We start from the raw sequence: 121,896 nt of genomic DNA, 5'->3' as shown, positions 1-121,896 counted from the left end.
AAATGAAGGGTGGGGATGGGGGACCGGGAACTTCCCATGAGGGAAGGGTCAGCCCTCCCCCGACCAAGATCCAGGTGCCAAGCTGGAGGGATGCCCCTAACCCAGACCAAGTTCTGACTGCGGAAGACGATGCGCTTGGAAGCGGAGGACAAAAGAGTGGCGAAGCGCTTGGAGTTGGAAGCGGAGGAGAGGAGAGAGGCAAAACGCTTGGAGGCGGAAATGCAGGCGAAGCGCTTGGAGGTGGAGTTAGAGATGACGCGCTTAGAGCTGGAAAAGGCTAAGCTGGGTCCACTAGGTAACTCTAACAGTCCTTCAACAGGTACCGCTCCCCATTCCAAGGTAGGCCATGATACAGAGGCCTTCTTAGAAAATTTAGAAAGGACCTGCCTTGGGTACAACACCCTTATAGACCAGTATATGGTGGAGCTGAGGTCGCAACTCAGTGGCCCCTTAGCAGGACACATGAACGTGTACGAACTTGTTAAACAAGAGGCCAGAATTAGAATGGGGCTATCGCCCGAGCATGCCCATCGGCGGTTTGGAGCCCTAAGGTGGAAACCAGACGTGGCATTTTCCCGCCACGCTGACCACATTGTAAAAATTGGGATGCCTGGATATCAGGAGCAAGCGTTAAATCTTGGGAAGATCTGTCTCTGCTAATGCAAATGGAGCAGTTCTCAGAGGGTGTCCCTGAGGAAATAGAAAGGTACATCCTAGATGGGAAGCCCAAAACTGTAATTGAGGCAGGGGAGATCGGACCCAAATGGGTGGAGGTGGCAGAGAATAAGAAAGCTAGTAGCAGTTGGAGTGGATACCAGAAGGGGCAACCTGAGACAACACCCCACCATTGGGGTCATCCCAAAGCACCACTTCGCAAGGAGGAGGCTTCCACACAGCCATGGAGACCCCAGATGCTCTCTCGTCCCACCTCCCCACTCTCCAGCCACCCACCTCGCCACAGTCAGCTGGGCGATGCTTTAAATGTAATGAGCTGGGGCATGTGAAGGCCAACTGCCCCAAGAGCGCTAGCTGACTACAGCTCATTGCCTCGGAGTCCCACCAAGAGCCTTCAGGCCCAGATGTCTCGCAAATACCCCAGAGTGAAGGGAAACTGTGAATGTCGGTAGGAGGAAGATTACTGCTTGGAGAGACATTGGGCACAGGTGTCAGCTATCCACCAATCCCTGGTGGACCCCAAATTCATTGATCCAGAGGCCCAAGTGATGGTGCAACCCTTTAAGTCCAACTCTTTTAATGTGCCTACAGCCAAGTTGCCTGTCCAGTACAGGGGCTGGTCAGGGATATGGACTTTTGCAGTCTATAACGATTCCCATTCCCATGCTGCTGGGAGAAGACTTAGCCAACCATGTGAGGCTAACAAAAAGGGTGGGGTTGGTCACCTGCAGCCAGGCTAAACAGGCCTCCACACCGAACTCCATTCCTGAGCCTCCTACAGAAACCCAGCCAGAGGTGGTGGAATGAGACTCCACACCAGAGTCTATGGCAGCAGTTGTAGATCCAGTTCCTAGAACCCAGCCAGAACCAGCCCAAGGATCAGAACTGGTGGAGCAGTCAGCACCAGAGCCCATGCTTGCAACTCCACCAGAGTCAAGGGAGCCAGCACCAAAGGGCGCCACAGAGCCTGCACCTGCAGCAGCAGCTAGACTGGTGCAAAAGGCTTAGCTGGAGCCTGAAATACCACCTAGTGTACCAGCAGAGAGTGGTTCACAGTCAACAGAAACAACCCCATCACCTGCATCACTTCCAGTGGGACCAAGCCCAAGTCCACAATCCAGCGAGGAACTAATGTCCCCAGCATCGAGGGAGAAGTTCCAGGCAGAGCAGGAAGTGGATGAGAGACTCAAGGGAGCTTGGACGGCAGCACAGAAGGACCCACCACCTCTCAGGTCTTCTAACAGGTCCAGTTTTGTTATAGAAGGAGGACTCTTATACAAGGAGACTCTTTCTGGTGGGCACAAGGAGGACTGGCATCCTCAGAGACACTTGGTAGTTCCAACTAAGTATAGGGAAAAGCTCTTGAGCTTAGCCCACGATCGCCCTAGTGGCCATGCTGGGGTGAACAGGACGAAGGACCGTTTGGGGAAGTCATTCCACTGGGAGGGGATGGGCAAGGACATTTCTACCTATGTCCAGTCTATCATTTTTGTCAGGGTAGGTTGGCCCTCCAACATCCTTACAGATTTGGGAACTAAATGCCTGGCAGGGACCATTAAAAGTCTTTGGGAAGCTCATGGGGTGAACCATTTGATTGCCACCCCTTACCACCATCAAACAAATGGTCTAGTGGAAAAGTTTATTGGGACTTTGAGGGCCATGATATGCAAATTTGTGAATGAGCACTCCAGTGATTGGGACCTAGTGTTGCAGCAGTTGCTCTTTGCCTATGGGGCTGTACCACGTCCCAGTTTGGGATTTTCACCCTTTGAACTCATTTATGGCCACGAAGTTAAGGGGCCATTACAGTTGGTGAAGCAGCAATGGGAGGGGGTTACATCTTCTCCAGGAACTAACATTTTGGACTTTGTAACCAACCTGCAAAAAACTCTCTAGCCCTTGCTCGAGAAAACCTACAGGATGCTCAACAAGAGCAAAAGGCCTAGTATGATAAACATGCTAGAGAGCATTCCTTCAGAGTAGGTGACCAAGTCATGGTCCTGAAAGCACTCCAGGCGAATAAGATGGAAGCATTGTGGGAGGGGCCATTTACGGTCCAAGAGCTCCTGGGAGCTGTTAATTACCTCATAGTGTTCCCAGACCCTACTCTCAAATCAAAAGCATACCCTGTTAATTCTCTAAAGCAGTGTTTCCCAAACTTGAGACGCCACTTGTTCAAGGAAAGCCCCTGGCAGGTCAGGCCGGTTTGTTTACCTGTCGCATCCGCAGGTTCAGCCGATTGCGGCTCCCACTGGCCGCTCCTGGTCAATGGGGGCTGTGAAAAGGGGCGGCTGGTACGTCCATCAGCCCGCACCACTTCCCTCAGCCCCCATTGACCTGCAGCGGCGAACTGCGGCCAGTGGGAGCCATGATCGGCCGAACCTGCAGATGCAGCAGGTAAACAAACCGGCCTGGCCCGCCAGGGGCTTTCCCTGAACAAGTGGCATCCCAAGTTTGGGAAACACTGCTCTAAAGCCCTTTTATTCCTGAGAAATCACAGTTCTCCAGTTTACAGCCCAGGAGAGAGACGACGCTGAGTGGCCTGAAGGGGTCTACTATGATGGGAAAAAGCAATGGTGGCTTGGAAGAGGTGAGCTTTTCCGTGACTCTTGGGTGTAAGCACTGACAGCAAATTCAGGAGCTGTGCACCAGCTTTGCACCAATGTTTCCAGCCACCTCAGGATGGACAGAACAGGCATACCACTCCATTGACACAGGTGATGCTCGCCCAATTAGAGCCCAACCCTACCGGATGGCTCCTCAAGTATGGCAACACCCATTTGTTTTATGTTCTGTTTGTGTGTGTATATATCTATATCTATCTATCTTCCTCCTGTATTTTCCACTGCATGCATCCGATGAAGTGGGTTTTAGCCCACAAAAGCTTATGCCCAAATAAATTTGTTTGTCTCTAAGGTGCCACAAGTACTCCTTGTTCTTTTTGCTGATACAGACTAACTGGGCTACCACTCTGAAAAGGGAAGGTAGAACTTTTTAAAACTGGGAAAAAAACTTTCCTTTTGTCTGTTGCTCTCCTGGCTGAAGAGATGGGGCAGCAGGAATACTGTGTAAAGTTTGAACCAGATATGAATATCATCAGATCATATCTAGAACTACTTTTAACAACCCAAAGGTGTAAGTAGATCAGAATGTTTAGCTAGACGCAGTCAGGTTTATTTCTGTGTATTTTTTTAAGGCTTGTGGATCTCCTCTGTGCTAACCCCAGATGCTTTTGTTTGCTTGCAACCTTTAAGCTGATACCCAAGAAAGCTATTTTGGATGCTTGCTTTTTGGAATTGCTCTTTTAAAATCTAGGAAAAGCCTAAGTTCCAGATGTATTTTCTTTGTTTTTAAAAAAATTTACTTTTTTTTTTAAGAACAGGATTGGATTTTTGGTGTCCTAAGAGGTTTGTGCATATGTTTGATTAGCTGGTAGCCACAGCTAATTTCCTTTGTTTCTTTCTCAGCTCTTCCCCAGAGGGCGGTTGCAAGGGCTTGAGGGTACCCCACAGGGAGGAATTCCCAAATGCTTTTTCCTGGGTTCAAAGGGGTTTTTTTGCCTTTGGGTGGTGGCAGCATTTACCACGCCAAGGTCAGAAAGAAGCTGTAACCTTGGGAGTTTAATACAAGCCTGGAGTGGTAAGTATTAATTTTTAAAATCCTTGTGGGTCACTACTTCCTGAACTCGGAGTGACAGAGTGGGGATTCAGCCTCGAGGGGGAGGAATATAGAGGGGGAAAGTAGAGGCCTGGGGAGGCATGGAGGAGGGAAGTAGAGGCCTTGGGTGGGAGGGATATAGAGGGGGGAAGTAGAGACTGTGGTTTGGGTGGGGATATAGAAGGGGGACATAGAGGACTGGGGAGGTATGGAGAGGGGGAAGTAGAGCTAGAGGGGGGATGTAGAGGCCTGGGGAGGTCTGGATGGGGGGAAGTAGAGCCTGTGGGGGGGAGGGGGGATATGGAAGGGGAAAGTAGAACCTGTGTTTGGGGGGGATATAGAAGGGGGACGTAGAGGTCTGGGGAAGTAGAGCCTGTGAGGGGGAGGGGGAATATGGAAGGGGGGAAGTAGAACCTGTGTTCTGGGGGGGTGACGGGGATGTAGAGGCCTGGGGGGGGGATATGGAGGGGGGGACATGGAAGGGGGAAAGCAGAGCCTGTGTTCTGGGGGGGTGACGGGGATGTAGAGGCCTGGGGGGGGGGGATATGGAGGGGGGAAAGTAGAGCCGGGGGGGGGGGGGATATGGAGGGGGAAGTAGAGCCTGTGGTCCAGCAGGGGGAAGCCTTGAGGGGGGAGTAAGGGCCAGGGCTACAGCGGAGGAGGCGAGGGGAAGTGAATAGTGGCCGGTGGCCCAGGTCGAGGGAGGCCCTGGAGAGGACGAGGGGCCTCTGGGCCAGGAGGGAGGCGCGAGTCGAGGGCCTGTGGCCTTGCAGCGGGAGCGGGAGCAGGGGCCTGGCGGAGACAAGGAGGGGGCGTAGGGGATGAGGAGGGGCGGGGTCACTGCAGGCGAAGGGTGTCGGCCAAACGCGCTTGGCGCCTCCCCTTTAAGGGCCGGCGGTGACGTCACCGCCGCGGGCTCGGGGCGGGCAGTTGCTCCCGGAGCCCGGGTGCCGGACGGCGGCTGAGGTGCTGAACGGGCGGCCCGGGCACCTGCACCAGGAGCCTCCCCCCCCCTTCTCCGCGCGCCCCGCTGCCCCTCGCGCTGCGCCCGGGGCTGTCGGGCTCCCGCCCCGAGCGGATCTCGCTGCAGCGCTGCGCGGAGCCCGGCCGGCCGCGATGCCGTCGGACCGGCCCTTCAAGCAGCGGCGGAGCTTCGGTGAGTGCGGCGGGGGGCGCGGCCGCGGGGGGGGACCGAGCCCCGGGGCCCCTCGGTCCGAGCCCCGCCCGGCTGCCCGCGCCGCGCCCCGGCCCGCCGGTGGGAGCAGGGGGTGGATGAGGGGGCTCAGCCGCCGCTCGCCCGGGGAGCGACCCGCGCCAGGGGCGCTGGAACAGTTTGTGGGAGGGGCTGAGAGCCACTGACCCAAACTGTATCCCCGGGATAGGCTGGAAACCGCTTCAGCCCCCCAGTCCCAGCACCTGTGCCCCGCGCCGCCCCCCCCGCCCCTGCTGGTCTGGCCTGGGGCAAGATCCGCCCCCCCGGCCATGGGGCCATCCGTGGGACCCAGAGCAGGGGCCCGAGAGCCAGCCAGCCAAGCTCCTGGGGTGCCCTGCCAGTGCGCGGGGGTGCGGGCGAGACCCTGCGCTGATCTGCCTCTACGGTGCAGGCCTGGTGTCGCTGAGTTTTCCACTTCGAAACCCGTGCAGAGCCGGTGCTCCATGGGCAGCCTGTCACCTGTCCTAAGGGACCACCCTGTTCTCTCCCCCGCATCCCAGGCAGCTCCTCTCCACCTTTATTGTTATTAGAAGGCCACCTCCGATGAGCAGCCATTTATTTATAATTTTTTCTGGGCTGGTTCCTGCAGTGGTGGCTTAAGACAGGTTTTATTGTCTGTTTATCCTTTAAGAGCGCTGTGCGTTCAGGGGTTCAGCTCTTGGGGGGGGCTAGGAGCTTGGCTGCGGCGTGGCTGTAGCAAGGTGGTGTGCCTCTTTGTTTTGTTTTCAAATTGAAGTTCAGTTGTGCAGAGAAGGGGATGAGAAGGGAGGAAGGAAGCCAGAGGTAATTAGCAGCTGCAGCCGTGCCCTAGTGGTGATGTAATCCCTGCAACAACAACAAAAAAAATGTTGATTTGCTCAAGTCACTGCAATGGTGGGGCATGGAGTGCCGGCTCCGAGTGCCAAGTTCATGAGGCAAGGAACCTAGAAGGAGCCAATATTTAATGGGTGGTCTCCAGCACATTTTTTCAGGGGAGGTAGTAATGACGCTATAAGCGGTTTGCTTTTCCTTCAGTGATAATCTTCCTGTTCCTGTTGGATCAGGGGGAGCAAACGTGGTTCCTTTTACTGTTTGTCATTTTTAAAGACTCTATGCTTTCCTTGATGTGCACTTAGAAATCTGTTTGCAGTGTAGTGAGTAATGTTTTTTTTTAAATCCATTGTATTGTGTAGCTATTCCAGTTGTTGCCTCTTTTTAGAGGCTCACAAAAATACCCACAAATCTGCAGCAGTTATCTCTCTTAACAGTCGCTCTTGATGGATAATACTGTTCCTACGTCCTTAATACAGCACACGAGTATTGCTACATATCCAGTAACTTGTTGTTTTTTTTTCTCTGCCACCTCCTTTCAGAAAGAGAGGTTTTCTTAAGCAAAGATGATGTCAAGACCCCAGCCCATCTATTTATGATGTATTCCGAAAGCTTCCTTTCTAATCCCAGAAGGCAATCAGTTAAGGTCTAAAACAAGATTTCCAAATCATGGAGTCTGTCCTATTCAAAAAAGAAGGGGATTGCTGCCTTGCGGTCTGTTGTGTCACTGATGTGGTTGGCAAAATGCGTGAGAAGCAGTAATACGTTCTTATGTTCCCTTGTGCACCATGTAATAAGTATAGGAAACAAATCTGTGATGTAAATGAGTATGCTGTAAATATATTGACAGTAATGGAAGGCATGCTTGGTTTTACATTTGAGTTAAATTTAACTTCATGTAACTTAGTGTCGTATTGTTAGAAATAAGTGATAGTCCTGATCTTATATTTCCATTCTTTTGAGGAAAATACTGTTAAGGCGGGCTTACATTTCATCCTGTTCTCTCTGCTAGGGGATAAAGAATTGCTGATGTCAGATCAGTAATTTTTCTTTTACCTTAAATGTTCTGCTTCAGGGAGGAGAGAGTTAATAATTGCTGTACGTAGAGTTTTCGTAAACCTCCATTTATGACCTTGTATTTCCCAATTCTGACAGATAAATGGAACCCAGGAATTTTGATGATGGGCACTTTAAAATGCAAATGAGAGTATATGAAATGTAGGCCATGGTGAATGTACCAGGCCCCAACTGGCATAGTGAACGAGGCTTGAGAACACACTGGCCTGGAAAAATTTAGTTTTAAGATGGGCCTTAGTTGTAATTTTCAGCTCCAGCTCTTACTTAGCTCATGGGAGTTGTTCTGGCTTGGGGCCCATCGCTAATATATAAACAAGCCTTGGAGAACCAGACTTACAAAAATGTTGTGCAGAAATGCATTTTTGTACAATTATGACAGTTACGTGTGCAGAACAGGTATCTGCAAAAACAGATGACAACTGTGTGTTTGAAATTACACACACGCACCTACCTTATGTGTGAATATGGTAGGGGTAATTGCATGTGCAAATTAATCACACCCACATTCTTGTATACATGTTTTAAATGTGTGCCACTATTTTTAAATATCTGTTCCAAAAGGGTAAAGGTGGTTCTCTCTTTATGCAATATCTACGTATATATTTTATTTGAACTTAGCTCTTTGTCCTTTTGAAAAACTTTACCATGCAAGTCCCAAATCGGGGGCTTGGGCGTGGTTTACCATGAGCAAAAGAGTCCTGTCTTGAAGTGTGTTCTAGTGGATAAGGCATCGGATTGGGACCTGAGACTTGCATTCTGTATTCAGCTGTACCACCAACTTGCTGCATGACTTTTTCTTCAGTGCCTCAGTTTCCCAGTTGGCAAAATAGGACTAATGCTGCTTACTCCTCTTTATAAGGTTTTTTGAAATTTTTCCATCACTTTTCATCAATACACTTAGCCTTTATGACCTGGGTGCCTTTTCCAACCTTTCAACCCTAGTGAGATGAACAGAGCCTTCCCTTTACTTTTAGAGATCCTGTTGGTACTGTTCTTCCTGAAAATATTTTTGAAGTTCAGAATGTATATTGCTCAAACCATACAGCTGTTTTTTGTAACAATGCACAGAAGGCGCTGTGATGATGCAGATATTTAATAATAATAAGAAAATTAAAATAAAGCGATAGGCAGACTGAAGGAAGGCAGAAAGCAAGAGAACAGTAAAACTGCTATAAACGTGTAGTGTTTGACCAGAATGTTATTTATGGGTATCAGTGGAAGCTGTTGAAACTGTCTGAAACGTCTTTTTCTTCAGCCTTTTTCCATAGGCAGTAATTTGTCATGCTGTAGGTTCACGGAAGTTTTCCATGCCGGCGTGCAATATCGACTGTTTGTTTTTATATTTTTATTATGATAATAGAGGCCTCCGTCAGGAGTCTTGTGCTAGGCACTGCAGAAACATGCATGAGGAGACAGCCCCACCTCATAGTTTACACAATAAACTCCCCCCCGCCCCCAGTCAAAATGCTGATCTGACTCTCAAATCACCAGACTCTTGGGAACTATAATTTTTTAAAAATAGCTTGTTATCACAAAACCTTATGTTCTTGGACACATGCCTGCTCTTTGTATAATGCAGCTAATCAAAGGTGACTCTAAACAAACAAGAATAGCATACATGATATGTGCTTGGTTGGGCTGTTGCTGTATTTTATACTCTTTCTTTAATTGCATATCAAAAGCTGATAAAGTCCTTCAGAAAAACATGTTGATTCCTTTAGCAAATGCCTGCTTGTAATGTGTTGGGGGCAGCTGCTTATGCTTCAGAAACCATGGACAGACCTGCTAACTATAGTTTGCTCAGCCTTAATGAAGGCCCCCCCAAAAAGGCTCCTTGTGTTTGAAAGAAAACAGGATTAAAATAGCCGGGTAGGGGTGGGGTAGGGAGGTTGGATCAGGCAGCTGCAAGTGCTGCTTGTTTCTGTGTACTTTCCATTTGCCCTTTTGCTCCCTCAGCTGACTGGCTGGCTGAGCACTTTGGGAGAGGAGGATCGGGTGGCCCATGCATCTGCATTGGTTCAGGGCTGGAAGTGTCTGTTGGAGAAAGTAAATACAGCATGTTTTCTTCTTGGAATCCTTGCACAACTGGAGCAGGAAGCGATTGTTTACAGTGTGGGGGGGGAGGATGCTATGGAAAACATCTCCACCCAAGCTATGTTCCCAGCATGTCTCTCTTCAGAAGACTCAAAGTTACAGAAGTCTACCAGTCTCAAAAAGTGAGGAGCAAAGTTATGAAAATAACTGATTACTAAACACACACACACTGTCCTTCTAATCTAGTGCTTTGCATGTGATTTGCTTTTTGTGACATATCGCCCTTGCTTGTTGACATTGGTTGTATGATTCCTGGATGCGATCTTGTGGAGTATTCCACCGCCCCTTGGGTCATATACCGCTTTTCCTATAATTTATTTCCCCCCTTTTTAGTGTTCTTAAGATTAAGGTTTAATTTTTCCACAAATTTCCTCTTGTTCCTAACAGCTTGCCAGACTGTTTTCAACTATAACCCTGGGAGTGATTCTGCATTTCTGGACTGATGGATTATGATGGGGAATCTTGAGTGACTGGACAGAGGTCCCCAAAGCCATTTTGGGGTAACCCTGAGAGACTTTTGGAAACTAACAGACGTTACATCTCTGCTATCAACTGGACTTACAAAGGCTGACTCACCTGTTATATACTTTACCTTCTCATATTTTTCTTAGCTAATAAATCTTTAGTTTAGTTTACTAGAGAAATTGGCTGTCAGCATTGTCTTTGGTGTGTGTGATCTGGAGCATCTGTTGATCTGGGGTGAGTGACTGAACCTTTGGGGTTGGAAGAACCTGAGGTGAGGTGATTTTTAGTTTTAGTAACCTTTTATAAAGAAGTCCAGTTTGTCTGAATGGCAAGATGTGCTGGAACGCCAAAGAGGACCCTCTGTGGTAAGGCTAATGTAGTAATCCAGGAGTGCATACTTTTTACTGGTTTGATAAAATCTAATTATCGAATATACCACCAGTGTGGCTGTCTGCCGTTTTCTGCCAGCCTGACCTGAGTCTGGCATCTCAGTTCTGAGTCACATATCTGACTGCATGACAGAGGTAATGGACTAACTTCTCTTGGTGAGAGAGACAAGCTTTCAAGTTTACACAGAACTCTTCTTCAGGTCTGGAAAATGTACTCAGAGTGTCACAGCTAAATATAAGGTAGAACAGATTGTTTAGCGTAAGTAGTTAAAACGTAAAAAGTGAAGTGGCTGGTTAACACCGTTCTAGTCATAGTAGGAGTGGCAGTTCATGGTAGATCAGGTCTTTCCTTTAGACTTACTTTTCTTTCCAGCTAGCAAATTCTTTAAGATATACACTCAGCTATTTTAATAAAATAAATTTAGTATTTTCTTTTCTTTCTGCCATTCTGCCTCCCTGCTATTCCTGCCTTCCTCCTGGAAGCTTGAAAACATCACTTTTTCTTATTTAGTTCATCAGTTTCCCTTTGGATGGCTGTGTCTTGAACAGAATGGCTCCCACTTACAAAAGTGTTGAACTTGTCCCTGTATGCAGGCCTGGTCCTGCATGCCCTTTCACAGACTCCAGCAGGGTGTCTGCAGGTACAGGACTTGCAGAGCCAGGCCCTGAGAATTGTTTGCTTTGCTGGTGAAAGGTATTGGCGTCTGAAGGCCTGCAAGCCAAGGTACAGCAGCTGTGCAAGCTTCTCCCACTCCCACTGGCAGGGCAACCTCAATCCTGGTCTGGAGGGACTATCCTTCGAATACTTTTGTCATTAATCTCCTTAGCCCATTGACTCCTTGGTACATCTGCTGAAGCAGCCAATGTAGGTGCCCTACAGGACCAGCTCTAGGCACTAGCAAAGCAAGCATGTGCTTGGGGTGGCACGATTCCAGGGGCGGCGTTCTGGCCATCCTTTTTTTTTTTTGCTTGGGCAGTTGTGCTCTTGGAGCGGCAAATTTTTTGCTTGGGGTGGCAAAAAACCTAGAGGTGGCCCTGGTGCCATACGTAGGTGAGGTGGACACTTGGAAGAAGGACCTGAAACTAGTCCGCCAAATTCAGTGTAGTAGTTTGGCCCAAACTTTGGTTACTTTTATTAGTTGTGTGGTTCTCTTATGTATGTAGCGTAGTTGTAGCCGTGTTGGTCCCAGGATATTAGCGACAAGGTGGGTGAAGTAATAGATCTTTTATTGGACCAACTTTCAAGCATTCCAGCCGCACAGAGCTCTTCTTCAGGTCTGGAAAAGGTACTTCCAGTATCACCGCAAAATGCAAGGTGGGACAGATTGTTTATCACAAGTAGTTAGCACATATTGTAAGGGACCATTCAAGGTAGAGTGGCTCGTTAACGTCTCTGCCTAGGGCCCTATCAAATTCACGGACACAAAAAACGCATCACAGATAGTGAAATATGATCCCTCTCCCTCCCACCCCCGTAAAATCTACTCTTCTGTGTGTTTTTACCCTATACTGTACAAATTTCATGGGGGAGACCAGGGTTTGTCAAATTGGGGGTCCTGACCCAAAGGGGAGTTGCAAGGGGGGGGTCGCAAATTTATTTTAGGGGGGTTGTGGTATTGCAACCCTTACTTCTGTGCTACCTTCAGTCCTGGGCAACTGGAGAGTGGCAGCTGTTGGCTGGGTGCCCAGCTCTGAAGGCAGCGCCCTGCCAGCAGCAGAGCAGAAGTAAGGGTGGCATTGCCATATGATGCCATCCTTACTGCCGCACTGTTACCTTCAGAGCTGGGTAGCTGGAGAGTGTCGGCTGCTGACTGGGCCCAGCTCTGCAGGCAGCAGCACAGAAGTAAAGGTGGCAATACCATACCATGCCATCCATACTTCTGCGCTGCTGGTGGTGGAAGCTCTGCCTTCAGAGCTGGGCTCCTGGCCAGCAGTCGCTGCTCTCCAGTTGCCCAGCTCTGAAGGCAGCGCCGCCGCCAGCAGCAGCCCAGAAGTAAGGGTAGCAGTACCACAAAACTCTCCTACAACAACCTTGCAACGCCCCCCCTGTCCCCCCCACACCTCTTTTTTGGGTCAGGACCCCTACAATTACAACACTGAAATTTCAGATTTAAATACCTATGACCGTGAAATTGACCAAAAAGGACTGTGAATTTGGTAGGCCCCTAGTCATAGGACAAAAAGGGGGTGTTTGGATGACAGATTGTTGAAATGGATTTATGGTTTATTACATCACATCCATTATTGCAACGATCTGTTGGTCTAATAAAAGATATTACCTCACCCACATCCTGCAGGGGGCAACCAGAGCAAGGTGATAGCCACATCAGCAAATCACATCAGACTACCTTAGCCATATTCCAGGCTGTGGGTCACATGTTCCCATCCCAGATCCATTTCTCTGGCTGATCATCAGCCTTTAGCACTGGGAATCCAAACCCTTCTTTTATTTTTGTTTGGTGAAAAGGTAGTTGTTGATACAGAAAACATGTAGGGTCAAATTCTGCCCTGTGTGGAGTGGTAAGGATCCTGCTAACTGGGACAGGTTTTCCCATGGTGAGGTTGAAGGAGGTGGCTGGGAGGAATGGTGAGAACTAAATGTAGCTCCCTGTCTTTGAATTAGCTTTCCCTTGCTTTATATGTTGCACATGCACACACACTGAAAACTCTGCTATAGAGAAATAGCTTGATTAGTTGGAGCAAGGCTCACTGTTATTTTCAGTTTAGGCAGGACTTTAGTTGAGTGCAGAATTTTAAAGCCACGCTTGTTTATATAGATCTGTTAATAGCAATGACGATAGAGGTTATCTCCACCACAGTTTTATGTTGTATGATGCAAGGTTGATGATTAATGATGCTAACAAAATACTGAGTACAAGAAAAACTAAACACATCTCTCTCATTCCAGTTAAATCAATATCCATGTTCCAGAAGTCTGTCTGATAACAAGAGCACAGGACACAAACTACAAACTTGACTGCAAGGAAAAATAAGGCTTGAATGTCTGTCATTTGTTCTTTGGAGGCGTATGTTGTGGTCAGACAGATCTATTGCTCCAGTGACTCAGCAACAGGAAAAGGGTGATCCAATGAATGGGGCTTCAGGCTAGGAGGCAGGAGACTTGGGAGCTGTTCCTGCCTCTGCTACTGGCTTTGTGTGCCATAGGGGAAGTGGCATCACTTCCTGTCTGTTTCTCCATCTTGGAGACACATGTCCACCTCTGAAAAGCATGGTCCGTGGATGAATGGTGCTGTATAAGGGTACTGATGATCATCAGTTGTGCAGAAATTATTTGATGCCTTTTGTGCTCAGTTAGATGGCTTGGAGATATGTTGGCAAAGGCAAAAAAGAAGAGTAAACTTGAGACTTTAAAGGCTGGATTTTTCAGTAGGTTTACCCAGAATAGGCCCTGAAAATGTGTGCATGCAGTCTGGCATGTTTGTGTGCAAAGCAAATAGTTCAGATCCTCTCTAGTAATTACTAAATGTGAGTTTTTGCACATATGGATTTGAGCTGGTCTGTGCTTAAAATATTGCCCTAGAAATGAAACAGTTTCTTTGTCTATTGGGTTAGAAGCTGTCCTGGGCACTGGGCCTCTGTGCTACTGTTTGTTTTGCTCTTGATATTGGTAAGTTTTAAAGCTGTCTGTTTGGAAGTGGTTTTCTGCTTTGAAGAAGTAACCTTTAAGTTTATAAATATCTTGAAAATAAAGAGACAGAGGAGCAGTCCAGCAAAAGCTACAGAGAGGCACTTGCAGATGACAACCTTTTGTCTGTTTTTCAGGGAGGGAACTTGCTCTTCCCCTGTCTTTGAAATAGGAACAATGATATTGACTGAGTTAAAGCCCAGCTAATCTGTATCCAGAGCACTTTTGTAAATTATCCAAACCCAGTTCAAACACTGCAGAGACCATTAGCTCTTGCCATCCCTGCTTAGCAAGATGGGCTGGAGATAGTGCGTTCCAACTTTGGTTTTCCACACGTTTGTCGTCTTGTTCCACAGCCCATCCATGTCTTAAACTTTCTTTGCTCCCCACTTTTCATGGGAAAAGTCTGTGTTTGCCACGCAGATTAGTTCCATGCTGTCTCTTGTGCTGAGGCATGTGGGGATTTGGTGAGAGGAATGAACATATATATTAGGAAAAATCATTTCTGGTTGAGAATCTAGTGGTTTTTTAACGTATCTGAGCACCACACACCCATCCTTTTCCTAGCATGAGCCTAGATGCTGCCAGCTCCACTTACCTAGAGTGGCTCCAGGGTGGCAGCGGTATGCACCGAGGCCAGGGCAGACTCCCTGCCTGCTCTGGCCGTGCTCCGCTCCAGGAAGCAGCTGGAACCAGATCCCAGGGGGAGGGGACAGAGGGCTCCATGTTGCTCTCACTTCCAGGTACCTCCCCCGAAGCTCCCATTGGCCAAGGTTAACCGTTCCTGGCCAATGGGAGCTGCAGTTGGCGGTGCCTGAAGCAAGAGCAATGCATGGAGTCCTCTGCACACCCCCCCCCACCCCCACCCCCGGTTGCAGGGACATGATTCCACACGGGGGTGATCCCATGGCTGGACTCGGCCCGTGGGCTGTAGTTTGCCCACCCCTGGCCTGGAGGTAGGCAGAGGAGCACTGGGAGGGGTGGGGAGCAGAGGGAGCTTGGCGGGCCGCACGAAAGAACCCTTTGGGCCGCATGTTTGAGACCCCTGATTTATTTCATTGCTGAGAATCAGGACTCGTGATGCTCCCACTACAACCACATGCCCTCCTGTTGTCTTCTGCTCTTTTACTCTTTCCTCTCCCTTCTACTTGCAGTCTAATCACTTTCCACTGAGAAAGGTAATAGCTACAAGACGATGGTGGATTCAGTTCCAGTCTGTATCTGCTTCCCTTCATTCATCCCTCCTGATTTCAGGCTGCCTGACTCATGTGGCAGCATTTTGTAAATTGCCTTCTGCAAAGAGGCAGGTGAGCGTTTTCCTCTGCTCTCCAGTAACTTATGTAGGTTAAGCTTTTATATGGTCGTGTGAGAGAAATGGAGCAGTAAAGCTTCAACTACATTGAGCAGATGTCACTTAACCACAACTTGGTGCAGAACCCCCGAGGGATAGATTAAGAATCCTTTTCAGAGGTATATGAATAATGACTGATGTTTCTGTAATTCCTCACATTTAAATGGATCCAGAAGTGCTTTTCAGAATGTACTGTCTCGGTTCATATTTTAAAATGCCTACTGGAACATACAATATTTATGTGGCTATAAATTAGTTATAGGGGTTCTGCGACACGCATACAGTAGTGTGTACAGCAACTATGTGAATTGTGTTGGTGTAAAAACACATACATGTATAGTGCCTGTGTGTATTCTCTATATAATGTTAGGGAGAATACGTGATGGAATGGTGTGGTACAATGGTTACAGTGACATGAGTTTGGGTTGCACGACTTATTTGTGAACTGGCTCATTATTTATGAGCAAAGCCACCAACGTAGGTTTGCCAATTCTAAACATTCAAAAATCATGTCTGGCCCCCAAAATAACAAGATTGGCTTAAAGTCCATGAGACTGTAAGACAGGGGTAGGCAACCTATGGCACACGTGCCAAAGGCAGCACGTGAGGTGATTTTCAGTGGCACTCACGCTGCCCGGGTCCTGGCCACCAGTCCAGGGGCTCTGCATTTTAATTGAGTTTTAAATGAAGCTTTTTAAACATTTTAAAAAACCTTATTTACTTTACATACAACAATAGTTTAGTTATATATTAAAGTCTTATAGAAAGAGACCTTCTAAAAACATTGAAATGTATTACTGGCATGCGAAACCTTAAATTAGAGTGAATAAATGAAGACTCGGCACACCACTTGTGAAAGGTTGCTGACCCCTGCTCTAAGAAAATAATAAATTGGGGGTTCTTTATTTACATTCTGGTTTTTGAGCTCTTGGGGCGCACACAAGTCATCTTTTTTTCCTCAGGCTTTTCTCCACAGCCTTGAGGGCTAGAAAGTTACGTATGTGTAAAAATGAAATTGCATGAGAATCTCAGTTCGCTTGACTCCAGGAGCTGATTTGACCAGTAACATGACACCCACTCTCTAAGTGCTTTTGCATTGATTGCGGGTGACAGAGACAGTCTGTGCATCCCATTGTAGCAATAGCTTTAAAATACTCACAGCTTAAAAATATCTGACCTCTTCCCAGTGTTTCTGACAGCCGTCAGCAAATTAAAATGGAAAGAAATTAAACAACCAGATTTGATGCTCCCTATTTCTGGATGGAGTGTTTACTTTTTTATTTTATACCTCAGTCAGTTTAGACAATGGAAGTACAGGTCACTTTAAACATTTGTTTTAGAATCAGTCTCCCCTTCCCTTCCGTTAGCACAACGCAGCTGCTTTGGGATTCTCTGCAGAGGGAGCAACCTGCACTTTTTTCATTGAAATACAATCATTCCTTGAAAACTAACACTTTTGTACTACCCCTGCATTCCAGCCCTGCCCTAAGTTGTCATTGTCCCCTTGCTTGTTCTCTGAATTACTTCATTTTGTGCACTCTGTAAATGCTGCTGTAGTGGCTGTAAACGCCCTAGTAGCTGAAGTGGCAGTTGGAAGAGAAATAAGCCGTTTTCCTTGTTTATGTAATGTTACAAGAATATTCCTGGCTTCCAAAGGGGTTTAGCAATAAAGTCTCACCTGGCAGAACCAATCAGAAGCTTATGTGTTCTTCTTGTTGCCATGTTGAACTCTTACACCATGAGAGCTATCCGAAGGTCTAATCTCCTAATTATTAATGTATGTGTGAGCAAGGAAACAGGCTGCTTTCACTCAGCCTGTGTGCTCAGGATCTTAATGTTTCACTCAGGAGTCTCAGTGACATCTGAGTTTGGTGCTCCTCTTGTTGGTCCCAGGAGCATTCCTGAGCTGCTGACATGCCCCTTCAGTGAGCAGGCCTCGGGAAGTGTGTGTAGCTGCAGAACTGATAAAGGTTTCTGGTTTTGTGACATGTAGGTCAAGGATAAATTGTCTGGGATCCTTGCATTAATTAACTGCAATTAACAAACACTGCCACCTGTCTACAGAGGTCTGATGGCACTTGCTGCTTTTGCCCGGTAGCTGCTGTCCTTAGCATGCAGATCTTTCCACTCTGCCATGTGAAAACTCATCCAAACGCCTGTTAAACAGACGTGTTTTATACTGTGCCCTGAAGCCGAGTGAATTTTCAGAAGAAAGGGTGCTGCACTGCACAAACCCTGAATCGATCGGTCCCAGGAACTGACAGCAGTCAAGACGTGATGGGACATAAAGATAGAGGTGACTTCTTAACTAATCTGCAGCTAGACCTTGCAGACTCTGACCACCAGCCCTTGGAATTTCACCCCAAGGTGAAGGGACATCCAGAAAAGCCCAGCATGAGCGCAACGCAGAAGTCTGCTTGCTTAGTTGGAATGGGCAGCAGCTCCCAGTGCTAGCTGAAGCCTCTGTGTGGTGCCTGCTGGGTAGCCCTTGGTATAGTGTATTATAGAGTGACAAAGACAGGGCTGTGACAGATCTGGATTGGAGAGGAAAGGCTGCAGCCTCTTAGCCAGCTCTGTAATGTAGGTACTTACATGGTCCCCATCACCACAGTAGCTGAGCTTCTCATGGTCTTCGATGTTCTTATCCTCACAATACCCCTGGGAGGGAGGGCAGAGCTGTTGTTCCAATTCTGCAGATAGGATACTAAGGCAAAGAAAGACCCAGTGCCTTGGCCAAGGTGCCATGCACAGTCTGTTGCGGAGTGGAGAATTGAACTTGGGTCTCCGATGGCCCAGGTTAGCACCCTAACCACTAGGCTATCCTTCTCTCTGGGCCACATGCAGAGAGAGCACCACTGTGGCATGCTGTTGCTACCTGATAAGAGCAGCAGCTGAGACACATCTTGGCAAAGGAAGGGCACTGCCCCCCTTCCCCGCTGCCAGGTAGAAAGGGCAGCCATAACGCCTGCCTGCTTCTAGGGATAGGGTTCTCTGCCAATTAGCATTGCTTCAGGATTGAGTTGAAAGAGACTTTATTGTCTCCAGCCAATAAAGAGGGGGTCTGAAGTGCTCAGAAGACATGGTGTATGTGCTGAAGTTTCTGATGGACTTGGCGGTGGGAGCACCTATGTGCACTAGTCTGACACCATAATGAAATTATTTACATTGCTAGTCCTAAGGAATAATAAAATGCCGGTGTTCAGAATCTGCCGTAACAGAATGTTTCTCCTTCTGACTCTCTGATGATCTCTTAGCAACTGATTTCAAAGGGGGACTTAAGTCTTGCTAAATCGGCATATGCAGCTGCCTGGGGTTGTATGTAATTATCTGAATCTCACATTGAAATAGTGGCGGCTGTGGCACAAATACACTTCGGACTTGATCCTGTATGTTGACTTAGAGTGCGGCCAACAACTCTTGCTGGTGGCTGCTCTGAGAATTTTTCCTAAAATACTTCAGGAAAAACAAACAAATATGCACATATATATACCTGTCCATATCATTTAAATTTATTTAGGTAGGTTTTTTTGCAGACTCAATAATAAAAATAATGTACAGTTTCTCTATTCTTTACTGGACCTAACCAGAATAGAAACAAAAATACAGTGCTTGCATGTTTTGATTTTTTTTTTTTTAGATTGCTAGTTAGTAAGTTTGCTACTTGTTTAGTATCACTTTTCACAGCAGGTTTACTCGGCCCTGGCATGCTGGGGGACAAATTAAGCCCTGGATGAGAGGGAGGGAGGGGGGACCAGGGGCAATGGGGGTCTGGAGGAGGCAGCAGGGGTCAAGGTGATGGCTCCCAAAACCCTGCGGCTGGGGGACAGAGCCCTCTGCCACATGGCTAGAGTCTGCTGCCCACCACCCCAGGGCAGAAGCCTGAGCCACGCCACCCCTGGGAAGGTGGGGAACTCTCACTGGCTTCCTGCTCCTTTGTGTGTGTTTGTGGCTTTGGAAGGGAGCAGGGACCAACCCCTGAAGGCAGCCCCAGGGGAGGAGCTGCGGCTTTGCCAACACCGCCCCCCCCACCCCAGCTCAGGCGGCTGTGGCTGCAAGAAAAGCCCCTGGTGGCCGCATTTGAGAAACACTGCTCTAGGGTCTATGGAATGGGTGTGTTGCTAGGGTTGTGTCTTAGTGTTTGGATAAACGTGAATAAACCCAAATATCTTGGTATTAACATTTGGTTTTTATGGATATAAAAGGGCTATTTTCCCCAAGGGGAGGCACTTTTGGGGTGAAATATCATGAGATCTGGTTGTCTTGTGATATTTTCACCATCCAGGAACTGGAATACCACCCTGTTTTATTTGGCCCCATAGATGGCTCTCAGAAGCATTAATAAAAGCTCCAAAAGATGAAAAACATAAAACAAACATTAGAAACATAACTGCTTTATCTTGTGCATACCTGCTGATTGGTATAGGATGGGCTGTTTAGCCTTTCCTAAGAATGGAGCAGGTGGTCACTCTGTTTTCTAAACTGATCGAGAGTCTGTGTTCTCCATTGATCGCTCCCCGCATTGCCCAGCAATGTGTTTAGTGGCTATGTCTGGGGCATCCATTTTGGTAGTCCCATTGTTTCTAAAGGTACTGAAGGAATGGGGAACGTCCTGAGCCAAAGGCGGCTCTGAAATTCTCAAATATGGAAAATCTGAATTTTTGCATGTTGCTTTCACTGGAATAAGAGCCACGCCTTGTGGGAAATCAGATTTTGAAGAGCACAGAACTGAAATGGAGAAGATGTTTGTGCAAAAATTTCCTCTCCTTCACCTCTTTCTCTCTCTGTTTTGTCCTGCTTCAGTGGTAAGATTGGGAGTGAATTCTCTCATGGCCAACAGAAGGTGCTCGTAGCTGTAAATTGGTGATGGTGAGCCAAGTGGTTCTTGCCAAGAAGCATCATTTAGGATGCCAGATTGGGCTGTAAGTAGGCTGTGGCATCTAAAACCCTGCTAGCGGGTATCAAAGTTGAGGCCAGTTCTTCATTTGGGGAAGCAACATGGGTGTGTAGATGGAATGTGGGCCTGGGAGCCAGGAAGTTGAGGGTTGAAACCTTCATAAATTGGGACCCAGAAGTTTGGGCTGTTGCCTGACTCGGAAAAGGACTCGGTGTTGGGTTCTCAGCACTCTTGGAAATCAGAGTGGTTGCTAGGTCTGGATTTAGGAGACTGACTTTATATTCCTGCTCCTGAAAATCCAGGTGCCCTGTGGAATATTTTAAATCACTTCACCTAGCTGTCTCTCCCCATTTTATGCAATGGGATAATGCGTCCCCATCTCTCAGAGGTGTTCAGTATTGTAGAAAGTTTTGGAGCTACGAAGGGCTGTGGAAGTGCTAAGTGGTCTTCTGTACATTTGGAGCTTGTCTGTCTGCCTGTCTTATGGTTCCGCTTGTTTGATCCCAGTATTAATAAATATTGCTTCCATTTCTGCTTCTGTCTGCAACACGTCCCTCTCTTTCGAGTTCAGCTCTTATGGATATTGTTTTGTTTTGGTCTGAAACACCCATCTGCTGTTTCAAACTCCCTTCTCAAAGCTTTGTTCTCTTTCCTTCCCAGCGGATCGTTCGAAAGAGGTGCAGCAGATCCGAGAGCAACATCCAAGCAAAATCCCGGTAAGTGCCAGACCTCCTCTTGTGTTTCTTGTTCAATTATTTTGACTGGGTATCTGAGCAGAGCTGTCTCTTAGACAGTGCTGGGTAGGGCACAGCCCTTGCAGCCAGTAGCTAAGGTTATAATGATTTGGCCCCCAAAGCCAACGCTAAACTGTTTAAATGACTTTTCTCTGGTCTTTTTTGTGTACATGAGCTGCTCAGTGCTAGAGAACCTCATTGTGAACAGAACAAACCAATGGCCATTACTGTTTCTGCTTCCTGCACCAGCCTTACTAAGGGATCTGATCTACAAACTATCTGAGAACAAGACTTTAAAATGCCCTGCTTGATTATTGCAGTAACTGACCCTTTAACCTGTCCTGGGTAATTTGGCCCCTCCTTTCAGCCTGATCAACTGAGGACAGGGGGAGGGTATCTTCTATTTAAAAGAGTTTTGTCTGGATAATTCTTTGCATCCTCTGCCCCCCATCAATTGCATAATTGGACATAACATGGCCTAATAGAACATACAGATGACACCCAGGATTGAATGGCATCGAAGCGAAGTGCTGGCCAAAAGCCTTGCTATTGACACACCAGAAGGTGTTCAAGAGCCTCCGTTGCTTTTTGACTGTCTAGACTTGTCCCTGTTAGATTATGTCCTGGCTTCCCGCACGTTTCTTAGGATATTGTCAGCAATTGAAGGATTCATGTGCACTCTCACTCCCTCACTTCCTTTTCTCTCTGGCCTGTCTGAACTTGTTCTAGCCCCTCAGTGGGGAGGAATAGTCTCTGCTCAGGAGCTGCTTGCTTTTCAAACTCCACTAAAACAGGCCCAGGACTGGCTTGAATTGGCATGCGTGATGCTGGGGCACATGCCACATGAAAGTATAGGGTCTGCTTCTTGTCTGGTTGGCATCTGTCTTTGGACGGCCTCAGACTTGTGGTTCCATCTCATCTGGGTTCAGTTCCCAGCTCAGACTCTTTATGTGACCTTAGGCAAAGTCACTGAATCGCTGTCTCGGTTGGGGATACTACTGCTTCCCTCCTCCCACACATTGTCTGTCTTGTCTACTTGCATGGTAAGCTCTTTTAAGGCAGGAACTGCTTCTTGTTCTGTGTGTCCCATGCCTCCTGCCATGGGCAATTTCACCCCATTATTAATACAGGGATGGTACTTAGCTCATAGGCATAGCACCTTACGCTCAAGGATCTCCAAGTCAAAGCACTTCACAAATGCTAATTTGTCCATCCTGCAAATAGCTAACTATCCGTTTTAAGTGTAGTGAGACTGATGTATAGGGAGGTTATGTGACTTGCCCAATGCCACAAAGTGGCAGAGCCAGGAATAGAGTCTGGGAAACCTTAATTGCCAATCTTGTGCTCTTGCCCTGAGTGAAAAAATCCATCTCTACAGTTAGAGTGCTTTGGGAGCCATGTTATTGTAATTTGTATTACACTATCAACTGAAATCTTCAGCTGAAATGAGGGTCTCAGTTTCAAGTGGACAGGAGTTACTTGACACGGCAGGAAATCGAAGTACGTTTGCCTCAGCAAAACTTTTTGCTAATGGAAAGAATTAACAATATGATCCTCTATGAAGAGGAGAGTTAGGTTTGTATTAGCGTTGCTCCTGAAGGTCTAACCAAAACTAAAGGTAGGTAACACATCATGCAGATGGTTCCGATTTACCCTATCTAATGAAGTGCTTGTAGGTTACTGTGTGTTGTGTTTAGCCCTTGTAGAAGAAACCTTGGCATAGTGAGTGAACAGGCAGGGTGCTATGGTCCCCCCCATCCACATTCAGTCCAAGATCTGGCTAAGACCCTTGTCACAAGTGGAGAGCACTATTTACTGAATGGTCTGCTTCCCCAGAAAAGCATTTGAGATGAGCAAGGAGGATCAAATCCACTACCCTGGGAAATTTTCCTACCTCTTCCCGTGACTGCTTTGAACGACATCCCTCTTGCTGGAGTAGTTAAGATGATGTGATTTTCACTATCTGATAGTTGCTATCCTTCTCTAATTCCCAGTCTGAGATCTCTCTGGTGAAGTCGCCTTGGTATTTCCTTTTGCTTTTTAACAGCACCTGAAGGAGATGATGGAGCGTGTTTGATTTGTGGTTATACTCCTGGGACGATTCTGCACCAAAAAATTAAAAACTGCAAATTTTATTCGTCAAAATAGTGCAATATAATCACACCAGTTTTAATTGTTTTGGTAAGTTATTTAAACTACAATACAGAAAAAAGTCACAATAACTGTTCAGCATTTCCTAAACATATGGAAGTTTAGTTACAAACATTTGGTAACTAATACCCTGCATTCCGGTTATAATCCTGGATTTTCATTTAAATTACATTACAGAACAGTGCCAAAAAAAAAAGAAAAAGTAGAATGTCATTTTAAATTGCTCAGACTTTCAAACATAAGTCATACAGTTTTGCTAATCATTGTCCTGGACCTGGCTGGGTACTTTGGGAAGTGCTTGGTCCTGATTGTCCTGACATTTTATTGACTGCTTGGTAAATGTTTTATTTGCCTTCAGTCTTTTTTTTAAATGGGTTAGTAAAACAAATCCTGAGCTTAATCTAACCCATTGTGCCACTTTGGCACAGAAAAAAAGTGAGAAAGCACATAAATCTTCCTAGTTGATTCCCTTACTGTCATTTTTAAGGCTTTACATCATTCTGGCAATGTAGGGGCCTTAAAACTTTTACAGGTTTTATGCTCCTGGGGGAATAGACTGAGAATGGGAACAGTTAACTAACAATAGAAACGTTAACAATGTTACTGTGCAGGCAGACTGCTACATTTCGGCCTCTGGAATGAGATCAATTAACCATTGACAGCAACGTTAACAAAATGTGGGGGTTATTTTACGAAAGCAATTTTTCTTTAATTTAAAAACAATTTTCAGTAACATGATACTAATATTTAATTAAGTGTGTTTTTGATTCTCAAGAAGTAACAGACGTTACTAGGCAAGCAGGCTGCTATATTTCTGCCTCAGAGAATGATCAATTAGCTAGTAGGCAGGCTGCTACATTTCTGCCTCAGGGACAGAGCATTTCTTGTGCATAATAAATAGACCTCCCACCCTCCATGCCTGGCGAGCTGCAGTAGCAAGCCAGAGTCCCGAGCTGCAGTAGCAAGCAAGAGTCCCCCTCGCTTGTTGGCCAGCCCAACCCCCTGACAGTGATCAATGTCTCCCCCACAGGCACGCACGCCCAGCCCCTTTCCCCCACAGTGATTTGCCTGTCTTAGGCTGCTCCAGGCACTCTGGAACAGACGCGCTGACTGGGCTGCCAGGGAAGAGGCATGTATCCCCCGGCAGCTTTATTTTGCATTTTTCTGTGTCCCCCCGCAGAAAATATGTAGTACATATGAATTCTGTCAGGAGTAGTGGTTTCAGGAAAGGTATTTCTCTCCTCCACACAGAGACTTCCCTGTGAGATGGAGGATTTTAGGTGTGTATTTCACTTGCTCTGCATTGTCTGATTGACGCTACTTCCTAGTTTGCAGGTCTGAGTTTCAAAGAATGCATTTTAATCACGCAGTTAAGGGCAATGACATTCTAAAATGTAGCTCTGCACAGATACTGAAGATCCCTTGGCACTTCTGATAAAAAGAGGCTTGAGCCAGGGTCTTTAGGCAATATTTTTCTTTCCCCTCCCTCTTAATGTGTGTGCCGGTTGGCTGTCTTGCTCCTCCCCAGAGGACTCTTCAGGTCCGCGACGAAAGTTCCATCTGACTATGTGAATGTAAAGGATATATGAATAAAGCAATAGAATTATTCTCAGAAATGCAGTTGGCATACTTAGTAAACTGAAAATAAATCCTAAATTGGCAATCCCAGTTAACTGTCTGATCACTGCTTATCAGATCTGCATGGAAAATGCAGAGTACAAAAGCATTTTGCATCCTTCGAACCTGGGAATCTCTTATCTAGCTCCTGAAGTATATCCTCCTTCAGTATGGAATACAATGACCTTTAAACAGTGTGCACCAGTGCTACACAACTGTTCCTAAAAGGGCAATTAACCCCTGGAACAGGGCTGTGGTGGATTCTCTGGCAATTTTAAAATCAGATTGGATCTTTTGCTATAAGACCTTGCTCTAGTGAGACTGGAATCAATTCAGGGAGGCCTATGATATACAGCAGTTCAAATGCAACCATCCATTCTGGCTTTATAATCTGTGGATGAAGTGTCCTATCGAAATTGCTGGCTGGAATTTAATTCCCTAAACAAAACTTGGCGGGACACTGAGGTTAGCAGTTAAGGTGCTAGGGGATCTTTCTGGGCAATAAGTTGTCAGCATGTCAACTTTTCTCATCCAGGAGCTGGTACCAGCCGCAAAGGCTCTCTCAACAGACCTGCGGAGAAGAGTGCCCGCCCCGAGTCACCAAACCCATTTCTTGCGGCTGCTTTTCTTTGGGCTCCCATCCAAATTCCGATAAGAAAACTCTACAGCCGTGCATCTCTTCATGGCTGAGCCCCAGTTCCATCTCTGACTGTGCTTCCAGGCTGCTTATCTGTCCAAACTCTACTGCCAACCCAAAGCATACTTCAGCACTTCTACTGATTGGGTAGAATCTTCTTCCTCTAGTCTACTCCAATACTTTCCACATCAGGCTGCTCACTTACCCTGTCTTTCCTTTCCTTCTGGTTTTCCATACCCCCAGCGCCATCGCTCCTTGCTGAACTGGCCCATGGTTGCCAGCTTCCAAATATATAACCACGTGGAATTCTCTTGTGTAAATTCCCTGCAGTCTCATGGAGTCATGGCATGAAGGTAATCAGTGGCGGTTGACTTGAGTCCATCTCCCCTCCCTCCAGCTCCCCTGTGCACAGCTGGGTTCTAGTAGCTGATTTATGGCATAGTGTGGGGTGCTAATGGGATAGGATATCTTTCCTGCCGTTCCCAGAGAAACGTGAGCTGGTCACATGCTGCTTTCTCAGAAACAGCACAGAGAGCCCTTGTGGCTAGTGAACTCCAAAGACGCGTTAATGCGTTTTAACAAAGTACTGCCCGTTCACCGTTCAACTTTATCTGCGTGGCTCTTAGTGCAGTATGCAGGGAAATGACTAGCAAAGCTGAAAGTTGCTCTTGTTGTTTTTGAGGGGTGCTTAACATCAATTGTTCCAGTTTTTTTTAATGCCTGTAGACACATCGCTCTGGGCTGTGATCTTGTCACATCTCAAAAGCAAAGCATACTAAGGTCATTGTTTAGATGGGAAACCCAAGGAAATCCCTGATTTCTAAGCGGCTACCATCCTACTGGGCTCCTGCCCCAGTTTGGTATTAGGCAGTGCTTTTGTTGGGAAGTGCCAGTTCAGATGTAAGACAGAGCTCCTGTTCACACTGAGCCTGATTTTTAACTAGGCCTCAGCCCTTCTGCTATTGCACATGCTTTTTTTGTGCTTGCAAGTAGATTCAGGTGCGGTTATGTCATCCGGTTTCTAAATGGGAGTGATCGTGGGCCCAGTTGATTCCAGTTTTTCACCTGCATTTAATTGTGGATACAAAATTGCTCCAGTAATGTTGGGGGGGGGGGGGGGGTCTCTGAAAATTTAGGCATGTATCGATAATACTGCATCAACGCTATTGTAAGGTAGTGTTTGGGACCATTTAACTGATGATTCCTTTTGCACTGCAGTGAACCTGGTACTTGAGCTTTGTGAGGTTTTGACTTCCTTGGGGGAGTACAAGAGGCTTGTTTTCTGTCCAGCCTGAGCAGTAGATGGCTTCTAAGGAGTTGGCCAAGCTACTCTCCCTCTGCTCCAATTCATTGTTTTTCTCCATAGGCTCTTCCCTTGGGTCTGAGTCCATGCTCTTTAGGCAGCCACTCCAGATTCCAAGCCTGTTCATGGGAGGCTTGTGCGGCTTAAAATATCTTCTGAGCGAGCTGCTGTATTCCGCTCAGCATGCAAGTCTGTGGCTACAGTAGGAAACCTGCCTCCCAAAGGAATGTGATGTATATGCCCTGCATAATACACTGTCTTCATACAATGTATTTATGTGCTTCTGAGGGGTGCTCAGAGACTTGGGGGAAAAGGGCAATATCTGAACTGGAGTAGAGTGAAATAGGATGTTTACCCCTCTTCAGTACAGAGTGGGCTGGGACAAACCACCGTTAGAACAGAGAGGCCAAGGATTGGATGGGCCATGAAAATATTGGGTTTGTTTAGTCTGGAAAAGAAAAGGCTGAAAGGGGACATAAGTTTTCAAGTTTGTTACAAGGAGGAGGGAGAAAAATCGTTGTTCTTAACCTCTGAAGATAGGACAAGAAGCAATAGGCTTAAATTGCAGCCAGGGAGGTTTAGATTGGACATTAGGAAAAACTTCCTAATTGTTGGGGGGGTTAAGCACTGGAATAAATTGCCTAGCGTGGTTGTGGAATCTCTTTCATTGGAGATTTTTAAGAGCAGGTTAGACAAACATCTGTCATGGATGGTCCTGCCATGAGTGCAATGGACTGGACTAGATGACCTCTCGAGGTCCCTTCCAGTCCTATGATTCTATGAAGATGGCAATATCCCCTCTTGCCCCCAAAACCAGGGCGAGGAGGTGTGAGGCTGCACCTGTTATTTGTAGTGTTGGCTCAGGGCTCTGCCCTTCAGGGGCTCTGTTCAGGGCCTTTCACCTGCACTTCATTCCCATTATTTCTAAGGTAACACCCCGATGCCTTGATCAGGATCTGGGCTGCTTTGTGCTAAGCACTATACAGAGTAGACACTGAGAAACGTGAAATCTAAGATGATGAGCAATGTGCAAAAGGAGGAAGGAGGCACTTTTATATGCTTCTTTTGTGGTCCTTTTAGGGTGTAAACTTTGGTTTTATAATTCCATCCGTAGCTGGTAAGGCATGTTCCAGTCGCCTCCCTTGAAACAAAATCCCTAGAAGTTGTTGCTTGTCATGTAAAACGACAGACCATAAGCTGGAGGCACTAACCAGCTGCTGCCCCAGCAGCCAGACATCTTTCTCAGGCTGGTGTCATTGTAATCGAGATGCCAGTCTGTATCGGATGCAGTGGCTGATAATTAGAGATGTCTGACTCCATTCCTGTTCGACATGATTGAGAACCAAGCCACAGCCAGATGAATGGACCATGTCCATAAAGAAAAGTAATGCAGGCACTAGAGAGTGCAGAGTTGTGCTATTGTTCTCTGGTCTGTAGTCCTAGCATATGAATTACCTATGCCTGCAGGATCTGCTGCTGTTTGCATCTATTTGAATCCCAGAGCTGTAGCTCACGAAAGCTCATGCTCAAATAAATTGGTTAGTCTCTAAGGTGTCACAAGTCCTCCTTTTCTTTTTGCGAATACAGACTAACACGGCTGTTACTCTGAAACCAGACAATAACTAGAGCAGCATCCATACATGCAGATCCTCTTATTTTGGCTGCCACTTTCTAATAGCTTCTTCCCTACAGCCAAAGAACTTGGCTGTCAAAGTGAAGTGCAGATGGAAAGGGAGGGAGGGAGGGAGCAGCCATAAAAAAGGGACCATTCTTTAGAGCCCACCCCCCTTTGCAATTCCAAGATTCTCCCTAAATTCTCTATTGGTTTGTCACAGAAAATCAGCCCATCAGAAAATCTTGTAACCTCAAGGGGACCCCAGGCCTGTCTTATGTAAGGGTCAGTGCTGTCATCAGACCTTGTAATAGAGCAGTCCTCTGCTAGATTCAGCATTCTGTTCAGCAACATAGTTCTGCCCCTCTATCCGTCATGGAGAGGCTCTGTGACGAGGGTGGAAATGGATTGACTGGTCTCAGGGCCCATGTGGGAGGTTAGAGCCTGTGACATGCCTGGTGAATAGTCAGTGATTGTCTCATGACCTGTAACTTCACTCCCTTGGACACACTGATCTATGTTTTCAAAGGTACAGAGGGCAGTCGGGCATGCAACTTCCTCTGGAAGCCTCTGAAAATCATCTCTGTTATTCAGATGCAAGCTCAGTCCACCCAGTGTGTGTCTGAGTGGAAGGTGGTGATGAAGTTCCAGTTGACCTGCTGGAGGGTTGGAGGAGGCCTGGCAGGCCAAGATGCTAGGTAGAAGTTACCAGCATGTTTGTAGTATTATAGTTTCATAATGAATTTGAGATGAGCCAGTTTTAGTGAGAACGGGGAGCAGTGCACCCAGTGGGACCCGAATGCATCCCACGATCATGCTTGTGTCCTGTTCAGCTGAGTGTTGGTGGAGCAGGGGCTCTCAACCTTTTTCATATTGGGATCTGCCTAGCACCCTCCTCCCACTCCAGACTACATCTATCTGGGGTCTGGCCAAGACCACCTCATCCTTTAGCAACCTCAGATGGGCAGGGTGGTTCTGACACCTGTCTGCACCTGCAGGTTCAGGACCCCAATCTAGAGTAACAGCAGGGTACGTGACGAACAGGCACAGGGTGAGAGAATGCCTTGATCTGGAGGCTGTGCTGTCCTCTTGCCCAGGTATGGTACAGCTGGAAAAGTCCAGCCAGGATCTAAAGGCTCAGACAAGTCCAGAGGTGTAGAGAGTTCCAGACTCTACTGCCAACCGTGTCTTCCATAGAGATGAGCTTGCGTGGGCTGTGCTGTGTGGGGGATTGGAGCCAGGATTGTCTTTTTGTTCTGTGTTTGTACGGTGCCTAACACACTGATCCTGATTCAGATCAGCACTCTTGCATGCTACAATAATGCAGATAACTAATAATCCTCCCACAGGCAGATAAGAACGGACGGACAGCCATACTGGATCAGACCAATGGTCCATCTAGCCCAGTATCCTGTCTCTGGCAGTGACTGGTGATGGATGATTCAGAGGGAATGAACAGATCAAGGCAATTTACTGAGTGATCTATCCCGTCGTCCAGTCCCAGTTTCTGGCAATCAGAGGCTTAGGGACACCCAGAGCATGGGGTTGCGTTGTTAAGTGAGGTGAACAGGAGCATTCCTGTGCACAGCGGTGTTGGGAAAGTTGCAATAAAGCTGTGGATTAAGCTAAAAAGAGGGAAGCTTCAATCCCAGCTGAATGACTTCTCGGCCCTTGCTGAGGAGAAGTGAGTCGGACTCCGCTCTAGATTATCCAAAGTCCATCCTCTCCCTCTCGACCAGCCATTCTGACTGACTGGTTTCGAGACTGTAATGCCCTGCAGCCTCGTAGGACACTACAGCTGGCTGTCAGTAGGCATTATCTGAAAGATGCACACTGCTCTTTGTAACCTTTCCTCACAAAGCCCCTTAGCTGTTGCTACTGTCTGAATCCCTTCAAACTAAGGGACACCCCTGAGCTGGGGTGAGTAGTCCTAGCTCCACTGACTTACACAGAGCTGTGACAATCTAGAACATAGTGAATTCCCTGGAGACTTGTCTTGCATGTCATGATCAGGAAGTCCTAGAATCCCACCAGTCAGGGATGGGAAAGACCCCGTTCGCTTCTCATGTCTCTCACTCCAGGCCCGGATTTATTCCCTGGTGCAATGACTTGAGTGACAGGGATTCCTTCCATGATGGCCTTTGGGGGATTATTCCCCAGTTGAGTAAATCTCTTTCATGGCAAGTGTTCCCTGCTAGTCTGCTTTTTGCTCCATTTTCATCCCCTCTTGCTCCTAATTACATTTGAACTCCCCCAGGTTTTTGTACCATACGTGTTGCTAGGGGGGTGTCTGAGTGCCTTTCTCTCCTGTATCAGCAAGGACAGCACGGGAAGCATGTCAGCGAGGCCCAGCCGGTGGGAGGGGGGGAGCAGAGACCATTTCTCAGCTTGCTGGATCTTGATCAGAGGTTCCAGGGAGTTTGTCTGCTTCCCTCTTCACCACATGTTAAGCTCAGCCAAAACCACCCTTCTGAACAAACCGGGAACAGTCACTTCTGCTGCACTAGTGTGTCTCTGTCCCTGTGCAGCTGTTATCTGCCTGTTTCCCTATACTGCTGACCCAATGACAAGAATGATGAAAGAGGGACCAGACCCTTGTGCTCCCCAAACATGGAGTGAGAGCTGATCCCCTTCATGAGCTAAAGGAACAAATGACGAGGGGGTCAAACAGTCTTATCTAAGATGAAACAAGTTAGTGTCTTTTGTTAGTCTTTCTGGATTGATGTTCATATTGAGCTAGTGCCATGCTGTCCTTGCATATTGCAGGATTACACAGATCGTGCAACAAGGGGTAATAACTGTCAAAGTTTTATTTCAGATTATTATAATGGGTGGCTTTACAAAAGCAGAATATAGTGTATGAATTAAAGTGCCTGTATCCTGGAGGGTGGGGGCAGAATTAAGGTGGTTGAAATTCTAAGGTGAATGTTAACGTATCAGTATTGTTAACTGAACGTCTGGAGCCGTAGTGGTAATGGAATATTTATTTAAGTTACCTTGACTGGCTACAGCCATACTTCTTAAGGCCTAGGGTATTTGAATTATAAAGTTCTTGTTATGTGTGTTGTACAAGGGTCATATGTAGCATAGCAATCTCCGTTCTCAGCTAACCTGTATAATAATTAAAACCCCTTTGTTAAACATTTGACTGTAACTTGCAGTAAGTTTTAAAAAATAAACAATAAAATTAAAGGGACAAGATAGGTGAGGTAATATCTTTTATTGGAACAACTTCTGTTGATGAGAGACAAGCTTTCGAGCTACACAGAGCTCTTCAGGTCTGGGAAATGTACTCAGTGTTGCAGCTAAATACAAACTGGAACACATAGTTTAGAATAAGCAGTTAACACATTTCAAGGGATCACTCAAAGGTAAGTGGCCAGTTAACATCCCTCTGGGTGTGTGTGGGGGGGGGAAGGGGAGGGAGATGTCAGTGTTATAGATGGTTGTAATAAGCCATAAATCCAGTGTCTCTATTCAGTCCATGAGTTTTAGCGTCTAGCAAAATTAAACTTTCGAGCCTGGGAGCTTAAATTCATTTCTTTCACCAACAGAAGTTGGTCCAATAAGATACTGCCTCCCCCACCTTGTGTGTCTAATATCCTGGGACCAACACTGCATGTAATAAAATTAATGGCGATCAAACCAAACAAGTTTGGGCTAGATGAGAACTTTTCCAAAATCGGGGTCTGTTGCATCCTGAGGGCTCGATAGGTTTGGACTCCTGTCTCAGTCATGCTATTATGAAGTAATTTCCTATCATGCAAAGAGAGTGGTTACTGAATGAACAAGCACTCTGCAAAACTGTCGTTGGGTTTTTGTGGAGGAATCTCTGCTAGGCAGCATGTTCTGTTTGTTGCATTTGTAATTAGCCAGAGGAATCTACCCCTAAACATTCATGACAACTTTTGTGGAGAACAAGAGTCTTCAGTTAAATTCAAAACTAATTTTTACTGCACAGACTATAAACATCTCATAAGAGATTTATAGCAGTAAGTAAAAACCGTGCTGTGGACACAACCCTAAGTAAGTTCTCCTGCACCTTCTAAATCTAGCCTTTCCCCCTGTGGCATGCCCCAGGAGCTTCAGAAGTGTCTCTTCAGAGCCCTCCTTGACACTATTTTGTGTGGCCCCAGTGGCCTAATGGATAAAGCATTGGCCTCCTAAGCCAGAGATTGTTGGTTTAAGTCCCATGTGGGGTGAACAGCTACTTTCTTTCTCTTTATTGCCACTCATCTTCCCTTTCATTTTTCTCTCTTCCTCAGAAGTGGGGATAAAGACCTATCCAGCCACACATTCATTTCCCCTTTGGATTAGGGATGAATGGGAGGAGGGAATGACCAGCTCCTATCTGCCCAGGGGACTTAAGGAAGAATCTCCAGCTTCATTTTTGCTTTCATTTGAGATACTGTGATGTGATTTTATTTTGAAATGCATGCAAAAAATTACTACTACAAAACAGCCTCTTACCACCAGCACCCTCCCCTTGCTTGCATCCTGTATCTGATCCCAGTTTTCCTCATCGTTTCTCTTTCTACAGTATTCATTTTCTTCCATGGTTTTATTTTTAAAGACATTTTGAAGTTGCTATTCTTGTGGATTTTTAAGTACTTTTTTTTTTTTTTCTGGTGTGTTTCTGGCTACCTCATTTTAATTTGTTATTTTTTCCTCAAAAGTCCTGGAATTCTTACAAGAGAGAGATTTTGAGACTAAAACATTTTTGTGCCTAGATGGAAGGATGCCCATTGGTTTGTAATTTTGTTGTTTTGTTTTGTTTTCCCTAATGTGCCCCACCTTCACATTCTCACTGTGCCTCTCCATTGGGGCTTGAGGATCCAACTGTGATTCTGCAATTTTATTCCTCTAGCACAAACGTATAACATGTGAGAATCCATACTGAGGATTGAGGTATTGAAATGCATGTTCAGTTTCATATAATATATGTAATCTAATATGCAAATATTCCCCTCTCCTTCCCAAATCACCTTTATGCATCCGATGAAGTGAACTGTAGCTCACGAAAGCTTATGCTCAAATAAATTGGTTAGTCTCTAAGGTGCCACAAGTACTCTTTTTTTTCTTTTTGCGGATACAGACTAACACGGCTGCTACTCTGAAACCTACAATAAAAGGTTACTGTGTGAGGCTTCCTGTTTGTAAGTGGGGAGAGGAGCAGAGGCCTGAGGCTGCAATGTGCAGGGGAGGAGACTGAAATTCTTCTCTTACCTCTGTTCTGTCAGTAAAATGGAGTTGGTTCTTTAGATTTCTTTAATTATTTTAAAGAGGAAGAATAAGTGATGAAGTTTTAAAGAAACAAATCTTGGCCTTTTTTCTTTACTGTTTTTTTTTTGTTTGTTTATTTCAAAAATCTCTGTCTATAGTCTGTGATGCTTTAGAGGAAGCAGCTTTCGTATAACTCTCTAAACTGAAATTAAGGTTTGTAGCATGACAGGGTGGAGGGAAATCGATGGATACTAACAGGGAAATACCCTGACGCTAGTTGCTGGCAGCTGGGAAGAGGATCCATGAAAATATCAGCATGAACTTCCAAATACTTTCCTTCTTTTTAATAAACACCCTGCATGGTCCTAGCACTGAAAGGTGGGAGGAGACCTCAAGAAGGCAGCCAGTGCAGCCTCCTGTGCTGAAGCAGGATTTGGGAATTGCTGCAACATCAACAGGTATCAAAGACTCTTGGTGGCCTCTGCATCTTCTGGCCTTGGGAGATGGTGCTAGGCTGGGGCAGTAGAAGGGAAGGGTCACTTATATACACAGTCTACTCTCAGACCACTGGGAAAAATTCCTGCTTCTCCTGGCTGCCTAAGCTACTTCCGGCTTTCCGTCCTGGCCTTCTCCACCTCAGACGCTCTCCTCTGTGCTGCCATTTGCTGACTAGTTGGAATCCAGTGGCCCACTTCCAGTTTGCGGATGGAAATACTGAAACCAGGCCAGAAGGGAAAGAGTCCAGATGGCTGTACAAGGAGTGAGGAGACTATTGCAGAGATTTTGTGCCTGGAACGCTATTGTATTGTGCCCTTGCAGGGTCAGAAACTGTGACTCGCCCTTCAGGGTTTCAGCAGCATGGGCCCTGGTCCTAAATGCAGTGCTGGACAGAGCAACTCCCCACTGCCCATTTCTTAGTGCTCTCTGAACATCGGTGATCACTTGCATCTCAAACCACTCTTCTTCTGTGCACTGCATCCCTACTCTGTTCTCTTTCCATTGCCTGGCAGTTGTGGCTGGTGTCATCTGAAAGCGGGCAGGCACCCTACAGGTGGCTAGTCCTAGATCCTATTGTCTGCCTTGATAGCGGGTAAGCTAAAATCCCCACTCTGGCCCGGGGAGGCGTTTCTAGTGGGATATTTAATGCAGAGTTTGGTTGCTCCACGCCCGTTTGCTTGTTTTGCCCCATTGGGATGTGGGAACTGCCCTGTTCAGTAGGGAGTGAGGCTCCAAGGGAAGCGATACAGGTTGGGGCCTTCAGTCAGTTTTCCGTCTGCTCCAAGCCCCTTCCAGCTGCGTGCTGTAATATCTTACCTGTGCTCTTCCTGCCTGCTGACTGCAGGCTGCTGAACTCCGGTGCTCACCATGGCTCTGCCAGGTGTGATGCTTGCTCTGCTCCCATGGAAGGGCCAAGAATGCCCCTCTGGGATGTGCAAAACAAAGTAACCTCATCAGAGAGTCAGGAAACTGATAGCAGGGATCAGACGAGAAAATAACGGGGTAGTACTTGATCTCTTCCTAAATTCCAGGCCCTGCCCTCAGGCCCAGAGTAGCTGGGTATTCTGCTAAAACAGTCAGTGAAATGGTTGTGTGGTGACATATAGTCATTAGTAGCTTTCAGTATCAACCACACCCCATTTGTATAACTAGGGTAGCCAATGTCTGGTGTGCAGCTGTTTTTCCAGGCTATTTGCAGAGTCAGGAAAACAGCACTGCATTGCTTCACATTAGGGAGGGTTCCTTCACAGCCCTGTGAGCTAAAATCTTGCCTAACAGAAGCTCAGATTCTTCAGAAACTCTGGATCCTCCTTGAGCCGAGTGCTGGTTGCCCTAGAGCCAGTCCAGTCCAGCCCAGCCTGGGCTGCAGTGTGCTCTTTAGGGGGGAGATTTTTGTCTGAGCGTGATGGTAGACGGTCATCAGTCCATTGCAGGGTTTGTATGCAGTGGGAAGGGCATGCCACAGATTCCCTGTAACTGGATTGTGTGATAAGAGACTAATAAGTCTCTAAACTGGGGGGCGTGTCCAGCTCTGTGCCTGGTGTGCCTTTTCTGCATATCTTTGATTTCTAAGCTCTCTTCCATCTGCAGAACAGACAGCTGGTTGTGTTCATTCCAGTGCACACTCAACTGGGAGCCCCACCACATGCTCTCAGAGCAAATGTAAAGTTGCCACTTCTTGGGATTGATCTAAAATAAGTCATTCAGTGGAGGGGCGCTGTGGGGAGATTCTCAGGACCGTGGGGCTCAGGGATAAAACGTTCAGGAGGGAAACTTGCTGAAAAACTTTGTTGCTGGAGGAGCTGCTGCTCTTCTCCGGCTTTCAGAGGGTTAATGCAGGCACTTACCTTCATGGAGATGATGGCACCCGTTATAGTGGCCTTTTGGCAGCTGCAGGTTGGGCCTGACTCTGCCCTTTTCTCTCACCAGGTCATCATTGAAAGATACAAGGGGGAAAAGCAGCTGCCTGTGCTGGATAAGACCAAATTTCTAGTCCCTGACCACGTCAATATGAGTGAATTGGTAAAAATTATCCGGTAAGTGAAACAGCCCAAAGTGAACGTGCCATGAACCCTCCTGTCCCGCCTTGGCAGTGTGACCTGCGCAGGATGGGGCGGCTGTGCTGGGTGGGGAAAACAGGTACTGGCCAGTGATGTTGGGGAAGGGAGCAATGGACAAGCTGGCTGGCTGTCACTAAGTGGTGGATGGATTCTAGGGCCTGGGAGGGGTTCAGAACCGAGGCCCTGCAGCCATCTCCTTACAAAAGGAAGCAATGTGTCTGCTGCCTGGTGTGATGGGCTTGGGCTATACTAAAGCACCAGCATCCTCCTCCCTCCATCCCCATCCTCCTGCTATGGGTGCCTGTGCTGAGCTTCCAATAGCTGAGCTAGGAGCAAAGCCACTTCCTCCTCTCCAATTCCTTGCCCTTTGCCGTGCACTGGGAGGCCAGAGTGTGATAGTCATCATTCTTCTGGCTGGCAAGAGAGGGGTTCTTGGGAGGGCAGCATGGGGGTGGGAGAGCCTTATTCTGCAGCATGCCCTGCATTGATGGCACATGAGTTGGCTCCCTGGTAACGGAGGTGGGAGCAGAAAGGGAGGGCTGTGCCCCAGGCCACAGGGCGGGTTGATTTCCAAGCCAGGATTGGAGCTCGGGAGTTGCCGACTCCCCTTCCAGCGCTCAGATCCCTTGATGCTGCCTTGCTTGGAAAGCCCGTTCAGTGAGCGTAGCTCTGAGGCCATAAGCATTGTGTGAGGATGCTGCTAGTCTCGTGGAGCTGCCCAGGGGAAGGGGTACAATGGGAGAGGGTGCAGCAGGCTGGGATGGAGAGTCTTTCAGGAGGCAGTAAGGGCTGGCACCACAAAAGGACTTAGGCACCTAAGTTCCACTTTAGTGGGCAGGGAGTGCTCTGACCACGAGCTCAGCGTTGCTCTCTCTGGCCCAGGAATTGTATCCGCAGTGGAACAGCTTCAACACGGGGCCACAGAGAGAGTGAGCAGGAGAGTGACTGAATAGTCTGGTGGTTAGAGCCCTCACCTGGGAAGTGGGAGATCCCAGATCCACTTCCCCTGCTCCAGTAATTCTTTTCATGATCCACCATGGAGCGATTGAGGGAGTCCACATCACAATAGCCCAGGTGGCAGATCCCGCTTCAAATCTTTCCTGCCATCCGGTGGAGGGGAGACTTGAACCAGACCTCTCCCACGGGCCAGGTCTGTGCCTGAACCACTGGGCTGAAAGGAAAGCTGCCCTTTCAGAGCAGGGCGGGACACCCCCTTGATTTGGCATCTCCCATTGGCTAGCTGAGGTGAGGCACCCTGTTGCTCCCCGTTAGTTGTACTGGGAGGCCGGGCACCCGGCTCAGGCTTCGGGGATCCTTTGTGAATGCTGCCCTAAATACTGCATTACCAGAAGCCCTGGGAACGCGAGGGGGCTGAGCGTGATGGCTCAAACCTGGAGAGAGCTCGGCCTGAGAGGGCAGCTGGTACCTTCCTGCCTCATGCCCTGCAAGAAGCTGTGGTGCTTGGGGGACCATGGCAGAAGGGGTCCCGAGTCCCTCGGTTGCACCAGCACCAGAGCAGCTCAGCCCTTCCCCCCAGAAGCACGGGGAGCGCCACGTATCTGAGCAAGAGCCTTGGTAGAAGGTGGCCCTGGCTGGGCAAGCTGGAATAGGCCTAGCTTAGTGGGAAAAGGTTCCCTTCCCACAAGGGCAGTTCTGGGTCACACCAGGGAGGCTGAGTGCCCGGGCCTGGCCTTGTTGAACAGATGGGGGCCTCCAGCCCGCCAGCTCCCCTGGGAGGTCACTGCTCCGTTGCTTTCCCTGCCATTCCTCGTTTGGTCTAACCACCCCTCCCTTGTCTGTCGCCCTCAGGCGCCGCCTGCAGCTGAACCCTACCCAGGCCTTCTTCCTGCTGGTGAACCAGCACAGCATGGTGAGTGTCTCCACCCCCATCTCGGAGATCTACGAGCAGGAGAAGGACGAGGACGGTTTCCTCTACATGGTCTATGCCTCGCAGGAGACCTTCGGCTACTGAGACAGATGCACAGCACGCGGGGACAAACTGAAACTGTTGCACACGGCCCCCACCCCCTCACCCTGGGAAGATGACGTGGCCAGAGGCTCACGGCGCAGGAGCTGTGCAGACACCCCTCTCCCCGCCCCCATCAACTTCACCCCTGTAGAGGCACAGACAAAGCTAGTGCGGTGTGTTTGACTCATGCCTCCCCTCCCTTTGTGTAGTTTGGCCCTATCCCCCTGCCCCATGTACAGCACTAATCCCTCACCTCCCCATCCCACCTCCTCCTCAGCAGGAACTTCAGCTGCTCTCACTGTGCTGTGTGTGTGTAATTGTTCTTAGTCTAATGCCAAATCAGCTGGGGCTGGTGATGGGGAGTCGAAGGAGGGGGCCCATCTCCTTGACCTGTAGTGCGGGGAGGGGCTTGTCCTCTGAAAATCTAATAAAGGACAGGAAGTCTGCAAAAAAAAACAAGCCAACAAACAAACAAAATCATTGCTCTTGAGTTTTGATTGATTTTAATTACACGCATATCAAATTCTTGGTGCTACCGAGTAGGTGTAGGCGTCTGTAGGACTGTGGATAATGTATATCTGTTAGATTTATTTTATTATTGTTTTTTATTTTTTAACCAGGGGGTGGGAGGGAATAATTTGCCTGTATTCTGTAGATAAATAAACTGAGCTTCTTTGCACTTTAAAATGTAGCAGAGTGGAGTTAGCCTAATTTATACAGCTCTGACACATACAGCACTGCTTCTCTGGCAACTTTTGGACCTTGATTTCCTTTGTTCTTCTTCGAATTGTTCAAAAAAAAAAAAAAAAACAAACCCTCCCCTTCCCCTTCTCTCCATTGCATGGGGTGTTTTGGTCCCGTTGTGGCAGAGACCCTTTACTTGAGGAATGTACTGATTTACATTTTTTCCTTTTTTCATGTATTCTACCAAAAGAAATGTATATGAAAAAACCCCACCCAGTTAAAGCGATACAAAAGTCTATATACATATACATACAAATAAATATGAATTCAAGTTGTGTCTTGCAGGAATGTTCTTTTCCCGTCTCATTCATTTTCACTGTGAGCATCCCCCAGCAGTTGGGGAGGGGGAGATCCAAAGCCCATGGTGATAGCTGAGCCATGCCAGCTGCACCTGGGTTTAAACAAGGCCTGTGTGGCCAAGGGCGGCAGTGTTGCCTAGGGGACAGAACACAGTGCTGGCACGCAGGAGTCCTGGATTCTATTCCTGACTCTGCCACTGCCATGCTGGATGACCTTGGACCAGACACTTCACCGGCTTGTGCCTCTGTTTCCCCATATGTAAAATGGGATAATAATCCTGCCCTACTTTGTAAAGCGCCGACATCTATTGCTGAAAAGTGCTCTGTAAACACTAAGGATTACATATTTCTCCTGTGCTCAGTTCTAGGGAGTCCACTTCTGAACCAAGCCATTAAGCGGCATTGGCATCTGCAGACCAGAGAAGGCCTATGTGCAGTGGGGGAGGGAAATGAGGCTGCTCGCTTGCTAACTCATACCTTGTTTAAACCTGCTGGCAGATTCATGTAGGATCCCTGCTAATGGCCTGACTTCCTCTACAACAAAGGGGCCTGATTCTTCTCTCCCACTGGTCTCAGGCAGAAGTAACCCCCCTGAATTCACTGGAGTTACCCTAGTGCCAGAGGAAGATTGGGCCTAGGGGAGGAAGCCATTAGAATCCCCCACTTTTCTCCCAGGCAGGATTGGTCCTTATTCATATTCTTATGCTCAATCACATGCTAGTTTTAGATGGGTCCCCCAAGCCAAGGGGTTTGCTTCCCTTGGCCAGCAGTTTCAGGTCGTGCTGCAGCTCACTGCTCAGAAGCCTCGCTTAATGCTGAGCCTAACTTATCCCCCTTTTTAAAAAATCTTCATCCCACCCCTGCTACTCTTCCCACTCCAAAGTCTGTGCTTGGAAAAGTTACCAGGTGTCTCCTCACTCCAAGCCAATAGGGAAGCTAAGGGCCAGGGAGAAGCTGGGGTAAGAATCTCCCATCCCCGGGGGGCTGAAATTCCTCTGAAGATGCTTCCCCTTGGTGCCATTCAATCGCTTTGATGTAAGCTGCTGGCTAGTGGGTGTCTGGTACGTTTGAAGCCTTACTCAGTCCTGGCTTCTGGAACAGAGAAGGCACTTTATTCACGGCTCTTCCTTCAGAGCAGCTGTAAGGAGGAACGGGGGTGGAGGGGATCACACTGCTTTACTGGAGCTGTTCCCCCAACCTTTAATTTCTGGTCCCCTTTCCCTGTGACTAACGCCTGCCTTCCGTTGCTGCTCTTACCTTCCATTGCAATGTCAGAGTAAAACCAACCCACATCTTGTTCCTTTCACTGCTGGCTACAGCATTGCCTCAGTGCACTAAGTGGTGTTTTGTCCCAAAGCTCCAGGAGTCATATGATTATGTGAGAATCTCAATGGAAAATCAAAGTGTGTTTCTAGCCCTTGGGGCAGTGGAGAAAAACTTGGGGGGGGAGTTAGGCCCAAAGCAGAAGGCCAAGAACAGATGTGAGGTTCTGTCTGGTTTAGAAATCATGAGATTTTAAAGAACAATCTCATGCTCGTTCAGTGCTCAGGCCTGGCAACGTTCACCTGGGGTCCTGCATGGTGGCACAGAGTGGCTGGGTGAGGGGGTGACTCTTACAATTGCACTGTGCTGTTAAGGGAAGCCCTGAGCAGGAGCAGCTGCCTTGTATCGGGGTTGTAGTTTGGAAAGTTTCCTCACAACCACGTGGGCTAGCCACTTAAAACTGGAAGCTTAAATGCTGCCTACGCCACCGCTCTGGGCATGATTTCTCACCTGTTTGACCCCTCTCCTCCAGTGTTTTTCGAGCCCTGGCTTATATCAACCTAAATAATTCCTCTCCTGCCATCCTACTGTTAATATATTTGTAGAGACTGTCCTCACTGTCACTGCTTCACCCTGCTATACAGTCTTTTAAAAGGCACAGCCAGGCCCACGGCCACTTGAAAATACTGCAGCCGCACTGACCTTTTCACCGAGCCCTCAGCCCGCCCGCCCACCCACTCTGCGTCTTGCTGAGAACCAGCAGCTCGTGATGGAGCACAGCATTGCAGCATAGGCCACGCTGCCTGTGCAACCCCAAACTGTACTGGCCTCTTGCCACCATCTTGCATTACGGTGTCACGTAGGAGTTACCAGCAGACCCCCCCATGGGCTAGGTCTTACAACGCTGGTTATTCTTCCCCTCACATGTGGACCTGCAGCTTCCCAAACCAAATCATAGTTGTCTCTTGCTCCCTTGTGTTCTGTCTCTCCTCACGGGCACGTTGAGCCCTCTGCAGTCCATGTTGGCTTGGTGGTTCATTACCTTGCTGCTTATGCTCGCTGCCACATCTTTAATGATGACGTTAAAAAATCCTGGTCCTAACACCAATCCCTGCCATTCATATACGCACCTACTTTCCCCTCCCGCTCGCTCCCAGCCCCTGGGCCAATAGATCCACTGGCTTGCTTGTGCCCTGCTGTTTAGTGGCCTTCAGCCTCTTTTCAATTTATACCGGACTATGAGCCATACCAAACCCATCTGAACTGGCGTAAGGTTGCAATCTGGTGTAGCGTATGACTGCTCTACTGAGTTTAGAGTGTTGTCGTAGCCATGGCCCCAGGGTATGAGGGACTGTTTATTGCACCAGCTGCTGTTGGTGCCAGGTCCAAGTGTTCAAACTCACAATGATGGGCAGCAGAGCGCTGTGTAAGCTTGAAAGTTGGGCCAATAACAATTATTACCTCACCCAGCTGCTCTCTGCTCCAGCAGGGGCATTTACAGGCGACCCATCACCAGGCTCAGGCCGCGGTAGACCCGGCCGGTCCATTATCGCTGACCCTTTCATGGCCCTCGTCTTAATCAGTTCATGCACCAACCCCTAAAAGCAGCTTATTTGTTGGGCAAGCTGGTTACCCACCATCATGCACAGTTCAAGCTGCCATGCACGAGTAAATCGCGCTGGGTGAAAAATTTGTGTAGGGCCTTGTACATTTGCCTCCCTTGCCCCCTGCAAAAAAAAGGTGGTGGTGGGGGGGGGGGGGGCGTGTGGGCGTGCACAACTATTTGCATGATTGGGTCAAATTTGGTGACAAAGTTTGAAACAAAAAGTTCAGAAGTGGCAAAAAAACCGGTTGCGTGACTGTTACTTTGCTGGTGTAGCAGTCGCACAAAAAATTGTTGGCTCATAGTCACGCAGCTCAATTGTCACACTTGCTCTCTCACAGACACCCCACCCTGCCATTTGTTACCAAAGGGGTCGGCCTTGCCAGGCGCATGTTGTGTGCCACTTTGACACAGCCCTACCCATTTGCTGGCCTCTTTTCCTGTGCGTGTCTGTCATTCTTCATGCCTTTGAGCTCATTCTGGTAGCCCTCAAGGGTGCGCCGGGGATGCCCTGCTTGCTTCAGTCCCACTCCCATATGCTGTGTATGCTGGACATAGCAGGCGGGTGAGCCCTTGGAGCATGGCTCCTGCTGGATAAGGGCTGCGCTCACGTTTTGTGGGAGGCGGGGGACGGGTGCAGGTGCACTTTGTGGCAGGTGCATGAGGCGAGTGCGGGCCCCAGAATTGGAAACCTGCTTGTGCCCATTGTGCTAAGCCATTGGGTCACACAGTACAGCCTGATCTGCAAGTTCAGCTCTGGCAGCCACCAGCCACAAAGCCCCGCCCGACCCCCCCGTCCCAACTCGCCATCTGAGGGCACTGGGGGTGCAGCTCCGTGCACCACAGCCAGGGAACTGGCCAGCCAGGTGTGGTAGGGCGCTGCCCTTGTCCTGACACAGCCCCATCCACGACTCCCTGGCATAGTACAATCGCCCTTGCCTTGCTCTCCCCCGCCTGGCCAAGGAGCCTCCTGAGGGATTTTCCCACACTCTTACTTTTTGTTGTGTAGATTATTTTTAGTGGTTTACTGTGACATTTAGTATTTTCTGCCCAGTTGGCACCATTGAGTAAAATGGCTGGCCAGGGCCTCACCCTGCCTCATGCTTGGGCATCCGTCTTGGTGCTCTGCATCATGCCTGGCATGTGTGAAGGCCTGAGTGGCCCCTGCTAGCAGCCACCTCTGCCCCCAGGCCTGCCCCTTGAGTTGCCAGCACTTCTCCCATCCGACTCCCTGTGCCAGGGCAGTTGCTTCACACTTTTTTTTTTTTTTTTGGCGCGGGGGGGGGGCAAGTTCCAGTAAAGCTCTATATTGTGAAAGCATCCAAAGGGCCCAGTCAGAGCCCTCCCCCAAGAGTGTCAGGTGTTGTATAAATACAGCACGGAACACAATCCCTGCTGTGACGGGCTCCACAGTCTAAAGAAGGGGTCGGCAACCTTTGAGAAGTGGCGTGCCAAGTCTTCATTTATTTACTGTAATTTAAGGTTTCACGTGCCTGTAATACAGTTTACATTTACAGCAGCTGGCGGACGGAACCCCAGCCTGGCTGCTTTTATGAAGGGCGTTTGTCACTTTAGACCAGGGGTCAGCAACCTGTGGCACACGTGTGGCCCTCTGCCGGTCTCGGGTTCCATGTGCCGGCCCCTGCCAGCCGGGGTCCCGGCCGCCGGCCCCGCTCAGCCCGCTGCCAGGCTGGGGTTCTGTCCACTGGCCCCTGCCAGCCGGGGTCCCGGCCGCCGGCCCCGCTCAGCCCGCTGCCAGGCTGGGGTTCTGTCCACTGGCCCCTGCCAGCCGGGGTCCCGCCCGCCGGCCCCGCTCAGCCCGCTGCCAGGCTGGGGTTCTGTCCACTGGCCCCTGCCAGCCGGGGTCCCGCCCGCCGGCCCCGCTCAGCCTGCTGCCAGGCTGGGGTTCTGTCCACTGGCCCCTGCCAGCCGGGGTCCCGGCCACCGGCCCCGCTCAGCCCGCTGCCAGGCTGGGGTTCTGTCCACTGGCCCCTGCCAGCCGGGGTCCCGGCCGCCGGCCCCGCTCAGCCTGCTGCCAGCCTGGGGTTCCATTCATCGCAGTGGGCTGAGCGGGGCCGGCGGCCGGGACCCCAGCTGGCAGCAGAGAGCCACTAAAAATCAGCTCACGTGCTGCCTTTCGCATGTGTGCCGTAGGTTGCCGACCCCTGGTCTAAAGTGACAAACTCCCTTCATGGGAGCAGCCGATGGAGGCACCCTTCACCCAGGCCTGCGCCTCACTGAGCCTAAATGAGCTGCCAGGCAGCCCACATGGGGCATGCTTCTGGCCCCGCTAGGTTTCAGTGGAGGAAGAGCTCCTAGTGGGCGAGTAAAAGTCCCTGCCCCGAGCGGCCTGGGAAGCTGTGCAGGGAAATAAGCTTTAAGAACAGCAAGCCCCACGCGGCCCTAGGGGCATTTAGACCACCCCCCGATAATGCACCTCTTTATTCCCAGCTGCCTAATGCTGCCCAGCTGACCTTTTCGCAGGGCCTAGTCCCCCTATGAGCTGTTTCGATGTGCCCCCCCTTGCTGTCTCCTCATTAAAACAACACAGTCCCACTAGTTAAGGGGTGCTGGGGGGAGAGGCAGAGAGTTTTACAGCAGTTTTTACAAAGGAGCATGTGTAGACCCTAAATGCGGGGGATTTACAGACTCTAATAGGAATAATGCTTTCATGCATTATTCCTATTAGAAACATACAGGTGTCAGCTAGGCAATCGCCTTCTGTTCAGACTCTCCCAGAAGAGCTGGAAACCTGAACATAAGAACAGCCATGCTGGGTCAGACCAAAGGTCCATTTAGCCCAGCGTCCTGTCTTCCGCCAGTGACCAATGTTAGGTGCTTCAGAAGAAACGAACAGAACAGGTAATCACTCAGTGTCCCATCCTGTGGGCCATGCCCTGCTTCTGGCAATCAGAGGCTAGAGACACTGGGGTTGCATCCCTGACCATCTTGGCAACAGCCAGTCATGGACCCATCATCCGTTAACTGACCTAGTTCTTTTTTTAACCCAGTTATAGGTTTGGCCTTTACAGCATGCCCTGGCAACAAGTTCCACAGGTTGACTGCATTGTGTGAAGAAATACTTCTCTTTGTGTGTTTTAAATCTGCTGTCTATGAATTTTATCAGATGACCCATGGCTCTTGTATTATGTGAACGAATAAACACCACTTCCCTAGTCACTTTTTTGTCACCATTCACGATTTTATAGCTCTCTATCATACACCCCCTTAATTGTCTCTTTTCCAAGCTGAAAAGTCCCCATCTTTTTAATCTCTCTTCCGACAGAAGCTGGTCCACACTCTTAATAATTTTTGTTGCCCTTCTATGATGCATGGCTAGAAAGGGTTAAACACCCTGAAAAATAAAGAACCTTCAAAAGACATGGGGGAAGATGATGTTTGTGGTTTTGTGTATTTACATATGTATGAGTAGGGTCACAGTGTAATTAACAGTTCCTGCCTATGCTGCATTCTGATCATTCAGAGATCAAAAGAACATTCTAGCATTTAAATGAATTGTAAACACGGGATATCTCTGTGTTCATCTCTCTTTGAGATGTTTAGCAAATAATCTGTGAATGGTGGAGGAACAAGCAAATTGCCTTATGTTAATTCTATAGCTAAGTACTGGTGATGGACCTCCTTCAAAGTCATCCTAATTACCTTTTGTTCCAAATGGAACTCCCAACTTGTCAAAGAGGACATGAAATTGTATAAAAGATCCTGGGGCCCTGATTCTGTCATCTCAAATCTGCTTAAGCTTCATCAGGGGAAGTCTGAGTGGCAAGGCTGAGGTCCCAGTTATGCTGTTACACCCTTGTCATAAATATAAAGGGAAGGGTAAACACCTTTAAAATCTCTCCTGGCCAGAGGAAAAACCCTTTCACTTGTAAAGGGTTAAGAAGCTAGGATAACCTCTCTGGCACCTGACCAAAATGACCAATGAGGAGACAAGATATTTTAAAAGCTGGAGGGGGGAGAAAAGAAGGCTCTCTCTGTCTGTGTGATGCTTTTTGAGGATGATACTAAACTGGGAGGAGTGGTAGATACGCTGGAGGGCAGGGAAAGGATACAGAGGGACCTAGACAAATTGGAGGATTGGGCCAAAAGAAATCTGATGAGGTTCAATAAGGATAAGTGCAGGGTCCTGCACTTAGGACGGAAGAACCCAATGCACAGCTACAGACTAGGGACCGAATGGCTAGGCAGCAGTTCTGTGGAAAAGGACCTAGGGGTGACAGTGGATGAGAGGCTGGATATGAGTGAGCAGTGTGCCCTTGTTGCCAAGAAGGCCAACGGCATTTTGGGATGTATAAGTAGGGGCATAGTGAGCAGATCGAGGGACGTGATCGTCCCCCTCTATTCGACATTGGTGAGGCCTCATCTGGAGTACTGTGTCCAGTTTTGGGCCCCACACTACAAGAAGGATGTGGATAAATTGGAAAGAGTCCAGTGAAGGGCAACAAAAATGATTAGGGGTCTGGAACACATGACTTATGAGGAGAGGCTGAGGGAACTGGGATTGTTTAGTCTGCAGAAGAGAAGAATGAGGGGGGATTTGATAGCTGCTTTCAACTACCTGAAAGGGAGTTCCAAAGAAGATGGCTCTAGACTATTCTCAGTGGTAGAAGAGGACAGGACAAGGAGTAATGGTCTCAAGTTGCAGTGGGGGAGGTTTAGGTTGGATATTAGGAAAAACTTTTTCACTAGAAGGGTGGTGAAACACTGGAATGCGTTGCCTAGGGAGGTGGTGGAATCTCCTTCCTTAGAAGTTTTTAAGGTCAGGCTTGACAAAGCCTTGGCTGGGATGATTTAATTGGGGATTGGTCCTGCTTTTGAGCAGGGGGTTGGACTAGATGACCTCCTGAGGTCCCTTCCAACCTTGATATTCTATGATTTTGCTGGGAACAGAAAAGGAATGGAGTCTTAGAACTTAGTAAGTAATCTAGCTAGATATGCGTTAGATTCTGTTTTGTTTAAATGGCTGATAAAATAGCTGTGCTGAATGGAATGGATATTCCTGTTTTTGTGTCTTTTTGTAACTTAAGGTTTTGCCTAGAGGGATTCTCTATGTTTTGAATCCGATTACCCTGTAAGATATTTACCATCCTGCTTTTACAGAGGTGATTCTTTTACTTTTTCTTCTATTAAAATTCTTCTTTTAAGAACCTGATTGCTTTTTCATTGTTCTTAAGATCCAAGGGTTTGGGTCTGTGTTCATCTATGCAAATTGGTGAGGATTTTTATCAAGCCTTCCCCAGGAAAGGGGGTGTAGGGTTTGGGGAGGATTTTTCGGGGGAAGGACGTTTCCAAGTGGGCTCTCTCCCTGTTATATATTTGTTGGAATTTATTGTTGCCACCACCAAGTGTCTAAGGGGAAAAGGTAAAATAGTTTGTACCTTGGGGAAGTTTTAACCTAAGCTGGTAAAAATAAGCTTAGGGGGTTTTCATGCAGATCCCCCCCCCCACATCTGTACCCTAGAGTTCAGAGAGGGGAAGGAACCTTGACAGCCGTGAATATGATATTTGGACATTGGACTATTACCTATGAACTGAATTCTAAAGGCACTCTTTGCAACTACAAAGCTCACCATCTCTATGAATCTAAACCTCAATTAAGTGAACTCATGTCTGTATGTATATTGATCTTTTAACCATTCTCTCTCTCTTTTGTTGTTTAATAAATTTTAGTTTAGTTAATAAGAATTGGCTGCAGTGTGGTATTTTGGGTAAGATCCAAACCTATACTGATCTGGTGATGTGGCTGACCCTTTGGGGTCAGAAGAACATTTTGTAGATGTGAGCAGAGTTTAAAATAACTTCTCAGTGTACTGGACCTAGGTGCTGATTGGGAGCCAGAGACTGGAAGGCAATAAAGGGGACTAGGTGGTTTTTTTGTTTTTTTTTTTGCTTTTGGATAACCAGTGTGGGGGATCAGAAGCAGTTTGTGACTGATTGGGAGGTTTAACTTCAGTGTTACCCACCAGCCTTGGGAGTATCTGCTCCCCCTTTTGCAGCCTGCCCTGACCTTGACATTACCAGTAAGGGCTGCCCAGAGCACCCCCAGTCACATTGGCATAGTCAGCAGGATCCACAAAACCAGATCACTTGGGTTTTGGATCAGAACCCCAAGTTACTCCAAATTTTAAATTTAAAACAGAGAGGGTTAAAGGTTAAAGTTAGTCACAATGAGTGATCCACAATCATATGAAGCTATGAATACAAAAGACCTTAAAACAACTGCAAGCCTCGGAAGATTTGTGCTCACAGAAGGCTTATCCTTTAAGAAGAAAGCCACTGATCAAGAACTGAAAAATCTGCTAATGGACCTTGACCAGAAAGAGGGTAACCAAATATACCCCAACACTGCCACCTTTTATGTAAATGCTGTTACTGTGAGCTCAGGAGGAAGTAATCCCATAAATGGTGCCAATCCTATGTATGGGGGCGGTAATAGGAAATTCCTAAAGAGTGTAAAAATCAATGGTAAAAGCTTCTAACATCACTCTAGTTAAAGCAGATTTTGTCAGAGAGGACGATTATTTACCAGATAAGAGTGTGAATATTGTAATCCTCTATGAGTTTACTGCGAGTGTGCCTTTAGCCGATATCCACATTGAATGGAATGGTATTAGTTATAGTTGGTGTAAGGAAGCTATTGCCTACAGATCTTTTTATTGGGAATGACATTAAAGCGATGTTTAATCAGAGTAAGGTCATAACCGAGTCCCAGAAAAAGTATAAATGTGAATCCTCTGTATTGTCTGTAACAGACAGGGAAACTTGTGAAAGGGGCGGGGGGAGGGGAGGGTTTGACTCTAAGAAGTTGCATGTGTTTAACCAGCTATGCTATAACTAGGAAGAGTTTCTCTAGCCTTGGGATTGTGGAAAATAGCTGTTTGTCCAGTCAGAAAAGCAGTTTATATGGTGAAGAAATTTCTGAATGTCTGTCTAGTGTCTCAGAAGTGAGTCTAGGACTAGATGATGCGCAGAAAGAATCTCCGGGAAACACTTCTTTGGAGCACATTAATGTTGATGGTCAGTTTGAAGCCCTAACTGAGGAAGGTAAGGGTAGATTTCTGGCGGGTGATGGATTGCTGGCAAGTGAAGTTTGTAAAAGTGAGCCTGAACCAGGTAAAAGTGATGTACTTAAAGTAGCTCTGTCTGATGAGCCACTGTTTGTGGAAAGCAAGAATTTATTTGTTGAAGGAAAAACTGTTTCCAATTGTGTGCCTAATGAAGGAGAATGTACCTCCAGCCCTTTGTCTGTGGAGCAGACAGAAGGTGCCTCAGCCTATGAAGGCTGAGGATATTTCAGTTGTCCCAGAGGTGGTTCTGGACTTAACTGATACTGAGGAAGAAAGCGTTCCTAAGCTTGTATGTGGTAACCTGGTAATATTGCCAGTGAGGAAAGATTGGGTTACTGTTTTTTCAGAGCAGAACAGCCTTATAACTGAACCCACAAGGATGCAGGGGAGAGCAGGCAAACTCTCAGCTCTAGCTACTTTGGATATGACTTGTAGTCTCCTAGTGGACTTGACATCTGATCGCGGCTCCCACTGACCGCGGTTCGCCGCTCCAGGCCAATGGGGGCTGCGGGAAGGGCGGCCAGCATAATTCCTCAGCCCATGCTGCTTCCCACAGCCCCCCTTGGCCTGGAACGGAGAACTGCGGCCAGTGGGAGCCGCGATCAGCCGAACGTGCAGACACGGCAGGTAAACAAACCGTCTGGCCCGCCAGGGGGCTTACCCCAGCAGGCCGCGTACCAAAGGTTGCCGATCCCTGGTTTAATAGGTTATTGATTTAACATAGAAGATGCCCAGAGATTATAGTGATGGGCATCAGTATAAAGCTCCAAGCTAGAAGGCAAATAGTGCCATGCCCCAAGCCAGCTCTCTGCAGGCCACTGGTGATCCCTAGAGCAGTTTGGGACCCTCAAGCACCAATGTTAAATCACTCACTTTCTGAAATTACACAAGATGTAGATGTGAGGACCAGATTGTAAGTGAGATTCAAAATCCACCCTCCAATGCTGGAAGCTAATGTAGCTGCCCAGAATAAGACCTGCTAGTATAAGGCCATGGAGCTGAAAGCAGCAAAAATGTCATTGCAAGAGAAAATCCATTACACGTTCCATGATGGGGGAGTCCCAGCCAGAGGGCAGTTTGTGCCCCACACATTGGAGCTGCCACTCAAACATTCAGCTGGCCAGCTCCAGCATCCGACAGGCTGCATAGAGCCTTTTCTGCAACATGGTGGGGGTTTAAAGCAATCAAGCCAAGGCTGCGAAAACGTGACCCCAGCTGCAGGCCTGGAGCGATCTCAGTTAAGATTTCAGCCATTCTGAGGGGAAAAAGGTGGGTGTTTCTGATTTTGACCCCAATAGACACACATGTAAGCTCTGTTTCATACCCACGACTCACCCCTCCCTCCAGCCCAGATGGGGCCCAGTTCTTGGAGGAAACATGCCCATTCTGGGTAATCCGACAGAAAGAGATCGAGGCTGCTGGGCTTCCCTGTGTGTCTAATTCTGCAAACCTCAAGGATGTCCAAGATGGGCAGAAATGTTTTCTAAAAAAGCATCAGCAAAGGGTCAGCCAATTACCCTAGGTTTTATATAATCCGCCAGAGTAGCTGGGTCTGAACTCAGGATCCTGCCTTCCACAGGTCAGGGGGAGGTGCCTCATGAGAAGAAGCCCGTGCCAGGCAATCCGCTTTGGAACAAAACAAACCTCCTTTATCCCACACTGAGACCCTGTAACACATGGGAGAGAAAGTGGCTGCTGCCATGACAACTGCCCATGGCAGGACACTGCAGCTCCAGGGCTCCCGTGTGCCAGCCGAGATTAGGATTAAGAGGATGAAAGGGGGAAGGGGGGGAAGAGGGAGACCCATGGTAAAACTGGGACACATTTCAACTAGGCAGGGAAGCCAGACTGTCAGTTACATTAACGAATGGCTTTAGCAGAGCTCTGTGTGGCTTGAAAGCTTGTCTCCCCCTCCCCAGCAGAACTTGCTCCAATAAAGGCTATCCCCTCACTCAACTTGTCATTCTAATAGTGCCCAAGTCTCACCCCCAAAGAGCACTCAGACACCTGTTGCCACGGCAGTATCTCCTGCCGTCACTTGCTCTGACTTGGCCTTTGGAGGCTGCCATTTGGGCAGGACTAACCAGCTCCCCCTCGCAGAGCAGGAAAAGCTGATGACTTGGAAGGCCGAGTTTCAGACAACTTTCAAGGGTGCAAATTCAGTCGGACTAAGCACCTGTGCTGGGACCATACCGGCCGGGAATCTAGCCCAAAGCCACCTGCTTGCCCCACTCCTGGAAGTTGGTCCTGCTCCCTTCCTGCCAGATAGAGCAGCCTCTGGGCTCCTTACCTAGAATTACATTAAGCACAATTTAAGGCAATTCAGACCTTGGAACAAGAAGAGTCCTGGATTTATTTAAACCGTGGGACACTGAGGTTTCCTCCAAGCACAAGCCCAAAACAATGGCCTGGGGCAGAGGGTAAGGAGCCCCTCGTCCCCGCAGCATCACTGCTGCACAGAGCACTCGGGAAGCATTTGAAACTTGCATGATTTATTATCCACTTTGTGATGTGTCCCAAACACCTGAGAGCCGAGGGGAGAGCTGGTTCTGAGCGCCCTTCTGCAGCTGGGGCCAGGAGCCGGTCTCTTCCGGGGGAATTCCCACGCAGGAGCGGCTGGGTGTTGTGTACAGCAGGTTGGACTCGGCCCAAAACTGCCTGCCCAAGTGCCAACAGTAGTGCAGTAAGGCAAGAGTTTGTAGTTTTCTTACAAAAAGCCATTTGAACACCGGCCTGACGAGACAGCAAATGTAGGAGAAAGGGCACCACGGCCAGCGGAGTGACTCTGCAAAAGGGGCCTGGGCAGGGCTGTGCATGACCATGTCTCAATCGTTCTCTGCTTAACGTGCTCGGTGTAAAACCAAAACGATGAAAGGGGGTTTCGAATGAGCAGCCCTTCGCGCCCCCTTGTGCTCTGAGAGGTGAGCTGGGTTCTCTCTGGCTTGTGTTGCCGGCACCAGTGCCAAGGAGCCTGGCTCGGATCCTGCTTGGTTTCTTGGAGCTGTGTCAGGTCTGAAGAGTTAAGAGCAGCAGCAAAACTTATCTTGGTCCCTAAAGCGGGTGGCTCTGGCACACAGGGACCAGCGCTGGGGAGTGAGATGCCGTTTTTGCATAGTCACTTTTCTGAGAGTAGCCCCATTTTAATGCTGCTCTAGGTGCGAGGGAATAACACTTTGGGTAAATGTCTCTCCTTGCTAAGTGGCTGCAGCCCATTTGGAGCCCAGGCACCCCAAAGTACTAAGAGGCGCCTTCCGGTTTGGATTTGTATTTCTAGAGAGAGGAATTCTCCCTCCTGGCCTCTCTCCCAAAATCCCAGAGCGGGGCAGCTCAAGGATCTAAACACAAGCCCCAAATAATAAAAGAGGGGGTGGGGTGACACTCTGTATTCCACATGCAGCCACGCTCTGCATGGATTCAATAAGTGATGTTATTTCTATTATTTTGTCCGTTCCCCTGAAACCTCCCAGTGCTGCTGTCCAGCTTCCAAAGGGATGGTCTCTCTTTTCCCTTAAAGGGAAACCCCCAGACTATCCCCAACCCTCCCTCTCCCTGCATTCACTTCCCTTCCCCCTCTTCCTGGTGGTTTGTGTTTCAGTTTGGTGATTTTACTGTACATCCCTCCCAGACGGTTCATGCTATCACTTTCTCTCTGCTATGGAAAGCCAATAGGTTGTCCCCTGGATCCTCTATTCACTGCAGGAGCTGTCCACTGTTTAAGAGACACTCTGATTTCCAGATGCAACGACAGAATGAAGAAACAAGTGTCTAAGTCAGTCAAAGCCAAGTCCCCAGAGCTTGCTGCATGCCAAGCAGGAGCATTACTGAGGAAAGCAATGAAGAAGGAGGAACAAAAGCAGTCTATGAAGAGATTTCCAGTGGCATTCAGTTCCAGAAAGAGAAACATACATCTCCAGTGGTTTTCCCCACAAGTGATGATAATAAATTAAAGGGTTTATGGCCTTAACCCTCTGGGCCTGAGATGCAGCCCTGGGACTGCCCAGGACTGATGGTTGGTGTTGTAGCAGAAAGCACAGCTGAAGGAGGAAGGGAGGTGCTTCAACAGAGGCCACGTGGCCCTAGCAGCAGCAGGTTTTGGCCAGTTCTTATGGTCTTGGCTCTGAACTCAACGTCACTGCCAAAGAGGGTAATCCCATCCAAACCTCAGCCCTTTCTTCCTCCGCAGTAGGTAACATCCCACCAGTCAGACCACTCTCAGGGAACCCTCCCCACCCACCCCAAGCTTTGCGTGTTTTGTATAGAGGTCCATCCCCCCAAGTCATGCAGGGCAGGGTGATTATTTCAGAACCAGCATGGCCTCCGTCCCGTCTTTCCTTGTCAAGTACAGGCCGTGAGTGAGGTAGTACTCTCGCCGGAGGAAGGCGTAGAAATAATCAGAGATGAGCAGGATCTGCAGAAGTGAAACGTACAGGGTGTAAGTGACACTTCATACCAAAGACTAGCTAGTTTTACAGACCACTGATACAAAGCTCTCTTTCCCATATCATTCCCAACCTCGTCTCTCATTCAGGAGAGCAGTGACGACCCAATCTGACCTCTCCCAACTCAGAACCCCAACCTGATTACTTCTAATGGTCTTTAGTTTAAGGTCTGATCACTTCTGAGTTACTGTTTTATTCAGAGAGGACAAGAGCCTAGGAAGGACTAGAAGAAAAGCCACAAATGCTCAGGGTCTAATACAAAATGAAACGAGATAGAGGCTTTTGGAACTTCAATGTTTCCAATACACATTGTACTGACGGGTAAATTACAGGAAGACTAAGGCCCAGCTTTTTAAAGGTATTTAGGTGTTGCATACTGAGCAAAGCAATGCCTATACACCTTTCAAAATTTGGGCCTAAGTGACTTGCCCAGGTTAGTATAGCAAGTCAGTGGCAGAGTGGGAAAGAGACCACAGGAGTCCCAGCCACTAACAACTACCCTCCCTCCCCAATGAATCTATATTTTGCAGTGAGGCCCCATTGTGCTGGGTCCTGTACAAGTGTACTGTACAAGGCACCATTGTTTGTGAAAACTCAAGAGCTGACTCAATGAACAGTTCCATGGGGAAGGCCTGAACTCCAGCATTTAGGGAGGGCTTGTTTTCTGTAACTGCCAACCCAGGCAGCTCCCACAACAGGGACTGGCTTTCGGTGAGTGCCAAAGTTTGGTCATTCTTAAAACACTATTTATTATTTACCCACTTGCCATTCATCCACTGATACCATTGTCCCCATATCTGCCCATCAGCGCTTGGATGCAGTCTGCCCGGGAACAAAGCAGTCACATTCACCAGTGACCCTGACCCATTCTGGAGCTGGAGGCCTTTATAGCACTGTACAGGGGTAGCAATCACTATAACAACCGAACAACAGCGTGTCACAGCTGCAAAGCACTTCCTGAGCATTCATTATGCTACTCAGTGAATTCATTCAAGAGGGAATTTCACCTGACAGCCCTTCTGGGTGCTGACTGGATCAAGGGAATGGGGTGATGGGCTGGGTGTGAGAGGTATGAAGGGAGCTGCACTGTCAGCAGGCGGCAGCTTGGTGGTGGGGCAGATCATGTGGCTGCAGATGGGCGGGCTGGGGCGGGTCTGATGGAGTGGGAAGTGCAGGGGATTGCGGAAGTTTGGGTGGTCAGTGGGGCTGGCGGAGATGGAAAGGGAAAGCACAAGGCAGCAGAGAGCTGGGGCAAGGCTGGGAGAGAAGGAGCTGGGAGGCAGTGCCTGAAGTGGGGTGTGGAAGAAGGCTGGAGAAGACTGGCTGTGCCCAAGGAGAAGAGAAAGCAGCAGCCAGGTGCAGCTGCCGTCAGGCTGCAGTGCCAACAGGAGCACAGCTACCCTTTGATCCGAGGCCCTCAGCAGCACCTCGCTGCAACGACATGTTGCAATCATGGACTTAACATTCCCCACACACCTATGGGAGGTGCATACTTTACACACGGCTGTATTTGAGGCACAGATGGCTTGTGTGTCTTGCCTATAGCCATAGACAGAAGCTGTGTCAAAGCTGCGTTCAGGAGTCTGTCAACAGCATACACCCATTGCCATGGTATTTGAGCACAAGTTCCTGGCTTCCGGTCACAGGCTCAGATCTCCCGCTCTCTCCCGCAGTGCTCACTTCACAAAGATGAGTCAACACTTCCCCGGAAGGCTGTAAAAGCCTTTTGATCTGAAAAAACAATTCGGCTTCCAGCTCCTACATCTTCTGCATCCCCTTCCCCACCCTGACTCTTTATCCCTGAAGAGATCTGCAGCTTAAGGAGCTCATCTCTAACACCCTGAGACAACACAGCGGCTTGCTGAAAAGGATGACGCTGCTCCCAGCCAAGGCCGATTCCTTCAAGCAGGGGCTAGGGCACAGCTTGTTGGACAGGCCGCTCTCACTAGTGAACAGCCACACAGGAGGTGTCAACAGCCTCAAGCAAAAAAGGTTCTAAGTCCCATGCGCGGCAGTGGCAAAGACACCCGTAGTTAATGTTATCTGCTTCCAGGGGAAATCAGTGTTCCCTTGCATGAAGGATGCTGACAACAGGTGATCCCCCAGGGCTGCAACACCTTCCAGGAAGGTAATCTACTCATTAGCTGCACCAGCACAAAGCTTCCATTAATCTTCCCTTCGACTGGCAGCCTTGCTTATGCATGGACATGCCAAGACACAAGCCTGGACCTTATGTGTAGTAAATACACACCCTCTTTCCAGGGGGTTTCTTCCTGGAATATTTATTTTCTCTAGCACAGATGGGGAAATAATTCCCATCCATTGTCACCACAAACATCTCCAGCTGTATGGAACTTTTAGGAGCCCCAAGTAGCTAACTAATTAAGTAATGAGTAATTAACTCCTGGAAGGAGGACTCATTTCTTGGAGGACAGAATTAAGGAGGTAAACAGATCATTAGGTTGAAACACACACTATGTCTGAGCCAGCGAAGATAAGAGGGAGAACACCCAGGGAACCATTTACTAACAATGGACAAGATTAGTTATGGATGTAAAGATGAGGTAAGGAGTAGGTCGAATGTGGACATGCATGGACAGACCATGCTGCACAGGGACTGGTTCCTGCAAAGTAAACACGCCAGTCCAAAAATGTATGATGTAATATATAGTAAATGCAATGAGATGTGTAAATGTATATGAAGGGAAAGGATTTCTGTGTAACTTTGGGTGTGTGGTACACCCTATACCCATTGATGGATACGTCCATCAATGGCTATTAGCCAGGATGGGCAGGGATGGTGTCCCTAGCCCCTGTTGCCAGAAGCTGGGAACGGGCGACTGGGGATGGATTGCTTGATGATTACCTGTTCTGTTCATTCCCTCTGAAGCACCTGGCATTGGCCACTGTCAGAAGACAGGATACTGGGCTAGATGGACAATTGATCTGACGCAGCATGGCCGTTCTTATGTACTCATTATGCTTGAGTCTGATCATCTCAGAGAAGTTTTGCTGTATGCCAAATAAAGACACCTGAGTGATGAAATCTGGAGTCAAACTGAGTTTTTTTGGATCCCAGAGAACTGGATGAAGTTTTCTCCCGGTACTGGACAAGGTGTCTGAATAAGCTGAAAAAGATCTCGGAGGGAATCCCAACACCCCAGACTCACTGCACTGGAAGAAGCTAATGCTCCGTCTCATGTGGCATCCCATCTCTAATAATGGGCAAAGCTGGATGCTTCAGAAGAAAGTGTAAAACCCAAAATACCACCCTTCGCTCTGCAACGTCTTGGGGGTGGGAGGGGTGGGGGGAGTTTCTGTCAAACTCCACTTGTTTAAGCCTTGAGAGCTGGCGATTTTCAATTGGTTAAAGTCCTGAGCAGGGAAGCTACACGTGTTTAATTTAGGCCATTTCCCTCTCCTAGCATCTTGCTAAGAAATACCTGGGCAGAGGAAGGAAGAAAAGTGACTCAGGAAGGGTTTGCAGTCGTACTGGCCACAAGGGTGACCTGTCAGACACTGCAATATTCTAGTAAAAGAGAGATGCACACGACAACTGGTCCCACTCTCTCCAGAGCTGCCAGTAACAGCCACCTCACGTTTTCCCCACAGGGTAATTTCAGTGATGACAGGAATGCCTAGCACTTACATGATACTCTTCTTTTGCAGGGTGCTGTACAGACATTAATGAAGCCTCAGAACAGTCCCATTTCACAGTTGGGGAAACAGAAGTTAAGTGGCTTTCTCCAGACCCCACACCAAGCCATGGCAGTGCCAGGACTAGAACTCAGAACCTAGGCAAGTCACAGCCCCTGCGTTCCCCAGATTCTCCATATGAGGTTAAATCACCTCAGCCATGAGATTGTGAGGCTCAACTCATTAACATCTGGAAAACGCTTCAACAGCCTCATACAGAAGCACCACAGAAATGTATAATATTGTCTATAAATCTGCCTTGTCCTGAACTACCAGGTTAGTCCACAAATCACTCACAATCACTCATTTGCTGCAAGACTTGTTTTGGCCCGTGACTGAAATATTCACATCTTCCAACTGTTAAAAGCACGAGCGCTCCTGTGAACACACAGCTCTGCTGCAGCCAAACAACTCTGAGAGCGGCATCATATGTGCAATGAGAAAACATCTCCGTGCTAGAGAGCTGAGAGTCCCTGGATGGCATTTCTACCTCTCAGCTATCCTTGGAAGTGTAACATGGGGCAATACACCTCTCTGCCTGCAGCATCCTCTTGCTATTAATGACAGGGCAGACCGACTGTAAGGGCCAGTCTACACTGCGAAACAGAATGGGGACAACTGTGTTATAACTGGTTTCCATCACAGGTTGTATGCGTAATTTTGCTGGCGCCCTAAGGAGTCCCAGAGGTGTGGCAGAATTGTTGGTGAGGGAGGCAGTGTTGCCTAGTGGCCAGAACTCTGGACTGGGACTCAGGAGGCCTAGGATCTATTCCTGCCTCTGCCAAAGGGCAGTTGGGGGACCTCGGGCAAGTCATTTCACTGCTCTGTGCCTCAGTTTCCCCATCTGTAAAACAGGGATAAGGAAACTGACCTCATTTGTAAAATGCTTTGCGATCTACTAACAAAAAGCGATACATCAGAGCTAGGTACTATTACTAGTGACAGTGCATTTTAATGTGCACCAACCAGGCTGTCTGCTGAAATAAATATACAAGTGAGTGGGTGCTCTGATGAGCACACATTAAGTTCAAGGTCAGATTGTTCTGGGGCTGAATCTCCCATGTGTGACAGCACAGCGAATAGGCTGCCAGCCCCAAGGAGGGACTGGCACTGCAAAGCTCAGATGGGAGGGTGGGGGGGCACATGGCCACAGGGTGGGTAATCTTTCACTCCAATAGCACAGTCCCCTATCACACAGGCACTTCTCACCTGTCTCCCTTCAGATTTCACCCCCTCATGGAGCATGCAGGGATACTTCCCACAGGAACAGCACAGCTATATTAAAAGCCCTAGAGTCACCACTACCTAGAATACAAATTTTATACAGTGGCCATCTTAGAAAGTCGATAATCAGTTACCACACAGCAGTATACTTAGAACAGGAGGTAAGCGGGGTATCTTAGACACCATGGTATGGTATCTCTTGGGAAGTGCTGATTTTAATGGAACCTTTTTAATGCACAGAAGGGGTCTGAGTTATGACTGCTGCAGGGAACATAACTTTGATTTCTTGATTTCTGTGCCTTTATAATCTAAGACACAGTGTTATATTAATACAGCTTTTAGCATGCAACAATAGCGCTAATCTGGCATTGATTAGCATGTGAGTAACGGTTAAAACAATACTGCTGCCCTGACAGAAGGACAGAACAGGTAGAGTCCCAGGGTGGGCCAACTCCCTGCAATCCTCAACCCCAAGTAGAGGGGAGAGCTTCTCCCTGGAAAAGGCAGGCCCAAGCGGGGACTGAAGCTCACAAAATAATGGTAAAAGTAATCCAAGACCATGGCCAAGGCGCTGTCGGAATATCAGCCCTCACCATTCTCCAGTGAGTGATGTTATCCATCGGTCTACAGATGAAGACTCTAAGGCACAAAGAGATGAAGCGATTTGGCTACAGTAACTCCTCAGTACACCGTGACTATACAATGCCCTGACTGGGGCTGTTACATGTTGCTCTCACATAAATTCTTAAAAACGCCCATGACAGAGCCAAGGCTAGATCTCAGGGCTTCCTGAATCCCAACCTTTTGCTACTTTGCCATTCCTCACAGCCCTTCGCCTTTCTGAGAAGAGAGGCCAGTCACTTCAGATAACCAGCTCTGGCCAAGTCAAGCTGCAGATGCCCTGGCTTCCCTGCCAGTGTGAATGAAGACATCACAAATGCCAAAAACAAAGGCACAAGAAACAACCCTTTGGGAATCCCTATTTTCATTCCTTCCCTTTATGGACCTCGGTGACATGTCGCTCTCACGGACAGTAACCAAAGCGCTAGTCACAGCTCCTTTTTGGGAAGGCTCCCAAAGAAGTCCGCCTGTGACATTACAGCGACATGTTAGCTCTTGTTAAAACAGCCAAGAGTTATGGGATCTTACAAAGAGGTGGTTTATTTCCCATACCCTTTAAACTTTGTGCTGATACGCTGCAGCTTGTGAAAAACTGCTGCACGCACCTTACACTAAAAGCCCACGGGTTAAAAGAGGACAGCACCCCGGGGAACAGATGTGATGTGAACGTGGGTAACAGGCAACTTCTAATGTATCTTGAGCAGGACAGCAAAAGCTTTAAACTGCTTCCTGTGTTTTGTCTGAATTTAGCCTTAGGGTTTTTGCTTAGAGATTGCTCTTGTTCTTCCTTTAGAAAATGAATACAATCCAGTAGAGGTTTAGGAGCCCGTATGATTCTGAGACACACAGCAACCAACCATCGCTCCTTCAACTAGACAGAGCGTGAGAGGCTGCTACTTGTGGGGAAGGTTCCAATCTCCCCCCCATCCCAACTTTAGCCTAAAACTTGCTCCGGATATAAATAAATAATAATTAAAAAATCCGCCATCTTTTCTGGCTTCTCCTCAAAACTGAAATCTCCAAGCAATATGCGGAGTTTGGATTAAAGTGGTCTAAGCCCTACTGTATTTCACTTTAAGGCATAAAATGCATTCAGCTGATTGAAGAACCGTTAAAGAAATACAAACATAACTAAAGGAAAGTTGTGCAAATCTTGTCTTTACACAATCTTGCCACTGTTGACACAAGAGCCTTCTCCTGTGCAGCCCTTGGAGTCCTGTACCTGAACGTCTCATCCACTTATACTCTAACATAACTCCTCCACTTTCATAACCTACCTGAAAATGGATCTTTTCTCCTTGTTTAATATATCTGATTTCTCTCTGTCTTCACTTGTTATTTACACTCTGAAAAGCATTTTAAGACACAAATGAAAGAATTTTCACAAAACAAAGGTTAACTTTGTATTCTATTTTGTGTTAAAATGCATTTGATCAATGGATTTAATGCAATATAAACTGAAGATCCTCCTTTGTTAAGGAAATAACTTTGTGAGATAGATGATTCTCATATGACAAACACATACTTCCTGGGTGATGAGATGACTAAGGAAACATTTTCAAAAGCGCCCAAGTCCTGTTGATCTTCTCTGAGACTCTGGCTCTTAAGTAACTTAGGTGCTTTTGAAATTGTACTTAAGTCTCATAAGGCCTGTACAAAAGTCTCATAATGGCCCTTTTGCCATTGACCTCAATGGATGCAGATATGTAGTATTTATAGCTTTATGACCACCCTAGGTATTATTTTTTATGTAACTGTTGTTATTCTTGGTAATGCATCTTGCTGAGGAGGGGGAAGTTTCCAAACTGGCCAGCTGCATTTGTAAGTCTACATGAAAACAACTCAAGATAACTGTTAAATGACAGAAAACCACTGCTCTCCCCAGACCACATCAGTGGGCAAATAATTAGTTGCCTTCAACTCAAGCTTTGCTGGCTTGCTGTATCACTGGCTAGGAAATCTGTGCACAAGGATCTCAAGAAAGGTTTACACAGCAACACTCTGGAGGGGTAAAAGGGTTTTTGGCAGTTCAGCAAACAAAGGTCGCACACAGACAATTCATGCTCTTGCATTACTATCACGTTATTTTTCACCCTGTTGACTCCCCAGGCATGCTGCAAACTGAAATGGAGATGGAGGCTATATACAAGGGAGAACTCCATCCACTAGTGAAGTGATGATAAGATGCAGGGTGAAACAAGGAAGCTGTTTAACAACATGCAGCAAAGCTATACAACCGGTTAGCAAGTGAAGAAGAATTCTTTGTCTTGCTGAAACTGCAAGGGAATTAAAGAGAGCAGAACATAATTACCCATGCTGGAATGTGGCCAAGTCACTTTTACAACCGTTCCCTCTCCAAAGATTTCCATGCAAACTTTAATGATCACAAGTGGCCAGGACCTCAACAGCACCTGCAACAGCCTAGTACCATGCCGATGTATTGGTTCTGCACTCACTCAGAAAGAAGCAGTGTCACCATGGCCCACATCTCTAGCATCACTACCTGCAGCACCTAGGCATCCCTTGGAGGTCTCCTATTCAAGCACTGACCTGGCCTGACCTTCTAACAACATCACAGCACAAAGTGATATTGTCTGCTGCATGACCCTACACAGTCACTTAATCAAACTGAAGGTGCCAGGCAGAAAAACGGATTCCAATTTGTTTTCTTGAATGTAACAGCAAAATAATTCTAGATACCTTGCAGACACAGCACCCTCCCAAAAATAAATAAAAGGATAGATGTCCAAGGAACTGCTCATTTCAGGACAGCAATTATTTCTGTTTAAAGCTTTAATGGGTATTGTGTGTTTGTGTTTTGGAACTTTAAGATGATGGCTGGCCAGAATGCAGCTTGGTCAGTCATTAACAGCCCTCTGATGACTGCAACATACTATCTGCAGGACAGCACTGAAGGCCAGAATTATTAAAGCCCAGGGATGCTCCAGTTTTGAGAACCTGAAAGTCAAGACAGGAAGGGAGTCCTTGCAAAGCCAACAGGAATGCTGAGGTCACAGACAAGACTGCTTTGGTGCTACCCTTCCTGCCTTTTAAAGCAGACCTGACAAGAAAAGCTGAGAGAGTAACTAATTTTTCAATTCGCTGTCAATTCCAGGAATAGGGTTGAACTCAAAACAAACTTTTTTAGAATTTTCAGTGAATTGAAAAAGTCAGAAAAATTCCATTTTGGATCAGACAAAAACGTTTTGGGTATTTTAAACTTTGTTTTTATAAAGGGAAAGGAAATGAAGGCCTAGATGGTGGTGACATCCCTTATGCCCAATAGCCCAGTAGGATTGGCACTCACTTGGGATGGGAGAGGGGTCTCCCCCTAGGGGAGTACCCTAGCCACCAGGATATGGAGTCACTCTCTCCCCCTGTCTGGCACATTAGCCATTCAAGAATTTTATACAAAGTGGAACAGCTTCAACAGGACAGCCAGAGAGAACCCCACCCCAGGATACCCTATAGTCTAGGGGTTAGGGCACTAACCTGGGGGAAGCCTGGGTTCAAGTCCCTACAACTCCAGAGCAGGTTTCAAACGTGGGTCTCCCACATCCCCAGTGAGAGCCCTAACTACAGGGCTAGTGGTAGGGGGGGAAGTGATGGCAGCTCCTCCCCTCCTCCATTTTGTGAATAGCACCTTATTCCTCTTGTGAATCTAGCCCCACAAAATGAAATGTTTTGTTTTGATACAATTTGTTCTGACATTTCTGGAATTTTTCTTTTTTTAATTTCAGCTGAAACGAGCTGCCAATCTGACCTGAAACTGCATTCTTTGGGGAAAAAACAAGTTTTGTCTGAAGCATTTCACTCAGCTCTACTGAAAAGCGACAAGACTGAGGATGAGCACTGCAGAGGGTCTTCTGTTGACTGAGTCTCCCACCAGACTCTGCCAACAGGGAAAGAATCACAGAAAGGGGTGATGGTCATGCGAAGGGATACAACATTCAGGGATCTATGTGGGAGAAGGACTATGTGCTAATATGTGGCATGTGACACTGGGCAGTTCTCGCTAACAGCGGGGAAGCTGGTCTCTGTAGCTCTTATGCTATCTGCAACAGAAAATCCCCGCTCATGATGTCAAGTCATAAAAGCAGCCAAGACTGTGGATGCCTCTCTAACAAGTTAGGGATGCTACACATCACATCACATTCTGCTGAACAGAATGCCAAGTGAAGATTCAAGGTACCCGACTGGTGAATGTTGTTGACTTGTAGGCAAGGCTCTCCCAGAGGCTTTATAGCATGTTTGTAAGCAAGAGTCTTATGATGCTTTGTAGTAACGTTAAGAGTGGAAAAGTACTGGCTTATGACAACCTTTGTCATATTTCCTAAGACTAATATGTATTTTTAAACATACTAACCACAACAACAGAGGTATGAGTTAGCCAAATGTGAAGGACAAATCACAGATGTTCAGTCATGTAGTTAGATGTTTATAAATGTAATGAGTTAGGAATATACTAAAATAAAATATTTGCAGGCTGGGGGAAAAAAACCTACAGTAATGAAACTTAAACAAGTTGGGTATAATAGACAAAACCAAGACAGTATTTAAAAAAAACTGTCATCAGGTTGCAAGGCATGGTTCTACAAACTTGGTAATATATACTTCTCTTTTGTGTTAACCATCGCTTAATAAATCAAATCAAGCTAAGTTACTTAAGGTCCCCTTACTTAATTATATTCAAACCTGTAATACTTAATTAAATTGATTAACAATGTATAGGGCATTTATTATCTAGTAATACTCTATACATTCCAACTGAACCAACGTCATCAGTAAAGAGATCCCTGCTTTCAGCTTGCAATACTCATGCTATTGCATGGCAATTCCTGGAGATTAATGATCTGAGGGGAGCAGTTCACGTGACTATTAACCCCAGAAAAACCCTGAAGTTACTGCCAAGTCAGCATATTCCTGTCCCAAAAAGGGAGACATTGCAGCATTTCTTAAAGATTTCTAGGATGAACGGTTCACACTGGCAGAAAGCTCAGCAAGCCCCACTGTGGGTACCTTCCAGCTGCATGAGTAATACAGTGTAAAGAACCCAACGTTTAGAACCAAGAATAAAAATGGAAAAGTTACCGAGAGAATGAGAGTGAACTGAAAAGGGAAGCGAGCGTGCCTTTGCCATTATAAATAAGGCGACAGAGACAGGAAGGTACAACTCTCACTGGGGCAACTCCTACCCTATCATAAGTGCTTAGGGCTTGGGTGCAATGGAACTGATGTGGCTCCATCTGCATGGAGGATCAGGGAGTTCACATACAGGGTTCCACACATTCTACCTTCCACTAAGCACAGTAGCACAGAGGGTCCCTGCATCCCAGCGCATGGGAGATTGCGGGGTAAGGTAGGTCAAGTCAGATGGGGAGACTACAGGGATCCACTAGACATAAACATGTGTGGGAGGGGAAAAAAGGGAGGCACGCAGTAGGAGTGCCTACAGAACTCCGTCTGCAGCTCTGAGGGCTTAGTGACAGCTAGAGAACCACTCTATCATCTGTTTGTGACCTGAAGGGCAAAGGAAACATCTTGCTTTTAGAAAAGGAGTACTTGTGGCACCTTAGAGACTAACAAATTTATCTGAGCATGCTTGGGGGTCGCAAAGTTATGCGACCCCCGAGCATGCTCAAATAAATTTATTAGTCTCTAAGGTGCCACAAGTACTCCTTTTCTTTTTGTGAATACAGACTAACACAGCTGCTACTCTGAAATCTTGCTTTTAGTGAGTCATCAGTTTTAATAATGCGCTAACTTGCTATGTCAGGTATTGGGAACATTGTTGAGGCAATCCAACTCCCTGACTCCAGCAGAGATATGGGTCTTTCCACAAACTAAACCTATCCCTTCCAGCAATAGGGACAATTTCCCTCATGGTGCTGTGTTACAAACAAGCAGAATCTCACTGGATGTGAGAAGATTGCTGCCTACCATTGTTTCATTGGAGGTCCCACTGGACCCGTAGGCTACACTTCAGCAGCAGGAATGGTGGGCATGTTAACGTGCGCAGCTGGAGTCTGCCACTCAGCAGACAAATGTGCTTCCTACAGTGATCATCAGTCAACTGTTAATTTTCAGTCCCAGCTGGGACCGTTAAGACATCAGCACGATTAAATCACCATCCTTAGCATCACTAAGTGCTATCCACGTCTAACAGCAGTAAGTGGACACTGATGCTGACTCAAGCCCAAACACAGGTGTGTGGTCTGTTTTTGGACAGAAGCACTAGTGGGAGCATAAGAAGGAGGCCTGCCAACCCTTCTGTTGTGTCTCCCCAGCCCACCAGAAAGAAAGATACATTAGTCAATGTGGGCCACTGATTCCTGTCTTAAACCTGATGATCCTTCCAGCTAGCAGGCAAATACTCCTGCTCTGTATGTCCACATCAACTTTCATCCAGGATCACAAAGTGCTTTCCAACTGTTAATTTAAGTCAGTCCCCGCAACACCCCTGTGAAACAGGTAAGTATTATTCCCATTTTACAGAGGGAGAAACGGAGGCAGAAAGAATGGAAATGACTTGCCTAAAGTTACAGACAGAGGAAGAATTGGGAACAAAATTCAGGACTTTCAACCTTGTGGCCCTCTCTCCAGACCAATCATCTCTGCTGATTTGGACAGCCTTTCCTTGCACACCTACTCCTCTGCACAAGAGGTGAAACTGCTTACTGCACTAGGGATTGGTTGTTTCTGACAGGTGTTCAGAAAAGTGTTTGGGAGAACAGACAGCCAAAACTTCTGAGCATAGAAATTGCACAAGAAACTATGGAAGTCTGAAGTGATCCAGTAAGACTGAGAACACAACCCTCTATGCATTTTCTTTCCATTTACAAAGCTACATGAAATTGCAATTTTACTGCTCCCCTCATACATTAGCAACGTGCATATTTAGAGGGCTAAAGAACCACCACCTGCCCCTGATTTCTCCTATGACCCACTGATTATGCTATTTTGATCAGTATCTTTATAGCCATTACCCCCACTCTTACCACTGTTTGCTTTCACGTTTCAGAACTTTCACCCTTTATAAATCTACTGTGTTTCAACTGCACAAAAGGCTCATTTCTGGCCTCTCAGTAAGCTTGCCTGTCTAGTACAAGGTGACGCACACACACCCAGAGTGCCAAAATGTTAGAGGTGGTCTAATTTTTAACATGAAAAGAACATTCAGTTTCTTCAAAGGGCGAACAAAGTCTAATTGTTCTGCATGTGAAATTGACGCAAGGCTCGGTGAAGATCAGCAATATGAAATGGCTTAGTTACTCCTTTAAGTTTTCTGCACACAAGCTGTAAATGGGAGAAGTGTGGATGAAGTTTGGGGGATCTGTCTATTGCCGGCAAATACTAGTTTACAAAGAGGAAAAAGAAATTAGCAGGTTGCCGAAATTGTGGACAAGGGTCTCAATCCCATGAGGTGCTGAGCATGTTCAATCTCAGTGAAGTCAATGGAACTGGGGATGACCAGCACCTTGCAGAACTTGAGCTCAAGAGGAGGAAAGAAGATTATCTGGGTGCTTTTGGGTATTAACTTTCCTTTTTAGGACGTTAACTTAAATAGAAGCTTTTACTGCTGTTTTACAAATCTGCCAGCTTCCAAACCAGGCACCTGGGATCCTTCCTCTGTTTCCAAGCTACAGGCTGTATATTTTGCAGCATAAACTGCACAGAACATTAAGATATGGTTCAAGTAATCAGACAGAACAGTTCTGCTTCTTCTTAATGTGTTAGAGCCTCGTGACTAAGCTCTTGGCAGTGACGATCTCAGCTTGACAAGAGAGCCAGGGTGCTTGCTACAATCAGTGCAGGATGCACAAAATGGACCATATTCTGTAACAAAGGAGTTCTCAACCTTTTTCTTTCTGAGGCCCGCCCGCCCGCCCCCCCCAGCACGTGATAAAAGCCTCCATGGCCCACCTCTACCACAACAGTTTTTATGCATACACAGTAGATTAAAAGCCAGGGCTGGCACTAGAGGGTATCAAGCAGAGCAATTACCTGTGGCCCTGCACCACAGGACGCCCTGCAAAGCGGAGTTGCTCGGGCTTTGGCTTCAGCCCCCCACAGCTTGGGCTTCGGCTTTCTGCCCCGAGCCCCAGTTAGTCTAATGCTGGCCCTGTTTCTGGTTTATTTTGGAGGATCCCTTGAAACCTGCTCATGGCCCCCCAGGGGGCCCCGGACCCCTAGTTGAGAGCCAGATATCGCTTATTTGACAGCCACGTAACCAGGCACCCAGCTGTGCTGCACAAGTGTTGCCAATTGCCTCATTTTACTAACCTGCCCTACATTGAACGTCAACGTGATGGCATAATAAAAATTGGAATTGGCGCTTCCTGCGTAAATCCAGAGATGCCAGAGCACTGGGAACAGCAGGGAGCAGACAATGAGCACGCAGGAGAGGATAAAGATGTTCCGAAGGACTGTAAGAAAAAACAAGGATATTATAACAGTGTAGTTGAGATACTAACAAGCAGCTGACCTCATGTCATCTGAGGATGGTGCTTAGTATGTCTACAGCACCACCCAGCAACTTGGAGGCACTAATTAGAGGGTGTTTCTCTCCACCAGCACAACCTTTCGTAATGATAAATATTTGCTATAATAATCCCGCTATTGCGGATAATAAAACAACTGGGATTTTTCTTTAAAAGAAAATAATTTTGCCTGTTTAATTTTAGATTGAATCCCCCCTTTTGCGGCTCTTGCTTCTACTTCCTGGTTTCCAGCAAGTGCTGCTCTGATGACAGCAAAAGCGAGAGACCCCTCAACAGCAGCAGGGGCAGTGTGTCTGGGTTATTCAAGAGCCATTAAAGCTCATTCTCTGAGAGGGATATTGCACCTCACCCCAGCATCCAATCAGGTTACTGTGCTTGTCTACAGGAGAGCCGAAGTGATCAATTATTGAAGGTATCCAAATCACTTTGGATTAGCCTGGAACCCAGGGGAGCTTTCCAACTGGCTGCCAATGTTGTCATAAAGGATGCAGACCATTCTCCCCTTAATATATTAATTCCCTTTTCATAACTATAATAGGACATTGCAGGATAATAGAATCATAGAAGTGTAGGACTGGAAAAGACTTCAACAGGCCATGTAATCCACCCTTCTGCACTTAAGGCAGGACTACATAATAACTAGACCATTCCTGACCAGTGTTTGTCTAACCTGTTCTTAAAAGCCTCCAGTGAGGTACTGAACCATGATTGTCCTTCTCGGGTAGCCATGGTCCCTTGGCTGTATGTGTCTGGAGCTCCCAGCTCACCCACACTGAACCAAGATGTTTTGGAAACGTGCTGCCTTGGTCTATCAGGCCTGGCTGCCTAAGGGATCAAGTCTAACTGATGGAGTTACTGGGCTATATTATCAAGGCTGTTTTATCCTCTGCTATAGTAATTCCAAGACTGGAGGAGCAGCTGTCCTCAAAGGAGGTAAAAAGCCCCACCTACTAGTAGCTAGTGCTGCTACAGAGAACCAGCCATGGGTCACTATAATGAAGCCCTGACTACATAACCTTTCAATCCTCTTCATTCTTCTTCTTGTTCCTTTTTGAGGTTTTAGGATTAGCTTGGATTTTCAAACAACATAACTTGTAATGATTTCAAAAGCTTCATAGAAATAACCGGAGCGGAGAGGTGAGGGTGTGAGTCTTGTGAACCAAACCCCCCAGTTTTGGATTACAAAAGCCAAAGGGAAACAAAGATGGGAGGTTTCACATTTCCAGGCCTAACTAGGCCCCTTTGTCTTAAGGCTGAAATTGCTTATTAAGGAAATTGAGGTCATGTTTGGGTTAGCAATGGATTGACACAATCCAAAGAACAGCCAGGCAGGGTTGGCTGGTACTGACTGCCGTAGCCACCCCAAACCAGTCACTCCAGGAAGCAACACAAATTTTCCTGGAATGTTACACTGCCAGGCTCATTAGCTGCTGAAACATTATCTCAGCAGACATTGAAAGTCATCCTGAGATGGTACGTCATGGAATAGAAGCCTGTGAAAATGAGCTGTAAGCTACCTGACAGTTATACCAAGTCCAATGCTCAGGGGCTAGAAATGGTCTTTGTGGTCTAAGAGAGGCTAAGCAATGGCTTGGCTAAATGGGGTGATCCAGTCAGCACACATTTTGAGTGTGATATCTCTCACACAACAAACTGACAACTGTGAATTATCATTTGTATTACTGTAGCACCTAGGAGCCCTCATCCTGGACCAGGACACCAATGTTCCAGGCACTGTACAAAACACAGAACTAAGTGTTAGAATGGAGAGTTTAGTGACTGGATTAACTGTGGGACTGGTGCTCAGATTACCAGAGCCAGAAACTGAGATTAGAGACACTCCCAACCCAATTCAAAGGGTGCCTGTACTTTATATCAATGATATGATGATAAATACTTTGCACTCATGAAGCATCCTTCATGCAAGGATCTCAAAGAACTTTACAGACAAGCAATTAATCCTCAGAACAACCTGGACAAGGAAGGAGGGAAAGTCGCTCACAGAAGTCAGAAACTCTCCCCACAAAGTTCATGGTTTGTATTGATCAGACTTGTTTCCTTCCAAGCAATGAACAGTCCAAGAGGGACAGTGCCCCCTGTGGCATGCAGTTGTATTGCATAGCCCCAGGCCTCTTCTGGTTTTCCTATCTTCATCCTGCAATGAAGAGTTTTGGGGCAGGTCTACTCTTAAAACACTTCACTGGCGCAGTTGCACTGCTGTAGCGCTTAAGTGAAGATGCTTCTACTCTGATGGGAGAGCTTCTCCCGTCGGCGTAGTTAACTCACCTCTGTGAGAGCAGTAGTTATGTCAATGGGAGAAGCTCTCCTGCCGACATAGCACTCTCAACCCTAACCCTGGTTAGGTTGGTATAACTACATTGCTCAGGAGTGTGGATTTTGCATACTCCTGAGCGATGCTGTTATACCGATGTAAGTCTGGAGTGTAGAGCTGACCTAAGCCCCTCACCTCAGCCATGTCAACAAACCAAGGTTTGGATTGAGAGTGCCGCAGGGATTGTGGAAGAATGGAGGGAGGGAAGAATCAAACACAAAGAACTTACATCTGTAAAGGTGGCTCCAGAGCGGAAGGAAGGCCATGTACAGCGCTACGTCTCCCACGGTTGGGTAGGACTTGAAGATAGAAATGATGGCAAGCTGAACAAACAAGAAGAAGATGGGGTGCTCCCTAGAGAAAGGAAAAAGGCAGTGACTGGACATAACAGGTACTGGAGGAGCAGCAGCATTTGTCTCTGAAAGCTGGTGCCCAGGATTGGCAGGACACATGAACATACACACTCTTGATCTGTTTCCCCAGCAAATCTCCCAGTGCGCTGGGATGCAAGCATTGAGTCAACTTGCAGAGGAGTATTCCAAGGGCATTTGTGTACCTACACATGGATACTTTGGGCACATACACATTGCACACATTTATACAATCATCCTGTTGTGTCCAGGCCTTTCAAGTGCTGCCTTCTGTTGTGGTAGGAAGAGCAACCAATGCTACTTCACTCGAAGATGCTTTTGCGCCACAAGGACTGTTTTGAGAAGCTCACTGCCTGACAGATTCACCCTATGGCATATGAGAACAGCAGCTGAATACATTCCAAGTCATCATATAACAGTCCCATCTGAAATCCAGACAGTTACTGGGCTGCTCTCAAACAGAATGGCACAGTTCTTATCACAACCCTTTAGTAACTTTCCCAAACCTTTTACTTTACTTTTGCAATGAAGGACTTTACAGAACTGGCTTTGAGTGTCCTGCTGTCCAATCCACAGCATGATCCATCTTAACTGCCAGCTGTGATCAAGCATCCCCTCCAGCTGCCCCCCCCCCCAAGTCCATGTTTTTGACTACTGTATGACATAACCCTACCTATGGGTCAATATGTATTAGGGTAAGAATTTCCTCAATCAGAAATATTCAGCCAGCTTCCTGCATAACTACTCCAACACAAGCATATGCATGGGTATTTTACAATTCACATTCCACAAATAGACCTCTTCCTCCAGGAATGAAAGTATGTGTCACAGTCAAAGGCTGTAGGCGAAAATAATGACCTATATATTGAATTTATGACAGTGCAAGCATTTGGTACATGTGTAAGAGACATATTTACAAGGATCTCCACAGTGCAGCTTTCTGCCTGTTTTACAAGCATAAGTAGCTGTAGCCGTGTCGGACCTGAAGAAGAGCATTGCGTGGTTCAAAAGCTTTTCTCTCTCATCAACAGAGCTTGTTCCAATAAGAGATATTACCTCACTCACCTGGTCTCCCTTACAAGCATGAGACAGAGGGCTAGAGTATGTAGAAAGCATCAGGCTCTAAAGCACAGTTTGTTTTTAATTAGGGCTGTTGATTAACTGCAGTTAACTCACATGATTAAAAATTAATCACGATTAATCGCTGTTTTAATCACACTGTTAAAACAATAGAATACCAATTGAAATTATTTAAATATTTTGCATATTATTCTACATACTTCATATATATTCTATTCTGTGTTGTAATTGAAATTAGTGTATATTATTTTTGAATACAAATATTTGCACTGTAAAAATGATAAACAAAAGAAACAGTATTTTTCAATTCACCTCATACAGGTTCTGTAGTGCAATCTCTTTGTCGTGAAAGTGGAACTTAAAAATGCAGATTTTTTTGTTGTTACATAACTGCACTCAAAAACAAAACAATGTAAAACTTCAGAGCCTACAAGTCCACTCAGTCCTACTTCTTGTTCATCCAATCGCTCAGACAAAAGTTTGTTTACATTTACAGGTGATAATGTTGCCCTCGTCTTATTTACAATGTCACCACAAAGCGAGAACAGACATTTGGCATGGCACGTTTGTAGCCAGCATTCCAAGGTATTTATGTGCCAGATATGCTAAACATTCATATGCTCCTTCATGCTTCGGCCACCATTCCAGAGGACATGCTTCCATGCTGATGATGCTCATTAAAAAAAAATAGCGTTAATGAAATTTATGACTGAGCTCCTTGAGGGAGAATTGTACATCCCCTGTTCTGTTTTACCGGCATTTTGCCATACAGTTCATGTAACAGCAGTCTCAGATGATGACCCAGCACATGTTCGTTTTAAGAACACGTTCACAGCACATTTGACAAAACGCAAAGAAGGTACCAATGTGGGATTTCTAAGGATAGACACAGCACTTGACACAAGGTTTAAGAATCTGAAGTGCCTTTCAAAATCTGAGAGGGACAAGGTGTGGAGCATGCTTTCAGAAGTCTTAAAAGAGCAACACTTCGATGTGGAAACTACAGAACCCGAACCACCAAAAAAGAAAATCAACCTTCTACTGGTGGCATCTGACTCAGATAATGAAAATGAACATGCGTTGGTCCACACTGCTTTGGACTGTTATCCAGCAAAACCCATCACCAGCATGGATACATGTCCCCTGGAATGGTTGTTGAAGCAGGAAGGGATATGAATATTTAGTGCATCTGGCAAGTAAATATCTTACAATGCTGGCTACAACAGTGCCATGAGAATGCCTGTTCTCACTTTCAGGTGACACTGTAAACAAGACGCGGGCAGCATTATCTCCTGCAAATGTAAACAATCTTGTTTGTCTGAGCAATTGGCTGAACAAGAAATAGGACTGAGTGGGCTTGCAGGCTCTAAAATTTTACATCGTTTTATTTTTGAATGCAGTTTTTTTTTTGGACACAATTCTACATTTGTAAGTTCAACTTTCATGATAAAGAGATTGCACTACAGTACTTGTATTAGGTGAATTGAAAAAATACTATTTCTTTTGTTTTTTTACAGTGCAAATACTTGTAATAAAAAAATAAATATAAAGTGAGCACCGTACACTTTGTATTCCATGTTGTAATTGAAATCAATATATTTGAAAATGTACAAAACATCCAAAAATATTTAAATAAATGGTATTCTATTATTGTTTAACAGTGCGATTAATTGCACGATTAATTTTTAATTGTGCGGTTAATCACAATTATATTTTTAATCTCATGACAGCCCTATTTTTAATTCAAACGAACTGGCTTTGCAGTACTGAAAAAAAATTAAAATAAAGGAGAGAGACACTGAATGTTCCAGAATGACTTTCATATTTGACTTTCAGACTATGGCACTGGAACCTCGCATGCTTTAGGCACAATGAGAGCTTTTTTCTTTTTTTGGTCTTTAGAGCTGTTTATACAACATTCAAAAAGCAAGGCTGAAACTGGACTGACATGTTCTTAAAAAGAGAGGACTCCTAAAGCACAGACAGCAGCCAGTTCCCAGACAGCGGTAAGAACGGGCCCAGCACAGCTATTCTTGGTACTGGTGAAGAAGGGGAGAGGATGCTGTGAAATATCCTGGAGAAGTGGTTCACCGCAGCAGCCTCTTGGGCAGGGGCGGGCAAACTTTTTGGCCTGAGGGCCACATCAGGAAATTGTATGGAGGGCTGGTTAGGGGAGGCTGTGTCTTTCCAAACAGCCAGGCATGACCTGGCCCCTGCCCCATCCAACCCCCCTGTTCCCCGATGGGCCCCCCGGGACTCCTGCCCCATCCAACCCCCCTGTTCCCCGATGGCCCCCCCCCGACCCCTGCCCTATCCACACCCCCCAGCTCCCTGTCCCCTGACTGCCCCCAGAACCCCTGCCCCTGACTGCTCCCTGCTGCCCCATCCTCTCCTCCTCTCATTCCTGACTGCCCCCCTGGGACCCCTGCCCCATCCAACCACCCCTTCTCCCTGTCCCCTGACTGTTCCTGGAACCCCTGCCCCTGACTGCCCCCATTCAACCTCCCTGTTCCCCGCCCTCTGACCGCCCCGACCCCATCCACACCCCACGCCCCCTGACCACACACCCCCACTCCCTGCTCCTTACAGCGCTGCCTGGAGCACCGGTGGCTGGTGGTGCAGCTGCACCAGGACAGGCAGCCACGCTGCCCGGAGCCAGCCACGCACTGCGCAGCACAGAGCACCGGCTCAGGCCACGGCTCTGCAGCTGCGCTGCCCCAGGAGCTCACAGCCCCACCGCCCAGAGCATCGCGCCGGCGGCGCAGTGAGCTGAGGCTGCGGGGGGGACAGCAGGGGAGGGGCCGGGGGCTAGCCTCCCGGACCAGGAGCTCAGGGGGCCGGGCAGGAGGGTCCCACTGGCCAGATGTGGCCCGTGGGCCATAGTTTGCCCACCTCTGGTCTTGGGAAACGCTGGTCCTGGGAAGCCCTGCATAGGGATGCTGGAAAGACTGCAAAAGTGGGGGGGAACAACTGGAGTTGTGACTCTTATGCGCCAGGTCACAACGCCACTCACTCTAATTTGGCCCAGCTGCCCTCTGTCATGCCAGCAGGGAAGGGACTTTGACATTACGCCACCCAGCTCTGATCCAGGGCCAAGTGGGGGGCCTGGACCCTCAGGGTCCCCACTCGTGCCCCTGCCAAGCTTAAGTTCTCAAAAGTGGAGGGGCACCGGCACTCCCCACTCCTCCCCCCGGCTCCAGCACCTATGGCCCCACAGTGATGCTAATGCCTTACAGCCAAGAGATACGGAGATGTTTCCTCACCCTGAATTCGCAGGGCAGGGTTGTGTTTGCCTGTCACCACCCATGATCACACACTATTCTTAGCCTTCCAGACTGGCAGACAGGGAGGGAATGGCATGGCTCCAACGGAGGCAGGAAACGCACATCAGCTATTACCTCAGAAAACTGCCTGCACTTCTAGGGCAATCTGCAATGAAACAATCTTCATAGCTCCATAGCAGAAGAGGACAGTGCATGCTAGGAGGGGAGAAGTGTGGGAGCTTCCACGATTCCCCATACAGGAGCAGCAACAGTCTCAAGCCTTGACACAGGCAACGAGGGCAGCACCTTCTTCAGAAAACTAGGTATTAAGACGATCTTGTCCTTGCACAGAGCATTTCATGAAAGCACTTTACAAACATTAATGGACTGAGCCGCACACAGCTTCTGCCTTGAAGGTGGTATATTATTATCCCCATTTTATCAGTGGGGAAACTAAGGCACGGGACGAGGTAGCAAAATTGTTCCAGGCCACAGAGCTGATTCAGAGCCAGGAACAGAATCCATGAAGTCCTGGCAACCAGTCCCTTGCTCTAACCATTCTGCAGTATTACCTCCCTGGAATGTTTGAGTATCTTGTACATCCCAGTGTTACATGAAGCAATGTGCTTCTCTACAGAAAAGGCTGCATCCCACTATTCTAGGGAACAAGTAAAAAGGTTCTTAAAGGATATGCAGGGTTCTTAAAGGATATGAGGTACATTTTCAGTACACCAAAGACTTAACACCCTTCCCTCTTTGAGAGAAGAGCACCATCACTTTAGGAAGTGAGAAGGAAAGAGCTGATATAAAACCTAATTCTGCTCTTTTTCATTTCACAGCTCCAGATGTCCGACACTGACCTACACGGGTCTTTACTGGACAGTAACATAACAGCGGGCTTTGTGGGCCGAAATCATTTTTGGTGTAGGAAGTATATCAAGAAGAGAAAGCCTCTATCATTCCCACTCCTGCCAACAGAGACAGAATAGTAGCGACTCCTTAGGTTGGCAGATCACAGAGACAAAAGGGATAGCAAATAAATACACTTACTTTAGCTTTACTGCTAAAGGAATGGTGTAGAAGAAGACATTGATCTGAAATACACACACGAAGAACAGACTGAAGTGTTCAAACATCTCTGCAAAGAAGTACCAGAAGAGGCCAATGTTGGGAGTCAGATCTGGAACGGAAAGGCTGAAATTTAAAGAGAAAAATCAAGGTAACATTTTAAAACAGTTGGTATTACTTGCTTCTATGAAATTACTGAATCATTGTGTGCCACTGGAAGGAGACGTGGTGGTGGGGTGCTATGTCTAACAACGCATTGTGAGGAAACCAAAGGGGAGAAAACTCAGGGAGGGAAATCACCCTCCATAATTGGCGTCAGTCCTTCTAACTGTCAGCACTAGTTGCATCTTTAACTAGTCGGAGAAAGTTCATCGCAGCAGTACAAAACTCTCATGCTCAAATAAATTGGTTAGTCTCTAAGGTGCCACAAGGACTCCTTTTCTTTTTGCGAATACAGACTAACACGGCTGTTACTCTGAAACATGAAATTGAGGCAGAGTGTACAAGAAAAAGGCTGTATCCACTTATTGAACATCTATGATCCCCAAGATATTTAAACGTCATCATCTAACTTTTTCCTTAATGTCTCTTTAAGGCCATTTTATACAGTTAAACACACTTACAGCTTTACTCCTGTGGAGTCCACCAACAGTGACACCTACTGGTCAATTTGGCTAATCCAAAGCACATGCCAAGAAACTTCTAGTTAATTAAAGGGAGACTGAAGAAACTCAGTACCTTCTCTCCACCTAGTTAGTCTTCTCTAGTTCAGTGGCTCTCAACCTTTCCAGACGACTGTACCCCTTGCAGGAGTCTGATTTGTCTTGTGTACCCCAAGTTTCACCTCACTTAAAAACTACTTGCTTACAAAAATCAGACAACAAAATACAAAAGTGTCACAGCACACGGTTACTGAAAAATTGTTTACTCTCATTTTTACCATATAATGATAAAATAAATCAACTGGAATATAAATATTGTACTTATATTTCAGTGTATAGTACATAGAGCAGTATAAACAAGTCACTGTCTGTATGAAATTTTAGTTTGAACTGACTTTGCTAGGGCTTTTTATGTAGCCTGTTGTAAAATTAGGCAAATATCTAGATGAGATGACGTCCCCTTTGAAGACCGCTGTACACTCAGGGGTACACGTACCCCTAGTTAAGTGCCACTGCTTTAGTTCTTGCTGTGATGGTTTAATGGAACTTGGGTTATATATTTTTGTTCTTAGTGTGTGTGTTTGTTTCCCCTGCATTGCTGGTACATTTTTCCTGAGACTGAAAGCTCTTTGGGACAGGGAATGGGTCTCTGGTATGCATGAATAATGCCTATCATAATATGGGCATTCCCAGAAAACAAATTACAACTACTTACATGAAACCATACACAGATGGGATAAAGTCCCAGGAGTTGAGGAGGAAGAACGAAAGGCAGACAATCACCACCAAGCTACAGAGATACAGCGCTGCATATTGCGTGGTGTACAACCAGAAGCCTTTGCTTTTCAGTTTCACTGGTATGAACTGACTCTGGAAACAAAACACAAACAAGGAAAATAAGAGGACATCCTGTGGCTTTCTATTAACAAGACCTGCCCTGCTGACAGAAAGCAGCAAATACTGGCCCTGCTACAATGGGAGTAGCAGCATTCAGCACACTCTGCTCCAGTGTGCTCTGCCTTGGCCAATCAAATCACACACTCTGCCTAGTACTTTCAGAACTGTGCCTGAAAAGTCAGGTAATTTCGCATTCAAGTAACCATAAGGGACCATGTGGTGTGTGTGATTCCCTGATGTATGTGCAGAATTTTGGTAACTGCAGCCAAGCAGGCACACCAGGTTTGGAAATCTGGGTCACCTCTGACAGAAGCTCTACCAGAATTCAGCAGCTCTAAATCAGTGAAGCTGCTTTGCCATTTGGCACCCACATTTGTACTGTACATGCCTTGCCAGGGTCCTGAGAGGCTATTCTGACTCATGGCTGTAAAGGGCTCTGATGGAAGGGTGCTCTGTTCCTCTGAACCATGGCAGATTTAACATCAGAAAACTTTCCGGAACATCTCAAGCCAATTTACACAGACTTCTTGGCAGGATAGACAGAAAGTGCAGGAGAGCACCCATTTAATTCTGCACTGCCTCCCTTGTGAGGTTTGTAAAGTTCAACAAGAAATCCTGATAAACAGAACATCCTTTGGCAGCTCTGAATGCTTTTGAAAGTCCCCTTATAAACCCAAAGTCATTAGATGTTCGCGTATCATCCCAGGTAACCATCTCTGGAAACACTACGCTTATGCTCTGCCACTGCCATGCAGATGTTTTGCTTAAAATAAAGAGAAGTGCATAACTGGGACCATATGCAGGGAACTCACTGCTCCCCAAAGAACAGCAGGGTCTCTTTTCAGATTTAACAAATAGTTTTGACTTTGTAGATGCTCCATTACAGCAAAGATTTAAAACAACAATGAAATTTTCTGGATGTTTTGGAGAAAAATGAAAGACATTTACACGGGGGAAGGAGGAAGAGTCTGTAAGTGACTCTTCTCCATTTTCTTTCAGAGTTAAAGAAATTGAAAATGGGCTTCAGGGAAATCTGTAATGAACATCCACTGTAAAATCACAGAGGGAGTCATGTCAGTAGAAAAGTATGACGGACAGTCATCTGGGACCTGGCAAGATTTTTTCAGACACTACTGATAAATCTCTGTACAGATGCTGGGTAAGAGTCCTTTCACTAGCATCCGAAGTCTTTCCTTGGAGCATCCCCTTGCTTTCCCAGCTAGATGAAATGAGCAACTGATCAGTTTCCATATGGCCCTTTATGATTTAGGCTCTTGGTCAAGTCACGTCTCACAACATCAGCAGAAGACTTAAGACAGGTATAAAGCCACCTGAAACCCCAGACAAAGGGAAAGGAAAGGGAGATACTGAATACCATGGTGATGGGTACGGTAGGAGCACCTAGAGCAGAGGTGGGCAAACTGTGGCCTGCAGGACCCTCCTGCCCGGCCCGGGAGACTAGCCCCGCCCCACCCCGCGCAGCCTCAGCTCACTGCGCTGCCGGCGCAATGCTCTGGGCGGCGGGGCTGTGAGCTCCTGGGACAGTGCAGCTGCAGAGCCGTGGCCTGAGCCGGTGCTCTGTGCTGCGCAGTTCGTGGCTGGCTGCTGCCTGTCCTGGTGCAGCTGCGTCACCAGCCACCGGTGCTCCAGGCAGCACGGTAAGGGGGCAGGGGGGGTTGAATAGAGGGCAGGGGAGTTCAGGGGGGTGGTCAGGGGGCATGGGTGTGGATGGGGTTGGGGCGGTCAGGGAACAGGGGGGTTGAATGGGGGTAGTCAGGAATGAGAGGAAGGGTTGGATGGGGCAGTGGGGGCAGTCAGGGGACAGGGAGCGGGTGGGGTGTGTGTGTGTGGATGGGTCAGGGGTTCCGGGGGGGGGGGTGGCAGTCAGGAATGAGAGGAGGGGTTGGATGGGGAGGCATGGGGCAGTCAAGGGTGGGGGCAGTCAGGGGACAGGGAGCGGGTGGGGTGTGTGTGTGTGGATGGGGCAGGAGTCTCGGGAGGGGGAGGGGGGGCCAGGCCACGCCTGGCTGTTTGCGGACCAGCCCTCCATACAATTTCCAAAACCTGATGCGGCCGTAAGGCCAAAAAGTTTGCCTGCCCCTGACCTAGAGAAACAGATTAGATTAGTAGGGAGACACCCATTTCCAGTGAATTATCATTTCTTCCAGTGAACATGAATAGTCTCTTTACATCATCCTCTCTATTCCACAGCTTTGTGCTCTCTGCAATAGCTATCAGCATGCATTTTCTTTTACATCATTACCAAAGAGTTGCCTTCGCTTTAATACCCCTTTCCAGGCTTGGGAAGGTGGCTCTTGGCCTATTGATGAATTAATCTGCTTTGCGGCTCAGTGTTCATCTTGCAGTACTTTGGGCATCCATGAATAATTAAGGATACCATCTTCTTCAGAATCCCTGGTGCAATCTGATCAACATTCTGTTAATGGAGGAGGAATGAGGCTGGGGAAAGCAGATGTTTGCAAGTACCGCAAGTGTATGCCTGGCACTGTGGGGCACGTTAGACATTATCACTGCCTTTTGCAGTGCATTGTTGGGCCTGGATAATTCAGGCAAAAGGACTGTCACTATACCTCATGGCACTGAGGCAGAGTCACTATAGAAGAAACTTTGCTGCTCCAAAATTCTCTTTGGTGGTCACGTAACACCAAACACAGCTTTGTGTTTCAGTACGGAGAACTGCCTGCAAATTTGCAGGCAGGGAGTAAATGAGTTTCTGCTTTCCTCCTCCTATCCATGTGACTCCTGCAAGATGTTAAATCTCCACTGGCCTGGGGAAGGATGAGATTTTTTTTTTCCTTCCAGATTTTGAGAACTGGCCATTGAATCTCACAGCAACCATCTCCTCCCTCCACCTAGACACAGGACCACCATTGCTGGCTGATAGGAATTGGCCCTGCATAGGATGTCAGAGGTTACAGCCAATACAGTTACTCTTAAGAGACTATTTACCTGTAGAAGATACAGCAATGCTGGTGCAAACAAGGTGAGAGGATACAATGACTGATATGTTGCTAAAGCCAGGAATATAGCACTGAGGAGGTTACTACCTGCAGGGAACAAACAAACCTCAGTTAACAAACCATGATCCTAAAGAGGGTCATATTCAAAGAGTCCTTTAAATATCGAGTCACTGCTCAAATTGGAGGAAGTACTACACAGTACCAGCTGTGATCATCGGAACATCACAACCAATTAGAAGGGGTAAAAATAACTATTTCAGCATGTTCTGGAGCTTGTCCCTCTCTGTATTTCAGGGACATTGAGACAAGAAGAATGGCTCTGACAAACAGCCAATAGCACGAAACAATAATTGATGCAAGTGGTTTATATCCCTATAATCTACCTAGAGAGATTCATATAACCCAAGTCTCATACATAGAGGTCAGTCACTATTTATGTGGGAGAATGTGTAGTCTGGAGTCATTTCTGCATGAAGCAGCTGTTTTACTAACACTGTGCACTTGAGAGCCCGTTTTCACTGGAATGTCTCAGAATGCTCTGCAAACATTACTTGAGCCTCACAAGTCAGGGTAGGGAAGTAGCATTAGCCCTATTTTACAGATGTGGAAATTTAGGCACAGAGCTGAATTAAAAATGTTAAAAGTGACCTCTAATTTTGAATGCCTACATTTTTGGTTGCCCAATTTCAGACACCTTTGGGCTGAGCTAACTGCTGAGTACCTGCACTGCTCATCAACTTCAACTGAAATTGTGGGTGCTCAGATCAGGCCCAAGGCATCTCCAGTTGGACACCAATAAAAGAAAGCACCCCTGACCAGGAGCTACTTCTGAACATTTTGGCCTAATTAATTTGTTCAAAGATAGTGGCAAAGAAAGGACTGGAAAGCAGGAGTCGTGGCTCAGTCCAAAGGGCTAACCAGTCTATCACACTAGTTCACTCCGCATCACAAACAGAAATAAGCTTCTCTCCTTCACTTCCATCCTCTTTAAGAGAATGAGCAGCACAGACCCTTCACTCGGATTTCTAAAATGAAGAATCCTCTCCCTTTCACAACTACATTCTCCTAGACAGAAACCTACATGTCCTCTGCTTCAGCGAGTATTAGATTAGAGATATCTATGTGCAAAGGCTTGCTATGCAGAAATCTATTGTTATATCAAAAACTTCCAAGAAAATCTTTTACCCATAATCTGGGTCTCCCCCTGAACACACTTTCAACACTAGAGGTTGCCACATACTGATTCAGGAAACAAGCACATGGGACAATTACTACAGAGCAGTGTTTCTTAACCTTTTGATACTGGGGACTGGCTTGTTGTCTTTCTAAAATATGTCAGGGAGCTCTGAAGGACTGGCGTCAGTCCATGGACCAGTCGTTGGGAAACACTGCTATAGAGCAGCTCACTGGGAATTATTCGACTTTGTGTATCACTAAGTAGGTGAACAATTATAGAGCAATACACCAAAGTGGATCTTGTTCACTTATTTTTGCAAATGTAGTTTCAAATATAAACGCTCCTGCTTCAATGGCATAGTCCAACCACTAACCAAATAGGGGTGTAGGAAGAACCCTCCCTTACAGGTATATTAGCTTGTAATTGTTTATTCTGAAGTTTGTCCCTTCTTCCTCTGAGGCATCCACTATTGGACACAAGATAACAGAATAGACTGACCATTGGTCTGGGCCACTAGAAAAATCCCTATCTTCTGATGCGAATATTACAGAGCCGCCCAGATGCTCTGCTGATGCTGACTTAGACTAGAAAGAGAAATTTAGCTTTAACTATGAGATTAAAGGAACATTATGCCAGTGTCCCTAATTTTTTTAAATAGTAGAAGATATAGAATAGATTACACTAGGCTGGCAGCTACCTTAGAGTTCATTTGCTCCTGCTGCTTCTCTCTCCTCTGAAGCTACAGATGTCTGTAACACCACAATTTGCCGATATCAAACAAGGTTATGATTGCAGGTGAGAGTTAAACAATAGAAACAGGTGAACTCTCATGCAAATATCCTTAAGAAGAAGAAGAAGAAAAAAAAAGGGAAGTAACAGTGCCCCACCTCCTCCCCAAAATATAAAAGACAGAGGCAGACTGGTTTCTAAATAGAAAAATAATCAAAGTTGTCCAAGAGAGGGCACCAGCCATAAGAATCAATCAATATTTAGGGAACGTCTTCACTGCATTGTGAACTTGTGTCACTGAGATCCAGGCTTGTGGACTCATTTCCCAGGCTGCGCTCGAGCGGCCACACTGATTGTAAATAACTGCAATTGCTGGACTTGAATCTAATAGCTGTTCCAATGGGTCCACAGTGCACCATGCAGACCTTTTGACTGGGGACTGTGGCTTGAGCTGTGTCCACACTGCAAAATGACAGGGGTTGGACTCGAGTCACTGCAGGACTCGGGCTCTGACCCTCCCACACCTACCAGGGTGTTAGGACCCAGGGTCCCAAGTCCTTGCTGACCCGATTCAGACTGTGTGCGTCTGTGTGGATGGAAGGATGGCTTCAGCTCAAACGTGAGTCCGAGCCTGAGCTGAGCGTGTAGTGTAGACACACCTCACAAGACCAGAGACTTTTACACATATTGGGATGACAGACCTTGTACTTAACTATGCATTTGCCTTTTGCTTCAGTGATTCAAAGCAGACCTTTGACATTGCCTTGACCCAGTCTGTGATGTGTCTAGTATTAACTGCATTTCCAATAGCTCACAGTTCGAATATTTATAGAAAGATGTGAGCCGGGGCAAGATTGTCCCAGTGCATTACCTTTTATTGTAGCCAAAATGAAGAATGCAATGACAGTATTGTTGATGGCACAGGTGGACTTTGCAACACAAGACATCACTGTGTACGGATTTAAGAGATAACTGAAAAAGAATAAAAACTCAATTACACTCATGCCGTTAAACAAAAAAGAAAAAAAAAAAGAAAAATACCAAAGCAAAGGGAGAAATATCAAAGGAAAATGGAAACGATGTGTTGTTTCTTTTTGATTATTTAAAACGTTTACATTGTATGGTTTCCTCTCAACCTCAAAGGGATGCAGCTGAACTGATGCCTTTCAAATGGTGCAAAATCAGATGCTGCACTTGTATGTAAACAGGACTTCATGTCATGGCGAAGGATGGGGTGATTGTGGGAGAGTAGAGTGGGAAGTAGGAGATGGCAGAAGGAAAAGAGCTCATTTAAAATGCAATTCTGTTCTGAAACGTGATCAAATAAAAATGGCCCTCGTTACTCAGCTGGTCTGCTCCCCCTTTGTATTCGAAGTCACATATGCTGACTTTAGTGACTGAAATAAGTTCCTGCTGCATTTTTTACTCCTGTCAGCCCTAAGGAGCCAACACGGCTAAACAGACAGCAAGATGGATTCTATTCCTTCTTGTGCATAAACAGAACTGTTTCCTATGTCCAAGTCCGTTACACCTGTGCAACCCCACTGAAGGCAATGTGACTGCATAGGTGCCCAGCAGGGCCTAATTTGATCTGACAAACCTTTATTGCAGGTGGGATGTGCAAGAAGCAGAGAACCCAGGCTGATGCTCAGATCCCAGGGTAACTCTGCAGGGCCAGCAGTTTAAAATTTTTACTTGTAAACTGAGCACATCTGAGCTGTAATCACTGAGAGATAGCAAACACAGAACCCCACAATGCTCTTTGAGAGTCACTCTTCAGAATGTAACCATATTTTAAAGATACCAGCTCCTCTCTGAAAATTTGAAATGAATGATGCAGCGGTCTAATTTATCTGGGCTCCAAGGAGCAAAGAAACGCTCTGATAGTTTATTGATTCAATAAACAAGACAGCAGATCAACCAACCTCCATTGTAACAAGTCAGTCCTTGGAGACAGGAGAGGGGATTATGATTTGCCAGCTGTTCTCTCCTATGAATATTTATCATACTACTGGGTTCTCACAGTACAAGGTTGGCCTTTTCATAGGCCTGAAGTTAATGGCTACTTCAAATACCAGAGAGATATTACATGCAGCAGGTGATGCTAAGATGCAGTTCCAGTATTCCTTTGTGATATTGTGCACCAAGTGTAATAAAAAGGAGAAATAGTCTACCTTGTTAAGAAAAAAAAGAGGAAAGTTTCAGCTTTCTCACCCTGGGGGAGTTGGTGGTTTACTGACCTATACAATTCATATCAGGACAGGAAAGAATCATTAATGTTTCTTTTATGAAAAACCTTCTTCTGATCAAAGGACATCAATGGTAAGGGAAAGCCAAGAGGCAGATCCCTTTTGATTAATTCCAGACTCCAGGTTTATCTGATTTATTCAGATCAAGAAAGATAGATTTGTTTCTTTTCATTTTAAGTACCTGCCTCCTATACTGTGTTTTAGTTAGAGCTTTACTTACTCCAAAAACTTAGAGCATGTGGTCTGAATAATGGGGTTTTTTATAATGTCTCAGAGGAATGTTATTAAAAATGACTAGGTGAAAACCGAGTACCCCAGACCCTTAAAAATAATTTCTGGGTTTTCAAAACAGTCATGTCCTGGGAATACCTTGCCCAATTACCCCTAAACTTTCACAAAAAAAAAAAAAAAAGCTCTCTTCTGGAAGGGGAACACAACAGACATTTTGGATGCACTGGTTTAGTTTTGAAGAAGTTAGAAGATGGGAAAAATTGGGCTTTTAACAGAAACCTAAACAGAGACACTACAATCTCTCCATATTAGAGACTGTACATTGTCAACCCCAATAGAAAGGGGTTGAAAAAATTTATTTTACTATGTGAAACAAATTTGGAGAAGCATTAGCGGTCTGTTGCTCGACTATGGAGATACAGTGCTTGGCACATTTTTTCTGTGTACCTAGAAAGAGAAAGCAACTAAAGAGAATACTTAACTAAAATGCTGAAACCCCTACATAGAAAAATTAAAACATGGGATGATTTGGAATCTAAGTTTCTTGCATCTGCTTACAAGAAGCAATACTTACAACAGTGCTACCTTGAGGGGGATGTAGTGCATTTCCATCGGGGTCCGGATGAGTTCAGCCACATCTGATGCATACCGATCCAGTTCTATTAGAAGTTTCTGTTTTTTAAACTGAACAAGAGAGAATGACCGAAAGCTGTCAGACATGGAAATACACTGTATCTATCTAGAGTCTTCAACCATGTCCATCACCATGATGTCTATGTAGAGATGCTAGTCACCTGATACTTAGGACAAAGGTATGCTTAACAAGCCCAATTTTGACTCCCCTCCCTACTGACTTTGCCTGACCCAAACCATTCTGCTTGAAATTGCAGAGACATGATTGAATGCCAGACTTGGATTTTTCTGTCAAGTCAGGGAAATCAGAAGAGGCACTGGGGAGATATAGGAGCTCAAATAAAAACAAAGTGTTCGCACTTCCTGGACAATTTCCTAATGCTTTTTCAGCTCATAGTTCCAAAATAGCTTCCAGTTTAGTTTATTTTGTTGCCCTAAGTAACAATAATAGTGATATTTGCTCGATTTGCGTGTGCAATGAGGGAGTTATTGAATCAGTTATTAAGAGTCATTTCGATGTACATTTTGAATGCCCAGTGTGTTTTCAAATGCAACATGGCAGCTTTCGTGCACTCTCTAAAGCCTGCATTGTCACCAAAGAATGGTGAACTTTACAAAACCCCCAATGTAACATCTAAGTTCTACACAAACAAAGCCATTCACTATGCTATACTCAGGATTGTGCATCTTTGTGTATGCCCGTTGCTTCAGAGCATCTGTCAGAGATCTCCTCTGGGCACCCAAAATATATTTCATATCTCCCCCACTAAAAATATATGTTCTCCAGAGAAGTGAAGAAGGTGATCTGTAAATCTACTGAAACTTCCTACAGAGAGTCTGAAGAACTGCTGTACTGGTGAGGATTTTTAGACACCAGGAACCATATCACCTTGTGCTATTATTTCTTCAGCTCTCCCAAGCTAAGCAAGGTTAGGCCAGGTCCCTGCTTAGATGAGAGACCTCCAATGAACACATAGGTGCTGCAGAAAATGGTAGTACCCTTCCTTTAAATTGGTAATGAATCAATGTCCCAGCATGATACTAGGGAACACTGTGCTGCCGTTACAGACACAGAGTCTCCTATTTGCAAAGATTGCCTCAATTAAGTTATTTATGAAAGAAAACACACCTTCCTCAGGGAGAGCCACTAGCTTCAAATTCCATATATTAATATTCTGAGGGGAATGATAGGGATTAAATCACTCTGGTGTCAGATTTCTTGCCCAGTGCAGCAGAATTATCGGTCCTCCACCATTCTGGATTATGTGAACTCAAACTACAACCTTCTTTACAGCTGATAAACCTTATAGTTACTGTTAGGTACTTTTTGGTCTGTAAATTAACCATGCTGCGTGTGGAGACAAAGCCAACCATGTGAGTAACTGGTTAAAAGCTGTAGTGGGAACAGGCCTAAGACTGAGAGCTCCACTGTCCTGCCAAATCCCTACAGCAGTAATTAGTTTTGCACACCTAAAATTCTCACTACAACTGAAAAGGAGTCCTCAATTCCTGTCTTAAACTGTTGTATCCCATCACTGTGTATGGTCATCCAGCTGCCATGTTTCACCCCAGAAGAGGCTGCATTTCACTTATGGTTGACCTGATCCCAAGGTATACTTTCAATATCAGTTTCTCAAATGCTTGAAGATCCTTTCAGATGAAAGGAGGTATGCATGTGAGAGAAAATCATTAAAACTATGAGTGCACAGCCATTACGTTAACTTGAGTAACACCACAATACCTACATCATGCTTAGAAGCCACCCTCATGAAACACATGTAACAGCAGAAGTTAACAGGGTCCATGGAGACTCATCCACATTCTGCATCCATGTTTGCTGACCTTTTTGCGGATTTCGTAGCTATTACTAAACAGCAGATATTGATAAGCGCATTGTCTGAGTAGACCTGGACTTGCTTCACATTTTCATTTAATGAAATACACTTGCACTGGTCGAGAGAACAAAGATCGGCAGATTCTGCAAGTCTGCTTACCACAACTTTGTTGAAGTCCTGGACGGCCAAGTAGAGGGCAACAGCAGTTAGCACATCAGTTATCTAAAGAAAGGAAAGCAAGCAAAGACTGACTGGTCACTCAAACAAGGAAAACAGTAGCAAATGCAACCACCACATGCCATATTGCACCAATACTCTGAATTGAACATTCACCATAGTTACTATTGGTAATAGTTCAGGGTGTGAGATGGAAACATCTCTGCAGATTCTAGCCCTGCGGGTCTTAAGCTATGGCCAATGAAGTAGTAGTGTTTCTTTAAGCCCTTCCTGGTGGGTACAGAGAAGTGAATATTTTGAGAAGCAAGAAGTGGGGGACTGGAAGAGGAGAAATTGTTCACAAAATAGGAGGTCTCTCATCAAGTGGCCCAAAAGATAAGAGAGTTACAGAACCGCTGATCTAGCCACAGCAGAGACAGCATGTTAGACACTGCACATATGGCTAAGAACACGTTCACCAATGAACCAGAAGAGCAGCCTCCTGAATTGACCCACTGCTCACCAGATAACAGTATCAATTGTCTAGGGCTCATAGCAAATAATTTGAAATGGTTGCCATACTTGTGTTAAAATCAATTTTTAGCCCTTGTGAGAGGTGCTAGATTGCCTTTGTCACCAGAGCTGCAGAGAACAGATGCAATCAGCTGGGTGATTTTTGTTTATTTGTATTATGGAATAGACAAAATAATTTACCGTTACACATGAGTGTTTTTAACTCTAATGTGCTCAGACAGAACCTGCTCCTACTCCCACTAAACTCCCCAGAGCATTGCCATTGATTTCTATAAGAAGCCCACAATTTGAAAGTATAATCTCTACATACTTCACTAAAAGTCACTTGCAGTGGAAAACCAGAGTTTGTACCCTATTTATTTAGGACAGTGGTTTTCAACCTGGGAGTCTGCAGACCATATCTAAAATTTCCAAAGGGATCCAAACCTCCATTTGAAATTTTTTAGGGATCTGCAAATGAAAAAATGTTGAAAACCACTGCTATAGGGCACAAAACTCTCCCTCCCCTACCTTTTCAGGTTAGCGTTAGGGGGTTTGTGTCAAGTCCCTGTTTTTCCCCTTGATATTTATCCAGGCAGGAAGTTCTAATTAAGATTAGTATTTGGAGGGAGAGGGAGGTGCAAACTGAGCATGCTTATGTATAGACATGTCTTTCTTTCTAAATAGCTCTTGGGCTCATTAGGGGCCTAATCCACAAAGCTGCTGATTGCCCTTAATTCTCACTGACGTGAATGGAAGCTGTGGGAACTGCGCACTCTCAACACTTCACTGATCTCAATGATCCCTCAACTGGGCTTAGGATTTGGTGGATAAAAATCAATAATTTAAAAAAATTAAATATATTTTTGCTTTTAAAAAGAAGGGCATTCCTGGAACAGGTTATTTTGTTTTTTAAAATAAGATTGAAGCAACACTTACCATGAACACCAATTCAGAATATTCAATCAGGAAATGAAACAAGTATATTATTAACGGGGTCTAAGAGAGAGTGAAAGAGAAAGACACAGTCAAATTTTATCAATCCCCTACAAACTCAGGCCCCAAGCCTGCAAACTCTTAGTACCATGAGAAGTACGAATTACTTCACTGAGACTATTCACAACATTAAGAGCTATACTCAGTAGCATTCACAAAATCAGGCCATTGAAAAGGAAAGAAAATGTTTGCCCCAAGAAGGCAATGAATTAATCAGTTTATAGGGTGTCACTACACTGATGCTGGCACCACAGGTTTATTTCTGAACCCTTCTCCTCCAGCTGACCATAGCCTTGATCTTGCAAGCATTTACACTTTTATGCATATGAGCTTTGCTGATGTATATACACTGCAGCTGGGATGTGTGATTCCCAGCATGGGTAGACAGACTTGCGCTAGCTCACCCTGAGCTAGCATGCTAAAAATAGCAGCGTGGATGTTGTTGCGTAGGTGGCAGCTCAGACTAGCTGCCCGCATCCAAGCCCACCCAATCCACTGGTCCAAGTTCAAGCAGCTAGCTCAAGCTGCTGCCCATGCCACAACATCTACAATGCTATGTTTAGCATGTTAGCTCGAGCTGAGCTAGCGTGAGTCTGTCTGCCCATGCTAGGAATCATACCTCCCAGCTGCAATGTCCACATACAACTACCCATGTGAACAAATTTTCTCATAGAATCATAGAATATCAGGGTTGGAAGGGACCCCTGAAGGTCATCTAGTCCAACCCCCTGCTCGAAGCAGGACCAATTCCCAGTTAAATCATCCCAGCCAGGGCTTTGTCAAGCCTGACCTTAAAAACTTCCAAGGAAGGAGATTCCACCACCTCCCTAGGCAACGCATTCCAGTGTTTCACCACCCTCTTAGTGAAAAAGTTTTTCCTAATATCCAATCTAAACCTCCCCCACTGCAACTTGAAGCCATTACTCCTCGTTCTGTCATCTGCTACCATTGAGAACAGTCTAGAGCCATCCTCTTTGGAACCCCCTTTCAGGTAGTTGAAAGCAGCTATCAAATCCCCCCTCATTCTTCTCTTCTGCAGGCTAAACAATCCCAGCTCCCTCAGCCTCTCCTCATAAGTCATGTGTTCTAGACCCCTAATCATTTTTGTTGCCCTTCGCTGGACTCTCTCCAATTTATCCACATCCTTCTTGTAGTGTGGGGCCCAAAACTGAACACAGTACTCCAGATGAGGCCTCACCAATGTCGAATAGAGGGGGACGATCACGTCCCTCGATCTGCTCGCTATGCCCCTACGTATACATCCCAAAATGCCATTGGCCTTCTTGGCAACAAGGGCACACTGCTGACTCATATCCAGCTTCTCGTCCACTGTCACCCCTAGGTCCTTTTCCGCAGAACTGCTGCCTAGCCATTCGGTCCCTAGTCTGTAGCGGTGCATTGGATTCTTCCGTCCTAAGTGCAGGACCCTGCACTTATCCTTATTGAACCTCATCAGATTTCTTTTGGCCCAATCCTCCAATTTGTCTAGGTCCTTCTGTATCCTATCCCTCCCCTCCAGCGTATCTACCACTCCTCCCAGTTTAGTATCGTCCGCAAATTTGCTGAGAGTGCAATCCACACCATCCTCCAGATCATTTATGAAGATATTGAACAAAACCGGCCCCAGGACCGACCCCTGGGGCACTCCACTTGACACCGGCTGCCAACTAGACATGGAGCCATTGATCACTACCCGTTGAGCCCGACAATCTAGCCAGCTTTCTACCCACCCTATAGTGCATTCATCCAGCCCATACTTCCTTAACTTGCTGACAAGAATACTGTGGGAGACCGTGTCAAAAGCTTTGCTAAAGTCAAGAAACAATACATCCACTGCTTTCCCTTCATCCACAGAACCAGTAATCTCATGATAAAAGGCGATTAGATTAGTCAGGCATGACCTTCCCTTGGTGAATCCATGCTGGCTGTTCCTGATCACTTTCCTTTCATGCATAAGTGCTTGAAGGATAAAGGCCCTCACATGGAGGAGCAGGAAGAGCACCAGGATGTCAAAGGTGGCATTGATATTACTGCAAAATATAGGAGGGACATGCAGGAGCACACCACCCAATAACCGTACCAGTGTTACTAGTGCTAGCCTGGATGACACACAGCACATGCATGATCACGGATAACCCAACACCGATATGTTGATGACGCCTGTGAATTGAGTCATAACCTGATGTTTGTTTCTTATCTTGATACACTAGTGCATTATGTTTAGAAAATGAAAATAATTCTGTCCAGAACAATTCTGTTCAGACTGCCAATAACACCGATATCTGCATTTCTATGATCTCTTTTCTACTAGGAAAATTTGCATGTGAACAGAATATTTGCAGCTAATGAAGTCCCCTGGTCTTAATTTTGCATATGCAGTAATAATCACCAGTTACAATGTCAATCAATTTTGCAGCAGCCAGCTGTGCTGTCATGAACGGTACTTTGTAGCAGGGCTACTCAATGCATATATTTGTTACACAGACAACTACATGATTCTGAAGTTTATAAATCAAGTTATTTATTTTTTGAAATTCACACAGTAGTACACACACACATAGCTGGACATTTAAAGGCACTGTGCACGTATATAAGATAAAATAATATGAATTATTATCCTAGAAAAATGAAACACGTTCACTTACTTCATGGAAGACATCTCCAGAATAGGGTGAGACACCCAAATCCAGCAAAGCTAGCCCTTCAACAACTGAAACACACAAGATATCCACGTTAGGATTCTGTGGACTGGAGATATAGCAAATCTCACAAATGGCAGAATTATAGCTTTTAAAATATCTGTGATCATAAGAATTTCAAAATGAATCTCTGTCTGAACAGATCACACAAAATCATACAAAACTGACAGAGCAACTAGAATTAGGTGTTTTCTGGTTTATTTCTACCATGCAAATTTGTCAAAACTGACACCACCTGCTATGATGTAATGATTTGTTTCAGGCAGTGAAAAATATTACAGTTGGAATGTTTTTCAATTAACTGTACACAGAATTCTCATGTGTCTGATTGATAAGGCATGCTACTGTCTCTGATTTTCTCACATTACATTTCTTCTGAAATAACAGCCACACCCACAAAACTAATACCTAGTCCATGCTGATAAAAGCTTCCATTCCCTAAGCAGGCATCAAGCCATTAGTAAGTTGCACATCTTGAAGGGAAACTACATTTTGAATGGAACTACTGTGTTTGGCTAGAGAGACATGGGACAGCCTTGAAAGTCACTTTTACAGTCCTGAACCAGATGCACACAATACAAAAAAATTATATTAATAATTATTATAGGTGGGGCTGGTAGCACTGCCTATTTTTAAGGCTGCCCACCACTTCCAATTATAAGACCCTGTTTCCAGTTGCTTACAATTCAGACAAACTTCAAGCATTCAGGCTGAAATTTTCCTTAATAGGTGCATACCTCAGGCTGAATGTTTTAAGGAAATTTCAGCTAAAATGGTTCAGCTGTTTCCAAGAATGGGGCTTCTGAAAAAAATATGTAGTTTTGCCCACATTAAAAAATTCTGGCGACCTTTTCTTTGAGAAACTCTGTGTTCTTATCAATGGCTATTAGCAAAGATAATCAAGGATGAAATCCCATTTTCCGGGTGTCCCTACACCTCCAACTTGCAGAAGCTGGGACTGGATGAGAGGGGACGGAATCACTCAAAATGGCCCTATTCTGTTCATTCTCTCTAAAGCGTCTGGCACTGGCCACTTTTAGAAGACAGGATACTGGGCTAGATGGATCACTGGACTGACTCAGTGTGGCTGTTCTTATCCCCATGCTTTAGTGCACGGTCTTGAAATTTGGCAGCAGAGCTTTAGTGTCAGGGATGTGTCTTTTGTTGAACCAGTGAAAGTTTGGCCAAGTTATAAGCCTTTGAAAGATCATAGATCACACATGTTCAGTAAGGACTTGCTAGAGCTTCACAGTTAAATTTCTCAAAGACTCCATCTGCACTGAGCATGCTCCAGCATGGAGCTGAGTACAACCTTCCTTATAATTGCAGCTCAGGGATGCTGCAACATGGGCACTGGAATTGAGACGGTCTCTCCTGTGCTCTCAATGACCTCCATACTGGGCTCAGGACATGGTGGATGAAAAAAAAAAATTAGTAATTAAAAAACTGACTTTTTTATAGAAAAGTAAATATATTTTTGCTTTGAAAAATAAAGCAATTTAAAATTAAATATGAAGTTAAGACAACTTGTTAAGGCCTAAACTTACTGTACTCTTAAAATTAAAGAAAAATAATGTTAAGATGTACATGATTGCTGCTGATGCTTTAAAGAAAGTCAAACCACTGAACTGGTGGAAGTCACTGGCCAAGCACCTGGAACCAGTTTGGTGAAGTGCTAAACCAGCTTTGGATAGCATTGGTCTCTTCCACAGGTACAGAGACTATTTTCTTCATTTCAGATCATTCAACTCGTTTAGTTCAAAGGTTATTTCATTCAATGTTAAAAAGCCAGCTAGGAAAGCTTGTTTTACTCTTCCAATATATGAATAAAAAATAGGCGTGAGGATGAAATCTACTAGTTGTAAAATCTTGAAGAATATGGGCTCAGATCCACAAAGGGACTTAAGTGTTGCAATGCTGAGAGTTGTGCGCCTAACTTTCAGGCACCTAGAAAACCACTGGAACAACAGTGGGATCCACAAAGCCCGAGTTAGGCACCTAGGCTCCGAATGGGAAGAGACAGGCACCTATAGAATGCAATCCATAAAAGCCAGCAAGCTTTGTGGCTTCCCACCTTGGCTAGCCAATGGAAGAGGACAAGAAGAGGGGCATATACTAAAACTCTCCTCTCTCAGCCAGAGTTAGCTACCTCTTTCTGCTAGTGATCCACAACTAGGAACCTCTCTCCTGGAGTCAGGCGGCTTAGGTGTCTAAGCCGTTTCTTCCGAGAACAAGCCGTGGCCGACACTGTAGAGTTAGGTCAACAACTCTGTAAGCGTCTATGCTACAACGTTGCTCCCACTGATGTGGGTCACCCACTACACCAACCTAATAACTCCACCTCCGCAAGAGGCATAGTGCTTAGGTCAACGTAGTGAGGTCGATGCAGCATCAGCGTAGACACTGTGTTGTTTACATCACCCCAGGCTCCGGCTGTCAGCCCAGGGTGACCATATGTCAATGTAACTTAAATCAACTTAATTTTGTAATATAGGCTTTCCCTGAGTTAGGCACCTATCATGCACCACACAAAATAGCAGGAGGTGGTGGTGCTGCCCACCTTATCACTTTAAGCCTAGTGGGATGTGGGAGACCCAGGTTCAATTTGCCTCCCCTCCCTGTAGCCAAAGAGAGAGAAAAGACTTGAACAGGGTCTCCCACCTCCAGGAGAACTCTCTAAACACAGGCCTATTCTGGGGTGGGGCTCACAAGCTGTTCCAGACCAGAAAAGAAGAGATGGCATCAAGCCTCTTTTGGCCACTGAATCGGGTTTTATAAGAAGAACCAGAAACAGTGAAATTACTCTGAGATTTCTTGTCTCCCCCCACCCCCGCGACTGCCAGCTCCAGTCCAAGGGCTTCTGCAAAGAGCCTCGGCCTCCTGCCTACAGGGGGTACTTTGATCCCGTCTCTACTCTCACGCCCAGGGTTTGCACCCAGCGACAAACACACGCGCCGGTTTCCAGCTCGAGAGAGCCGCATCTTGCAGGGCTCTAGCCCCTCGCAGCTTAGCCCCAAAGCCCCCGGCCCAGGAAGTCCTGCTGGCAGGGACCTGTCACGCTGCTTGTCTGCAAAGCGCTGCACGCTCGGGACCGAGTGTTAACCGACACTCCTGTCAGCGAGGCTCTCGGCCCTGCAGGGCTCGCCTCCGGCCGGGGCAGCCTCTCGCAGCCCATTCATCCAGCCCGGGGCGGTGCCGGGTGCTGGGGGGCTGCTCCCCCGGGGCCGGGGGGGAGGAGAGGGTCCGGGGCGGTGCTCCCCTGGGGCCGGGGGAAGGAGGGGTGCGGGGGGGGGCGCGGGGCGGTGCTCCCCCGGGGCCGGGGGAAGGAGGGGTGCGGGGGGGGGGCGCGGGGCGGTGCTCCCCCGGGGCCGGGGGAAGGAGGGGTGCGGGGGGGGGCGCGGGGCGGTGCTCCCCCGGGGCCGGGGGGGAGGAGAGGGTCCGGGGCGGTACTCCCCCGGGGCCGGGGGAAGGAGGGGTGCGGGGGGGGGGGCGCGGGGCGGTGCTCCCCCGGGGCCGGGGGGGAGGTGGGGGTCCGGGGCGGTGCTCCCCCGGGGCCGGGGGAAGGAGGGGGCGGGGGGGGCCGGGGCGGTGCTCCCCCGGGGCCGGGGGAAGGAGGGGGGCGGGGGGGGCCGGGGCGGTGCTCCCCCGGGGCCGGGGGAAGGAGGGGGGCGGGGGGGGCCGGGGCGGTGCTCCCCCGGGGCCGGGGGTGAGGGGGGGCGGTGCTCCGCCGGAGGGAGGAGGGGGGCTGCTACCCCGCAGGTCTCACCTCGCTTCCAGGCGTTTAAAGGGGACGCCACCTCGACCCGCTCGGAGATGAACCCGGCCAGGCTGGAGCGATACAGCACGGCACGGAGCGTGACGGCCACCACAATCCCCAGCACCAAGGGAGCTGCCATCTTAGCGGGGGAACAACGACCTCGGCGCGGGTTGTAGTTCCCAGCTTGGGCTAAGGAGCGGGGCGCCTATGGATCAGTCTCGTACAAAAGACTACAACTCCCAAGATCCTCTGCTACTCAGTCGCCTTCCGCTTCCCGAGACATCGCTCAAGCTACGGGCAGTGCAATGGGACAAGCCTAGGAGGGATGCGAATTAGTGGGTGGGTCCCCAGACCAGCTGCTTCCAATCCCTGCTGAGTGCGGTTGCAACACTTAGGGCAGAGAGGAGCCCTTCAGCCTCAAGGGGCTTCCAGGGAGAGTGCCCCTGGTTAGAGCCCTGCAACTCTATCTGTGGACTGTGCTTGCAGATCGGATGTAGATACACATTTCGTATCCATGGAGGGGTCTACCCATGGTTCTGCTCTCTTCTAGCCCTCTTCCTGGCTTCTCATTGCAGCAGCCTGGTGGGTGGCTCTCCCCTCTGCCATGGCCACAACCACTGCTCCCCCTCTCTGGATGAAGCACTCTCAGTAGGGTTGCCAACTTTCTGTTTGCAGAAAACCAAACACCATTGCCCCAACCCCTGCCCTGAGCCCCCGTCCCGTCTCCAAGGTCCCTCCCCCTGCTCGCCCTATCCCTCTGTCGCTCACTTTCCCCTACCTTCACTCACTTGCTCATTTTCACGGGGCTGGGGCAGAGGAACGGGAGGAGACGAGGGCTCCGGCTGGGGATGCAGGCTCTGGGGTAGGACCAGAAATAAGAGGATCAGGGTATAGGAGGGGGCTCTGGGCTGGAGCAGGAGATTGGGATGGGGGGGGGGGGGGTGAGGGCTCTGGCTGGGGGTGCAGGCTCTGCGGTGGGGAGGGGGATGAGACATTTAGGGCAAAGGAGGGGGCTCAGGGCTGGGGCAGGGGTGCTGGCTCTGGTGTGGGGCCAGAGATGAGGGGTTCAAAGTGCAGGAGGGGGTTCTAGGCTGGGGCAGGTGGTTGGGGTGCATGAGGGGTTGCAGGAGGGGGTGTGGGCTCTGGGAGGGAGTTTGGGTGTGGGAGGGGTCTCAGGTAGGCAGTTGGGGTGCAGGCTCCAGGAGGGAGTTGGAGTGCGAGCGGGGGTTTGTGGTGCGGGGCGGGCTCCAGGTGGCACTTACCTGAGGTGGCTCCTGGAAGTGGCGACGTCCTCTGGCTCCTAGGCCCAGGGGCTGTCAGGGAGGCTCTGCGCCCTGCCCTTGGCCCGCAGGCGGCGCCCCCGCAGCTCCCATTGGCTGTGGTTCCTGATCAATGGGAGCTGGCAAGCTGTGGAGCTGGCTCTTAGGGCGGGGGCAGCACCAGGAACCCCCTGACCGCTCCTACACCTAGGGACATGTCGCCGCTTCTGGGTACTGCGCGGATCCAAAGAGCCTGCCTTAGCCCCTCTGTGCCTCTGACCAGACTTTGAATGTGCCAGTTAGCGGCCACCAGGGTCCCTTTTCGACCAGGTGTTCTGGTCAAAAACCGGACACCTGGCAACCCTAAGGCCTGGTCTACACTATGAATCTAGGTCAAATTTAGCAGCGTTACCTCAATTTAACACTGCACCTGTCCACATGACGAAGCCCTTTTTTTCGGACTTAAAAGGCTCTTACAATCGATTTCTTTACTCCACGCCAACGAGGGGATTAGCGCTGAAATCGGCCTTGCTGGGTCGAATTTGGGGTACTCTGGATGCAATTCGACGGTATTGGCCTCCGGGAGCTATCCCAGAGAGCTCAGTTGTGACCGCTCTGGACAGCACTCTCAACTCAGATGCACTGGCCAGGTAGACAGGAAAAGGCCCGCGAACTTTTGAATCTCATTTCCTGTTTGGCCAGAGTGCCGAGCTCACCTGCACAGGTGACCATGCAGTCCCAGAATCGCTGAAGAGCTCCAGCATGGTCCGACCGGGAGGTCCGGGATCTGATCACTGTATGGGGAGACGAATCTGTGCTGGCAGAATGCCGTTTGAAAAGACGAAATGCCAAAATATTTGAAAAAATCTCCAGTGGCATGAAGGACAGAGGCTATAACAGGGACCCCCAGCAGTGCTGCGTGAAAATTAAGGAACTCAGGCAAGCCTACCAAAAAACCAGAGAGGCAAACGGCCACTCCGATTCAGAGCCCCAGACATGCCGCTTCTATGATGAGCTGCATGCCATTCTAGGGGGTGCAGCTACCACTACCCCAACCCTGTGCTTTGACTCTGTCCAAGGCAACACGGAAGCGGGTTTTGAGGGTGAGGAAAATGATAGCTCACAGCAAGGAAGCGGAGAAACCGGTTTCCCCAACAGCCAGGATCTGTTTGTCACCCTGACCTGGAGCCTGTACCCCCCAAACCCACCCAAGGCGGGCACCCGGACCCTGAAGGCGGAGAAGGGACCTCTGGTGAGTGTACCTTTGTAAATATTATACATGGTTTAAAAGCAAGCGTGTTTAATGATTAATTTGCCCTGGCATTCGTGGCCAGTAAAGCTACTGGAAAAGTCTGCTAACGTGTCTGGGGATGAAGCGGAAATCCTCCAGGGTCATCTCCATAAAGCTCTCCTGGATGTACTCCCAAAGCCTTTGCAAAAGGTTTCTGGGGAGGGCAGTCTTATTCCATCCTCCTCGGTAGGACACTTTACCACACCAGGCCAGTAGCACGTAGTCGGGAATAATTGCAGAACAAAGCATTGCAGCGTATGGTCCCGGTGTTTGCTGGCATTCAAAAAACATCCATTCTTTATCTCTCTGTGTTACCCTCAGAAGAGTGATATCATTCATGGTCACCTGGTTGAAATAGGGTGGTTTTAGTAAGCAGACATTCAGAGGTGCCCTTCCTGCTGGGCTGTTTGCCTGTGGCTGAACAGAAATCTTCCCCGCTGTTAGCCACATGGTGGGGGGAGGGGTGAAGCCATCATCCCAGAGAATTGGGTGTGGGGAAGGGGGTTAGTTGGGTTTCTGCTGCACGTTAACCCGGAAACTGCAGCCCCTCCTTTTAAAATGCCAACCCATTTTAAATGGCCAACCCAACGGCTACTTCGTATGGGAAATGAGGGTGCTGCTGTTTGAAACCATTTCCACATGTTATGAAAGTTAAAGAAGCCAAAAGACTGTGGCTTACCATGGCTGCCTGCAAGCCGAATTTTGTTGCCCGGCCCTGCGGGAGTGATCTCTCACACCAAACCGGCATACCCTCAATAAGAGGCAAAATGCAACCTTGTAATGAAAGCACATGTGCTATGTAATGTTAACAGCAAGGTTTACCATGAAAGAGTGTACCCATTGTTCTGTAAAATGTGTCTTTTTAACTACCACTCTCCCTTTTTTTCCCTCCACCAGCTGCATTTGTTTCTCCTTCCCAGAGGCTAGCGAAGATTAGAAGGCAAAAAAAACGCACTCATGATGAAATATTCTCTGACCTCATGCTGTCCTCCCACACTGACAGAGCACAGCAAATTATGTGGAGGCAGACAATCTCAGAGTGCAGGAAAACACAATATGACTGCGAGGAGAGGTGGCGGGCTGAAGATGGTAGGTGGCGTCAGCTTGCTGAAAGAAGGCAGAAGTCAATGCTCAGGCTTCTGGAGGATCAAACTCATATACTCCAGCATATCGTTGAGCTGCAGGAAGGGCAGCAGGACCACAGACCGCCACTACAGCCCCTGTGTATCCAACCGCCCTCCTCCCCAAGTTCCATAGCCTCCTCACCCAGATGCCCAAGAATGCAGTGGGGGGGCCCCCCTCTGGCCACCCAGCCACTCCACCCCAGAGGATTGCCCAAGCAACAGAAGGCTGGCATTCAATAAGTTTTAAAGTGCTGTGTGGCCTTGTCCTTCCCTCCTCCACCACCCCTCCCAAGCTACCTTGGCAGTTATCCTCCTATTTGTGTGATGAATAAATAAAGAATGCATGAATGTGAAGCAACAATGACTTTATTGCCTCTGCAAGCGGTGATTGAAGCGGGGAGGGGAGGGCGCTTAGCTTACAGGAAAGTAGAGTGAACCTGGGAGTGGGGGGGGGGGGTTTCCGTCAAGGAGAAACAAACAGAACTTTCACACCATAGCCTGGCCATTCCTGAAACTGGTTCTCAGAGCTTCTCTGATGTGCATCGCACCCTCCTGTACTCTTCTAACCGCCCCGTGTAAGGCTGCGCATAATTAGCAGCCAGGCGATTTGCCTCAACCTCCCACCCGCCATAAACGTTTCCCCCTTACTGTCACAGATATTGTGGAGCGCACAGCAAGCAGTAATAACAATGGGAATATTGGTTTCGCTGAGGTCTAAACGACTCAGTAAACTGCTCCAGCGCACTTTTAAACGCCCAAATGCACATTCTACCACCATTCTGCACTTGCTCAGCCTATAGTTGAACAGCTCCTGACTACTGTCCAGGCTGCTTGTGTATGGCTTTATGAGCCATGGCATTAAGGGGTAGGCTGGGTCCCCAAGGATAACTATAGGCATTTCAACATCCCCAATGGTTATTTTCTGGTCTGGAAAGTAAGTCCTTTGCTGCAGCTGTTGAAACAGACCAGAGTTCCTGAAGATGTGAGCATCCTGTACCTTTCCTGGCCATCCCACATTGATGTTGGTGAAATGTCCCTTGTGATCCACCAGTGCTTGCAGCACCATTGAAAAGTACCCCTTTCGGTTTATGAACTTGCTGCCTTGGTGCTCCGGTGCCAAGATAGGGATATGGGTTCCATCTATTGCCCCACCACAGTTAGGGAATCCCATTGCAGCAAAGCCATCCACTATGACCTGCACATTTCCCAGGGTCACTACCCTTGATATCAGCAGATCTTTGATTGCGTGGGCTACTTGCATCACAGCATCCCCCACAGTAGATTTGCCCACTCCAAATTGATTCCCGACTGACTGGTAGCTGTCTGGCATTGCAAGCTTCCACAGGGCTATCGCCACTCGCTTCTCAACTGTGAGGGCTGCTCTCATCTTGGTATTCTTGCGTTTCAGGGCAGGAGAAAGCAAGTCACAAAGTTCCATGAAAGTGCCCTTATGCATGCGAAAGTTTTGCAGCCACTGGGAATCGTCCCAGACCTGTAACACTATGCGGTCCCACCAGTCTGTGCTTGTTTCCTGGGCCCAGAATCGGTGTTCCAGGCCATGAACCTGCTGAACTGACAACATGATGGGCACATTGCAGGGGCCCGTACTTTGTGAGAAGTCTATGTCCATGTCCTCATCACTCTCGTCACCGCACTGCAGTTGCCTCCTCCTCTCCTGGTTTTCCTTTTCTTGCAGGTTATGGTTCTGCATATCCTTCTGAATAATGCGTACGGTGTTTGCAGTGCTCATAATTGCCGCGGTGATCTGACCGGCTTCCATATTCCCAGTGCTACGGCATCTGCGCTGAAAAAAGGCGCAAAACGATTGTCTGCCGTTGCTCTGATCAAGGGAGGGGCGACTGACAACATGGCTTACAGGGTTGGCTTACAGGGAATTAAAATCAACAAAGGGAGTGGCTTTGCATCAAGGAGAAACAGAATGCCCCCCCCCCCAAGGATAGAACTCAAAACCCTGGGTTTAGCAGGCCGTTGATTTCACAGAGGGAGGAGAAAATGAATACAAATGAATAAAAAACAAATCTGGTCTATTTCTTGTTTTGATCCACTTCATCTATCTTTATACATCTTGCTGGCAGCAGACGGTGCAGTACAACTGCTAGCCATCATCATCTCCTGGGTGCTTGGCAGAAGACAGTGCAGTATGACTGCCAGCAGGACTGAATCTCCATGAGACGAAACTTAAAAGGGAAATGACCTGGCTGAGTCACTCCCATGTCTGCCCAGGCGCCCCTGACCGACTTCACCGAGATCGGCTAAAAGAGCACCGTGGAGTACAGCGGCGATGGCTACCAGTCATACTGCACTGTCTGCTGCCAAAAGGCAATGAGCTGCTGCTGTGTAGCAATGCAGTACCGCGTCTGCCAGCACCCAGGAGACATACGGTGACAGTGAGCTGAGCGGGCTCCATGCTTGCCGTGGTATGGCGTCTGCAGGGGTAACCCAGGAAAAAAGGCGCGAAACGATTGTCTGCCATTGCTTTCACGGAGGGAGGGAGGGAGGGAGGGAAGGGAGAGCCTGATGATATGTACCCAGACCCACCCACGACAATGTTTTTGCCCCATCAGGCATGGGGATTTCTACCCAGAATTCAAATGAGCGGCAGAGACTGCGGGAATTGTGGGATAGCTACCCACAGTGCAATGCTCTGGAAGTCGACGATTGCCTCAGTACTGTGGACGCACTCCGCCGACTAAATGCACTTAGAGCATTTGTGTGGGGACACACAGAATTGACTTTATAAAAACGCTTTCTACAAAACCGACTTCTATAAATTCGACCTAATTTCGTAGTGTAGACATACCCTCCCTATTCTTAATGTTCAACAAGATTCTCAGAGGAATCAACTTCCAGTTGCCATCTGTCTACCTCCTGGCCCCATTGCACCCAACAAGACTCTGGGGCATATACCTCAGGTGGGATAAGAGCACTGAACTGCTCTCTGCACAGGTTGAGAGACCATTGCAGACTAGGTGCCCTTCAGAGGTCCCAGAAAGGAGGAAAAGTATTGAGGTCAACAAGAGATGAGTGGCTGGTCACACAGACAAACAAAACCTGTTTGGCTGAGTTTCCCTTTTCACCCTGGGCATGAAAGCTCATTCCAGTAAGGACATAGCTTCCCTCAGCTCAGGACAAGGCCATCTCAGGGTTCAGCTCTGCCAGGCAGCAACCGTGGATCTCCATCCAGCCCTTCATTCACCAGTATGTGAGTGCCTCTGGAACTGTGGGCTTTGGGCTTAGAGTCTTGGGAACCATTGTCCAAGAGGTTCCATGGTCTGCTGTCCAGGTGCTGGTATGGGTACTGCTAGGCATAGCCCATTGTGTTTCTCTCTCACACATCCAGAAACATTTTGGTCTTACTTGTAAATACAGTTTCTGAGTGGGATACCCCCCCACCCCAGTCTGTAAACCCATCTGAGTCTCTGTCCATGTAGTGTTGGGTTAGATTGGTAAAAGCAGTGCAAATTCTTTCCAGGGGCACCAAAATCTCAACAAGGAAGTGGGGGAAAAAAACAGTTCATTCCAAAATTGGTGGAGGGGCCTCACGCAGAAAATGAATCTACAAGGGTAAAAACCCAAATCCCACCTTTTCTAGTTTATCCTTCAGATGCTGATAAACAACCTGCCTGTAGGATAAACCTGGGCTGGAAGAGCTCTGTGTATGGCTGCTGCTTTGACGACAGGTGGCATCGTGTCCTTATTCTGCAGACCTTCCATAGAGGAGATCTCTAAGCCACAGCCAGCCAGCCAGCCAGCCACTGTAATCCATTTAATTCCTGTCATCTCTAGGTTGCAGAGACAGTATGGGGTTTGGAAATTATGTCCTTTATTTCTTTGCTGAATCAAGGTACTCAAGCCCTTTCATGTTTGAAGGAAATGATTCTAAAGAGCACAATTTTTATTCAGATCTCCTCAAAACCCAAGCACTGTTATATCCTTCCACAGACAACTGGTGATTTAGGATTGGATCTCAATGTTTTGTGAAGTGATGTATAAAGGTGGGTAGTTTGCCCTTTATTAATAAGTAAGATATATTTTCTTAATTTAGAGGCTTATAACTAGCAAATGGAAAACTCTGATGTTAGATATTCCTGGATATTTGTTAAGAAAGCTCTTTGGATTACATTTTCTGGTACTTTTGCCAAAACTAGGAGACCAATCATTTAGTCCGGAAACAAGAAGAAGAAGGGACTTAAGTAATCTGTTAAAAAAACATAAAAGACAGGGTAAAAACCTCAGCCCCTCTGTTCTACTCAGATGTTAGAAAACAGAGACATACTTCACATGATGGTAAATACTAAATCAGCCAAAGAAAATACTTATTTTCATAGCATCCAGTCGTCCTGTGGAATTCTCGGTCAAATAATGTGGCCACATTTATAAATCCTGACCACAATATTCGTACTGTAGTTATACAATCTTAGATCTAGATTGTAGAACTGTGGCCACTTGTGGGGATGGAGAGGGAGAAATGCACCATTTCTGCGCCTCTGCAGTTGCTGAGAAAGGCAGAATGCTTCTGGGACAAAGTCAGCACAGGTAAGAGCCTTTTAAAGGGTGCTGCATGCTTTCTCCCCACCACCAGCTGACAAGGGTTAATGGGTGTAGAAAGTAGATTGTTAGCCCTTTGGGGCAGGGGCCATCTCTTTGTTCTGTGTTTGTACAGCGCCTAGAACAGAGAGGCCCTCATTCATGATCAGAGCCCCTAGATGCTACCACAATACAAACAGTAATAATAATATGGTAGGCAGGGACCTGCAAACCTCCAGCCACTCCCCATTTGGGGCATGGAGCACTTCTAACGGAGCTCACCCATCTGCCCCATGGTCCGTCTGCTTCCCACATGGGTGTACAAAGAGCAGATGGCTCCCTGCATCCTGGTTACATTCCCCCTTTTGTGCCTGTACAATGGCAGATACAATCTGGCCAGAAAATAATAAGGATTATCCATTGTCATGCTTCAGGGGAACACAGTTCACTCAGTCAAGCAGGAAACGTTCCTCCCAAGGACCAGAGATGGCTTGGTGCATCATGATGGCGGTGGAAGCAATTTGTAGAGTTTGCCTCCTATTAGCATTGGGTATTGCATGGGCACTGCTGGAAGCAGCATACTGGACTAAATGGCCCCAAGGATGGATCAGGGCTGACAAATCCTAGGAGTCAGATTTGATTTATTCTGTAAAGAGCGAGTAGAAAATGCTGACTGTTTTGTTTGCAGCACAGCACCTTGCTCACATTTGTGAACCATGTTCCCCTGAGATTTCTGATCAGACTCACATTTGTCCTTTCTAGAACTGGTCGCTAACTGAATAACACAATTCTGAACCAGCTTCCTGGATAGCAATCCCCAAAGAACCCTACTTTGCTGGATAGCCAGAATACAGCGTCATGATTAAACCCACCACATTGATGTTGATTTTGACAGCCTCAGATATACCATGTGCACTGCGCAGAAGCACGGACTGACTCGCCCCTGAGAGATGGGGGGGAATAGAAATAACCCAGAGACGAGCCCTTGAGTCAGATGGAAAATCATGCCCCTAGCAGTTTTTCCTTAATTGGAGCAGAAAAGCCAACTATAGATAAAGGTCAAAATAGTAATTCATGACAAATGCAGCCATTATTTCTGGAGCATAGGTTTGCTCAGATATTCCTCCAGTAGGAGATCCCAGGGCTAATCAACACCTTGGTCCCTTGCAGTTATTAAAGACCCATGGTTCTTTTCACAAGACTTTGGGAATTGCCCCAGTTTCCTGCCACAGGTGTGCAGGAAAGATCAATTTCTTCCTCCTTAAAACTCCCTCATTTGGAGACGTTATTTTGTGCTTCATCTCCTGAAGAACCTGTTGTGTACCTTGCTGATGCACCTTGCTGATGCAGAAAGTTTGCTACCTATGAATGTTACAGTATTATTAAAAATGGACATTAAAATGGCACCTTTCATCCCAAGGTCCCAAAGCATTTGAGGAGTTTCACAGATTGGCTAGGTATGTACTGAGCTTTTTGTTAAAATCATTTTACTACTATCAGTGGCTGGAATGCTGGAAGTGCTTGCAGGCCCAGACAAAATGCCAGTGGCTGGTCTACATTTGGGCTCCCCCTAACTCTACCACCAATGGAAGATCTCAGTTTAAAGCTCCTGTAGGCAAGGCTATTCACTATAGCCTCGTTAGGAATTAGTTAGTTAATCCAATAGCCTTGTGTAAACGAGAGTACTCTGGTATTGCCAGCAGTGGTGAACACTGCCGAGCATGCCTGTAACGCACCACACAACCACACATAAAAGTGCCCGCAGTGGTGCACAGGGCTTCACATCACCATTGTGAATACAGTTGGGCTGTGTTTACGTTGAACTTTTTAGCATAGGTGCCAACTCTGTGGGTGCTCCGGGGCTGGAGCAACCACAGGGAAAAAATGGTGGGTGCTGAGAACCCATTGGCAGCCCCCCATCAGCTCCCTCCCACCCCCCTCAGCGCTTCATGCCTGCTGGGGGGCCCTGCAGATCAGCACCTCCCCATCCCAGCCTGTACCTCCCACTCTCCGCGATCAGTTGTTTTGCTGCGTGCAGGAGGTTGGGAGGGAGGGGGAGAAGTGAGGACCCGTTGCGCTCCGGGGAAGGGGGTGGAGCAGGGGTGAGAAGAGGCGGGGTGGCAGCAGGGCCTGGAGCAGAGCCGGAAGGTCGAGCACCCCCCGACACATTGGAAAGTCGGTGGCGTGTACTTTTTAGCTTTGTCCTTGTAGGTTGTAACCTGCCATCTGCCTTGGGTAGTCCCTCCATTGTTTGTAGCTGTCTCATCTTCATAAAGGGGCTTGATTGCTCCTTCTGTGTGGTATGTGAACACTTTGGGCTGGAGGTGTGATTTCCAGCTAAAGGAGACATACTGGCTGTGACCCTGAGGGCACCCTAATGCCAGAAGGCAAGGAGTTCCCTGGTATGTAGCAGCGAGTCTCAGCTGGTCTGACCATCTCAGTGCACCTCACACACTGTGGTCATGATATTTATCCGAAACGGGACGTGTAATATAGCATTGGAAAACCAGTAACTCACTGATCATTCATATTCTTGCATGGTGTGTGTACAGTTAACCTACAAAGAATGATACAGATGTGCTGGAAATATGTGACTAAAATGTGTTTAAACTAAGCAAAGGAAAAGGGCTGACACCCCAAGTGAGATGTGGCCAAGAACAGTGGGCTATTCATTTGTATTGGAGATTGGAGGAAGGTCATCTGCATTGGTGACCAATCTCCCCAATCACCAGTGGAGGAGAAGCCAGCATGGTGTCTACACCCAGCAGAGGAAAGGAACCTTCTTCTGAAGTGTATCCCAGATAACACATTTCTAAGGTTTACTGGACTATACAGAGATGGGGAGAGAACCTCAAAGTTATCCATCGCCTAAGGAGACAAAAAAACCCAAGAACTGTGAACTCTACCTTTGGATCCTGGCTAAGGACTACCCAGCCATGCTGGAAGATTGACTATGGTGAGGAAACGTCTGAACAAAAGACACTAATTCTTTTGGTTGAGTTTCAGCCTTAGTAGCATATTTTCACTTTTGTTTGTTTGTAACCATCTCTATCCTTATTCCTTCTACTCGGTACCAGTTAAATCTATGCCCTTTTGTTAACAAACATCTTTGACTTTTACGGTAAGCCAGCTCAGTGCTATGATTGAAGGGGCGGGTGTTTTAACTCCCAGTTAAGCTAAAAGGCTGCTGCGTACCGTCTTTTTAAAGGAGCCGTGAACTGGATAAGGTTTTGGGAGCTCTACAGTGAGAGAGGATGTGCACCGCAGAAGGACATGTTGTGGGAACAACTCGGGGATGGAAGGGTTGTTGAGGTCCCCCCGCAAAGAGCAACTGGGCAGTGGAAGCCTTGCTGAGAGCTCCATGCATGTCAGATAGCAATAGGTGTCAGGGCGGTGAGCCACAGCAGTGTAGCACTCTAGGCACCCAGAGTTACAAGGCCACTGTTGATTGAACCCCTTAATGGCCCAGGTGAATCTCAAATGTCACACCAGGGTTAGCTCTAATGCACTAAAAATAGAGCACAGCATGGGCGGTGGTGGCTGCCCAGAGTACATCCCCATCTGAGACACCAGGCAAGCGTTTGGGACCCACTGCTTTTCGACGCTTACAGTGCACTGTTTTTAGCACGCGAGCTCCATCAGAGCTAGCGCAGGCCTGTCTCCTCGAGCTGGAAATTACACCCCCCATCTCAAAGTGTGGATGTACCCTTAGGATTTGTCAGAGCCTGGGGCACATTCACTGAGTAAGTCTGTGAGTGTCTCTGAATCAAAGACTCACCTGAGGACAGCCATTGGCACCTTTCCATGTAACGAAGTCACACACACACACGCGCATGCCAGTTGAGGCAGTAATACTGTACTGACCCTACCAGTTCCACAAGTGAAGGGTAAACGAGAGCAAGAGCTGTAAGGCACGTGTCCGAGGTAGACGCAATCAGCTCAGGGTAAGGCTGCAAGTTACAGCACACACTCATGTTCCGGAATCCCACTGGTAATCAGATTGGAACAGGATGAGTTTTCATTTCTATTACATTCTTGCTCCAGGGTTTTCGAAAAAACATTTTGCAAGATGGTCATGGTGTTGTGATCCCAGGGCACGACTCAGTGTTTGAATCTGAATCTTTCCGAAAAGTTACGTTTCGTTACTCTTCTGTTCCAAATGAAAATACACTGTTACTGTGCAGTCCTTGTATGCAGTATGGGCAGTTATAGTGTTCTGCTATCAAAGTTGTGCATTCCCTGCATTGTGCGTGTGTGCAGTGTGGCAGAGCTCCGACCTTGTCCCCGTGGGTCCTGCGCTTCCAGGCAATTTATGCTAGCCTCAGAGGCTCACTGTGACCCTCCACGTAGCCCTTCTCTCTCTAGGGCCAGGGTACAGTCTACTGAGCCCTTTTCATCATAAGCCGGTAAGAAGGTTGGTGAGAGAACTCCCACAGTCTCTGTTGTCCCTACAAGCTATATTCAAGAACAGTTTAGCTTCCTGTCCCGACAGGGGCCTGTCTTCCCCTCCCAGATGGTGTTTCTGTAGTGGCAGGTTGGGGGGAACCTGGGCCCACCCTCTACTCCGGGTTCCGGCCCAGGGACTCTACTGGTAGCAGCTGTTGGCAGCCGACCTTTCACTGCCAGAGTTGTTACATTTCCCCGGGCCACTTCCCCACAGCTCCCCCACTTCTCTCTCTTAACACCTTCTTCACCCTTACCTTAGGGCTCCCTTTCCAGTGCTTTGAGGGTGTCTTCATTACCCAGCCCTTCAGCTGCACTTCCTCTCTTCTGGTTCCCTGGCTCTCTTCGGCCTGACTGGAGTGAGCCCTTTTATTGTATCAGAGGGGCCTTAATTAGAGTCAGTTGTTCACATTAGCCTAACTGCTTCAACTGACTCTTTGCAGGCTAATTGGAGTCATGTGTCAACCATAGCCTGAAGCAGCCCCTGCTCTGGTCAGTCAGGGAACAGAAAACTGCTTATCCAATGTCCAGTATATCTGCCTTCGAATACTCTGCTGTACCCAACTGGCCTGAGTCTATCACAGCAGGGGTTATATTATTCTGCTATGAAGGACTAATTAATCAGCCCATTATTTAGGTCCTGATCTTACACCATTAAAGTCAATGAACAGAGCATCAAGATATTCTTCAACGATTAGCAAAATGTAATTAGTTTTTCAGGCATTACGTGAGTGGAAGGGATGGATGGAAAAAGAAAGGTATTGAACAGAGTACTGAAGTATGAGTAATCCAGATAGCCTGCAAACACAAATACACCTTTTCAATATGCTATTCATCTCTCTCTCGCTTCTTAACCACACTACCCAGTGCATGAATAATTCTCTTTCAGGTCAGTATTGTGCAATCCATTTACATAATAGGCAGTTTATTCAGAGTGTAACTTTTTTTTTTTAACAAAAGCATAAAAAACTGGGTTAGTGCTTTTGTTGTGTGGTGTGTAGTTGCTGGTGAGTATTTGCTTCAGGTTGGGGGGCTGCCTGTAAGCGAGGACTGGCCTTTCTCCCACAGTCTGTGAGAGTAAGGGATCGTCCTTCAGGATAGGTTGTAGATCCTTGATGATGCGCTGGAGAGGTTTTAGTTGGGGGCTGAAGGTGATGGCTAGTGGCTTTCTGTTACTTTCTTTGTTGGACCTCTCCTGTAGTAGGCGACTTCTGGGTACCCTTCTGGGGTACCTCACCAGCAACTACACACCACACAACAAAAACACTAACCCAGGAACCAATCCCTGCAACAAACCCTGTGGCCAACTCTGTCCACATATCTATTCAGGGGACACCATCATAGTACCTAACCACATCAGCCACACTATCAGGGGCTCATTCACCTGCACATCTACCAATGTGATATATGCCATCATGTGCCAGCAATGCCCCTCTGCCATGGACGTTGGCCAAACTGGACAGTCTCTATGCAGAAGAATAAATGGACACAAATCAGACATCAAGAATTGTAACATTCAAAAACCAGTAGGAGAGCACTTCAATCTCCCTGGACATTCAATAACAGACTTAAACATGGCAATTCTTCAACAACAAAACATCAAAAACAGACTTCAACGAGAAATTGCAGAGCTGGAATTAATTTGCAAACTGGACACCATCAAATTAGGCCTGAATAAAGACGGAGTGGATGGGTCACTACAAAAAGTAATTTTCCCTCTGCTGATACTCACACCTTCTTGTCAACTGTTGGAAATGAACGATGTTCACCTTGATTGCATTGGCCTCGTTAGCACTATAAAAGTAATTTTCCCTCTCTTGATATTCACCCCTTCTTGCCAACTGTTGAGAATAGGCTACTTTCACCTTAATTGAATTGGCCTGGTTAGCACTGACCCCCCCCCCGCCCACTTGGTAAGGCAACTTCCATCTTTTCGTGTGCTGTATATGTATACTGATTACTGTATTTTTCACTCCATGCATCTGATGAAGTGGGTTTTAGCCCACAAAAGCTTATGCCCAAATAAATTTGCTAGTCTCTAAGGTGCCACAAGGACTCCTTGTTATTTATAGGACTGTCATCCCAGTGTTGTAACAATACTTTATCTTCCCATAGCATCTTTCATCCAGAAGTTTCCCAGAACTGTTTGTCTGTCTGTCTATTTGATCTCCCAGCAGCACGGTACCTGAGTGCAGATTACCATGCATGACAACTACTATGCTCACCACTGATATACAGCCCCCGGGTTGTAGAAACCTTTATTCAGGTGGAGGGTCATCCACTGCACGGCACTGGATGTAGGGAGCAGAAACGGAAGGGAAGGTTAAGATGTATGTCTGGGATGTGTGTGCCATTCCACCATAAATGAAGGTTTTAAGCTACATAGGATCTTTTTCTTCTACAGAAGGAATTCAGCGTTGGCCACAGTGGGGCTCTTATTTGATGCCAAGGGAAGTTGACTGATGGAAGAGAAGCAGGCACTGCATCTGTTAAAACTGAAAGTTCCTTTTCCTTAGTGTTCACAAGCCAGGATGGGAACACGTGGCTGAGACAGACAGAGCTGTATCTCCCATGGGAAGGAAAAGAAATGCGGAGGGAAATCAGAACGCCTCTGGAACCATATACCCAGTTGAAGGCTAACAAAACTTCAAGCTGCCTCAATGCCACACAGGCTCATCCTCAGCCCACCCACACATCTTGAATGTGTTCTCGGTGTTCTGCTCTGACAAGCGCTCACATCACAATACCAGCCTCTCTGCCATCTTTCAAATTCTCACCTAGTCACTTAATTAGCACCCTGCTACTTCTCCAGCTGCAGTGCATCCTCAGTGCTCCCACAACGGCACCGTGGTGTTTAATGAACCCTTGGTTGCGGTAAATTCTTATTCATAGCCTAGTGGTCAGTATGCCTGAGCCCTGCCTGTTCTACAGTTTCCCCTACTGCTCCCACAGGGTGGGCTGCAATGCTGAATTTTGGGTCCAGTGTTCATCAGCATAGACAAGGCATCCACCTGTTGAAAGCAGCAACTTGGTCCCTCATGCAGCGTGCTTGAGCGTTATTGTGATCTTCAGCCAGCCTCCGTACAGCCTGCTCCTCATCCAGCCTGGAGGAAGCTGTTACCTGCTATGAAAGGGAATCAGATTTTTGAAAATTGGCTGGTTGCCACTGGGGAAAAAAGGCTTCCTGGCAGCAGTAATAGCCAAGGACAGCCCCTTTGAATGTCCTGCTATGGCTTTGGAGTGCTGCCTTCCCATCACAAGGGGCTTTTATCTCATCTGGACCTTTCAATGATGACCCACCACCTCGGTGGGACCACAGCACTGATGAATGCTTCAAGCCCTGCTGAGTTGGAGTGGACAAAACAGCTCCTCGGAAAAACGTTAGAGCTAGTGGTACATCTTCTCTTTGTGTAGAGCCATATCAAGTCCCTGATCAATAAGCCTAATTGACTGGCCCAGGTCTCTCTCTAGATACCAGACATCTTTGCCATTGAGAGCACTGTGGAGGCCATGTGGACCCCAGGTGGATGCACAATTGGCAATTACATTAATACAGAGAGAAACTCCGGGAGCCAACGATTTTCTTTGAAATGATGCAGTACAATAGGTCTTCAGGGCCGAGCCTGCAAGCCGTACGTGTGTTGCTTTTAGCCCCAAGCTGAGCAATGGCTGCTTGCTTTGCAGGATCTGGCCCTTATTTTGCATAGTGTCTAAACTATAGCCCAAAATTGAAGAGGTGCAGGGGGAGAGGAGAGAGAGACCAGGGCTATGAGCATGGGGAGGAGGTCCAAAAACAGCAAGGGAAATTTTGAATGGAGCCATATCTCCTGCCACGGAGAAAAGGCAGAAACAGTAGCTGATCCTTTTTAGTGGGCCCAGATGTGGCCTCCAAGCTTTCATGCTGTCCTGGCTGGAAGACGGATGCATGGCAGTGAAAACCCCTTTGTCAGAAACGCAATTCCTTCCAGTCCCCCTAAGGGAATGGGCTGATGCAGAGAGCACGCTAAGAGACTTCTACAACAAAAAGACTCAGTCCGAGCTCCGCTGAGCTGTGCGCCCCTCCTCACCTCACCTCAGCAACCGGAGAAAGCGCAGCTCTTCTTCTTACCGGCCGCCGGACCAGAACCACGGTGCCACCTTGAGAGAGAAATCTTCCTCTAATTGTCCCGCCTCAAAGAATACAATGCAGAGAGATGCCAAATCCCACAGGTCTTAGTCTCATCTTAAAACCACCAGAGTGCAGCCCAAAGCATAGCCAAGCTTAAGCCAAGAGATCCAATTCTGACAGAACTGGAGGACAGACAATATAGGACACTTCCAGCTATCGTCATTGGGGATAGCAGCCCCCTGGTCCAAGCCAGAGCGGATATAGAATGGTTGAAGTAGCAGCCATCCATGGATGCGGCTGATCAAAGTGATCAGTAGAGCAGGAGTAGGAAGCTCCTTCAGCTGGTTCCAAACCCAGCTGCCATGAGCTTTCACTAGCAATGGTACTCACCCCACAGCCATAGCGAGGGGACCCTTCCAAACTGAACTAAACCTACAGAATGGGAGGCTACACCTTTGAGAGCCGAGACCAACCCTTCTGAAGGTCACAAAATGCCCAGAAATAGAGGAGCGAGGAAGCTGGTGATTTGTCTGGATCTATCATTTGGTGTTAAGTATGCATTCATCTTTTAAAAGGAAAATAAGTGGAGGGCATAAGATGGGAGGATGTGTGGGCTGTTTATTTAATACTCCAGCAGGAAACTTCCAGGCATGAGGAAGAGGGGGAGCTCTACAGCAAAGCAAAGAGAGACAGGGGGCTTGTCTACATGGCAAGTTGCTGCGCTGCGAGCCAGGGTGTGAATCTACTGTGGGCCAGCTTCCTGCCCAGTGACGTCCTGCGTAGACCCTGCTCCAGCACAGTGAAAGTCCCGGAGAGCAGCTCAGCTGTAGCAGGCATGTTGGTGTGTTGTGGAGTCACACCCTGGCTCGCAGAACAGTAACTGAGAGTTTGCCAGGAAGGTGGGGTGGGAGGGGTTAATCCACATCTTGTCCAAATTAATACACTTTGAAAATATTTGCGTTCACATGACCCAATTCATTGCAGTGCACTGACCCCACATTTATCGCAAGCTCTAGAGGCCTCTTTCAAAGTGAACTAACTTGGCTGTGAAGTGAGTTAATCTGGTCTATAGTTTGTGTGCATGCGAGGCTGCCGAGCACTGCTTTGGCAGTTCTCCAATGGCTATCCCACGCAGCTCTGCAGGCAGCTATTATAGATGTGTCTATTTACCTCTGCGTCCTCCCTTGCTCTGGGGTCAAGTTGACCAGATGTCCCCTCTCCTGTTTATAAGATGGTGCAGAGCCAGATTTTTGTCCATCTGCTCCTGGATTCTAGTTTTATCACGATTTCTGTGATAATACTCCAGAAGCCCAGCAACATGCCTCGAGCAGCCACCTTGAGCCGCACTGAGACCCCGAGAAGAAGCATAGGTGCAGGACACTTTTGTGGCCAGCCCCCTCAATAAAGATCTTTGTGGGCATACCTAGGCAGACATCCATGAGGGGCCACAACCGGGCTGCTCCACATGGCTGGATGACGAGCAAACAGTTCAGCAGCACCAACATGAAAACGAGGGCTAACTGGGAGATGTCCAGCAGGGGACGTGTCACCTGTCTATTTTGGGGGGAGCTGCACCAGATTTTACACAACTGGACCACCCATGCCGCTTGTGGAGCCTTGTGGTTACCTTCCCCCATCAGAGGATGACCAACAAGACTCATTGGGGCATACACACTAGGGGGCCAGTGAAGAGATCTCCCTGGAAAGCCAGGCTCTGTTTGGGACTCAGGACCCTGATGCCAGCCAGGTAGAAGGTGAGCCCAATCCCTGCCTCATAACAACCAGCCCCAATTCCCAGGTAGGAAACCAGATGGGGACTGAGGATGCTGATCCTATGGAGTGACCCTCGGCATGAAAGATTTTAATAATTTACTATTTACGTTTTAATTTATTATGATGATGCAGCACTGGTTTGCTAGCTTCTGTCCCAGGTGCTCCCCCAGCTGCAGCCATTGTAGATGGGTATGAGCTAGAAGGCTTTCTGAGTCCAAGATCCCTGCCTCCCTCCTTCAGCCCACGCTGTCCATTCTCCCACCCATGCCCCTCTCTTAAATGGTGTCTACTCACGGCCAGGCAATCGACCTCTGTCTCAAGCTAAAGCCCCATCTACCGACTGTTTTCAGGCCCATGCCGCGGAAGGCACATGCCCATGATGTACCTATTTGCCTTTTGCATTTCCACAGCTGTCCTGCCCGACGTACACCACCCTCTCCCTGAGCCCCGTTCACCACCTTAAAATGGCAGCTGGCAAGCATGATGCAGCCCTTGCCTCTACCCCACCCCATCCCGTGGCAGAGTTGAAGAAGAAAACATTCTTTTGTGTAAACTGCCAAGTTTACTGAGACAGGGGTTACAGGAAAGGAAGTTTGGTTGGTGTTCTCGCTGCACATGAGGCAGACAGGGACATTGTGGCCCTGTGAAGCCACACAGAGTACAGCTCCCCGTAAATGTCCTGGAACATGCATTCTTTCAGACTGGTAACAAGGAATGCTTCCGGCAATCGCTGCAGAACCCTAGCTGTTTTCTCTGCACTTTCAACATGGCTGCAGGGGAGAGAACGCAAAATCTCAGACTGAGAAATGTTTCTGTTTTTGTTTGGCGATTATGAGGAATAGCTGCCTGGCCAGCCGCATCGGCAGAGCTCGTGACTCCCTTCCACTCCTGCAACACTTCTGGAGGGACCCACCTTGGGGAAAGACTTGGCAGAGTAGCCATTCTCTGCCTCCCAGTCTCCTGCCTCAGTGCAGTGTCATGAAGAGTCAGGAGAGCCCAAAAGGAACATAGAAGGGATTGACCTTCAGCTCGCCCCAGATTCATTCCACTAACCTCTCCGACCCCGTACAGGAACCTCCAAGGCACAGCAAAACTGCAAAGCCAGGCCAGGAACAAAATTCCCAACCCCTTCCCCACCCCTGCGCGCCAAGGCACAATGGCAAAGCTGTACAGCACGGACACAAAATCCCAGCGCACGCACCACTTTCCATCTCCCAGGTTCCCCCAAGCCGGGGAAGAATCTCAGGGAGGTAAAGGCAGAAATGGATGTAAAAAAATATGTTATTACAGCCTCTCTAACAGTTTGGCATTTTTGGTAATACTCTCCACAGCTACGGCCCCTCCACTGGCCAGACCCTCAAGGGCAGGGCCCTTTTCAATGGCAGACAGGAGACCCTGGAAGACTCCTGATGAAGTGTTTGCAGACATCACCACAGAGCCCTCCTCAGAACACCTGAAGAACCCAGAGCGATGGTGGCAGCATCTGCGGACTGAGGGGGAATCCGACAAGGAGGCTTCCAGGGAGATGGCTACAGTGGCAAAGGACAGTGGGTGGCAGTTGCCAGGGAAAGCATTGCCATGGCCAAAGATAGTATGGAAAGAGGCAGGGAGATGCAGAGCCAATACAAAGCCAGACTTCCTTGCTGAAGCACATGGTATTATCAGGGAAGCAGGCACTGCCGTACCTGCAAACCCGCACCTAGCCATGTTATGCAGCCTTGGGACAACACAGGCTTCTGGGAACAGCTACAGCTCCTCCCTGTTGTACCCACGCTGCATTGCTCCCAGAGGCTGCACCCCTCCCAGACACCGAGAACGGTGATGACTGGGACCCCAGCTCTTTTGAAACCTTTACTACCCCTGGTAACGTCAAGCCTTAGCACTTCAGGCCAGAAGGCCCATGAACCAGAAGAGGCAAACATGAGCCAAAGTCACAGGTGAGTTTAAGCCTGGTATTATGCCCTGCCCTGTCGCACTTTACTGTTCTGTTTCACTTCTGGTGCAATGGAAGGGTTCTTTGGAGGCAGAGAATTGGCAGATTTTAATACGTTGTGTCATACTTAAAAGCTGTTTCATTTTCATTTCCTTTGAAGGTTGGTTTCTGTTCACTACTTAATCGATTGTCACGTAATAACAACCTACAAACTGTCATTCATAAGGAGTATTTTACACGGAAAATCATTACTTTACCACTAATTGATAAGGTTTTACACATACATGCAGACAGACACAAAGTACAACTGGGATTGCCACAATGCTGCATTTCCACAGCCCATAAAACACGGAACTGTCCAAAAAGACTTCCAAACTCTGCTCTCCCCCTCCCAGTTTAACAGCTGGAGGTTCAGCTGCACAGTTTCAGGCCTGAGACTCAGCACAAGAGCAATAGGCATCCTGGACAATATTTGCCCCAGTCATTTGCATTTTGTACTGGACGCTTTGCTGGCCACTCAAACGGCTGAGCAGGTCTCTGCGCCTCAGCATCCCACCTATCGCTAAGGATTTCTCCCTCACTCTCACAAATATTGTGCAAAATACAACATGCTGCTATGATCGTTGGCACTTTTTTCCTGCTGCTGCCACCCTAACCCACAAACAGCACCATCTCCCTTTCAAATGGCCAAATGTACATGCCACTGTCATTCTGCAGCTGGTAGTTAAACAATTCCTTCCTTCTGTCCAAAAGGCCTGTGAATGGCTTCCTTAGCCAGGGAAGCATGGGGTAAACCAGGTGTCCCAGGATAACTGGAGCAGTGTCTATTATTGTGCATAGTGTTTCTGGGGGGCAAATAGCCCATTTTCCACTAATTTAAATAGAGCTGAGGTCCAAAACATCCTGGCATCATGGACCTTCCCAGGCCACCCAGCATTTATGCCCATGCACCTGCCACAGTGGTTGACAAGCAGCCCTTTGAGCACCACGGAGAAATACCCCTTTCTGTTTACAAATTCTGAGCCTGATGGGCGGGGACAAATAATAGGCTTGTGGTTCCCGTTTGCCCCAGTACAGTTTGGAGATCCCATGTGTGCAAAGCCATCAATAACCTCCGGACACCGCATGCTGGTACACTGCCACTATAGCTCCGGGATCAGTACTGTACATAGCTCCAGAAACGTTGCCATCCGCATCCTGGAAATTCTCTCGCTGCTGCTGGTCATCCCAGATCTGCAGAATGATTCTTTCCCACCAATCTGTACTGGTCTCCCCAGCCCAGAAACGGCTCTGCAGGCCATGAAACCAGAAACCAGTCCTGTACTATCAGTGGCTCAAGACGTTCCTCTTCTACTTCGTCTGCATCCTGGTTCCGCCACCACGGAAGACTGTCCTGCTGCTGGAGAAGCTGCTGCTGCATATTACCTGCTCAGTGGTGCAGCTGGCCAAGTCCCAAGCTGAATTCATAGGCGCCGACTCCGTGGGTGCTCCAGGGCTGAAATACCCCGGGAACTGAGGAAGCCGGCACCTATGGCTGAATTCATCGGGCTTGGAGGGCTGAAATACAGCCCAGGCAGCCCCTGCATATTGGAGGCTACCAGCATAACAGCGTGGCGCATGGTTGGGTCCATGCTGGCCGACCACAACTTGAAAATGGTGCTAGCCTGCCCACAAAGAGTACCAGGCAGGGACAGATGAATCATGGGAACTTTTAAAAAATTTAAACTCTCCTGGCTTCTGCTCTGCAGCCCACAATGCCCAGAAAGAAAAATCCCAGAATGCACCCTGCTCAACTGCGAAGCAAAGGAGCATGGGATACCCGCTGAGAACACCATGCTTTCAGGTCGCCGCAAACTGCCACATGTCTACAGTGATGTGCAGTGAATGAGGGTGCACCGTCCCGTGGGCCGGCTGTTAGTGCGGCTTGCAGAATGCATGTTACTTGACACACAGAGAAAAGCTGTGGATTAGTCGCCCTCCCCGCTGCCCAGTGTAGACAAGCCCCAAGTTCTGCATCTCTAAGGAGAATGCTGTTTTCTTTGTTGTCAGAAAGTTCCTTGTTCAGAATGAGAACCGGGCATCTCTCTTTGTGATTCTTTGCCTTGGTCAGATGACAGCTCCAGCCCGTTTGAGCATGATCTCTGTGCCAGTGGTGCCAGCCTCTCCCTCCCCACTCCCCAGCCCTCTCCATACCCGGCACCTCCTCCTCCCCCGCCCCACGCAGTGCCCAGCCCCCGCTCCAGCCATGCCCCACGCTGGGGAAGCAGTGTGCTGGTAGTGCTCCCCCCGCCGCAGGGGTGCCAGCCCCTCTGCCCCGCGCCTTGCTGCCAGGCGGGACTTTTGACCGATGAGACGGCCGAGTTGCCGGCTGGCTTTGTCTCTCTTGGGGATCCTGTGGATCGCTGCTCTCCTCTTCTTCTTGGGGGCGAGGAGGAGACTGGAGGTGGCAGGACCCGAAGGGCAGATACCAAAGGTAACGAGCACCTGCTTCTCTTCGGGGACTGGTGGCTGGGGTCCAGCCTGGATCGGCGTGAAGGGGCTTTGCAAGAGCACTGTGGTGTGCCCAGCTGTCCCGCAGGCTAGAGCCCCTGCAAGTGGCCGCGGGGAAATGCCCCGAGCACACATGCAGCTTTGAGAACAGTCACATGTGGGAGAACCGCTTGGTTCGGTGCCCTCCCTCCCCCTGTGCTCATGCTGCACGCCAGGCTTGGGGAACTGAGTGCCAACTTCTTTGCAACAGTTTCCCAGTGAAGTCCTTTAGGCTCTTACTTCTGTAAGCAGAGTCAGGATGAGCTCCACCCTGACATCTGGTGGTGAGGTGTGGCAAGTTGTGGAAAAGAACTTCAGGGGCCGATCTCATTTGCATAGGCACACCCACCCCGCCTAGAATGAGACCATAGCTGCCCAAATGGTCACTTTGGCTGCTGTGGGATCCCCAGTGTCTCTGTTATTGGGGCACGAAGAATAAATTGTTATTACCCTGATTATGGGAACTGTACGTGGCCTTTTGTTATGATGGAGGGATTCACCATCAACTAAGTAGCACTCGCTAGGCAAAGGTCATGGGTTCCAAAACTGTGTGAATGGAGAGAGGCTGGGGACAAGTATTAATACTTGGTGGTGTGGGCCCCTTGGTGAGGGCCTTACATGCTAATTGCACTTCCTCCTCTCTCCACTGTGGAATATCAGAGCTAATTTTGATTTCATTAGAAGTCTAGTTATAGGCTGCTGAGCTCACTTTGGGCTGACAGTGCACAAGCACTAGGGCTCCCCTACTACAAGCTGAATTCACCTAAGAGCTGAAATCACTGAGTGTTGTGTTAAGTAGTGGGGGAGCCTGAAGATATATTGTGGAGCAGTTTGCGGGACGGCTGGTGAAGCAGTTCGACACGGAGCAGTGTGTGGATGGCAGGAGCTGCTTGTGGGTCGTGGAGCTGAGCGAAGGAGTTCGTGGGGCAGCTGGCAGAGCGGAGCGCAGCGGAGCGAAGGAGTTCGTGGGGCGGCTGGCAGAGCGGAGCGCAGCGGAGCGAAGGAGTTCGTGGGGCGGCTGGCGGAGCGGAGCGCAGCGGAGCGAAGGAGTTTGTGGGGCGGCTGGCGGAGCGGAGTGCCGCTATGGGGCGGTCAGCTTCAGATCATGTAAGGTGCCTCTTACCCCAGTCCCATTTCCACCCAGGTTGGGAGGTAAAGCTCCGCAGATAAACTTTCGAACTCTGGGGCTGCCCTGACCAGGGACAGAGACTTTTGGGGCATTGGACTTTTGGGACTTTGGGTGATTTGGGGTTGCTGGACTCAAGAACCAAAGGGAAAGGGGCATGCCCCAATTTGCCTGGGGTGGGTTTTTTATGCTCATGGGTTGTGTTATGAATCCTGTTGGTGGTGTTTCCCCAACATAATGCCACATTGTTTCTCTCTGTTATTAAAAGGCTTTTGCTACACTCAGACTATGTGCTTGCGAGAGGGGAAGTATTGCCTCTTGGAGGCGCCCAGCGGGGGTGGTATATATTTGTCCCAGGTCACTGGGTGGGGGCTCGAGCCGGTTTGCATTGTGTTATTGGAATGGAACCCCTAGATATTGAACCCGGCCCTTGTTGCTGCCAACTCTGACGGGCAGAAGGGTTACACTTCCCTTAGAGAAGGCAACCAAACCAGGGCATGATGCACTGAGAGCATCATCACCAGTGCCTTACATTTCTCCATTAAACTCCTGCCACCATCTCTTCCTGTCCCCCCCCAGCCAAGGGTTTTTAATGTAGGGCTGGAGGAACGAACAGGATTGCACGGCAGCCTAGCGATAGCCCAAAGGCCAGCCGCGTTTGCTGTGATGGGGCTGGAGATTAGCTCGCTGGGTTCCTTGCAATCCGTGGGAGTTTTGCCTGAGTAAGACCTGAAGTGCTCAGCATCTCTGAAAATCAAGCCCAGAATGACACTGACGCCCCTGTCCTGGGCCAGACACTCTGAGTAAGGGGCTTCAGCAGCGATTGGCGGGGGGCAGAGTAAAGCAACCAGGACGGTCATGATGGAGGCTGGAACTCTGTCCTCACCTCACACCTGTGGGGAAGACAGGCCTTCAGACACCCCCTCCCGCCTGCATTGCACTGTCCAGCCCAGGAGCAAGGAACCATTTCACACCTTAGTGCTGGGGGGAGCTGAAGCCCAGAACAGAGAAGTAACTTACCTGAAATCATCCAGTGAGTTGGCTCCAGGGTGGAGAATAGAAGTCATATCCTGACTCCCAGCTCTGTGCTCTGATCCCCGAAACAGCCCTTTCCAGATCCATGGCGGGGGGAGGCGGGAAGCAGGAGGGACTCTAGCCTCCTGCAGGAGACCCAAGGCCATTTATTTTCATTAAATATGTAAACTAAATAATGAAATTAATAAATTTTCAAGCCGAACGTACATTAATTTTAATGAACAATGCCACATTATTCAGTATTCATTTTTGAAAGTTTATAATAAGTGATGCTCCGGGGGGAGGGGACAGGGAGCACAAGGTGGAAGTTTCGCCTCGAGCGCAAAATATCCTTGCACCGACCCTGGCTGGAAGGGACCTCAAGGAGCATTTAGATCATTGTCCTGCTCTGAGACAGGATTAAGGATACTTGTCCAACCTGTTCTTAAAAACCTCTAATGACAGGGGTTCCAAAACCTCCCTAGGTCACCTGTTCCTGTGCTTAACTATCCTCAACTTTCCTAGTATCAAATCAAAATCTCCCTTGCTGCAAACTAAGTGGACTGCTTCTTGTCTGACCCTCAGTGGACATGGAGAGCAAACGATCACTGTCCTCTTTATAACTCCTTTTTACATATTTGAGGTTTTATCCATGTAGACTTTTTTAATACTTCTCTACCTATAGGGAGGGTTGTGAGCATTGTGACATGTCCAGGCACTATGGCAACAGGGCCATACAAGCACCCAAGGTGGCTCGGGTCACAGCTAGGATTAGACCACTGGAATCTCTGCTTTGCAGAGCTGTGCTAAAACCACCATGTCCTTGTGGAAGGGCTGGAAGAATGACCCTATTTTGCGAATAAGTGATTATGTGGCTTTGGCATTCCAGCAGGTCTCTTAGCCTTAGGTGGATCACTCTCCTCCTCCTCCCTGCCCCGCTCTCTAACCCACCGAACAGTTCCACAAGTTCCATCCCACTTCCATGGGACTCTCACGTCCCCAGGGTAGTGAATCTACACCAAAATAACCAACTCTCCCCACCGACTAAGGCTATGTCTACACTTGTGTGCGTGGCCCAATACTGGCTCATGTAGATGCTCCCTTGGGCTCCCCACACCTGTGCCTGAGAGTCCACATATGCTGTGCTGGATGCAGGTATAAAGCTGCTTAGAGGCGTATATTTGTGTCCACACTGCCACTATAGGTATGAGACATTAGTTCTACCATTACAGGGGTGGTATCTCAGGGTTCTGTGTATCACAGGGAGACACTCTAGGAACTGTTTTGTTGTGGGTTGTTGGTCCTGTCCCCACCTTGATGCAGTTGCTGATAGTAGTTCCTGATGGCAGTTCCTGACCACGTCACCCCTCCTTGTTATTCCCTACAAAACTGTGTAGAAGACATGGAGCAATGGGATGACGATGTGGTTCTACTCCTGCTCCTCATTGTGGGATAAATGGTCATGCAGTACAACAGGTGCTCAGTGTGGTGCTGGATAGAACTTGGGCAGCATTTACTGATCTGTCAAAGATGGCGGACCTTGAGGGTCAATGACAATTCATTTGG

At 47.6% G+C, this 121,896-nt stretch overlaps 2 protein-coding genes across 2 annotated transcripts; one reads left to right on the top strand and one right to left on the bottom strand.

Moving 5' to 3' along the window:
* The first annotated feature begins 5,246 nt into the window (after window positions 1-5,246).
* On the top strand, window positions 5,247-39,090 carry MAP1LC3A (microtubule associated protein 1 light chain 3 alpha). The gene is made up of 4 exons (XM_077832333.1): window positions 5,247-5,488; window positions 20,932-20,987; window positions 35,976-36,082; window positions 37,916-39,090. Exons 1-4 carry the CDS (start codon window positions 5,449-5,451, stop codon window positions 38,076-38,078), a joined length of 366 nt encoding a protein of 121 aa, XP_077688459.1. The 5' UTR covers window positions 5,247-5,448; the 3' UTR covers window positions 38,079-39,090.
* A 12,457-nt stretch (window positions 39,091-51,547) lies between these two features.
* On the bottom strand, window positions 51,548-95,371 carry PIGU (phosphatidylinositol glycan anchor biosynthesis class U). Its single transcript, XM_077832391.1, has 12 exons — window positions 95,192-95,371; window positions 91,372-91,436; window positions 88,670-88,729; window positions 87,221-87,283; window positions 85,168-85,277; window positions 82,985-83,085; window positions 80,197-80,294; window positions 77,045-77,199; window positions 75,650-75,793; window positions 70,115-70,239; window positions 67,336-67,478; window positions 51,548-53,480 (listed from the first exon to the last, which is right to left on the bottom strand). Exons 1-12 carry the CDS (start codon window positions 95,319-95,321, stop codon window positions 53,367-53,369), a joined length of 1,308 nt encoding a protein of 435 aa, XP_077688517.1. The 5' UTR covers window positions 95,322-95,371; the 3' UTR covers window positions 51,548-53,366.
* Window positions 95,372-121,896: the final 26,525 nt, after the last annotated feature.

The sequence above is a fragment of the Eretmochelys imbricata genome, chromosome 13 (assembly GCF_965152235.1).
Source record: "Eretmochelys imbricata isolate rEreImb1 chromosome 13, rEreImb1.hap1, whole genome shotgun sequence".
NCBI classification, from domain to species: domain Eukaryota; kingdom Metazoa; phylum Chordata; order Testudines; family Cheloniidae; genus Eretmochelys; species Eretmochelys imbricata.
Note: the sequence above shows the minus strand (reverse complement) of the source record. Positions and strands in the feature narration are given on the sequence as shown.

Coding starts and splice junctions, on each gene's coding strand:
- MAP1LC3A (XM_077832333.1), top strand. CDS start 5,449: ATGCCGTCGGACCGGCCCTTCAAGCAGCGGCGGAGCTTCG. Junction 20,988..35,975: donor AACATCCAAGCAAAATCCCG/GTAAGTGCCAGA, acceptor TTCTCTCACCAG/GTCATCATTGAAAGATACAA. Junction 36,083..37,915: donor GAATTGGTAAAAATTATCCG/GTAAGTGAAACA, acceptor TGTCGCCCTCAG/GCGCCGCCTGCAGCTGAACC.
- PIGU (XM_077832391.1), bottom strand. CDS start 95,321: ATGGCAGCTCCCTTGGTGCTGGGGATTGTGGTGGCCGTCACGCTCCGT. Junction 85,278..87,220: donor AGGACTTCAACAAAGTTGTG/GTAAGCAGACTT, acceptor TCTCTTGTTCAG/TTTAAAAAACAGAAACTTCT. Junction 80,295..82,984: donor CATTTTGGCTACAATAAAAG/GTAATGCACTGG, acceptor TGTTCCCTGCAG/GTAGTAACCTCCTCAGTGCT.